Consider the following 144,179-nt stretch of genomic DNA (forward strand, 5'->3'; position numbering starts at 1 on the left):
ACAAATTTTAGAATTGTTTGTTCTAGCTCTGTGAAGAATGCTGGTGTTATTTTGATAGGTATTGTATTGAATATGTAGATTGCTTTGGGTAGTATTGACATTTTAACAATGTTTGTTCTTCCTATCCAGGAGCATGGAATATTTTTCCATTTCTTGGTATCTTCTTCAATTTCTTTCATAAGCTTTCTATAGTTTTCAGTGACTAAATTTTCCACCTCTTTCATTAGATTTACTCCTAGGTATTTCATGGGTTTTGGTGCAATTGTAAATGCGATCGATTCCTTGATTTCTCTTTCTGTGGTTTCATGATTGGTGTATAGGAATGCAACCAATTTCTGTACATTGATTTTATATCCTGACACTTTGCTGAATTCATGGATCAGTTCTAGCAGTTTTTGGTGGAGTCTTTTGGGTTTCCCATATAGAGTATCATGTCATCTGTGAAGAGTGAAAGTTTGGCCTCCTCCTGGCCGATTTGGATGCCTTTTATTTCTTTGTGTTGTATGATCGCTGAGGCTAAGACTTCCAATACTATATTGAATAACAGTGGCGAGAGTGGACATCCCTGTCTTGTTCCTGACTTTAGGGGGAAAGTTCTCAGTTTTTCCCATTGATGATGATATTAGTGTTGGGTGTTTCATATATGGCTTTTATGGTCTCGAGGTATGACCCTTCTATTCCTACTTTCTTGAGGGTTTTTATCAAGAAAGGATGCTGTATTTTGTCAAATGCTTTCTCTGCATGTATTGACAGGATTCTGTGGTTTTTGTCCTTTCTTTTATTGATGTGATGAATCACATTGATTGTTTTGTGTATATTGAACCAGCCCTGCATCCCAGGTATAAATCCCACTTGGTTGTGGTGAATAATTTTTTTAATGTATTGTTGGATATGGTTGGCTAATATCTTGTTGAGGATTTTTGCATCCATGTTCATCAGAGAAATTCGTCTATAGTTCTCCTTTTTAGTGGGCTCTTTGTCTGGTTTTGGAATCAAGGTAGTACTGGCTTCATAGAAAGAGTTTGGAAGTTTTTCTTCCATTTCTATTTTTTAGAACAGCTTCAAGAGAATAGGTGTTAACTCTTTCTTAATTGTTTGGAAGAATTCCCCGGGAAAGCCATCTGGCCCTGTACTCTTGGTTTTTGGGAGATTTTTGATTAGTAATTCGATTTGTTTACTGGTTATGGGTCTATTCAAATAGGATTTATTTTTTTTAAGTTTATTTGTTTTGAGAGTAACAGAGATCATGTGAGTGGGGGAGGGGCAAAGAGAGGGGGAGGGGCAAGGGAGAGAGAATCCCAAGCAGGCCCCACACTGTCACTGCAGAGCCTGATGTGGAGCTTGAACGAAACCATGAGATCATGACCTGAGCCAAAACCAAGAGTAGGACGCTTAACTGACTGAACCACCCAGGTGCCCCAAGCAGGATTGATTTTAATCTCTTAATATCCAAACACTGAGAGTCTGTGTAGGTTCCAGGCACTAGTTAAATGGCATACATTGCTTGGTGTGAGAGGGCTGAGGTTATATCTGATATATCTGGAGAAGCACAAGATTTTCTGTTTTGGGGTAGCCATGGTAGGAACTAGTCCAATTTGAAAGTATGTAATTCAATATCTGAGGGCTAACAGTGGGTCCCAGCTAGTTTCAAGGAATACCAATGTGAATGAAACATAAAGTAGGGCAGACTTCTGTGGGAAATGCTGAGAAGAAATTTCTGTTTTGAGTGCAGGCTAGACTATACCTTTGTCACTTTTACATCAGATTCTTTAATACATCCAATATTCTTGTATTTGATGAACATAGTCAATTCTTTGGGTTGCTTATAAGGAAAGAATAGTGTGACATTTTAAAATGGAAATCTTATCAAATGCATTTAACTACTTCATGATCTTGATTTGTTTTTATGTTAAGTATTGTAAGAAGGGTTCCTTTTTCCTACTCTTTGGGAACTCAGTGCATCATTATCAGGTTTTTAGAAGCTGATTCCTACTTCACTGGTGTTCTGAAATAGAATACATTCTAGGTAGGGAAATAATTTCAGTGCTTGCCAAAGGTGTGGATGCTAAGTTGTTAAGCAGATTATTTGGAACAGTTATCACATGAGTACTGACCTACATGGGAATACAGTTTCAATAGTGCCTAGACCTACCCCTTAAAACTATAGAATTAGAAATTTGGGGCATATATTTTTTAAGTAGAGACAGTATATCAGATGTTATGTTATGCACTCTCTATTCATTATTTTCTTTAATCTTTAGTGCCCTCTATGAATTAGCATTGTATATCCTCCATCAGTAGCAAGGAAATATTAAGACTCAGATATAATAACTTGTTGTAACACTATTGGAAATTATCTTTTATTAAGATAGATTTTCACATGTACCAGAGTCAAATATATGTGTCTTTTACATGTGAAACCTTCTTTTAACATATACTGCTTATTCAATTTAAGACTCTCAGAAAGTTAAAAATAAAAACAAAACCCAAACAGCAACATCTGCTGACCTGGAAAAGAATAGTCACATTTCAGCATCGTTATTGATATTGTTTTCTATTAACCTCCTCATCCCAGAGCACACTTCTATGGTGGTGTCCAAACGAAGAAAGACCTATGTTACATTTGATCCTTTTCTTTTATGCCTTACAGTTCAGTTAAACAGAACAGGACTGGGAAGCAAAGAGGAAGATACCCACAACCAGACTCATTTTGCCTTAATTTCTGCTGTTTAAAAGCAAAAGCCTGGTTATTAGTACACTGACTCCAACTAGCTTCACAATAGGAGAGAAATTAAAAGGATATAGAGGTATCTTATAAAACTTAGTAACAGATGTGCCTGGGTGTCCAAAATTAATTGGAATCTGAGAACCAGAGACTTGGTTTCTTCATCCCATCTTGCTAATTTGATATCTTGCTGTGGTACAGATTTCTCTTTCCAAGTTCACGTGTTAGAAAATGACCACAATCAGTGATCCCAAGTTTATTATCTCCTCAGATAAACTGGGATCCAGTTTGACTAGAGAATTACTCTGGTTGAGTTATATGCACATGACCCAAGTGGAGCGGATTCATCAATGGGCCAGAAGGCAGGGTTATATATTAACAGTTGCTTTCATAATAATCACATGAGAAATGAACAATTCTGAGAAAATCAGCCAGGTATGGGAGGACTAAACTGTTGGTTTCTGTCTGCAGGGATATTTTTAGGATACTAAGTTGAACATAAGGGTCAGAAGCTAAGGAAAGAAAAACCCCAAATCTGTATTCTCTGCCCAGACTTATCTTTTATACAGATACTAGTTGATTGAAACCATTAAAGATGTTGTCATAAAATTGATCATTCCGTACACATTCTTACTAGAAACTGGAAAATTAGGCAAGAATACCTTTTACAGCTTCATCTTAGAACTCCTTCTGGTGCTAGGCAAACCAAACCAGCTCCACAAATTTCTAAGGTATCCTTGAATGCTTGATCTTGAGTCATCTTGATTGCTCAAGATCTGAATGGAATTTGTGTTTATGAACCCAGTTTGGAGAGGTCAAAGAGGCAGTGTGTCAGCAAGCTCCATATTCGCTTCCGCATTTGTTTGGTCCTCAGGCCATAAATGATGGGGTTAAAGGTAGGTGGGATGATCAAATACAAATCAGCTAACAGTACTTGGGTGTACAGAGGCACTGTATCCTTCCCTAGCCAGGCCACATAGATGGATGCCATCCCAGGTAGGTAGTACAGAGCCATAACCCCCATGTGGGAGCCACATGTGCTTAATGCTTTCAATTGAGCATTCTTTGAAGAGAGACCACATACTGCCTGGAGAATCAGGTTATAGGAGGCAGAAATGAAGGCCACATCAGAGCCCACAATAATGGAGGAGCCAATCACACTGTAGAGACTACTGGGCATGGGGTCAGCACATGCCAACTTGGCCACGGCTATGTGCTCACAGTAGGAATGGAGAACCACATTGGAGCCACGGAAAGGCAGATGACTTACCATCCAACTCAGTGGAGTCATGAATATGACAGCCCTGATGGTGATGGCCACACTCATTACCAGCATCAGTTGAGGTGTGAGAATCCTCTTGTAGTGCAGGGGCTTACAGATGGCTATATAGCGGTCAAAAGCCATGGCCAGCAATAGCCCTGTCTCCACAGATGTGGCTACATGGACAAAATACATCTGAGTGAAACAACCATTAAAGCTGATGGAGCCATCTCCTGAAGAGAAGATACTCACCATCTTTGGTACCACAGAGGAGGCCATAACAATATCCACAGCAGCCAGTACATACAGGAAGCAATACATGGGCTCTTGTAGAGTGAAATCCATCCAGATTATGGTCATGATGAGGGTGTTTCCTAACAGGGATATGGTATACATGGCACCCAGTGAAATAGCCAGCCAAAGATGGGAAGATGGCAAACCTGGGATACCCACAAGGAAGAAGGTGGCAGGAGTTTCCACTGTGTGGTTATAGGGTATCCCCAGCATCACAGATGAGACTGCTTTCCTGTTAATACATAAAATGATGTAAGAAATGGATGCAATCCTATAAGACTTGCTCCCAGCTGTATAGTGCTAGGAGCAACTAGTGGTATTTTCAGCTGGACTTTTCAGCTGAACTGACTGGCTGGACTGGCATTTTCAGTGGGATTTTCAGTGGACTACTGGATCAGAAAACTGACGTCTAACCAGTTTATCCTGCTCCACCTTCCATCTCCCTCAGTATTCTTTGCCTTACTAATTTCTGTTTATTCAAATATCAGCCCATGGCCCCTTCTCCATCTCACACAGAGGCTAAATTAGGTACCTTTTTCTGAACTTTCCTGGAATCTCCCATGTTGACCTCTGAGGGATCTAAACCATTCTCATACTCTACCTATGATGTCATTGTATTGAATCAACTGTGTCTTGTTGATGGCCTTATACCAAGTGTGTGGCCCATTGCCATGGTGCCACAAGCATATTAAAAAAGATACATGTACTCATAGCAAACAGTTTCCAAAGAATGAGGGAGAAAACGGAGGAAAGAGTTTGTCTTCTATCTTTGTATGTTCAGTTCATGATACTTAATAATTATTGAATGAAACAATGAACTTCTTAAGACTCAACATGTCATATTTTATATCTTCAGTATAGTGCTTTGACAGTAGATGAATGAAGCATCCTTCTTGTTGAACAAATAGATTGATGAGTTCAGGAAAAGAAGGTCATCAGAGAGTAACATTACCACTTTCCATAGAAGATGATAAACTGTCTGGAAATATTTGTGATCCCTACCTTCCCTAATTTTCAGCATGCATTTTCTGTTGAGCTGGTTTCAATTAGTAGATTAAGTAGCTGCAGACAAAACTTAAGGGCTCCTTCATAGATGACCCCCAATAGGTTTTTGTAATTCTCCAATTCATATAACTCCCTCTTCATGTTAAACCACCAAGACATTCCAAATAACAAGCTTTATCCTTTAGAAAGGAAAACACTTCCTAATGTACATAGTATGTACCAGTACTAACTTGAAAAATCTAGTATTCATAATCTGAGTGTATTTGTCCATTTGTAAAATAGAAAAAACATCTATTCCATATAAGACAGTTAATACAGTTAAAATGAGATTAAATATTTTGTCCAAGATCATACAGCAAGCAGGTGGTAAATTTGAAAATCAAGTCCATGTCATTCCAGCTCCTGTTAACACCTGTGACTCCCAGGTGTGTGTGTCGTATTAGGGGCCAGGTATTATACATATACTTGATATAATGGTATTAGATACAGATATAGATATAGATATAGATATAGATATAGATATAGATGATATATCTATCTATAGGTATATCAGGGACCTCCCTCAGCCAGTTTTTGTCAGAGTTACTACTTTGCACATCCATGAGCTTATCTATTTCTGCTTATTGTTCTATTTAACCTCAGTCTACCACACTCTAGTGTTACCATATCAATTAATGTGTAGGAATCTGGTTAGGTAAAACTTAGTATAGAGAGTCACCCTCAGTATAAGGAGCCATCATTAACCACCATTCCATTCCTGTATAATGTCCTTTAGTTACTTTCCCCTTCATATAGATGGTTTCCATGATTTCAGTTCATGTTTGGGCATGTGTACATTCCTCCAACCATTTAAGAACACTCCTTACAAGGGTCTCTTATTCCTCTGTTGGTATCACTCAGTCTTGAGAGACACCTGTTGAGCTTTTTCAAGGAATTCCTAGTTTCTCTTTCCTTAGAATACAGCATATAAATCCTGCATGCTTCTTTGTACTCCACTCAGAATGTGCTGTTGGTCCTACAACATCAAGAGACAAGATCGCAAAGTGACTAAAAGGCATTGGTACGAGGTACATACTACCTAGACTGAAAATTCTACTCTTGCACCTGATAGCTGTTTTGCCTTGGTTAAGTATTTAAAATTTCCAAGGAAAGAGGGTAATAATCCTTAATTCATAGAGATCTTTTGGGATTTAAATGAGAAGCTGTGCAAAAGTGCTTAGCACAATTCATGGTACATAGTTGCTCAGTAAAACACTGGTAATAAAAAAAATTAGACTTTTCCCTGTTTTATTCTTTTAGTTCTAGATTGCTCAGAATAGCATGGTCAAAAGGATAAGTGGGACTTAGAGACCAAGTTAAAAAAAAAATGTCTTATAATGGAACAGATTGAATAAAATAGCTCTGTTTCATGGTCAGAGTAAAATAACTTTGCTGTGTATAGCCAGTGGGTGAGACATCTTCAGTGATAGCAATGAGAAGACAATGGAAATCTTTTTGAAGTAAAATGGTTGTAAAGGGTGGAAAAAATATTCAGCACATCCTTAAGACTGTCATGTGTTTTCTGGATGCTACAGATCCCCAATGTTTATAGCAGCACTTTCAACAATAGCCAAATTATGGAAAGAGCCTAATGTCCATCAACTGATGAATGGATAAAGAAATTGTGGTTTATATACACAATGGAATACTACGTGGCAATGAGAAAGAATGAAATATGGCCTTTTGTAGCAACGTGGATGGAACTGGAGAGTGTTATGCTAAGGGAAATAAGTCAGGCAGAGAAAGACAGCTACCATATGTTTTCACTCTTATGTGGATCCTGAGAAACTTAACAGAAGGCCATGGGGGAGGGGAGGGGAAAAAAAGAGAGGGAGGGAGGCAAACCATAAGAGATTCTTAAAGACTGAGAATAAACTGAGGGCTGATGGGGGGTGGGAGGGAGGGGACAGTGTGTGATGGGCATTGAGGAGGGCACCTGTTGGGAGGAGCACTGGGTTTTGTATGCAAACCAATTTGACAATAAATTTCATATTTTAAAAAAAAAAAAAAGAATAAAGTGAAAAAAGAAACCAAAAAAACAAACAAACAAACATTCAAAGTTGACCATTATTGCTTAAAGAGCTGAAGAAGAGCCTGAGGAAACAGAATGCCTCCACCCACCACCCCACTCACCTCTGATCCAGGATCTTGCTCCTCTCCTGGCTCACTGCCCTGTATAAATCCACCTTCCTTCTGAAGGCAATCTCAGCTGGTGTCCAGCCCATCCCTCCTCTCTCTAGCCCTGGCAACTTCTAGCTAGTCATACCTTTCATCCATGAGGTTTTGTTTTCTTTTCCTTCTTAATTAGCACACTTGGAGGTTTATATGTTTTATTAGTCTTTACAAACAACAGGACATTTGGTTTAGTTGGTCATCTTTTTTTCATTTTTATTTCACCTGAAAATTTTCTTGCTAAAATTAACACTGGTCAATGTTAATGACGTGTAGCCAATGACGTGTAGCCAATCCAGTGATTTCTTTTCATTCCTTATTTAACTTAACCTATCCAAAACGTTTAATATGACTGCCTGTTCCCATATTTGTTAACTTTTTAATTGAAGTATGACATACATACTATAATATGCACAGATTCAGGTGCACAGCTTGATAATTTTTTTTTAAGTTAGCATGTGAACATACCCACATAGCCACTCCCCAGAGCAATATACAGATACAATTGCTTCCTAATTGTTGAGGTGCATTGTTCTTCAGAAAGCTCTGGTCAACCTCTGCTAAGACATTTCCAGCCAGAATCTGCCTCTTCCTTCAATCCTGCAGACATTTGCATAAAGATCTGGAGGACCAATCACTACAGAAAAGCTTAGACAAGTCAACTTCAATAACTACATCAAAGGGTATGTGAGGATTTTTAATTCCTATTTAAAGAGTGGGAAATACATAATTCAGATCAAAGTTGTCTTAACAGTAAAAGCAGCAATGCATAACTCATTTGAATGGAGCCTTTGTGTTTATGATAACCCTATGCTTCCCCTCTACAATGAAATAAACATGCTCCCCATCAGTCCTACTGCTCAGTTTCTTTTCTCATAACCTCCCTTTTGACCCTGAAAACTGTCTCTCCATTATTCCAAAGTTGGACTTACTCCTCTCTTAGCTGTGAAGCAAAGTAACCATGTGTTCCCTGTTCCCTCTTTCTCCCCCCATCCTCTCATCATTTCTAGGAGGTGATCTTCATATCAGTACTACCCACCAGACCTGACCAGCCCTTTATAGTGTGATGGAGGACTTCTCTCCTCCTTTCTAGGGTGACCTTGGCCTTAAGACTCCATTAGCCCAACACCCGGTCCCCAGGTCAATTACCCACATTCCTGTTGCATTCACTATTCAATGTCCTCTGATGTGTCCACATTTCTTTCACTCCAAATAAGGGGGATTTATTCAGTACTCTTCAGGAGGAGCAGGAAGAACAACACAAAATCAAAGATAAACAACAAAGTCATGGTGAGTAGTGTCACTTTTAAAGACCTCCCATTGGAGTCCTCTTTCCCCTTAAGATTGTACCATCCTGCTTTTTCCCTGGACACCCCAGCTTCCCTTGGCCTCTGCCAAGAGCCAAACACTGCAACTCCTCCAGAGACTGATTTTTCTCTGTGTTCTAGCCTCTGGGGCTTTCCAGATTAGGAAAGGAAGGAAGGAAGATGCTTAGTGTACAAAGAGTCTTTGTTTCTTCAAGTGCTCTGAAGATACCTAAGAGAATATAGGGTGAACCCTGAAAAGAAAACAGAAGCCCAAGATTAGATTTGTGAAATCCTGCTTTGTGCCAAGTGCCCTGTTAAGAACTTTATGAAGATGATCCCATTCCATTTTCACAGTCCTCTAAAGCAGCTGCTATTATTACATCTACATTTTATAGATGAAGTGCCTAGAAGGTCACAGAGCTTGTAAGCCAGAGAGTCAGGATTCAAATTCAAGCAGTCATAATTCATTTTACTTTGTTGTAGAATTCTTCACACTGATAATATACTTAATCTCTCAAAGTCCACTTCACGTTCCTCAGTTCTGCCTGGAGACTCATGGTGGGTTTCACTGGTTAAATATATCTCATGTCACTGTATTATAGTCTTTTTTGAACAGAGAAAGGAAAGAGTGTAAAAGAGACCAAGGAAGATAAACTTTTCACACTGCAAGAAAGAGCATGGACCTCAGCACAAAAATAGGAGAAGACAAAATATTCTCTAAACAGAGAATAAACCAGAGAAGATAGAGTGCAGGATACTTGAAAGAGAATGAAAATAAATGGGGCTAGAGGGGTGAATGGGCCATGTTTTAAAGGTCATGACTTCTTCCTAAGCATCATCATGGGGCAGGAATGGGAAAGAAGAAAGAAAAAGAAAGAAGCCAAAAAGAGGAGAAAGAAAGAGAAGCCAATAGGCGCAAGTTATAATTTCTTTTTTATAATGGCAAAAGATACATGGGAATATGAAAAATAAGGAGACAATACTGCATGCTCCCAGCTCCCCAGTTCCTCAGCAGAGACCAAGTTATCAGTGCTATGAATGGTGAGAGGCCTTCCATTGCCTTTGAGGGGAGGAGGGGTGCTTCATGCCTTCCTCAGCCTGACCCAGCACACTACTACTGATGACACGGGGTGGTTTAGGTCCACTTTACTGGGTTTAGCATCTATTAGAAGGTCCACTCTTCAAGCCTGCAAGAGAATTAGTCCCCAAAACTGCTGTACTTAAAAGTTTAAACTCAAATCTGTGGGTCCTTGTGGCCTACAGGATAATTCAGAGCACAGGCCAGAATGTAAACCTAGACAGCAATGTCTAGGAATATAGGAAGGAAAGTGGGCAGTGAAATGCAGGAGGCAAAAGGGATACTAATGCAAATAGCCCCAGCATGAGGTGAGGCAGCAATGGGGACAGATGGACTGCTTTCCCCTAGGGTTCACCCTGGCTCCCACTGAGGCATCATTGGCAATAGTGGATCCTCACAAGTAGTGAGGCCTTAGCTCAGCACACCCAGCCCCAAGGCAGAGGAGTTCCAAGAGAGAAGAAGTATTCCCCTCAGGGCAAAGACCCAAGATAACAGAACAATGACATAGAAAAGGTATTCTTTGGAGAAGCAAGAGCTTCCAGAATCTTTGGTTCTCCCACTTTCAGAATGTCATAGCCTACAGAACATGGAAAAATACCTCAGATTACATGAAAATAGTTATTTCACAAAGCTGCCACGTGTAGCCTGAAAAGAAAGAAGACCAAGCAGAAGAATTGGTGTGGTAGAAGAATTCTGCATTGCTGTTATTTTAATTAGAATTTTATATCAGTACTTACAAGGAAGTTAGTCTCTAGTTTTCCTTTTTTGCACAATCTTTATCAGGTACAGCCATCAATGTAATACTTACCTTGTAAGGAAAGATATGAATGTTTTCTTTCTCTGTAATTTCTCTCTCTCTCTCTCTCTCTCTCTCTCTCTCTCTCCCCCTCTCTCTCTCTCTCTCTCCCTCCCTCCCTCTCCCTCCCTCTCCCTCCCTCTCTCTCCCTCTCTCTCCCTCTCTCTCCCTCTCTCTCTCTCTCTCTCTCTCCCTGTTAAGTTTCCTATAAAATCATCTGAATCTAGTGGGTTTTTGTGGGTTTTGGGAATGAGATAGTGCAGGGACTGTACTTGGGTGCCCTCAACTGTAACTGCCAAATCCAGTGTTCCTGGACAGCTGAAACTTTATGTCATAGATCTTCTAGGATAGCTAAAACTATGCCCTTGAGTAGCGTATCTTGCAGGAATGTGGGGGCAGGATGCTCTGGAAAGGAGGGACTGTACTACAAAAGACTGCGACAGACCTGACCAAAACAGTCTGCACCAAGATGGACCTTAGTGCTAGGTCCAAGGACCCAGAAGGGGAGGTCCCACAGAACCAGCCAAGAGAATCCTTGGCCACACAAAGGATAGAAATCAAGCACAAACCAGGAGGAAGTGAGAGCAGAATTTACTGAAGAGAGAGTTAGACACAGAGCACCTGGGAGACTCAAAAAGGAAAAGGAAGAGAGTCTCATCTTTGCTAGGGGTTTGGTGTTTTTGTTGCGGACAGTAGTCTCGTGTACCTGTCCTCTCAGACAGGTACTAACCAGGTCTAACCAGAACAAGGACAAAGGTCCAGGTGTCCTTCATAAGTCACTTATTCCTTGGAACCAGAGGGTCGAGACATCCTGATGTCTGGTGCCGGTGGCCTGGAATATGCATATGATGGCTTTGTCCAGTCATTCTCTCACAGTCATTCCTTAGATGTTACCTATTGTGTTGGAAGGTGTCAAAGAAATCATGAACTCTTTGTCCCTTACAAGGAGGACATACATGACTTGTATGTGTAAAGTAGGGTGCAAATCCTAGCAAGAATAGAAGCAAGAAAAGGAGTAAAAAGCAGATTTTTATGGAGTCCTTTGGTTTCCCTATCTCAGCTAGTTTATTCTTCTGTATTTATTGTATCAAATTGTAGCAGGATGCTTGCACAGAGTCATGACACCGAGGCTTTTCTTCCCAGGAAGCAACTTTATTCCCGCCAGCACTGTTCAGTTGGGTTAATACCCTGAGAACTGAGCCTTGAACATCCGAACATCCCATGGCATAGTTTTTTTATATACATTTTCTATTTCTTTGTCTCCCATATATGGTAACACACACAAACATGTAGTCTGATTAAGTAGTCTCAGTTTACAAGGTCATGAGGGATATTGTCCCGTAGGCGCATAGCCAGGTTACCTTGAAGTTTTTTTGTTTTTGTTTTTGTTTTTCTTTTCTCTCTCTCTCTTTTTTTTTCTCTCCTTAGGGAGGGGACACCACCACAAAATAACCAGATTTTTATTTATTAGTTATGTTTTTAAGTTATGTACATTTTTTTACTTATTCACTAATCTTTATTCTTTTAGCTTTATTTTAGCTTCATTTGTTCTAAGCTTGTAAATTTAGGACTTGTATTATTTTTTGTTTTATTGAAATTAAGGTTTTTTTCTCTGACTTCTGCTTTTATTTTATTACATATATTCCGATGTGAAGTATTTTCAGTATGTACCATTGTTTGAAATTCTACATTTGATTAGTTCTTTTGTACCCAGAATTGTTCCATGAAGAGTTTTAATTTTCCAGGTAGAAGAGTATAAAGTATCTTATAAATAACTAGCCTTCTTATGCTGTACTCTAAGAAATTTTTATTATTTCTGCTTTATGGAACTTATTGTTTTTTATTATGTAATAAGTGGTCACTTTTTAGGCATATGTCAGGTGTAACTGAGAATGTGTATTCTCTGTTATCAGAGTATACATTATTAGTCATGTTGTTTAGATTAATACAGCTTTACTAATTTGTTGTCTGCTTGACTTTTCTTGGGCTGAGAATCGCTGTGTCATTGCCTTCTACTATCAACCTGCTTCTATTTATGTGTCTCCTATAGTTTCTGCTGTATAAAGGGGGTTGCTGTGTCATCATTTGGTGTATAGACATTTATAACAGATCTTTATTATGAATTAAGGTCATTAGAATTATAAAGTATCTGTCTTTGTATTGCTTAATGATATCTTAGCCTTAAATATACATGGTCTGATATCAGGAACACAGCTGCTACTTATATGCGCGATAAACCTTTTCTATTTCCTTACTTTAACCTATCTGAATCACTTTGTTTTACAGTTGGATATTGCATTCTGAGCTAGTGTGAAAATCCTTTTCTTTACTTGATGAGTTGGACTAATTTATATTTAATGATACTATGATTTATTTTATTCCAACTCTATCATGTTACTTCATGTTGTATTTACTACATTGCTCTGTGTGTTCTATTTTCTTTCCTCTATTTTTGTATTTCTTTTAGCATTAGGGTGGTTTGTGTTATTCTACTTGATATCTTTATATTAATAACTTTTATAATAAACATTCGTTCCCCCTTTCTCTTTAAATACTCTCCATGCCCAGCATGGAGTCCAACACAGGGTTTGAACTTATAACCCTGAGGTCAAGACCTAAGCTGAGATCAATCCAGAGTTGGATGCTTAACCAACTGAGCCACCCAGGTGTCCCTCATTCCCCATTTTTTACTTTAGGCCTTTACTATTTTGCCTGTCAGCTTTAAATGATATCGTTTTGTCCCTACCTATTACCTAGAGGATAATCAGTGAAGTAAACTTTTACTTTCTCTTTTTTCTCGCTTCACTTCTCATTCTTATTTGCACTCTTCCCATTTTGCCAGAACACATAACATTTGGTTGGCATTCTTCTACCCTTGCTCTACATTTTTAAAGTCTTGGATAACAAATAACCATATTCATCCCCCACCATCGGTTCTTTTGCCAAAGTTTTCCCAGCCATCTTCTGGTTGGATCAAACTTGTTCTATACTAACATTCCTTGGGAAAGGAGTGTGGCTAACATATTCTCTGTCTGTAATGTTTAACATTATTTTTCTATATTATTAATATTGAAAGACAGCTTAGTTGTTTGTAAAATCTTGGTTCACACTTTCTTTCCCTGAGGTTTTAAAAAAAAAATGTTTCCCTAATATTACTGATTTTGTATATTGCTATCCGGAGGTATAATTCAAAACTGATTTTATTTTCCTTATAAGTGACTTGTATTTTTTTCTCCTGAATATCAAAAGCACTTTTTCCTTTATTTTTAATGTTTGATGTACTCACCAAAATTAGTCTCAAAAGTTGACAATTTCAGGAGCGCCTGGGTGGCTCAGTGGGTTGAGCGTCCAACTCTCGATTTCAGGTCATGAACTCATGGTTCGTGAGTTTGAGCCCCACACCAGACTCTACACTGACAATGTGGAGAGCCTGCTTGGGATTCTCTCTCCCTTTCTCTCTGACTCTCCCCCGCTTCAAAATAAATAAATAAACTTTAAAAAATAGTTATAGGTATAGAGTCCTCTTAAAAATGCATGTTAAGGTCACCTCTAATTTCCATCAGTTTTAAATCTTCTTCAGGAAGATGATATGGTTTTTTTCTGTTGTCCTATGTATCTGTTACTTTCTCTTTGATCCCCTTCATCTCTTTATTTTGTTTACCCACCTAGGTGTTTCCAATTCTATCTTCTCTTGCCCCTAACGAAATTTTAAGTTGAATGCCTTCTCTCTTAAGGAAATTCTAATTTAGTTTGCATTTCTAGGCAAACTATTCGTCTATTTTTTAATTCCCTTCTTGAGTCTGGTCAAATTTTCTTTTATATCTTCCTGATTATTGTCCTTTTCTCTTCCAAGGTTTTAAGTTTCTTATGTGAGGATTTTCTTTTCAGTATCTGCAAATGCATAAGACATATTCATTTGTGTTGTTACTGTTTTCCTCTGCTTCACAATTTCTCCTTTGTTTATTTGTTTTGATGGGAGAAGGTGGAGAATTTTCAAAGGCTGAAATATTTTAATTCCAGTTCTTTCTTTTCTTGTTATAATACCCGAATATAGATGATGTCTGTCATTTTCTTTGCATTTGAAAGCATCTGTTTTCCTGAACCAGCAATAACAAATCTGCATAAGCTTTTTCAGGAAATTTTGATGGCTTGCTACATTTCTTCATTCATGAGTACCCTCTTGATATAATGGAAAACAGTTTTTTAAATTATTAGTATGGATAGCATTTTTATCTGAGGGAGGGAGAGGAAAGCTGTTGGTGTTTTTTTACTTTATTATTCTCTTTAGTTTCTCTAGGACTCTTAATTTCCACTGCTTGCTTCCACTTGGCTTCCATCACTAACCCATGTAGTGGCAAACAGGTATAGCAGAGATTACCCACCTCCCCTTGTAACTGTCTGTGGTTGTGTTTCCTCCCCTGACTGCTGATGTGTTGTACTTACTGTGTAGTGTATGTGTGATGATCTGTGAAGCATGCAAAGTCAGAGCTGTGTGTAAGTGCCCCGACCTAAAGGAGCTGTTGTAATTGTAAGCATTCACAGCTTGTTGTTAGCTTAACCAGTGAGTGAATTGGGCTTTGTGTACAGATGGTTCTCATTTAATTTTTAACATCATGAATATTGTGACCATGTTTTCTCAGAGTAGAGATTATGAAAATGAGAATGATCACATTACCAATAGCAGCATGACTCAGACATTACTAAAAAAGAGGCTATATGACTGGGTTATTTTAATGACAAATGGAGGGATATGTACAACTGAATTAGGGAGGTCCCAAGCAGAACATACCATGCAATTCACAAAGAATACTTTAGAGTTAGGCATGGTGGAGAATGGTATATAGAGGCACTGTCTGAAAAGTCCAGGGTGAAACAGATGAGTACTTCCAAATGAACCAAAAGTGTTTTTCATCCCTCAAGAAGGCACTAATGCTCAGCTGACAATAGTGGCCCCTGAAGTAGCTTGAGCATATCACACAAATGAGTATGATTTATCACAGCATTCCCTTGATTGTTCTATGAATCTGTAAAGTTACATTTCCTGACTCAAAGGTCAAGTAAAAATATCCCATGGACAAACAACAGGGGAAATTTTTATAACAAATGCTTTGGCCCCTTACCCCTGATTCTGTCAGATCTTACCAATGATCGCGCTTTTCACAATATGTCAGGAGACACACTGAATCATTCAACAACCCAAAATAAAATATTCCCCTTAGCTTTTAGGTACTTTGATTTGAAAAAAGAAAAAAAAGGAGTATCATATAGTCTTACTTATCTCTATGAAGATCTTAAACCACAGAAAACATAAAACAAAAGATTGTTGATATTTGTCTGAATACAAAGACTAGGATCTCAAATTATCAAATATCTACCTGTCTATCTATCTTTCTATCCATCTGTCTATCTCTGATGCGCATGGAAGGGCTTCCATTTCTAACGATAACCAAGCTCCTCAAGAATTGATTTCCAGACTATTTCACCTACTCCTCTCCACCTGCCAGGTAGTCAGTTGACACAATCTCTCTGTGAGTTTTTGGAAAGTAAAGCCTAACAAACCTGCCATTTAAACAAAAGTATTTATTACCTCTTAACCAGATCATCTAACTTCTTTATATGCATTTCCTCATTTGTAAGTTGGAGATTAGTTGTCATACATTATTTACTATGTTGGTTTAACAAATAAATGAGATATTACTACATGTGAAGTTTACCACATTGCCTGGCACAAGACACTTAATCAATATTTATCATCATGATCATTAGTCAAAATGATACTTGTTACAAGTGGACTAATCTGTGCAGTTGTTGAAGATAAGATTTCAGCTGTACTTAGGAAATGATTAGGATCTATTAAACTCTTACTACTCAAAGTATGATCTTCAGACCAGTAGTGTATCACCTGGGAGCTTGTTAAAAATGCAAAATTTTTTCTTTCACTTCAGACTGATTTAATCAGTCTGCATTTTAACAAGACCTCCCAGGTGATTTGCATGCATATTAACATTTGAGAAGCCTAGTATGGACCACTCCTTTTTGAAAATCACAAGGTGGGAGGTGCCTGGGTGACTCAGTCAGTTAAGCATCCAAATTTGACTCAGGGCCTGATATCATGGTTCCAGAATTTGAGCCCCGCATCAGCTCAGAGTCTGGAGCTCTGCTTCAGATTCTGTGTCTCCCTCTCTCTGTCCACCCTTCCCCCACTCACACTCTGTCTGTCTCTCTCTCTCTCTCAAAAATAAAGTGTAAAAAAAATTTTTTTTTTTAATCACATCAGGGGTATGGCATTGGGCCCCAGAATGCAGCCAAGAAGGAGAATTTAGAGGCTGATGTTAATTAGAGGCTTAGCTAATAAGGTGACATACGGGTCTGTTCAGTAACTAAAGACTCCAACCTGTTTGGATCAGTTCTCCTTTTTTTTTTTTTTTATTTTATTCATTTCAATAATTTTTTCAATTATAATTAACATGTAGTTGTTAGGTTAGTTTCAGCTGTACAATATAATGATTAAACAATTCTGTACATTTCTCAGTGCTCATCAAGACAGGTGCAGTCTTGGGGCACAGGGCTCGCTCAGTCAGTAGAGCATGTGATTCTTGATCTTGGGGTTGTGAGTTCAAGCCCCACACTGGGTGTAGAGTTTACTTTAAAAAGAAAAATAAATAAAAATGTACTCCTAATCCCCTTTATCTATTTCACCCATTCGCCCCCACCCACCTCCCCTCTGGCAACTATCAGTTCTCTGTGTTTAAGAGTCATATTTTTTATATGTCACCAGAAACTAATATAATACTGTATATTAATCATACTTGAATAAAAAATAAATTTAAAAAAATGGCTAAAATCAAAAACACAAGAAATAACAAGGGTTAGCAAGGATATATGGAATAAAAGACACCCTCGTGCACTGTTGGTGGGAATGCAAACTGGTGTAGCCACTGTGGAAAACACTATGGAGGTTCCTCAAAATATTAAAAAATAGAATCGCCATATGATCCAGTAATTGCACTACTGGATATTTACCTAAAGAAGATGAAAACACTAATTTGAAAATATATATGAACCCCTATGTTTATTGCACCATTACTTACAATAGCCAAACTATGGAAGCAGCCCAAGTGTCCATCAGTAGATGAATGGATAAAGATGTGGTATCTATACAATGGAATATTACTCTATAGTCTTTTTATAAATGGAAATATGACACTTACCTGGCCTAGGACACACATTGGACAAGAAAGTAGAAAGTGAAAGGAAGAGATGGTTTAGTCAATAAATGGATGGATTTTAGGCAGTAGTTGGAAATCTCCACTGCCTGCAGGCATTGAAACCTCAGAAGTTAGGTTGGAGGAACTAGGGAATTTTGTCTATGGTTCACTAGGCCAGAGCTTTATCTGGACATGCAGTCTAGGCATTAGGGCAGGTGTTGGGTGCATGTGTGCAGGGGCATTTGTGTGTGCATATGTGTATACAGGCATGTAAGTATTTGATACACAATTCCATCTCAATCACACCCTTTTTGCTTGAGATACTATACATCATGACCCTGCTTTATCTTCCAAGAATTTCATTCTGTGCCATGAGGAACCAGCCACAATACCACCTAATGAAGAGCCTATAAGATGTATGTTGCTTCTTCACAAAAGTGTCTCTTTGTATAGAACATGAAACAGAATTTTCCAAACAGCAGAATAATTCTCCTTAGAGTTGGATCAGTTTAATAAGCCTCTTGAGGTTCAAGTTCAGATAGAGACATCAATTACTGAAGTCTTTGGCTCCTGCTATGAAAATCTATTACTTCCAACTCCCTACATGTACTTCCCTAAGGTTTCCACTGCTATAAAATTAACCAATAAATACAAAAGAAATTTAGCAAGTATTTAATTTTCTTTTCCAAATTTATGTGTTTCTCATATTTTAGTTCTAATAGTTATATCTCATTTATTTTTGTTTTGTATCTGAAAAGTAACAAAGTTGAGGTGAATGTATTTTTGTTATAACATCTGTTTACATTGTATCTCTGGGATTTTTCTTTGCTGTTAATATTAATTATCTTTAAAAATATGTTCACTTTTAGCATACCTATTTATTTCTTTTTTTTTAGTATATTCATTTATTTTGAGAGAGAGAGAGAGAGACAGTGCAAGTGGGGGAGGGACAGAGGGAGAGAGAGAGAGAGAGAAAGAGAAAGGAGGGAGAGAGAATCCTAAGCAGGCTCCGCATTGTCACTGCAGAGCCCCATGCAGGGCTCAAACTCACAAACTGTGAGATCATGACCTGAGCTGAGATCAAGAGTCAGACACTTAACCGACTGAGCCACCCAGGTGTCCCTATTTCATGATTTCTTAACCAAGAAGAAATACTATAATAATGGGAGAGTCCATTCTCCAATCAGGAAAAGTTTGAGGGTTTATTTCCTTACCCACCCCAAGTCCCCTCAGAAGACTAATCAGTTATGAACACTCCCTAGTTGTAGACTGCAGAGCACCACATAGATCCCCCTTCAAGGGAAGCATTCATTTACTCAGGAGCTGGGAGTGCTGGCCACTGAGGGTTCCCAGCTGCATTCCTTTCCAGGAATTACCTTCAGCCAAAGGATGCTGCACTACCCTAAATTATCCCCTTCCTAATGCAGCGACTGCATCCAATGTCTCCTTGATTCAGGGTACACGGGATTTTCCCCCTTGCCCAATTCAGGAAAAGTGTACAGGGTCATCTTCTCTCCAGAGTTCCTCATGGGATCAGTGAGGACTTGTAATTCACCTTGTCACTCTGCACAATTCACACCTGTTCAAATGTTAGTCCTGAGCGTATTGCATGATACACTATCTGCATGAAAACTCTCAGAGTCCAAGACAGTTGACAGCAGGAACAGCCACAGAAAGCAGACTTGACTGTGACTGCAAGCTGGCAGGCAGAAAATGAGGTCCCACAAGACTGCCCTGTAAGCTGCCCTGGGCACAGTTTGAGTAGGAGAGCTCTTATTGTGTGGAACCATATGCTTCCCTTTTCTTATTCTTTTGCTATGTTGAAAGGTACTTTTTCTAAGAGTAGGAAAAGTTAATTAAAAGTTAACTAATGTTGGTTGTATGTCTTTATTCTGAGTTGGTTCTAGGTCTGATAATGGATTTTAGGATTTAAGCAGGAAGGTATGGTAGGCAGCCTTTAAAATGGGCCCCAGTGATCCCTACTGCCTGGTATTCATGCTCTTGTGTAATTACTTCCTCTTGAGGGTGGGAAGGACTAGTGACCTATTTCTAACAAATAGAATGTGCCAAAAGCATTGAACTGTCTCTTTCAATATGAGGTCACTGAAAGACTGTGATTTCCATCTTTCTGACCCTCTCACTTTCTCCCTCTCAGACCTCTCTCTTTTGGGAATCAGGACAAACTTCCTTGTTGTGAGAAGCTCTATGGAGATGCCCCTGTGGCAAGAAGGGTCATGTTGCAAGCAGCCAGAATACCTGAGGCTGAGCCACACAAGTGAGCCTAGAAATGGATCATCCCTTAGTTGAGCCTTGAGATGACTAAGGCCTGAATGACACCGTGACTGCAGAGGCATCCAACTCGACCATGCCCAGAGTTCTGACCACAGAGACTGTGACATGATAAGTGTTAGTTTTAAGCTACTAAACCTAATTTTTTCAATGTTTTATTTATTTTTGAGAGAGCACAAGCAGGGGATGAGCAGAGAGAAAGGGACAGAGGATCCGAAGCAGGTTCTGCACTGACAGCATCAAGCCCGATGTGGAGCTTGAACTCACAACCCATGAGATCATGACCTGAGCTGAAGTAGGACACTTAACTGACTGAGCCACCCAGATGCCCCTAAACCAAAATTTTTAAAGCTTTATTGAGCTATAATTGACATTTAAAATTTTGTACATATTTAATGTATACATTTTATTGAGCTTCGACGTGTACAAACACCTGTGATACCATCCTCACCATCAAGATGCTAAACATATCCGTCACCCCCCTGTATTGTTTGTGTGTATGTGTGTGTGAGAACACCTAAAATGAGGACTGTTCTCTTAACATATTTTAAAGTGCAGTATACCTTGTTGTTAGCTATAAGTACTACATTGTACAGCAGGTTTCTAGAACTTTTTCATCACGCATAACTGAAACTTTGTATCCATTCAGCACCAGTTCTCTATTTCTCCTCCCTCCAGCCCTTGGCAACTACCATTCTATGATCTGCTCCTATGAGTTTGCCTATTTTAGATACCTCATATAAGTGGAATCATGCAGTATTTATCCTTCTGTGCCTCTCTTATTTCAGTTAGCATAATGTCCTCTAAGTTGATCCATGTTATCACAAATGGTTGTATTTCCTTTTTAAGGCTGAAATTTTCCATAATATGTATATACCATATTGGCTTCATCCATTCCTCTGTTGGCAGACATTTGTGTTGTTTCCATATCTTTACTATGGTGAGTCGTGCTGCAGTGGACATAATGGTGTTGAGATCTCTTGAAGATCCTGATTTTGATTCAGAATAAACCTTACATTTAAATGGGGTGATTTGTTATACAGCCATAAGTAACTAATACAGAGGGTTGACACTTCTTACAGTATATTATTCCCTGACCCAATTAACATGAGCCTTTCCAAATCAGGTGCTTAGAGCCCCAGAATCTAGTGATGAATTGCATGTTTGGAACCATATATAAAGTACATGGCTTCAGGGATAGGGTAACAGTGGATAACTGGGTACCAGATTTCCTCACAAGCTGACTTCAGTGACATCTGTCTCTAAAGATAGTGTCATTAATTCTCAAACAAGCATGAAAACAAAGTTGCCTGGGTAGTAGGACAATTTTTTCAAATCTATGAAAAATTTTAAATATGCATAAACATTGAAATAGTACAATGAATATCTGTAAACCCACCACCTAGATTAAATAATTATTAACCATATTTGTCTTAAATGCACACAAGGATATATGTATGAGTGTGTATATGTGTGTATATATGTGTGTGTATATGTATTTATATATCAACTTATATATGTGTGTATATCTATATGTATATATATACAAATTATATATTTATATATAAATACATATATGTGTGTATAAATAAGTTTATATATACACACATATACACACATATATAAGTTTATATATAAATGCATATACACACATATATACATATATATAACCATATCTTACAAATACACCTGATATACATATGATGACACTTTACCTCTAAATACTCCAACATGAATCTCCTAAGCATAAGGACATTCTTCTGTATAACCATAGTACTCACTTCATACTCAAATTTCTCCCAATTGCTCTAGGATTTCTAGTACAGCTGTTTTGTGGTACTGGAGCTGGATATAATGGGACATGGGTAGATATGCATGTTGCAAGGAATACAATGTATATCAGACTTTGTTTACACCATATGGGGTCCTCTCATCTTTATCTGTGTCCTGGAACTCTGTCCATTTGTTTCATTCCAGCTGCTGCTATAGCAACCTCTGTGTAGAGCCTGATCGAGGTCATGTGGGCACTACCAGATAGCCCTTCACCTCATGCCCCAAATTCCTATCTCTCACTTCCCACCTCTAGTTTCCTCGTTGACAAGGAGTCATACGATCATTGGTGTATCCATCTATACAGGAAGGTATTGTGTCTTTCTAGTTTTAGCCTTTCCTCACAAGGAAATTCCTTGCATGTAGTGACAGTTAAATATTTGTTAAGTAAGTTCAAGAAATATTAATTTTGTGTTAATTCTATTAGTGTAATTGAAAGGAAATAGTCTTTCAAGAATGAAAGAAACTGGAGGTAGAAATATTATTTGAAGATTCATGGGCACTAATTCTGCTTTCTAGACCTGAAGTGTTGCCTGGTTAACATGGCATTTGGTTCGAGAAGGATATGATGCCTGAAACATTCCTTTAAAGGACCCACATAAAATTAGTGTTAGTTACTACTTTTTTTTACGTTTATTTATTTATTTTGAGAGAGAGAGAGAATGTGTGCATGTGGGCAGGGAGGGGAAGGGCAGAGAGAAAGAGGGAGAGAATCCCAAGCAAGTCCCATGGCCAACACAGAGTCTGATGCAGGGTCCAATACCAGGAACCGTGAGATCATGACCTGAGCCAAAATCAAGAGACAAACACCCAACCAATGAGCCACTTAGGCACCCCAGTGTTTGTTACTTTTTAAACTTTTCTTGAGTGGTGATATAATTCCCCAATGTAAAAGGGCAGACACAACAAGGTTTGAGCTTCCAGAAAAGGGAGATTCTAAGTGTTTCTAGGAGTGTCTGTAGCAGTTGTGACCCTCCTCCCAGTAGGAACCCCTCTGAAATATGATGCATCTACCTCTTCTCTGGGTGGACGTCTAACCTCTGATAAGTTTCTGCATCCTAGATAGAATAGGTCATGGATTTAAAATAACCTTATATGGGGTGCCTGGGTGGCTCAATCAGTTAAGTGTCCGACTTCAGCTCAGGTCATGATCTCACTGTCCGTGAGTTCGAGCCCTGCGTAGGGCTCTGTGCTGATAGCTCAGAGCGTGGAGTCTGCTTCAGATTCTGTATCTCTCTCTCTCTCTGCCCCTCCCCTGCTCATGCTCTGTCTCTCTCTGTCTCAAAAATAAATAAAAAAATTTTTAAAATTTAAAAAAAATAACCTCTCTCACATGTGAGATCTCTTTTTTCTAATCTTCAACCTGCCAGGAATGCTTTGAAAAATGAATTGCATTATTAAGTTAAAAATGAATTGCATTATTAACATTAACTTAATGTTAACCTAATTTTTTTTTTGTACTTTGGGGTTAGAATCTCTTGGTTATTTTTACATTATCATTATCATTATAATGCACATTTTACTGATTTTTAAAATATTTTTGTGCCTTTAGCCATAAGTAAATGGTGTATAATTGTTTGTTTCCTTTCTACGTTATTAGTACCCTTACTTGGCTGCAGAATGATGTTACCCCCAAAAAATGAATTCTGAAGCTTCCTATACTTACATTGTGCAATATGCTCCTCATTCAGGTTTCCATCAAGGTTATTCTAAAGCAGTACCTTTTCTCTATACCTACTAGAGCTTTTGATGCATAGGAGATACTTGAGTACCCACTTATCATTTGTTGATTTAATAATTTATTGACCCAGCAATTCTGCAATGCTGCTGAGTTGCTTGTCTGCTCCTTTTCTGACTAGGAAGTTAGATAATCTTTTTAAAAAATGAAACAGTGCTAGTTGGGAAACCTTAGGATTAATATAGTTTGAAACCTTTACTGTGATACTGAAAGTGGAGGTGGTGCTTAGAGAAGGGCTTTTCTTGACACAAATATGTCTCAACCTAGAATAAATGTCCAAAACCTAGAATTGTGCTTCTGCTATGTGACACCCTCATTCCAGGATTTTCTAGACTCTGTGTGAATCCCATATAGCTCCCCTATAATTTCCAGTCAGCTCTAAATTATTCTGGCTCTTTTCTGTCACTCAATCATGTCACATTTCCAGTTAGCTGATTCTGTGTAGTGATGAACTTCTGATAAGTAGCATATACAATGATATAATGCTCAGCAAGCAAGGTGTGTTCCTGAATCTGGGATTAGCCACTTATGAAATGTTTAATTTTGAGTGGGTGATTTAATATCTAAAAGCTTCAGTTCAACTATAAAAGGAGTATGAAAATAGCTACCTCTCAGGGATTAAATGAAATGGTAAATTGTAAAGCACTGAACACCTAGCCCTACCCATAATCAGTTCTCTAGAATTCAGTTGGATATATTGGCCTAAGGGAGATGAGGGAGGCCTGGACCAGAATTAAAGATTTGGTAATCACTTCCAGCTTGCATAGAGATGGTAACTGAATCCATGCATAATGAAGGCAGTGGTCAACAACCTTGACTGCACATGGAAATCACCCAGACAGACTTACAAAAGATACACTTGATGTTTAGGAAAGCAGCATGGCCCCCAGGATTCTGACTGAATTGGTACAAAGCAGTAGTTGTCCAGCTGCAGCATGCATTGGAACCACATGGAGGGCTTGTGAAACCACTTATGGTTGAGTGCTATCCCAAGAGTTTCTAATTCAGAATATTGAGAATTCACATTTCTAACAGGTCTCAGGTGATGCTGCTGGTACAGCTGCTGGAGAGGAGACCATAAACTTATGAGTAGTCTCCAGGCAGCATGGGCACTCCTCTATTAAGGTGGTTTTGTCAGGGTAAGGGTGGTAATGGTACTTCTGCTGCTTGCTAGAGATTTCACCAGTTTTCCACAGGTTGGAGTTAAGGATGAGGATGTTTTGAGAAAAATTCTAAGACATGAAAAGTGGGTTTTGATATCAAGCGGAGACATCTGTTTGAGACCATGAAGTGACTGGTCACTAGTTACACATTCTTGTCTTGCCCAAACATGTTTCTGGAGAAAGAGCGTTAGGGCCACTGAGACCCAAAAAGAAGAACGTTGGCAGTGGTTTCTACTCACACATAAAGGAACATGACGTGGGTCTTCCTCTATAGTAATACGGAAAGAAAATTTAATGTTTTTCATGTGGAATGGTGTACTATTACTATTTACTGAGTTTATTTGCTGTTTTAAGATTCTAACCCATTTCTGTCAGTTGCAACTGTTTTTTCCTTGTGAATCCTGACAATAAATGTTGGAGAGTTAATTATCATACAGCTGTACACACTCAGGGGTCTCCCAATCAAAAATAAAAATCAGCACCTATCCTGGGCTGCTACTTTACTTATGGTTAAAAAGATTCAGGAAGCTTATTGGCTCTGGTTTGACCAATCACGTCCAGCCTCCAACACTGGCGAATCATGTTTTCTCACCTTCTATTTAAGTGAGACTTCCAGAGTCCCCTAGGGTATTTATGCTGCTGACTAAAGTCAGGTTCGCTGAGCCTGAGTAGCAGGAGAGCATCCGGGATCTAGCAAAGTTAGTTTCTCGTTTCTGTCAGTGTCCGTTTCTCTCTGCTTTTCTGTTTGTCTCCTTTAAGAGATGGGGAATTTCTTGTTTGGCTGTGGGAAAGACAGACAAGAGAGTATAAGATACTTAGACTTAGTTCCCTTTATCTCACTAATCACAAAATGTCCCAAGAAGTTGAGACCTAGGCAGTAAATTCAGCTTTCTTTCCTTTCTCTAACAGAAGAACAAAACTTAGTACTGGGTTGAGAGAGACGCTTTGGGCTGATCAAAACTGGAAACTACCTCTTAGTCCAGGTGGAGCTCATTCTTCCTATCCAGGCTTCCTTTACTTCCCTGTTGTGGGCTTGCTGGAAAATCTGGGACTAGTAAGAGCTCCCAAAGAACCCATCTAGCTGGAATGATACTAGCTAATGGTTGGGAGGTCTTTCTCAAATTTATCCTGCTGCTTTTAAGGGTATCTCTAACTCATAGACCTAGTATCTTTTACAATGCAAGGCTGAAGAAAGGACCTTCTCTGATTAGCTCAAGCCTTGGTTCTAACTTTGCTGTAATCGCTTCTTAAAGCTAATCTCCCCATCCTTGATAGGGTTACTAGCTATTTTCTTTCCTATTCTGAGTCAAAAAGAACACATCAGAAGGAAGCTCTGTATAACCTATTGTCCTTCTAATGCCTTCACTAGGCTTAATTCGTAGCTACTTTCTGCCTCTGAGCCATCCAAATACTTCAAGAAATGACTCCTAATGTTTAAAGAATTTTACAGGACACTTACTTTGCCTGAAGTCCATGTTTTACAAAGCCCTTCTTCAGGACCAAGGGCTGTTGAACATTCTTAATTCTTTCGACTCCTCTCAAACAGGTAGCTTGAACCTTAGAAACATTTTGGTGTTCATTTAGGTTCTGATTCAATTTGTGTTGCTGGAATTAGAAAGGTAGGCTGAGGGAATGGCTTTTACTGAGGAATAGTTCTCCTGTTCCTATTGTTCAACTGTCTTTCAAATTCATGACTTAGTGTCTACTTCGTCCTCATAAAGGCACATGGTCCTTTTGTGTTCTTCCTTGGCCCATAGTTGTTCCAGTCCTTGAGATTCTTTCTCAAGTGGTCTCTCTTCAAACTCTTCCTGCCCTTGGATTTTAGACTCAAGTTGTTCATAACAGTACTGTTAACACCAACATTCAGGTGTTTGTGGGATCCTAGACCCAAAAGAGTTCCCTTTTAAACTTCCTCATGTTGAACCTACAGATACTGTAAGAATCTCTACTTCAAAACCCCATTTTCTCATAGGGTTTTCTGCTTGGACATTTCTCTGCCTGAAGAGTCTCTACTTAACCTCCTAATATTTTTAAGCAACAAGATCCTGGAATGTATATGGGCTCTATAGGGGATGGGATTGTGATGCTGACCCTAGAAACTTTCCTCATTCCCTCATGCTCAGGCTACTTCTGTACTCCAGGAATGAATCCTGATACCGGCAGAAGAAGCCATAAAATGCATTGAGAACCTACTGAGAAGTGAAACCTAAGTGCCTTTTCCAATAGTATTCTTTTGTCTATCCCTCAAAGGGGATTTAAAGTTTCTTCCCTCAAGTGTATGAGAAGTTAATTCTGTCTGAAGGGATGAGTTGTGTCCTTAATTCAGAAACTCACAGGTACTGTTCATCACTTACAAGACTGTCATCCCAGAAGAGTCTGATAGCCTCACCTGTGGCTGCCTTCCCTTGGAGAGCATCTCTTGATCCAATGTAAGATTAAAACTCTTCACATTTGTGGCTCGTAAAAGGGATATCTTAGGATCTCTTTCCAATTCTGTCAGGATCTTTAGATAAAGATGTCCTACAGCAAACCAACCACTCCCTACGCATGCCAATTAGTGTGGTGGAAAGTGGCAGCTCACATCTTGTGGGGAAGGAAGGTGGTAAAAGCCTGGATCAAAGGTTGAAGGAGTTTGTAGCAGGGAAGGTGAGAGCCAGGAGAACGGAGACCTGGGTCGAGGAGAAAGTGCCCCTTGTAGGGTACCATAGCTGTTGGTAGCCTCAAGGATTCCTCTGAGCAAACACAGAAGTGCTATGGGAGGAGTTGCTGCTCAACCTAACATGTATCTTAGCAGCTGGCACTCATGAACAAAACCTTAAAGCCCAGTGGAGATCTTGTTTCCTGTTTTGCTAACAGTTTTGCTTTGGTCTTATTCTAGGACTTTTGTCCTATAGGAACTGAAGGCTGACGATTCAGTGGTGGTTCACTAAATTTGTGTGCCTGAATGTCTTCAGCTGAAGACTACTCAGATCACCTGGGAGCTTTTTGTTTACAGTTCCTATCTGATGACTCCTCAGCTGGGTTCAACTTGGGATGTTTAAACCAGTCTTCTACTCATGCTGTTTGGCTTTGTTAAAGCAATCCAGGTCAGAGCAGGGAGAACAGTCACTCTTCAGAAAATAACATGCCATGGTGACTACATCTTCAGCTCTCAGTGCTGTTGTAACTGACAATCCCAAGCTCCCATCAAAGGCTTCTCCAGAGTTAGCATGTCCTGGATTGGTACCAAGATTTCACTTGAGCAGATAAGAAGCAGTCCCTTTTGGGAACAACAAAGCCCAGACTCCCTTCACTTAGACCCTATACTAAAGGCCTTTCTGCAATGGGATAACTGAATTTCCTGTGGTCCTTACTAAGGACTGCAGTGCACAGATCCTTGAGCCCATTATTATCCACCTTCAAATTGCTTGATTCCAGGCTATATTCAACAAGAATAGAAAAATTCATGATGTAAGCTATTACCTTTTCTCCTTCCTGTTCCTATAAGTGGACTTCTGATTGCTTGCCTTTACTCTAAGCTCTTTATAGAGTTGTGGCACCAACAGCCATAGTGTGGAGGTGGAAGTGTGGGTGTTGGGAGTATATAGTTAATACAAATGCAGTACATGTTCTTTTTTTTTTTTTTTTTTTTTTTCCTACTGGCTGCTGTTACCTGTTGCTTGGTCATATTTGTAATCTCTCTTGCAACTTAATACACATTAATCACTCGATTGCCCATACAAGACATAAACATACATCCCTCTGACAGTCCTTTTATAAGCAGTCCCCTTCCTCACTAATGGCTGCCTAATGTTCAAAAGTTTCCTTATACTTGCCCACAAAGCTCATCTTCAGACTTGTCCAGATTCCTTTAGGACTTTGCATTTGGTTCCTGAAATTGGAACTTTGCTTAACTATATCTAGTGTTCTGAAGCCAAAAACTCTGGCATATTATGGGAATCCTATTCCTGCTTGCCTCTACTGTTAGATCAATATAAGGATTATCACTTAATCTCCATTTCCATGAAGACTGACATATGCACACACCCCCACTCAAGTGAGCAGCATTGGAAGAAATCCTGAATTCTCTCAACCTCTCACTGGCCCCTACAAAAGGGATGCTAATTTTTTTTAAGTCTTCGAGTCATCTTAAGAATTCTAAGCAGGCTCCATACTGCCCATACAGAGCCCGATGCAGGGCTTGAACCCACAAACCATGAGATCATGACCTGAGCTGAAACCAAGAGTTGGACCCTTAAACAACTGAGGCACCCCAAAGGTTGCTTATTGATCTATTTATTGGCTTATGGAGTTAAAGTCAAATACTTGTCCACATTCTAATTGTCTCTAATCCTGGGGTCATCTGTAGACTATAGGTGAAAGACTGGTTGTGTCTTTATGAAGCAGGCTAGCATTTCCTCAGCCCATCAAAAACTCACCTTGGATTGAGAAGTGGACAGGTAGTGAATCTCTCTAGATCTTGGTCCCATACTCCAGTTTAATCAGTCAAACCAAAACTTTAATTTCTATGGTAAGACGACATAGTATACTTGTTTAAAAGCCTACATTCTGAGGTCAGACTACCTGGGCTTGATTTATGGCTCTACTATTTAGGACTTGGGCATCCTCTGAAACTGCTTAACTTTTGTCCTCAGTGCTTCCTTGCCTGTAAAATCAGGCTAATACTACTACAAGGTGGTTATGAAAACGGAGTAAATGTAAAGAATTTCAGAAGTCTATAACTGTACCAGGCACTAAAAGGTTTACTTGGCTCACAGGTCTTAATTGTCTAAGTACCTATAGGAGAAAGGAATGTAACTAGCATTTGGGAACCCCAGTACTTCTAATCCACACCAACTTTCTCCTATTTCCTGGGAAATCCCAAGCTCTGTCCTTCCTCCACATCTTCACACTTCCAGTTTCTTAAGTCTGGAAGACTTCTATCAGCTATCACTTGGAGGAATCTTGCTTAAACCATGTCTTTATGAGGTCCTTTCTCCTGCTCAACCGTTATACTGTGAGAACATGTTGACCTTTGTATGATCAATAGTGAACTGGCTATTCACTCACTAAGTGAAAACCAGTGCAGGAGGCTTCCCACCGCCCCCCCCGCCCCCCCTCCCCTGCAAACCCTGCCAGGCCCCAAAAGACCAGAAATGAGAGATCTCCCAGATCTCCCAGATAGAGTGGAAGCAGGTCAAGGATTATGCCATGTTTGTGGTAGCCTGGGCAGCACACAGTTCTAGCTGGGACTCCAGTCCAGGAAGGTCTGAGATTCAACTACTCTGTCCCTTGGAGAAAGGGCTGTGCTATGCAGTCTGGAGTTCGGTACAGTAGTGGAGGCTTAAAATCCTATGTTCCCAAGGTTTTTCTCCACTCAGGAAGCAACTCAGTCCTACAGTCCACTTAGCAGGAAAATCAGACCAGCTTATAGAACTGCACTGAACTCATTAACTAAAATTTAAAGTGAATTGGACCAGGAAAAAAATGGTTAAGGAATTATGCACCCAAATTGGCTCTCAGCCTTCACATCTGGGTTCTCCTCTAGCAGCAAGATATCCCAAGTATTTTTCCTTGGAATTCAAGAGAAGTTGTCTTCCTGGGTGACTCAGTTGGTTGAGCATCAGACTCCTGATTTCAGCTTAGGTCATGATCCCAGGGTCATGGGATCAAGCCCAGCATCGGGCTCCATTCTGAGCATGAAGCCTGCTTAAGATTCTCTCCCTCTGCCCTTCTCCCCTGCTGGAATGCTGCTATTTAAAAAAAAGTTTGAGGGTTGACCTCAGTCATCAGACTCAAATTCCAGGACAAAGATCCATCACTAAATACATCAGCTCACAAATGCCTCTTAACACTTACTAATAAGACCATCAACCAAGCAGGGTTAGACTGTCCTCCTTTGCAGTTACCTTCCTTTGGCAAGTTGATCTGGATCCAGTGTAACTCAAATGAGGTCTTCTGTGTCAGGCTGTGATGGCCCTTGATTAGGAATCTTGGGATCCTGTGATTCCTGGTACTTGGCAATGAGAAAAGCAGCTTCTCGTTGCGACTCCAAGCCCACTGTGCTCCATAACCTAAAAGGAACACCTGAAGTCCAGTAGTTGAGCAGACTTCATTAATGCTGCAAAAACAGTAACTTGTTTCTCTAAAGTGGGAATAGTATCAGCCCTCTCAAAACCAAAAACAACTTCCCATTCCTGGGGATGTCATTAACAACTGAACAGGCACAAGCCACCAGATCAAAGTAGAGTGTCAGCTTTAATATACAATCAAACCTTTTCCTCCTGGGAAGGAATAAGTCCAAGAAGGACTAAAACTTTGACTTCTGGGGAAACAATACCAAAACCCTCATGGGAGGAAGAATACAGGGAACAGGGGTTTTCTCCTGCTCTCCTGTCCAGTCCAAAGCTCTGCCTGTAACTATTGAAACTATTACCAACTGTAACTCTATTATAGTCCTCTCTGGAGGAGAGCAGCTGGGTAATAGCATACTGATTTTTCTGACCTGACTTACAACTACTTCCTAAACCCCAATCATTGTTACTTTTCATATTCAGGCTAGTGAGGTTTGATCCCTTTGTTCCTAAAAGACTCTCAAATCCATAAACTTGGAGCAACTAACATAATGCTTTGTACCTGTGCATAGCTCTAGAAACTGAGTCCCATACCTTCCTATTTACTTCTAGATCACATGAAACTTTTTTTTTTTTTTTAAATGGGTAAACTGAAAATGCAATCCTGGCCTGGTGATAAAAACTAAGCTGTTAGCAAAAAGTATTCCATCTGCCAATCCCTACAACACCTGTATTGGTTTATAGGCTCTTACTTTCATCTGGGACTCAAAGCCCTGGGAGGGTATAGCTGCCTATTCAGTCTAAGGTTTGAAGAAGCAGGGCTTCTGACCCTATGAAATCCTTTTCCTTTTCCTCCAGACTCCCTTGCCCTGGAAGTTAAGGGCAATTTCTCTTCTATTTTAGCTTCAATCCCCCATGAACTTATCAAAACACTTAATACATACTGACTATATTTCATGATTATCCTAGGTTTGTCCCCAGAAATTTCCTAGTCTAACAAGTGCTGTCCTCTATCGTAACTTAGAATTATAAAATTACATTTACATCCTTATGGTTTGTCTCAATCTCCTAAAGTTCATAAATCCCAGAATCTTCCAGAAGATGCCTACTTGCCTCTAGCAGTAATGTGGTCATCTGTCTCCAGGCAATGTTTATCATTCAACCCCCATTCCATCACTTCCTATGCCTTTACCTGTGACAAAGATGCTGTAGAAATCCTAATCTTTTTCTACCTTGGAGTACCAGAGTACAGGAGATACTAGCTACATCCTGTCAGTCTTGGGCTGAACTACTTCAGGGGCAGTGTGTCCCTAATGTGGAAGCCTCTGTTGGATAAATCTCCTTGACAGAGGCAGGAATACTCCTCCCCATTATAGGTGCTTGAACTTGGTTCCTTTAAGTCAATCTACAAGGCCGAAGGAGGATCAAGGGCTGGAAACCAAAGAACAAACTCAGTATTCGGATAATATATACAGGGTGACTAAATGGCATAAATTTAAGCTATCATATTTAAGAAAATGTAAGTAGCTAAACTTCTGTCTCAGAAAATGGAGTATTCTTCTACTTGCCTACCCACCAAATTTGTCCTTACTGGAGAAAGTACTATGTTGAATGAATGTAAGAGTGGACTTCTGGTCTTCCAGATCTTAGAGGAAAAGCTCTTTTATGCCATTGAATAAAATGTCAGCTGTGCATTTTTCCTATACAGCCTTTATTATGTTAGAGGTATGTTCCCTCTAAAACCACCTTGAGGATTTTTTTTTTCTTTAGTGTTAAACTTTGTGAAATGCTTTTTCTGGTTAACATAGCAACTGTATATTAGGCTGTGATTTTTCATATTGATACAGAAGCTATCACCCCTGTGGTTTCTAGCTGGATCTTCTATAGACTTCTGTGACCCAAAGTTTGGAGACACCATAGCAATGTCTTGGACTTTTAACATGGCCTTAGGTCTAATGTGGTAGTTGGCAACCACCTTAACACTTCTGGCATCATAGTTCTGGCCTACAGTGGTGTAGAATGAGGTGCCAGTCTCAAAACTAATTTTGCAGGATCTTCCCATTGTATCTATTGGACTAGCATGTTCTTCTGGTAGATGGTTTCTGATGGATGTTAGCACTCTCTATAAAGATACTTCAGCTTACTCCCATGTGCCCATCCACAGATCTCTACTTTATACCAACTTGTCCTCAGTTTTTCTCCTTCTAGGCCTGACCAGCAGTAAATCCATTTGCCACTTCTCATTAGTATATACACCTATGTATTTAAACCTCAAAATGAAAACCCTTTTTATATAAAATGGAGAACGAGGAGTACTGACAGAAGCTAAACCTGTTGGGAGGATGTACCCCTCTCCACTGTCGTTCAAGGTTACTCTTGCGTGGGATGATAGTGCAGCAGCCATCCAGCTTTTGTCCTGAAATACCAAGTAGATCTATGAATCACTTAGATATTTTCTTAGTGTTTATTTCCCATGCTCTGAAGTGTGTGTGTGTGTGTGTGTGTGTGTGTGTGTGTGTGTGTGTGAGACCCTAAGGCCTCCAACAAGTTACATTTCAAATGCTTAATAGCCATGTGTGGTTAGTGGCTACTAAACTGAATACCGAGTATAGAATACTTTCATCATCAAAGAATATTAGAGCACAGCTCCAGGTATCTCAGCTATATTATGGCAAAACTACAAATGTGCCCAGTGTTCATTTCAGGTGAATGCAAACTGTATCTGAGCTCCTGTCCTGTAGAAAAGCATCCACCAAATCAATGGTGGTGTGCCATGTACATGACCGTGTTAATGTGCTCTGGCAGAGAACACCTCTGGCAACACCACTTAGTTGGGGCTAGTACATGCATTTGGAGTATTCTCCAGGAGCTAGCTGTTTCAGGTGCCATACTATGCATTAAATGGGGATGTGATGGGGACTTCCACCTCCGCAGACTTTAGGTCGCTTTTTTTTTTTTTTTAATGTCCTGTTTATTTTTGAGAACACAAGCAGGGGAGGCTCAGAGGTGGGACAGAAGATCTGAAGCAAGTTCCTCACTTACAGCAGCAAATCCATGTGGGGCTCAAACTCAAAAACTGCAAGAATATGACCTGCTCAACTGACTGAGCCACCCAGGTGACCCCATGCTTTAGGTCATTTTAAAGCATCACTAAGTCCCTGATAAGGAGCGACGTTGAACATCTTTTCATGTGCCTGTTGGCCATCCGGATGTCTTCTTTAGAGAAGTGTCTATTCATGTTTTCTGCCCATTTCTTCACTGGGTTATTTGTTTTTCGGGTGTGGAGTTTGATGAGCTCTTTATAGATTTTGGATACTAGCCCTTTGTCCGATGTGTCATTTGCAAATATCTTTTCCCATTCCGTTGGTTGCCTTTTAGTTTTGCTGGTTGTTTCCTTTGCTGTGCAGAAGCTTTTTATCTTCATAAGGTCCCAGTAATTCACTTTTGCTTTTAATTCCCTTGCCTTTGGGGATGTGCCGAGTAAGAGATTGCTACGGCTGAGGTCAGAGAGGTCTTTTCCTGCTTTCTCCTCTAAGGTTTTGATGGTTTCCTGTCTCACATTCAGGTCCTTTATCCATTTTGAGTTTATTTTTGTGAATGGTGTGAGAAAGTGGTCTAGTTTCAACCTTCTGCATGTTGCTGTCCAGTTCTCCCAGCACCATTTGTTAAAGAGACTGTCTTTTTTCCATTGGATGTTGTTTCCTGCTTTGTCAAAGATGAGTTGGCCATACGTTTGTGGGTCTATTTCTGGGGTTTCTATTCTATTCCATTGGTCTATGTGTCTGTTTTTATGCCAATACCATGCTGTCTTGATGATGACAACTAAATGGAATTAAAATAAAAACTAAAAGAAACCCAAAAAACAAAAAAAATAAAAAATAAAAAACCAGTTGGTCTAATTACGAAAAGAATGTGAAAAATTTTGTTTGATGTTAAAGCTATGAACTAACTTGATAGAAAATTGTCATTTTTATAAGGTGGCATCTATTATCCAAATGTCCTGGGTAATTTTACAAAATAAATAGAATAAAATGATGGTATTTACATAATACATGAACTTAAAATAGGCATTTTTCAAGCTAGATCTGTAACATCCACAGTGAATCAATATATAAATGCCCTGACTTCAAAAAAAATAAAAATAAAAAAAAATAAAGCATCACTAAGTTCTTCCATCCCTTCAAGTACAAAGCATCTTCACTTACTGTCCTATTCAGAAAAAGAGGAAAGTTCCAAAGGCCTTGCTTCAGCCTTCTCTACTATACCTCTTGATTCCTAGGCCAAACTCATGAATAGATACGTATATCCATTCTGACTATACATTCAGGTAAGGTGAATGATCATAAGATGCATCCCAGAATCAGAGGACCCTCTGTAAACTGGCTATTGGCCAGGAATCCACTTGTTACCTAGTTCTCCTATGCTTCCCTGTCCTGACTGGGGGGCCATAATCTTTGGGTTTCTGGTTATGAGGGTTACTTAGGACTTGTGTCAAACATTCTCAAATAGTTCTCCTTTTTATAGTGGCAAGTATCTGAATAAATGGCTGTAGGTCCCTTTGGGAGAGAGAACTGGTAGAGTCATTACCATGCACTCTTCCTAAAAGTTCTGAATTTTTCCCTCCCGGGAGAGAAGACAATCAACTATGTTTCAAGTTTAAACACAGGGCAAAGGATTATGAATACTGATTAAGTAAACTGCCATTAACCTCCTGATCCTGATTCTTCTACAGATAGAGTAGCTCTGCTGTTGTCTTCATCCTAGCTTGATATGGAACACATTAATTAATAGAACACCTTTCACAAGTGCCTCCTATGTCAATCTATTACTTTTAGCAAGTATATCCTCCCAATACATCAGTAAGTCTTAATGATCAGACTGCTACCAGGGGCTATCTGTGATTCACCTACAACAGGGATAAGGTTTCATTACCCGATGTTACCAAATGTTGCAATTCTGACATGTTACCTTCTTAGTATATATTTCCTTGAACCTCTCCAAATACCAAATGTTAGTGTTGTGTAGAATATTTAAGGAGTGTTGCATGGAGGGAAGTGAAAAGTTGACAGGGACAAAAAGCTAGGATGAAAATCGAACTGTAGCTTTGACCAACTCCTCCAGGAGCTGTTTCTAGAGTGACCTTTCAGTTTTATCCTAAATTGGACCACATTGACCACGGTGTTTCCCCGCCCCCTGCTTAGTCATTGGGTTGCCCTAAAAGATGTGGCCTTCAAGTTTGAGACTGATAATCTTGTCCATCCTCTTTTGGTTTGCAATTCTTCTTGGTAGTTCTTTTTATAAGTCCTCTGTATATATCAGGAGTCTTCCCATCTGTAACCTCCCAATTTAAGGCACTTTCTGCTAATCTAGTCAAACGTCCTAACTTCCTTGAAGTAATCTTTGTTTTTAAAACTTCATCTATCCTAAGACCTAAAACTTAATCATATATCATTACCAAGAATTAAAGTTACTTTCACATCTAAGTCCTTAATAAACCTGGAGTTTATTTTTGTATATGGAATAAGGTAGGCATCCAATTATCTTCCATCTGATTTTTTTTTTCCAGCTAGACTTAACTTACTGAAAGGCCTGTTTCATTATCTTTAATGAGTTAAGAGACTGCTTACAAAGAACTGATTGTCTTATTTACTGAGTCTGCTGGTCTGTGAGACTATACCTGGACTTAAGGGTCTGGGACCCAGGTCTTGGGCCTGTGTAACTGAAGTAACAAGACTTCCATAGGAAACCAGTGCCATGATCTATACCAAGGCAGAATAGAACACTTTTAGCATCACCCTTAACCCTTCACACTGCTATAGGGATGAGAGGTCCGAGAAGCTGCAGTTGGGGGAACTTCCCAGGGAGACTGAGGATGGTGAGCTGCTGTTTCCTGTCCCATATACATCTATAAAGTCAACCTTATGCCAGGTAAAATCTGTTTTTGTCTTGAGCGTACTAATCCAAATGTGGGACGACTTCTAGAAGTGGTTGATCTGTTCTAATCTGCTTCTGGTGGACTTTAAATTAGCGGGTTGTTTGCCTTCTGGAACAGTTGTTTCTCAAACATTTTCTGGCCTGTGAGTTGACTTCTCTAGAAGTATTGACTATTAGACAATGCAAATGGCACTGCAGATTCCCAGCACCAATGAGCAGGTATACTAATCCTAAAACAAAGAGCCCACGGCACCAAATATAGATAGTAAATCTTTCCCCTCCTCCCCAAAATTAAAACTTCATGTTCTCTATGGAAAGGGTTTAAAAGGAGAAATCTCCTGGGTAACTTGTCAGTTTTGAGAATGTCTGAGGGTGGGGATGCTGTTAAAGTTAATTGTGCCCTACCTATTTCTCCATGAAGCCACCTACACAGAGCTCTTCTGCAGCTGTGACTTGACTTTTAAGGACAAAGGAGTCCACACAAGTGTTAACTAGGCACTGATTATTCCAAGGCAATGCAGGGGAGGAACAAGACCCAAGCTCTTATAGTTCATTATCTATTGCATTGTCTCATAGTAGTTCTTGGGTGTCTGTCTTTTGTCTCGGGCCAATGCTACTACCCCCACAAACTTTCCAGTCCCTTCCCATTCCAACCTTCCCCAGGGTGTGAATTTCTATTATAGTTTCCTATATAGGGTACCTTTTGAGACTGATCTTGGGGAAGGAAGGCAGCAGTTATACTTGTCAACCATCTTAATCTCAGAGAACCATAGGTCTCCCACCCAAAAAGACTATTAAAGATGCTCAGGGCTCAATCTTTAATAGTTTTCATGATTATCCTTGTGATTCTAATAGGCCTGCCTAGGACTTTATGTTGGAGGTACTTGGGTGTGATACTGTATTACAGAACTTCGAAAATATTTTCACTTGTGTATACATCTACTTACAACCACCCTAAAACCTTAACACAAATCCTTCAATACCACTCCATGGATAGAGGTATAGCCTGAATAAGAAGCCATTTTTATTGTATATGAAACAGAAGTCCCACCATTTGTCACAAGGGATGGGTAAAAAAAAAAAAAAAAGGATTTAATATTAATCCTTTGTTTGGGGCTGAGACTGTCCCTTCAGGTAAAAAGTCCAAGAGTGGACTTACAAGAAAGCTTGAGGGGAGGACAGCCTGAGGGAACAGATAGAGAATGGGACCTCCACATAAGAGATACTAACAACTGAAGCAGTCCACACAATCAGCATTCAGCCAAGTGGCTGAAGCTTCTCCAGAAATATTTTTCTGCTTACTCTAAGAACCCAGAGATGTTCAGAAGTCTTGTTCTTACAAGGCCAAGTGGTTGGTAATGTATCCCTTATATTCTCATGAGTCCAAGAATTGGGAGAGAGAAGTAGCTTAGAATGGAAACCTAAAAAGACTCTCTACCCATAACCAGACTCAACATAAAAACAAACTGCTGGGGGAACCTGGGTCGCTGTCTGTTAAGCGTCCGACTTCGGCTCAGGTCATGATCTCAGTTTGTGAGTTCGAGCCCCACATCTGGCTCTGTGCTGGAAGCTCAGAACCTGGAGCCTACTTCAGGTTCTGTGTCTCCCTCTCTCTCTGCCCCTTCCCTGCTCGCTCGTGCTTGCTCTCTCTCTCTCTCTTTCTCAAAAATACTAAAAAAAAACTGCTAAAGAGAAAAATTGAGGAAACCGGGTTGTAACAACATCAGTCTATTAGTCTAGATCAGTCTTCAGCTATTATAGTCTCCCTTCCCATAAAGCCTCATCGTGAGTGCCTATGGTAACATCAAGGGAGCAGCTCTACCTTTACACTACACTTTGAACTCAATTGCTATAGGACACTTCTGATGCTAGGTCTTTCAGATTTATATTGGTACTACAATTTCCCCCCATGAATTCTGTTCTAGGGTAAGGAAGACTTGCTGAGCTGTGTGCTGAGGATTGTAATGGCTACGTGGCTTTCATTCTTTAAACATCTGAGAAGTCTTCAGAAAGTCCATCTTCATAAAAGTCCTCATGTCCATAAGCGGTATTACCCCTTCTCACAGGACTGACTTGTGAACATGAACTGAACATTTTTCAGCGGCACTCCCCGTAATTGTGTTAGAATAGGTTCTCTGAAGAGCAGATGTCAAGAAGGAATTAAACGTGTCAGAGATTCGTTCAGTGGGAAATGCCCATGAAGGAAGATACAAAGGAATCCTGAGGCTGGAAGAACTATAAGCTTACAATGCAGGTCTGATCTCTGTGCAGGAGGGAGGTAAGAAGGGAAGGAAGGTCTTAGACTTCAGTGCATTTCTAAAAGTTTTGACAAGGCCACAAGGAATACTTAAGCCAAAGGGCACCCATAAGGAAAGTCCACTGTCTCACAAGAATAAGTCTGCATTATTAGTGCTATGTTCATTCACTGGTTGGAAGCCACCCCACAGGAAGTGGAACCCAGGCAGGGCCGTGGACTTGAGCAGTGTGATAGAAGCTGTTTAGTCACATATGCTTCCTGCAATCAGATCTGAGGAGCATATTTTCATGGTCACCACAATTTATTGCATGGTACAGGTGTCCTTCATATTTTGGGAGCAGCAACCCCATAGTTCCCATGGGCCTCTTTTGCTGTGGGTAAACTAGAAGAGGAAGGCCAGTAGAACTACAACCCCAGTCTGAAACTCCTATCAGAACCACAATTGTTAACTCTTTTCCTTCCACTGTCTATTTGGAATTCCTCTCACCCTCAAGAAATCTTGAATCTTGAGGAATCTTATAGCTATAACCACTTTAAATCTTGGTGGCCTACCTGATGAAGCAACCCAATTCTTCATTCCTGAGGAGGTTGAACCCTTGGTAATCATACTCCTATTTGGGGATTGTTTCACATGTACACTTATGCTTATAATGGGGCATGGGCACTAGAAAATGCCTAAATAGATCATCTTGCTTCTCATTTACAAACTCCCCCATATCCATTGTGTAAAAGCAACTGCCTCTTCAATTAAGTCAGTTACTCCTGCCAGGATAGTAACTCTTACCTGTTGGTCCCTAAGCACTGGAGTCCTAAGTAGCCTGAGGGCAGCTATAATTTGTAGTTCAACAGAACCCTTGCTGTATCCTTTGAGGATCAGGACTTCCAACCATTCAGAGACCCTATTTCCTGGGATAGGAAGCAAAAGTCCCCTAGTGGATGATTGAGACTGTAATGTATTCCTGATTCTACCTCTTTGTCCCTGGACTCCTGTATCCTATTGGGGACCAAGCACCAGATAGAGATCTAATTTAATGCAAATACAGCATCCTAAAGGATGGCCACTTTTTTGTGTGGAGTGCTGCCTCTGAGCTGCCTTTTCAGCTGTGTTTTTAGAAGACTGCCCCAGAATTGAGTCTAACTGCTTCTGGTTAGTGAAGTAATATTAATGCTTCCAGTGAATCCCATAGTCATGATCCCTATGCTGCATATCCTATGGTGAAGAATGTCTACTCTTCTGTTACTGTGTAATGTGGGATCTCTTTCCCATAAGTCATTCAGGAAGCCTTCAAAGTAGTGCTGGCTGAGGCTTTTGTAGACAAGAAAGGAAAATCCACACCCAGGATAAGTACATATCACTGGCAGTACAAACCTTCAAAGTAGCTGACTTGCCAAGGGGCCTCCTTGAATAATAGTATTATGTCTGGGTTTCAGCATTGAACTCCGTGCTCAGTAGGAATCTACTTGGTTGAGCCCACACAGTCTCCTTTGCTGTCACTGCTGCTACTCTAATAACCCATCACACCAGTTCTGAGATGACCACTGAATGTCAACCAGCAGAATTGCCTCCGTGGCTTAGTTCAGAGCCTTTTCTGGTGTACGCTTTACACAGATACAAAACTCCTCAACTTGAACCCAACCCCCATCCTTCTCTCAGACCTCTTTACCTTAAATCTCCTGTCTCTTACTTTGTAGGCCCCTGCCCAAGGACTTAGAGATGACTCTTGGACCACTTTACTTTTCACAGAGCATGAATGACCAGTTGTACCACGTGAAATTCTGCCAACTAGGAAACTTTGATTCTCCACTCTTTCAAAGTCTCAAGGCCACCTCTGTATGTAACTATAATGCATCTGCCATCCATTTTAGGTCCTGCCTTCCCAACCCATAAAACATAAACCAGTCTCTGGCTTTTTCTTCCTGTTGGTGTAACAGACTGCTTCATGTGGCCATTGATGTGATCTGCAGGAGAAGAACTACTGCAAATGCTCTGGATGACCTGACTCTGGAATTCCTGCTCATGCTTCTGCCCTCTGATCTTCCTAGATTTGATCGTGGATGAACCATTTCCATCTCTCACTGCTGCTGGACCTGTCTAATTTTGACTTAGGTCTGATACATCCAACTCCTAATGGGCAGTTCTGGATGCGTGATCACTTGTTGTCCCGTAGTCAAATGTTCTGTCTCTACCAGGGTCTAACAAAATGCCAGGAGTTACCAAGTTACACAGTTTTCTGCTGTAAGTGACACAGCCTAACTTAAATACTAGGGCATGTGTAATAACAATTCCATAAGCTACATGCTGTTTCTTTCCCCATTACTGATACCTCTAACACTTGAGTGTACTAGTTCCTATGGCCTATGTGGCAGTGATGTTTGGCACCACAGCCTGAACCTGCAATAGAGCCTTTTCCTGCTCTGGGCCCACTCAAAGCTGGAAGCCTTCCATGTCCTCTGGTACAGAATTCCTAAGTGAGGAATACATTATCTCCAGAATCAAATGTAGCCTACCATGCATTGTTTTCTCCTTGTATAGAATTTGCAAGATGATCTTCACTTTAGAAGCATTTCTTTACCATTGGACCCCTGGAAACCTTCACTGAAATGCTAGGCTACTGACTACTCTCAGTATTTGTCTCTTCCTCTGGAACATATGTGTCTAAGGCTTTCACAGTCCACTTCTTGTGTATTTGGCCCAATCAACCTGTCACTGGTAGATCATTGCGATATTCTGTGGGAGGTCTAGTCCTTTTAGGATTATATTACGGTATAAAGAGTTAACATGGGCGCCTGGGTGGCTTGGTTGGTTAAGCATCCGACTTCGGCTCAGGTCATGATCTCACGGTCCGTGAGTTCGAGCCCCACGTCGGGCTCTGTGCTGACAGCTCAGAGCCTGGAGCCTGTTTCAGATTCTGTGTCTCCCTCTCTCTGCCCCTCCCCTGTTCATGCTCTGTCTCTCTCTGTCTCAAAATAAACGTTAAAAAAAATAAAAAAAAAAAAAAAAAGTTAACATGCCCCTGAGGGAAGCTGAGTACTATTGCCTATCCCATGTGAATGGAAACTTCTCAGTCCTCTTGAAACTGGAATAAACATCACATCTGCCCGGTTGCTAAATTCTCTATCATGGACCTGAGTAGCATTTTTTAACTTTGGAGAGAAATTTTGGAGACTTCTATCTGGCCTTCCCCACTGTGCTATCTCTTCCCTCACAGACCAGGTATGCCATATGGTAGTTATTCCAATTCTAATAGTTCTAATCAGTCACTAAGTGGCTGAAGAAGTGACCACTGGGTAAGTTCATGAAATCAGGACATACTGAGAACTGGACTTTCTCTAAGACCCCTTACTGACTGGATTCTACTACCTAGAGCAGAGCCCCAACTCCAGTAGAGGGACCATGATTGTTCTTTCAGTTTATCAGTATCAGTCTTCAATGTCTAGGTATTCTCTTCCTAGTGTAAAATTGCCTAAATGACCATAGTTCTCTTTAGAGAAGAGTTCAGGGAATCATGGTATAGAACTGAGGTTTTTTGAGTCCTTCCCCTTAGGGATCCAGGTACCTCTTGGGTTAATGAGTCCTAGATCTTGAAAATTAGTACAGGTCTGGAAACTGAGCAAGAGATTGACTATTGCAATGACCATCCCTAGTCTTATATCCATTGTACTTTGTCTTTCTAGATGGTAAGCCAGAGCCTTGCTGACTACCCACCTGTTTCAGCCTTTGGGGCCCAAAACACTAAAACAGCTCCACAATCCCCTGGAGCCAAGCCCCTTTGACTTTACCAGTTCTTAAAGTAATTTCAGCCTTCTAACTTGTGGTCAAATGCTTCCATTTGGTCTCAATTTCTCCATTATCCCCACTGATCTTCATGAGCCCACAACTAGAACTACCTTTGCTGTCATCAGACCTGGTGAGAGCCACCATTGAACTTCTCAGTGGTACTGGTGCCTGTATCACCAGTTATGATGGTTTTGGATGTTGTGTCTTGTGTTCAACTGAACATAACTTTCTGATGGGTCTTCTGTCATTACATAACAATCTGTTACAATATGATTACCTGCATCTTTATTTTGACCTTCTTTCAGGACAACCTAAGCATTTTCACTTTGCTTATCATTAGCCATTGTTTTCAGGCTTAAAGGAGACACTCTAACAGGGAGTTTGCACAATCTCCTAGGGTGTTCGCAAGGGTAATAAATCCCACATGCCAAGTAAGTGCCTCCAGGTTGAATTTTTCATCTAGTCTTAATTTTACATATTTACATCCTATTGCTCCTGATCAAATACTCCCCAAACCATTCCCACAGGTACTCATGTCAGTATGTGCTAGCTAATTCTGAGAACTTGGGCCCTGTCTACCCGAGAAAGGGAGGTTATACTGCACTTTAACCCTGGTTATCAGCACAGTAGACAGGAAGAGAAGTGAGGATGGCTCTGGAGAGGAACACCTGTTGCCTCACAGAAGCCATCCCTTACTAAGGAAATGTGGGTCACCTCAAAGTTCAAGCATTTGAAGTAGCTACAGGGCCACTATACCCAAAGGTTGGCATCCAGAGGTTCCCATGCCATGTTTTAGTGTCCCAGGTTTTCCAAAATAGAACCCTGACCTTCTCTGGCTGAGCATTCAAACACTGAGTGCTCTATGCCTCTAACAATGGTCTTTGGCCTATCACTTAGCTGTATCATTGCAGCAGATAATATTTTTGTAAGTTAGATGCTCGGGCTCTCACGCATAACCATTAACTGCTCGTTAATAGCTCTCAATCTTACCATCCTTCTGCAAGGCATCAGTGTAATTTAGAAAAACAAATTCCGTGACTTTATAGACTGTACCCTCCCCCACATTTCTCAAATGTTTGTATCCTTACATTTGCAACAGTGTTTCCCCCCTACTGGGATATCTTCTTAATTCCCCACTAGTGAAATCTTTAGCAATTGAGTCACCATCTTGTGTGAAGGACTACCTATGCCCTACCCACTAAGTAAGGTGGCATCATCCTCCTCTGCCAGGGAGTTAGCAAGCCAGATGCCCACTTTACATTCTGCTTGCTCTGACCACTCTTGGTCCTCTAAGAAGCAGACCACAAAATGGGATTAGACTTACTGGAAGCTATGCCTATGAGAGAAATGCAGAGGGAGCTAGATGCTGGGCAAGCTATCTGCTCACAATGCCAGTCTGACCTCTGTAAAGTATTGAAAGAGGTTAAGGAAGGAAAGGTCTCTGACTTCATTGGCCTTGCCGAAGCTTTTAGAAGTACAGTGAGGAGTCCCATAGCCATAGTTACCTGTCACAAGTATTCTGTCCTGCAGGAATGGGCCTACCCTCCATCCCTAAAATGCCTAGTTATTGGCTAGGAGCTGCTTGTGGGAAATGTGACCTCAGTGGAACATGGTGATGGATTTTTAGATGGCAACAGCTAAGGCTGACAGTCAACCACACTCATACCACAGGAGATGGGGGAGGCATATTTGAAGGTTGCCACAACAATCTCCATGCTTTGTTGTATGCTCTATAAAACCCCTTAGTCTTTTCTGCTTAGGTAGCAAACCGAATGCCTCTTGGCTACATCCAGGTTTCACAATACTAAAATACATAAGAGTTGAGGGATTGATATTCCATAGCTAATCTGCTAAAAGCAAATTCATGTGCTAGGCTGAACTCCAAATGAAGAGTGCCATAAATTGGGTTCAAGTTTATACCTAAGTCCCTTGAGCATATTCTCCCTCAGAAAATATAAATGCTATGCACTAAAGGAGAATAACAAGGTTTCTAACCTCTCTCCAATTATTTTTAATTTTTTTTTTAATGTTTATTTTTGAGACAGAGAGAGACAGAGCATGAACGGGGGAGGGTCAGAGAGAGAGAGGAGACACAGAATCGGAAGCAGGCTCCAGGCTCTGAGCTGTCAGCACAGAGCCTGACGCGGGGCTTGAACTCACGGACCGTGAGATCATGACCTGAGCCGAAGTCGGAAGCTTAACCGACTGAGCCACCCAGGCGCCCCACCTCTCTCCAATTTTTAACCTGGTAGTTAAATGCTAAAGCTTCAGACCTTTTCTCCAGGCCATGTCCTTGTCCTTGCCTTTTCCCACACTCCTCCACAAAGAGGGCCCTGAGATCCGGTGAACACATACTTGACATTAATTCCAAACCCCTTCCCTTGGTCCCCAACCATGGTGGGGGTAAGCAAAACAGGACTTTGCTTATGATTGTTTTTCCCTTTATATGAAGACTATTTGACTCTTCCCAAACTCAGACCTAAGGTTCAGGAAAGCTGAACCATGATGTAACGATGGGATAGAATAGGCTAAAAGTTAGAGATTTCAGGGAAATGTGAATATAATCAGAACCCTAAATGAACACATTCTAGATATCCCAATAGTCAGAATCAGAAGTCACTTATTCTGGTTGTTGTATAGTGATCTTTCATTTGCACTTGACTACTTCCCTTCATACTAAGGTCTGTGATCATTTGTTGTATACCTAAAGCTCAATAGACTCAACATCTTCCTGCCTGGTTATAGTTAAGGGTTTGTAATCCAACTTTGAGTTGCATCCAGTTCTACCCTTTGAAGGGAAACTGATCTGTGCATTCGTAGTTGGGACTGACTATAGTGTCAGCTGTGTAAGAGACATTAAATATGCAACCATTCAGACCTTGAGGAAAAAAGCTTTTCATCTTTTCCGCAGCTGAGTAAAATGAGGGTCATAAGGACTAGAGGCTTTGGAATTCTAAACCACTGAATTCCATGTGGCATCTGGCTGGCTCAGTTGAGTGTTGCACTTGATTTTTGGCTCAGGTCATAATATCAGGGTCATGGGATCAGGCCTAGATCCCCCTGTTGGCTCAGCACTAAGTATGGAGCCAGCTTGAGATTCTCTCCCCCTCCCTCTGCCCCTCATGCTCACTCATGAACACTCACTCTCTCTCAAATTTTTAACTGCTGAATTCTTTTTTTTTACCTCCTATAAACTGAGTCACCTTGGGCAATTCTCCTGTCACTTCTGGGAATATCCATTTCTCATGTGCAAAGCAGGGACAGTAACTGCCTACAAACTGTGGTTAAGAATCACATTAGTAACTTTCAACAGCAGCTACTTAACTAGCAAAGTGTTTTATAGTCCTTTTCTAGATATTGAATTAATACTTAATCTGGAAGGTAAAGTCAATGTTCCTAGAAATGCTAGAACTCCTAACTTCACCTTATTTTGTGATCAATTCAAAAAGACCATATGTAGTGAGGGATCCTACAGATGTACCCAGGGAGAGCTACTGCAAGGAGTAGAGGTTCTCCTCCTCATGGAGCCCTCACACACTTCAGGCTACTTGACAGGAATGGGTCTGCAGGAGAAGTACGAAGGTCATGTTGAAACCTGATAATCTTGTCCACTGCCCTTCATTAAGCTGATCTTTTTTTAACAGGCCATATTCTTCTAGAACACTCCATGCTTTCTTAGTACAAGCAATTTTAGCATCTTGGCTTAAAGGTTTAAATCAAAATTGCTTTTCCTGTTGTTAAGTCCACATGAATGAAACGACTCCATTTTTTTTTTTTTTTTTTTTTTTTTTTAGAATTGAAGCAGGCACAGAAAAAAGTAGAACCTATTATATAACATTCTAAACTCCAAAGCATTGGATCTAGGCATCTTAGAAGCTCTGCATGCAACTGATAAAGCAAGGGTATTCTATCCTATTTCCAATGTGTAAAATGTGAACAGTACTAACTACCTCACAAGTTAGTGTTCATTCAGCACTTAATTCTTATAAATATCCTAACTATTTGTATTACTGAGGTCATCATAATTTCACCTTTACAGCTCAAATACCCTTTAGTCATTAAAATAAACATAAATAGAACTTAAAGCTCTACATTAACATTCCTTTGGAATCACAAAAACTGGAGAACACTGGGCCTAACCTCTCAGACAGCTTGAAGCTCCTATTTGGCAAGCTGCCCACCATATTTAAATACCTTCTCCATATGTTTGAGAGGGAAGGAAGTAATGGTCACTTGAACTTAGTTTCTGTCTTCAGCATTTGGAGAAGCCGCTCCCGGATCTGCTTGGTGCGGACAGCGTAAACAATGGGATTAAGGATTGGAGGAATGAGGAGGTAGAAGTTAGCCAGTAGAGTGTGGACTGGAGGAGGTACCTGGTGACCAAATCGGTGAATGAGCGAAGAAACCACAATAGGAACATAAAAGATCAGAATGGCACAGATGTGAGAACCACATGTCCCCAGGGTTTTAAGTCGGGCTTCAGGTGTGGCTAGCCCCATCACAGCCCGGAAAATCATCACATAAGAGACAGAAATAGCCATGGAATCCAAGATTAGGACCAAAAAACCAATGCTTAGCCCATAGACATTGTTGACCCTGCTGTCACCACATGCCAAGGTGACCACAGCCATGTGCTCACAGTAAGAGTGTGAGATGACACGAGCCTTGTAAAGGGGCAGCCGTAGGCGGATCATCAAAGGCAGAGGTCCGATGTAGAGTACCCCCCGAAAGAGGGCAGCCAGCCCCAACCGTCCCACCATAGCATGAGTGAGCACTGTGGTATGATGTAGCGGGTTGCAAATGGCTATGTAGCGGTCCAAAGCCATGGCAAGGAAGATGCCTGACTCAACTGTGGCAAAGCAGTGGATGAGGAACATTTGGGCCAAGCAGGCATCCAGGCCAATATCACCAGCACCAAACCAGAAGATTCCCAGCAGTTTGGGCATAGTAGAAGTGGATAGAACCAGGTCAACAACCGCCAACATACACAGGAAGAAGTACATGGGCTGGTGCAGGCTATTCTCCACCTTTACCACAGCCAGAATGGTGATGTTCCCCACCACAGCAACCAGGTACATGGAGCCAAAGGGGATGGAAAGCCAGAGATGCAGGGACTCCAGCCCTGGGATGCCGGCAAGCTGGAAGGAGCTGGGTACTGAGCAGGAATTTTGAAAAGTGAGCATGATTCATAAATGAACCTTCTCACTCATGCCCCAAAATGCCATAGAAACTTTTTCTAGAAATATTTTATTAAATCCTATAATAAAGAATAGAATCATTGGTAAGATGCTATAAACTTCTTAAAAGAAATCATGGAACAATATCATAGTGTAAGTGTCATATTATTACGGTCACAAAATTTTACCTGACAAAAATTTGCCAAGCACAAGCCAAACACATATTTGAATGTAAGAGTATCTCTGTATAATAGGACTCCCAAGGAGCAATGTTCTTGCATCAATCATTGAAATGACCTAAGGCAGACCAGTACCTATTTAGTCCTTTAAAGGTAAACTATACGGTATCTCTCAGTATTCTATTAGGTCTCAAAATGAGAGCTTCTTGAAAAGACACATTGATAGACCCCCAGGACTGTCTAGGCTCTGTGGGAAATCAAAGGTTAAGCTTGAGGCCAACACTTGCTATTGGATGATCTGAAACCTTTAATCTACAGACCAAAAATCACTAAGACATGGACCAGTGAAGAAAAGGGACCTTGAAGGATAGAAACAAAGCAATTCCTAAAAAGCAAAAGCTGATGAATGTAACTCGGTTTGTCTGCTGAGAGGCAGATCCTTGCAAGGGCCCTCTCCTTTTATGGAGGCTAAATAGAGGATAAGGCTCCAGAAGCAGAGCATTCTCCCCATTAGGGAAGAAGACCCATTCAGCTCTGAGTGGCATGAAGCCTAGAGGACAAGTATTTGGCCAAAGAAGAAATGCCCTACCTGGAGTTCAGGACAACTGGCTAAAGGGATATTTGTATTTTGAGAAAAGACCTAGAAGCAATTTTGTGTGGGTTTTTCCTCAGGGTCTAAAGGATTATACCAGAATGTTTCCTATCTATACTAGAGGAATGTCAAGGAAGGAGAAAAACATATAAGCTTTGTCTTCTACATCTTGAACCTTGTTGGGTTGACTATAGCAGATAGTTAATAGTCTGGGCTTTGGAATTTTCCAGATCTGGTTTCAGATCCTGGCAGTAGGAGCTGAGGCAAGTTACTTTATCATATCGGTTATATAATTGACTTCAACTGACAACAAACTTAAACACTTGTAGCCTAGAGGAGGCATGAGGATTAAACAAGAATGCAATGTCTGACACATTAACAGTAAGCATTAGTTCTTCGCAGTTGAGAATATTGGATATACTTTTGGTCTTGAAATATTAAAGTTCAAAAAACCTTGGAATGCCTCTCTAGGGAGCCACGGTACTGGGAGGATGACTACCATAGTAGTGACTTGATCCCACAGAATTCCTCTCGATGAGCTGGGTTTCCTCTCCATCTCAAGGTTCTCCTCTATCACTACAAATGGGAACAGTGTTGGCAGTAGCAGTAAAAAGGCTGAATCATTGAGGCTGGGGGGAAAAAAAAGAGCATAGGAACCAGCCTGTGATTGAAGTGACCAGGTGAAGTCAAGCAAGGGGAGCCTGTCTTGGTTTTTTCACCCTGTGTGCTGGTTATTTTCCATTTGTCCCTCTGAAGCCCTGTCCCAGGTCCCTATAAGCTGGTGTTTATAGGGCTGCATTACCCGGATTCCCTTCTCTTCTGTTTTCTAGAGGAGTTCAGCCAATATGAGACACCAATAAGAGGTAAGAAAAGGAGACTGGAGATCAGGAACATGTTCTCCAGTTCCCTTCCTGCCACGCACATATGGCCTTGCCATGGTTTTCTACCAAAGGCAACAGCTCTAAAAAGTGACCCCTCCTGTTTTCTGGCAACAGCATCTTCCCTTATGTGGTCAGGCCTGAGTTAGATAATAATGTGCAAGGTTGGTTCCGGTGCTTTACCATCCCCTTGTCAGTTTCCTTAACCCTTTCCAGGCCTCTGTAGATAATCCCTTCAACTGCCACTTTCACCAGGCCACTGGTTTGGATGGGTCACACCAGATCCCAATGTACAATCTTCACTCAGTACTGTCTTTCAGAAGTTGTCTTCTTCCTTAGTAGGACATGTAATCTGAAAGTTGACAACTTTACAGAACTAGTTCTACAGGCAAATGAATGGCATTCAGGGCTAAATGACCTTTGCCAGGACTTCTAGACTTAAGAGGGGACTTGTCTACTTCACCCTTGCATCTAATCAACTGGCTTTAATAACCTGATACTACACTAAGCAAAGGTGTAATCACATAGGGAATCTTTATTCCAGAAAAGGAAGAATCCTTGAATGGAAAAATCAACAGGACTTGGCAAGCGAATTTGTTTTCTATCCCCATGCTCCTCCTCCCTCAGCAGTTACCCTCCTATTTTAGTGAAGAGGTGTCAGCAGTCTTTTTTTTTTTGTTCTTTTGATGCCATTTGAGTCTCCTCAATACTGCCTCACAACCTGGGGAATCGTTTCCTTCAGAGTTTGGGCAGAGAAGTCCTGTTGTGGGAAGATCTCACAGCCCAAGTTACATACAAAGCTAAGTATAAGTAGGGACTTCTAGACATCAGAAGTGATTTCTCTTGAAATCCAGCACACGTGTACTACATCAGACTTACTAGAGCCAAGCCAAATGTCTTCAATCCCCTGGAATGGCCTCAAGCCCTGAAGAAGGCAGATTTTATTTGTATCCTTTCTCTTTCCTCCCCTATACCTGACAACATACAGAGCTCTTTTTCCCAATGACCATTTCCTCTCCATGTTTTCCTCTTCCTATTCATCTCCAGAAACACCTCATAAAACTGAAAAGGGTACCCATGACTGGAGAGATGCACTTCCGTTGTTAAATGGGATTGGGCTGAGTCTTGGTTAACTTTGCTGACTGCCCCATTCCCATCCTTTCCCTAAGATCCTAACATTCCTTAACATATGTCTCCCTAGTCAAACAGCCTTCACACTTCAAACACAATAGAAGGGGAGGCTACTGAAGCTCCTGCTCAGAGTTGCCATGAGGATATAAGGAGTCAGGCCAACCTGCCACCTGAGCTCTATCCAAATACATCTGCCAACACCAACCAGATTTTTTACCATTCTTGACCCTACCCACTACCTTCCAACAAGGCTGAAATTTTTTTCTACTTCCTAACTATATCATGTTCTTTTGCCTCTAAGAATTACCCATGTTCTTGGTGTTGGGATGGCATTCCTCTTCACCTAGCCAATCCTTACATATGCACCTTTCCATAACTTAGATGTCACCTTAAATCGCTCCAACCCTGTCTGTGCTCAGTGCCTGTCTTTGTACTATACACACACAGTGCTCTGCATTGCCGACTTACATGGATGATGCCTCAAACAATCTAAGTTTCATAAGAATAAGGAGCATTCCTATCTTCTCCAGTATAATCCCTGGGGTAACACAATGCCTAGCTATGTTGAATGAGAATAACCTATTGCGTATTGAAAACATTGGCAGGTGTCTTGGAGTGTTTTGGATTGCCATTAGCAATCTAGAGGGCCTCTTCAGACTCCTTGAATCTGTAAGGAAGCATGAGCTCTGTATGGATTCCACACTTCAAGTCTCCTCCCAAGAGAATTCCTTCCCTCTGAGTCTTGTCTTGGAGACTTACACAGGAACACAGTCAGAAGTAGAATGCCCAAGGGTCCCAAGTCTGTTCATCCTAATAGTCTTGGAACCCCTCCTGATGACCTCTGTTCCTTTTCTAGATTCCCCTTTTATACAATGCTCTTACCTCTGCTGGGTAGTGTCAGCAAGAGCCTAGGGCTCTGCAAATGCCACTGAGGCCTGGTACTTATAAGCATTCTGTTCAGGGGTTGAGGGAATTCTATCTGGACTTGTTAACCTTCCCACTTCCCTTAGTAGAGAAGGAAAATAACAGACTTTGTCCCAGAAGAATGAACACAAAATCTAACCTTAAGCATAGCTATCCCTAGTATGTCAGGCTTGGTCCAGAGAGGTCTCAGGAGAACAGACAGACTCTCTAATTGAGTCATGATTACTTGGGTGTCCAAGTCCTGCTCTTGCTGGTTGTATCTGGCCTCCCTGGAGTCTGTAGCTATTCTAAGGGCACCAATAGAAATAGAAATCATAAAAGCTTTTATAGGAAAAGGATGAAGAATCTCCTTGTAATTAGAGTTCAGCATGGCTGTAAATATCTAATGAAGTTTTGATATTCTGAAAGTATTTGGAGGTGATAATAGTGTCTCTAAACTTTAATACAAACCAAAAAATTAAAGACAAACCAATGGCTATTCCCTAAAAATTATATACTGTGGACTCCCCCCCCCCCCCACTCTGGTTCACATTATTGAGGAATGGATCCCATGGACTTGGAGGTAGAACAGTGCATCTCCTTTATGTCTTTCTGAAACTAACCTTTCCAACCTAACATCCCATTCCCATTCCTCAGAAAGGAGAGAAGCCAAACTGAGAAAGTGGTTTATCTCTTGGTGTTGCTTTTTGTTTGTTTTGGGTATGGGGCACAGAGAGGGAGAGAGAATCCTAAGCCTGCTCTGAACTCTTAGGGCAGAACCCAATGTGGGGCTCAAACCCACAAACCTTGAGATCATGACCTGAACCCAAACCAAGAGTATGTTGCCCAACCAACTAAGCCACCCAGGCACACATCTTGGTGTATCTTAATGGGATGCTTATGTGTTGGTGGGTATCATGATTTAGGACTGTGGCAAGACATGGCCTTGGAAGCTCCAAAGGCTTGAGTTTGCAAGCTAGTTCAGTCATAATACCCACTGTGTGACCTTGAACAAGGTTTTTTTGTTTTTTTCCTCAGTGTAAAGTAGGAATAATCATCTCTGGGTAGCTTTCATAATTGAGATACTGTGTATGAAGAAGCTTGTAAGAAAACCTATCAGGCACTTAATAAACAGCATTGTTAGAACTACTATAATTTTTGTGTCTTTCAGAAGCATTAGCTCTCATCAGCCTGGGAGACCTCCTGTCTCCTTTAGACCAGGAACCAATATGGTCAGAACAGGGGTTAATGCAGTAGAATCAATACATGAAGGCTCTCATTTTTACTCCCCTTCCAGAGTATCTTACTTTCCAGCACCTCAGGAAAATCTGGGAACTCTAGAAGCTTGCTACCTCCTTCCCAACCTTAAGTTTATATTCTATGTAAAACTGCTTGTAGCTGCAGGGTAATTCCTTGCTTTTGTGCTTGTGCACATGTTATACCCTCTGCCAAGTAAAGTAGGAATGTCATCCCAGATATTAATCTATATCTAGCTTTTGAAACTTGGTTCAGTAAATACCACATCCAATTGAACTCCTCCTTTAAATTTAGAATTTAGTAGGTTGGCTAGGATTCTTATACATACCTTGCATGATACTTAGAAATTATAAATAGTCAATAAATCAGTGTATCAATTGAATCATGTTAAAGGTTATAAGGCCTCTTTAATAATTTGACTTTATGGACCAACTCAAGACCACCTTTTTCAACTGATAGAGAAGTATGCATATGAGCTGTGTAAAAGAACATTAAAGATACTAACGTTCCCCATAGGATATCTTAAATCTGTATTAAATGTGAGTCAGAAGTCTATTCAGCCTTGGAAGCAGAGATGAATCCGAAATAAACATGGTCCATACACATTCTAGCACTGTCCAGGAGAGGGCATCCTGGCCCAAGGATGAGAGACCATGACAGACCGCTCCACAACACAAAGGAAAACCTCAAGCTTGATGTTAAACATGTTAATCCTACGTTTGAATGTGTTGATTCAGTTTTGCCTTCATCCAATCAGCCCTGTCTTACAACATGGCTTCCCTTATAAGTCCATCAAATATAAGGAGGCTATTCTGGTCAGGCTAACCTATGGATACCAGGGACCCAAAATAAATTGAATATTGGATTTCTGGTTTATAACTCTTTTCAATGAGTTGTATTCTTGCTCTGAAATAAGCCATCCTTCATGTGAAATTCCTATAAAAGAACTCTTCACTGTGTTAGGCCAACTGCTGAATTGGAGTAGGTGGGAATAAATATTTGAGTGACATGCATACATCTTCTCTGAAGTCTGAAGGCTGATTTTTTTTCTCATCCATAAATGGGAATACTGGTGCTCAACATAAAGAACTTTGAAAAAATCCTCCTAGCTTATAAGTGGCAGAGCCAGGATTTGGGATCTGGGATCAAATTTGAGCCCCTTCTCACTTCTGAGGGAAGTGGTATACAATAGTGGTTAAGATCATATACGTGAATCCACATCTGTCTAGTTAATTACCAGTACCAACACTTCCTAGACATGTGTCCTTGACCAAGTTATCCTTAAACCCGGGTTTTCCTTATCTTGGTCCTATCCTTGACCCCCCCCCACACACACACACACACCCCTGAGTTTTCACATCTTCTGTGAATTTTATCACATCCTTTATCTTATCCTGCACCTCCCTCTATATCCCTCATTCCACCAATCAACTTTCTCTGAGCCTCAAACCATCAGATCCCTAGCATCCCTTTACCCACTCCCACACAGTACCATTGGTGATTTACTCTTTTCTGCATTTTCCAGGATGTGGGAGGTTTCTGTTAAAGCCTGAAGTAACTGTGGATGTACAACTGGATGAGAGAATCCCCTTCAGATCTACATCTTCATAGGCAGATTTGAAAATCTTAATTCAGGTGTCAGAATGATTTGACAAATGATGGGCTGTATTATACCAATAAACATAAAAAAGCTTCTAATTCTCAGTCATTAAATGAAATCCCTATCCCAGTATCAAGTACCGCCTCTTATCTTCTCCTCCCCTTACTACCTTGTGCTGCTATACTTTCGTTCCTCTGGCTATCATCTCCCAAATTCTTTTTCTCCTTTTCACCAAAACAACCTGAGGAGATGTGAGCTTCTATAATCCTCATTTCTCAGATGAAGAAACTGAGACACACAGAGGCTAACTAATTTGCCTGAAATTTACATAGGTAGTGTGTGAAAAACAAATTTGAATTCATATACCGTAGGTTCCAATTCTACATTTTTCATTGCTAGTTTGTCAGATGCTTTTTCTGCATCCATTGACTTCATGATTTTTCTTTTAGCCTGTTGACTTGATAAACTACAGCAATTCTTAAATGTTGAGTCAACCATGCATACTTAGAATAAATCTCAGTTGGTCACAGTATATATTATGTGTTGCCAGATTTGGTTTGCTAATATTTTGCAGAGGATTTTTCTATCTGTTTTTGAGATTCCCCAGTGAACCCATATGGACTGTGTGTCTTGTGTTAGAAAGTTACTGATTCATTTTCTTTATATTCATCTATTGTTCGAGTTTCAGAGATGATCTTTCATAGAATTGGTCTGTTTCATTAGATTGTCAAATGTATGAGTATAGTTCAAAATACTCCTCTACCGTGTAGGGGTCCGTGGTTATGGTCCCTCTTTCATTTCTGTTTAATAATTTGTATCTTTCCCCCCCCTTAACCTGGCTAGAGGTTTATCACTTCTACTGATCTTGTAAAAGAACCAGCTTTTGGTTTTGACTTTCTCCATTGACTTCCTGACTTCAATTTCATTGATGTCTGTTCTAATTTCTTTACTGCTTACTTGAGGCTTAAATCCCTTCATCTAGTTTTCCAAGATAGAAGTATAGGTCCTCTTTTAGATCTCATTTCTTCTAATATATATTCAAGGCTAAATTTTTTTCTAAGCACTGCTTTCACAGCATTCCACAAACTTTGAATATAAAACTTAGAATACAAAATACAAATCATTTTTATTGTAACTTCAAACTATTTAACTTAAGTCTTTGACCCATCTATTTAAAAAACATTTAACCTCAGTATTGGGTTTTCCAGCAGTCCTTATTTCTAGTTTAATTCCATTTTGGTATGAGTAGACTGACTTATTTTTAAACCTACTAGACAGTGTGTTTTGTGGCCCAGAATCCTATCTTAGGGCTCAGCTGGTTGTGTCCAACTTCGGTTCAGGTCATGATCTCATGGTTTGTGAGTTTGAGCCCCACGTTGGGCTCTGCTCTGACACCTCGGAGCCTGGAGCTTTCTTTGGATTCTGTCTCCTCCTCTCATTGCCACTCCTCTGCTTGTGTTCTCTCACTCTCAAAAATAAACATTTAAAAAAATGCTATCTTCGTGAATGTTCCACGTGAGTTTGAAGAATATTCTGTTAAATAATGTAACTTACAGAGGTCAGTTAGATCCAGTTGATTAATGGTGCTGTTCAATTCAACTATGTCCTGATTTTCTACTTGCTGGATCTATCACTTACTGATAGAGGGAAGTTAATCTCCAACTATAATTTTGGATTCATCTATTTCTCCTTGCAGTTCTAGCCTTGCATGTTTTGATGTTCTGTAAAGTGTATACACATTAAGGACGGTCTTGGAGAGTTAACCTCTAGCATTATTTAATGCCCCTCTTTAATCCCAGTAATTTTCCCTTGCTCTAAACTTTGTCTGAAATTAACCAGATTTCTTTTGACTAGTGTTAGTAAAGGGATAGCAAAAGACATATTATGCAAAGGGATAGTGTTAGTAAAGGGATAGCAAAAGACATATTATGCATCTTTATGCTTAAAGTAGATTTCTTATATGCCACATATAATTGGTACCTATTAACCCACTCCAAACCCTTTTTAAAGACCAATATTAAAATCCAAGAGTATAAGGTCAAGGTCTCACACCCTTGAACAGTAGTCAGGATTGCCATAAGGACTGGCTAAAGATACCATTTTTAGATACCTGATCTTTGATCCTGACCAGACTCAGCTGACCTGTTGCTGTCCAAAGTCTTAAAGCTGGAGAGGTCTCCTGGCATATCTCCTCCTCTGGCTTCTGACCTTTTTCTAATTCACACTGACTTAGTATCTTCCATTACAGAACAAACCAGTAAGAATTGCAGAAGTGTTTGCTTTGCCTTTCCAACAATCTTCCCTTGCCCATATACCAGACTCTGTTAAGGACAGGGGTTGTTACAATAATTGTACTTAGAGGCTCAGAGCAGGAGAATGTTACCTTTGTGTATTAACCAACGATTGGCTTTCCTTCATTGTTTAACCCACTTATTCCTTTACCTTCTGGTAAAGCTATTTCCCTGTCCATTTGTCATTTTTTATCTAGACTTTTCCACCTTCTGGAAGGGATATTACTTTCAGCCACTGTACTATCCACATTGCTGCCAGTAACACTAATCTAGCAAGTGCCTCACCCTTAGCCCACTTCCATTCATGTAGGGTAGTTTACAAAAGTAGAAAACTAGCAGGCTATCCTTACCAGGAAATACAGCTGCATTTACTGTAACTGCATTCACTATCATTCCCAACTTCGCCAGAATAGGGTGCAGCTACAAGTCATGCCATCAGCCCCTAGGAATTCAGAGTTTCTTGCTTTGGAATCCTCCCCACTTTCAGCACCCACGGTAGCATCCCTGGTCCCTGGACCACTATAACAAGTAAGGGAAAAAAATTGAAGTGATACAAAGAATTGTGTGGTCACACCAGTATTCTCCCCCATTCTTCACCCAAATTTCCAGGAAAAGCAGAAGAATCTATCCAGTGGGGACCTTCCCTTAGTCCCCCTCATATTGAATATAACTACATATTCATGGAGGCATGTAAGCCAGCTATTCATGTTTTTGTCTCTTCCCCATGCCTCCCCATTTTAGACAGCAAATTTTTCAACTGCCAATTCCAATTCTCTATCAGACCATTACTATGAGGGTGATAAACATGTCCTTTTGATGTGATATCTTATCCCCCCTGTTGGACATTATGGGCTGAAAAATGAATCCTTTGGTCTGAACAAATGTAATTCAGTGTCCCAGATTGGTACAGTATCTTCTGTTTCAACCTCTTAACAGTATTTTGGGTACTTACATCTATCACTGGATGTGAAGACCCAGTCTAGAGCATCTATTCCGATTAGGATCCATTTATAGCTCCCCCCTCAAGGGCTACTGGCATTGGCCTATGTAATCCATTTGCCAGCTATGTGTGGGGCCTTCCTTCCCATCACCCAGGAATTTTTCCCATAGCCATATTCAGTCTGTCTCTCTTGTTGACAGAACCGTTCTGACATTTTGTGCCTTGCAGGGTGCAAGAAGAATATCTAGATTCAGCCCAACTCTACATTGCTACAGTACCACTATGTCCACTCACTTCATAGACCTACATAGCCACCTCGAGCACATGGAAAAGTCCATCTGGTAGTTCTAATTCCTTTCCAAACCTGGAAGAGGTTCTTCCAATGGGCATCAATATGTCCTACTCCGATGTGCCCCTTATGTTCTGGAGTGACTTCCACAGGGCCATGCCCCATTTAGGCATCCCTTTAATAGTCCAGTTTTCCATTGCCAATCTACCTGACCATACAGCCAGGCTATTGGTTATAGCCTATGAGTTGGTAAATAAACCTAGGGGCTTTTTACCATTGCACCATTCTTCCATCACTACTAGGTAAATGGGCAATTCAGCCTATTAAGCTGATTTATTCTTAGCTTCTTTAATCAAAGCCTTTCTATCTGGTGGTCTTATGTGGCAGTTTCCCAAATGGGATGTCATCCATTCATCTTGAAACTGCTGCCCAAAAACCAAGCAGCTCTTTGTTGTTCAGTCAAGAGCTGTTCACCAGATACTGTCCACGTGGCAATTCATTCTAGCAGTTCCTCAGGTGGCTCCAAAGTTGGCCCTAGAGGAAAAGGGATAACCTGCTCATGAGTATGATGGGCACCTCCTTTCACTTGCCTGGTTGCATGCTTCTACACAAATCATTCCATTTTATTGAACCCCTCTGGGAATTGCCTTCCTTGTTAGTGTTTCTCTGACATCATCCAAGACCCTACAGGTATCTCAGTTTTCAGGATTATGTCCTTCAGTCATTGAAGCAGTCTTAATGCCCAAAAGAAGGCTAAGATCTCTTATGGCATATACTAGATGGCGACATCTGAGAATTCTTTGTTCCAAAATCCCAACAGTTGCTGCTAAGAGACCCTCATGGACTTTTGCCATAAGCTCCAGTCTACATGAGTACAGGTGGAAGATACTTGGAAAATCCTACCTGAGTGGGGGTCATAAGAACCCAAAGGCATTAGGAGAGCCAGCCTGTAGAATTCAGACATGGCTGTTCTTGTTCAGGTCCCTATTCAAATACAGCTTTCTTTCAGGTAATCTTCTAGATAAAAGCTAGCAATATTGCCAGATATGGAATGAGTTCTCCAAAATCCAAATAAACTAACCAAACTCTGGGCTTCTTGCTTGGTTTTAGGAGTGGGTAGTAACAGTTTGTTCTTAATCACTTGAATATCCCAGGTCATTCCTGCCCAAGTTATACCCAAGAATTTTACCACCTGTACAGGTGCTTGAACATATGCTGCATTTACTAACCAGCCCCAGTTGGCCACTAAAATCTACCTGGATTTAATTTGAGATAATACACTGCACTGATATCGTAACTGAGATCTGCATCCAGTCCAAATCCCTTCTAACAAAATTTTGGCAATAAGTGGGTGAGCTCAGAAAACCCTGTGGCAGCACAGTAAAGGTAAGTGGGTTCCTTCCCAGGTGAAGGCAAACTGTGGTTGGCTCTTTTCCATGATGGAGACATAGCAAATATCTGTAAAATTAATCACTAAGTACCAGCCTTCTTCCCTCCATTATATTTTTTGTATGATTGAAACCAGTTCTGAAAATGGTGAGCTATACAATTTATTTAAGCCTCCATAATCCACTGTTAGTCTCCATGAACCATCTCCTTTTTCATGAGCCACACGGAATTTGTTGGTACCAATGATCCAACTTCCAGCATGTCATTAAAGTGGTAATCTTTTGGGGCGCCTGGGTGGCGCAGTCGGTTAAGCGTCCGACTTCAGCCAGGTCACGATCTCGCGGTCCGTGAGTTCGAGCCCCGCATCAGGCTCTGGGCTAATGGCTCGGAGCCTGGAGCCTGTTTCCGATTCTGTGTCTCCCTCTCTCTCTGCCCCTCCCCCGTTCATGCTCTGTCTCTCTCTGTCCCAAAAATAAATTTAAAAAAAAAAGTGTTTTAAAGTGGTAATCTTTTTGCCTACTAAGTATTCTGTGTGGTTCTAAGTGGACTCAGGCAGTTTCAGTAATTCCCACTTAGCACGTTCAATTAAAGCTGGTCTGAAGGTAGATTTCAAGGTCTTCTGTTTTACAGTATTAGGTAGGGGAAGCAATCTAGTTGGATATAATCTCCATCCCAATAATTCAGGTAAAGGAGATGTGACCACCTCAAAAAGTCTGAGAATCCCAATTTTTTTTTTTAACATTTATTTTTGAGAGACAGGGTGAGCAAGGTAAGGCACAGAGAGGGAGACACAGAATCTGAACCAGGCTCCAGGCTCTGATCTTTCAGCACAGAGCCTGACACAGGGCTCAAACTCCTGAACCACAAAATCATGACCTGAGCCAAACTCGGATGCTTAACCAACTGGGCCACCCAGGCAACCCAAGAATCCCAACTTTCATCTAAATAAACTCCTACCTTTTATCTTATCAACTGCTATATTTCCATATCCTCCTCCCAATCTAATCTTATACCCCATTAAGACTTCAACAGCTTTCAGATTCACAATACCTTGGCCTCCTGTGTCAAGGAGTCCAGAATTTTTTTTTTCCTCCCTCTGTCATTTTATCTGCACATGTGCCCATGGCCTTGGGTCCCCAGGTGGTAGACCTTAATCTATACCTTGATTAATCTGCCTTTATCATAGCCCCAGGCATTTCCTGGTCAGGTTTCTCAACTTTATTTTTGCCTTTCTACTTCTTAAATTCCTCCAAACTGGGGCAGATAGGAACAGATTTGGGGACCTCTAATATTGGGAGACCAACAGGATGTGCCTTTGACCCACCCAGTCCTTAGTGCTGCATCAACAGCTTTGTTTCAATTCCATCATTGTCCACTCTATCCATCCCATTTTTCAACCATCTAAACTTCCACTCTGCTGTGTAGGCTCCCTTGACACTCCCCTTTCTCTCCCCTCTTTATTATTTTTATATTCTTGGTATCAGTAAGACCCATACAGGGAAGCTGAGAGCAACTGGATAAGGCTTCTCCAGTTATTGTCCAATTTTGTAGCTATTGAATTACATTGAGTGCCTATTCAAAGGGAGCCCCTTATTCACAGCATTTACCATAACCTGGGTAACAGGCATATTCAGCAAGAATATCCCAGTTCTCATAAAGCCAGTTCCACATGACTTGCATATAAGAAGCATATTGGTTACTTCACCTGAATGTTTCACTTGGCATTTACAGGGGGAATTTGGCAGTTCCCCTTCTCAGGATAAACATGTTATGGTGGTTTTTATCCAGACTGCCAGGCTGGCCATTTCCTCAGGAATTATCTCCAGTGTGTCTGGACCACGTACAGCCATCTGATCAACAGTGAGTTGCAGATCCTATTTTAACCCAGACATGTTCTTCACTCTGCAGCATTTAAAACCAATGACTCAACACTCGAACTAGTTATACTCCTGATACCTTTTTGGTAAAGGTTCTTTAGGAAGCTGATCCTAATCCACAAAATGAGACCATTCCTTTACACTCCCCAGTGTTAGTAGTTCCTTAGTTTTACCCTCTGCCTACACTGACCTCCTAGGTGTGGCTAGAACTGGTTACTTGTAACTACCTTCTTCCATTATTCTGTATTCCCTTTGCCTTCACATCAGCTAGTTATGGTTCTTTACTTAGTGGAATGACCCAAATCTTCATTCCTGAAGGATTGTGATCAGTTATCATCCTACCTCAGTTATTGTAGCTTTCCGTTGACCTTAATCATAGGACATGGTAATACCAAGAGACACCCTGAGTAATTTCCTGTATATCTAGGCATATTATTTCTTACCTATATTTTGGAGTAAGTTCAATTTCCCCTTGGTAGTAATGATCGATCACTCCAGCCAACACAGTAACTCCCTTCTTTACCTTTTGATTCACACAGGAGGAGCTCAAAGTAGCCAGGTGGCAGTCTTGACTTTAAGTTCAATGGAATCATTGTCTCCAGGTAGCATTCCTTTCTTTAGAACTCGGACCTCTAGTTCTATAAGCCCTAAGTTTGTAGAAACAGAAAGCATAAAATTTAGCTAATGGGTCATTAGGGATAATAGTGGTGCCACTCCCATTTCTACTTCTTTAAATCCTAGACCTGTTAATACTGGATGTGGGAGAAATAGTATCATATATTGGATACTGATTCAGAGTATCCAATGGAGCCTTCTGTAGGCCTTTTTGCAACCCTGAAATATATTGCCACCTAGCTGGTACTGTAACTGAGTCTCCAAAAGGCCATTCCACTATGCTATCAAGCCAGCTGCTTCAGGATGGTGGGGAAAATGCCACTGTATTCCATAACATTGGGTCCATTGCCACATTTTATTTGCCTTGAATGGAGTTCTATCAGAAGCAATACTGTGTGGAATACCATGATTGTGGATGAGGTATTCTAAGTCCCCATATAATTTGGCAGAAGCATTGCATACAGGGAAGGCAAAGCCATATCAAGAGTTAAGTATTGCGGTGGCTCAATCGGTTAAGTGTCTGACTTCAGCTCAGGTCATGATCTCACAGCTCATGAGTTCAAGCCCCGTGTCAGGCTCTGTGCTAACAGCTTGGAGCCTAGAGCCTGTTCAGGATTCTGTGTCTCCCTCTCTCTGCCCTCCTCTGCTCGTGCTTTGTCTATCTCAAAAATAAACACTAAGTGTTAAGTATTCCAAGAAGAACAAAATGTTACCACTTCCATGATGGAAGCAGTCCAGTGTAACAATCATTGTCACTAGGTAGCTGGATGATCACCTCGGAATGGTGCCATATCATGGACTCAGTGTAGTCTTTGCTACTGGCTGATGAGGAATTCAGCAGTCACCATAGGCTGGCATTGGTGAGTGGAAGTCCATAGTGCTTAGGCCATGCATTCCTGCCACCATGGCCACTTTGTTCATCAGCCCATTAGATAATGATGGGGGTGGCTGGGGAAAGGGACTCACTGATATTCATAGAACAGGTCATCCTATCCGCTTGATTATCAAATTCTCCTCTAAGCTCACTCTTTGGTGAGCATTCACCTGGGACACAAATACCTTGCCCATTCAGAAAAGTCTATCATCCCCAGATTTCCAATTATTCTTCCAAGTCCCTGATCATCCAGCCAAACTACAGGCCATGAACCAGTCTATAATTGTGCCTCTGGCCACTTGTCCTTCCAAGAAAAATAAATGACAGTTCTCAAAGTTCTGACCACTTCAGGGATTTCCCTTCACCTCTGTCCTTCAGGAATATCACAGAAAGGGATTATATTGCTGAAGCAGTCTACTTTCGAGTGGTACCTGCATGTTGTACAGAACTATCTTTAAGTCAGGCCCAAGTCTTATCTTCCTCTGCATAAGGAAGAACTCTCCTTGAGGCCATAGGTGCAGGCATGGGTAGAAAAGGTATAACATGGGTGGGATCATGGGTATTGGGCCACTTCATGTAACCTGTGCATTTAGGGCCTTCTTGGGCCTGATCACATATATACCACTTGTATTTGATGAAACACTGCTGTTTAAGCTCTACTTCATTGCTTGGTGGGTCAGGTAAGACCCAGTTTATGATAAGCAGTTCCAGTCACATCATAACCTGATGACCCATGTGCAAACATTCAGTCTCTACTGAGGCCCAATAGTAGACTAAGAGCTGTTTAAGTGAAGAGTAGTTCTCCACAGAATATGGCAGGACTTTCCTCTAAAATCCTAAGGCCCTGCACTACAACTCACCTATAGAGGCCTGCCAAAGACTCCAATAAGTATCCCTACTTCTGATATTTCAAGCACCATTGGATTTTCTGGAACATATGGGCCAAGTGGCAGGACAGCTTATACAGCAGCCTGGGCCTGTTGCAGATCCTATTTCCATATCCCACTCAAAACTAGAAGCTTTTTGGGTCATTCGGTAAGTGGGCCCAAGTAACACATCCAGAAGAGGGATATCTTGCCTCCAAAAACAAAGCAGCTCACTAGGCATCATGTTCCTTTTGATTATAGTAAGTCTAAAAGTCAGATTGTATCAGTCTTTCAACATTGTTCTCATTATTTGGTTGGCTATTCTGGTTCTTTTGCCTCTCTAAACTTTTGGATTAGCTTGCTGATAACCACAAGCTTGCTAGGATTTTGATTGGAACTGCATCAAATCTGTAGATCAAGTTGGGAAGAATTAACATCTTGACAATATTGTCTTCCTAAGTATGAACATGGACTATATCCCCATTTTAGTAGTTCCTTGATTTCATTTTTAGTCTTCCTCATCATGTACATACTCCATATTTATACCTAAGAAGTATTTAAATTATTCTGGTGGTAATGTAAATATTATGGGGTTCTTAAATTCCAGTTAACCTAAAGTGCAATATTAGATTCAGGTGTACAATATAGTCACTTAACACTTCCATACAACACCCGGTGCTCATCACAAGTGCACTAAATCCCCATCCTTCCATCAATATCCCCTCTGATAATTATCGGTCTCTTCTCTATAGTTAAGAGTCTATTTCTTGGTTTGCCTCTTTTATTTCCCCTTGTCTCATTTGTTTGTTAAATTACACATGATTGAGATCATATGGTATGTCTTGATCTGACTTTGCTTAGCATATTCTCTATCTCCATCCATGTTGCAAATGGCAATATTTCATTCTTTTTTATAGCTGAGTAATATTCCATTGTATATACCATATCTTTATTCATGCATGAGTTGCTGGACACTCGAGCGGTTTCCATAATTTGTCTATGACTAATGCTGCTATAAACATTGGTGTGCATATGTCCCTTTGAATTAGTATTTTTGTATTCTTTGGGTAAATACCTAGTAGTGTGATTGCTGGATCGTAACTTTTTGAGGAACCATTTTAGCCATTCTGACCTTACTGTTTTTAATTTCAAGTTCCATGTGTTCATTGCTGGTACATAAGAAATCAATGGACTCCTGTATATTAGCCTTGTATCCTGCACCCTTGCTGTAATCGTTCTCATTTATACTAGTTTACTTAGGCATTTACCTACTGAGGGACATCTTGGCTGTGGTTGCTCAGTTGATAGGACATCAGATTATCTACATAGATGTTAAAGCTGTATTTGTTTGCAGATGACATTATTTCTTCCTTCCCAATCAGTATTCCTCTTATGCCTCATAGCACTGTACTCCTACAAATGTCTCACTCTTACATACAAATGTCTTACCAATAACACTAGAATAGTTCTACTTACCGCTTTTTAGGTCAAATCAGCATAATGGCATCAATGCAGTAGACCAGTGCGATATCTTGTGGAAGGGTAAGGTGAACAAGATCCTGGACAATTAAACTATGACCTAAGGCCAGTGAGTTGATATGCCTCTGAAGTAGGACAGTAAGGGCGTATTTCTGGCCTTGCCAACTGAAAGCAAATAGCTTCTGGTAATCCTTACTGGAAGGGATGTAGAAAAACTCATTTGAAAGATCAGTAGGTGAATATTAGACACCAGAGAATGAGTTAATTTGCTTAAGCAATGGAATCACATCTGGCATAGCAACTGCAACTAGTCACCACCTGGTTAAGCTTTCAAGAATCCATTGTCCTCCTCAAAGATCCATCTGTCTTCTGCAAGAGCTAAATAGGGATGTGTTGGGAATTACCTCCCCTGTGTCCATCAAGTCTTTGGTGGTGGTATTCATCTCTATAATCCCTCTATGACTGCAGTATTGCTTCTAGTTTACTGTCTTCCTGGAGGGAGTTGTAGTGGCTTCTGCTTGGCCTTTCCCATTCTAATAACCCTCACACCACAGGTCAGGGAGCCAATGTGGGGATCCTGCCAGTTGTTGAGTACGTCTATTTCAGTTATGTATTCTGAAACTGGGGATGATTTGGGTACCCATTTAGCCCACTGTAAGATGGATTTAAACAAACTCTATCACCTTCTATAATCCCTACTGTTGGGACCACAGTGACATCTTGAGTATACTGGAATTAGTGTCCATTCAGAGCCAGTGTCTAGTAATTCTCCAAACGGTCTGATTATTTTCCCTCATGCAGTTAACCTAGTTAAAAATAAGTATCTTTGGGGAAGACTGGGAGAATGACTACTATAAACTTTTGGTAATGTACCCTGTAGTGTCCCCTCAAGGGAACTTGGCCTCCCACTCATTCGAGAGGCTCTGAATCTGTAAACTGGCTCAAGTCTGGGAATTGACTGAGGGGCCAGGAATTTTTTTTAGATTCAGGTTAGACTTTACCCAGAATCTTGTTTCTACAGATCAAGAATTTAATAGGCTTTCTGTATACTTCATTTCTAGGAATATACTATACTAGACTTATACTCCATACTAGACTTAGAGTTATAAATCTATGCTAATTATAATAGTATATATACATATGTACATATAAACTACGTAAGTTATAACTTGTAAGTATATAGTTATAAGTCTCTACTAGACAGAAAATCCTGATTGGTACTTTGACTCTCCTGTCCATCACAGTAACCATGCCCACCTTGTCTTTGGCAATTAAACCCTACCACTTGGCTCCTGCCATCCCAGCATCCACTTTCTCCCATTGCAGGTAGACTGTAAGGCCTGGCCTACAGAAGAGAGCAATCACAGAGCTCTTCAAAGATTCTGGGGCTCCTCTCACAAACTCCATTCTTACAGCTGTGGTGAAAGGTATATTTTCCAGACCCTTGTAAGGGTGTGTGAACTGACCTTAAATGGAAAATGTACCTTAACATTTTATCTCCAGTCTCTGGATTCCTTTTCCTACAGTTTTCCAAGGCAGATTTGGCATTTCAAGTTAATTTATTGTGGGCCACACTTATGTCCGTGTTTCAGCCAAAAAACTGAGCTGCTATAGACCTTTTGATTCTGAACTGTAACATTAAATCTAGAATATCTGCTTATTGGACCCACCTCAATAAAACTGACCAGATGAAGTTTATCTTCTTTCCTATCCACCACCCTTAATGTCCATTCCCACACATATTTTGTGGGTTTGTCTATATAAACTAGAAAACTCATGTTCTTTTGGAGTAGTGTGTTTTCTCCTGGGTCGTACTTTATACCTCACCTTTAGGGCTCTTGCTGGACCGAAAAGTAAAGTGGGGTGGGAGTGGATCCTAAGGAGAATCTGCATTGTCCTGTGTGGCAATTGCCTTAGGTAAAACCACTACAGTTTCCTCAGCCATTGTAGGGTTAATCAACTCAGGTGGAGAGGCCACTTCCACTGGCAAAATTTTTTTTTAGATTCAGGTTAGACTTACCCAGAATCTTGTTTCTACAGATCAAGAATTTAATAGGCTTCCTATATACTTCATTTATAGGAATACACTATACTAGACTTATACTCCATACTAGAATGAAGGGGCTCCATCAGAATGAAGGGGCTCCATGTCCCCCAGCTTTATCTGGGTCTTCTCATATATCCCCTTTCAACTTCAGGATTCCAGTTTTTCCCAACCAAGCCCCTTACTTTGATTCCCTGCAAGGCTGAGTTCAGCTTGCATTGTAATTTAGCCAGTCCCAGGATAAGATTCTGGTTTTGTCTGTTTCTCACCCCCCGCCCCCGGAAGTCTCAGCCCTGTGGCTACAAGGCACACATAGACACTTTCAGGTCCTTATGTAGCTCTTGAGCTGGGAATTTGAATGTCTGAGCTCATCTTTCTCTTTCCCCACTTTATCCAGTGATATCAGGAATAACCAGCAAATCCCATTCTACTTGTTACTCTGACACACGTTTGAAGGTATCCTACGTAGTCACCTGTAACCTTGCCTCCTTTATTTAACTACAGGTTTCCAATGGTAATACTTCAAGTTTCTCTATTGCCCTATCATGCCATGAACTGCTCATGGTCTTTACTGCTGGAAATAGTGGTTTATATCTAATCAGATTTGAATTAGATACCCAGAACCAATTTAGAAAACCCATCTTTAAAAGTATGTTCTTATAGTTTCCAAAAGCTGAATTAAGATTTTCCAGAGAAACAGAACCAATTGGAGGGGTAATCTTAAGGAATTGGCTAATACAACTAGGGAAACTGGCAAGTCCAAAATTTGAGGTAAAAATCTGACCTAACTTTGTCATGAATAAAGTTAGGAAAATGGAGACTTTTAATAGGTGAAAAAACAAAAGGAAAGAAATCTGGACTCAAAGATGTATAATAATACTGGAGATTGTGAGTGGAGATCAAAGTATTCTCTGCTGGCTTTAGTTGTAGCTGATTTTTAGCTGCCATATCTCAAGTAACTTCTGCAAGCCATGAATCCCAACAAATTGAATCTATGACCTATAGAAGAAAACCAACACTTCTGCCTCACTACTCCAATCTATTGTTGAACTTGAAAACCAACACCATGGTCTCTGTCTCTTAAACCATGGAGTCTGCATTCCTTCAGAACACTGATTTGTACAGAGATCATGATTCAACATAACCTCTGTAAACATTAACCAAAGTGGTCCTTATAAATTGAAAAGCTGCCAATTTCAAGTTGGGCTTTAAAGAAGTTGTTACTAAAATGCAAAACCAGAGTATGGAGAAATGGGACTGCTGTGATTGCTCAATATCTGAGGCCATGCTAAAGTTCTTCTATATCCACCAATAAATAGGAATGTGCTGTGGTCAAATGGCCCCCAGGAGGAGACTCTTTTCAGGGTTATTCTTAGGGATGGCTATGAAAGACAAAGTGCAAGGGTAGGTCTCCCAGTGTATGCAAGCTTTCAGCTAACATGACAACCACTCTCCTGGTAATAGTGAGTTCTTTGACCAGGTAAATGGGTAAAAAGTCTAATGGGAGTCTATGAGATAATTTGTATATTGAATGTATTCCCCTTCCCCATCCCCAAATTTTAAAGCTCTAGGTTAGCTATTTGGAGATGGGCCCTCCAAAGAATTATGGTTAAAAGAAGCTGTAAGGGTGGGGTCCTGATCCCATGGAACTAGTGTCCTTAGACACCAGAGAACTCTCCCTTTTCTCTTCGTGTACACACAAGGAAAGGCCATATGCAGACATAGCAAAGAGATGGTGGCCTGAAATCAAGGAGAGTCCTTACTGCAAATCACCCATGCTGGTACCATGATCTCAGACTTCCAGCCTCCAGAACTGAGAATTTTTGTTAAGCTAACCAGTCCGTAATACTTCATTACAGCAGCCTGAGCAGGCTGATTCACCTTCTTTCTGGCTGTCAGTAATCATTTGGTAACTTCCTTTCCTCCTAATTATAGTTTTACCTCATTGCAGTTATCTTGTACTTGCTCCATGTTTTAGGTGTGTGGAAGGTGCATAAAGTTGTTCAAATTTGTAGATTCCTAAAGAACTATACTCAGATTTAGAGAGAGCAGTGTAATTGATGGGAAATGGAATGATCTGATAAATACCTAGGAAGTAGATGGGACTTGGGTAAGACCTTATAAGTGAATCAATCGATCGGCATTCTGTCCAGAGGGATCTCAGAACTTTTCCCTTCCCAGTCTCAGCCAAGCAAATGTCTTGGGGGAGATGAATTCCTTCTCTAGTAATTAGACCGGTCTCTTATTAGAAGTGCTAAAGGAGTTCTACACTTTCAAAAGTTAAATTATGCCAGCCCTATCTTATGTCTCACTTTTCCAAAATATCATGCCCTCTCCATACCCACAAAATTCAGAGTCAGCAATGAGGTCCCCTTTTCCATTCCTGATTTTAGTATTTGTCTCTTTTTCCCTTAGTCTTAAAGACTGGTCAACTAGTTATTTTAAATCAGATTTTGGTATCTTTTGACTTTCCTGTTTTCTATTTCATTGATAGCCATTCATATTTCCTTGCTTTGGCCTACTTTGGGTTTAGTTTGCTCTTTTTATAGTTTAAGGTAGAAGCTTAGACTCCTCATTCAAGACCTTTCTTCCTTTATACTTTAGGCACTTAAAACTACATTTCCCGCACAGCACTGCTCTAGCTCCATCCCATAAATTTTGATATATATTTCCATTCAGTTAAAAATGTTTTCTAATTTCACTTCTTTCTATGAGCCATGGATTATTTAGAAGTTAAAAGAAAATCCCTATTTGGGATTTTCTGAATGTCTTACTGATTTCTTAATTCCATTGTGTTGGAGAACATACTTACATAGTTGAAGTCCTTCTAAATTTATTGACTTGCTTTATGGCATACCATCTGGTTATCCTGAAGAATGTTCCATGTGTGACTGAAAATAATGTGTTCTGTAATTGTATAGTGTTTTATAAATGTGAACTACTTAATTTGGTTGGTAGTGTTCAATTTTTCTATATTCTTGCTGTCTAATCATTATATAAATAGAGAATATGGTATTGAAACTTCCAATTATTTTTCCCTTCAGTTTTTCTCCCTATGTTTTGGTGCTTTGTTAGGTGTATATGTAACATAAAACTGGTCAATAAGTGAGGAACATAGAACAGTTATGAAATTTCCTTTGTTTCTGATGCTCTTCATTCTTTCCCACATGCTTGATTTACTCTCTGGTATCATTTTCTTTCAGCCTGAAGGACAACCTTTATAATTAAACTCTGCTAGCAATGAATCTCTCCATCTGGGAATGTCTTTACCTCAGTTTTTAAAGAATAGTTTGGAGAAATTTTAGTTGACAGTTTTTTCTTTCTGCACTTAAACAGCTGACTTTTTAATTGAAATTTAAATTTACATATGTCACATGGTATACAATGTTTACATATTTATATGCTATGCCATGACTGCCATTGTAGTAATAAATAGCTAATTCTATCACATCGCATAATTTCTTTAGTGGTTGGATAATTAAGATCCAGTCTCTTAGCAAATTTGACTATAATATCCATATTCACTAGTGTGCATTGTATATCCAGGACTTATCTACTCATTGCAAATTTGTACCTTTTGAACACCCGTCTTCTCCACTTCCTCCCTGCCTCCCACTCCCCCACCTCAGTTCTCTGGTAACTACCAAATTACATGGTACTGATTTTTAGGAGTTTAGCTTTTTTAACGTTTATTTTTTTGAGGAGTTTAGGTTTCTTAGACTCCACATATAAGTGATCTCAGAAAAAGACAAATACCATATGATTTGCCTCACTGAGCATGTCCTCAAGGTCCATTCATATTGTCGCAAATGGCAAAATGTTCTTTCTCATGACTGAATAATCTTCCTGTGCGTGTATGTATCACCTCTTGATACATTCATCCATTGATAGGCACTAAATTTGTCCCCATATCTTGGCTATTGTGAAGCTGCAGTAAATATGGCAGTGTATATATCTGTCCCATTTTCATTTCATTTGTGTATATGCTCAGAAGTGGAATTGCTGGATCACATGGTAGGTTTATCTTTAACTTTTTGGGGAAACTCCATAATGTTATCTCCTGTTTTGTTTTTTGTTAATCAAATACCTGTTCTAAAGCTCCAGCTATCTCACCATCCTAATCTACTTTCTTATGACACATGTAACCCAGTATTCAACAGTGGTATACACAATACACCAAAAACTTTCTTCAGTTATAGAAGACAGAAGATTCTTCCTTCCCTAAAGCTACAATAAAATAACTTACTATGGTGTCATCCAAAATAGGGACAAATCATTGCAGACCCATATGATGAGTCTATAAATGAGAAAGCTGATCTCAGACTAATGGATAATGCTCAGAGAAGCAGATTTTCACCCATGTGGCTGCCTGGTACAGAGAACATGTGTCTGAGACACACAGAATGTGTTCCAGTGGTGGCGTTCTGGCGCTCTGCCCCTCCCTCCTCTTCGGAAAAACAACCTTATCCTGCATCATTGTTCTCAGCTGAGAGTAGTTGCAAATACTAGGAGTGGTATCTCTCTGCCTGGTACTTAGCACTCCTAAGTACCTGACAATAAAGGTGGACTGGAAGAATAAATCCCTCATAGCAGCCAGAGACCATGGTTGAACTAAAAATTATAGGAAATCAATTTAACAATTTAATGGAAAATTTATGTACATTAAGTAACTTTAGACTTATTAGGGAGCATGGGTAAAAAGGATCAGAAAGTCCATAGATCTGCAGTTCCATTTAACTGAAAATAAGTAAAGGAGACAAAGGAGCAATGCTCAAAATCTAGTGTTTGTTATGTGGGAAGTTCTACTTCGAAATATAAAACTTATGCCAAAATAAGGGTTCATAAACCACAGCAAATAGTTACTGTCACAGACTTGTAATAATAGTCAAAGCTCTAGAACAAAGATAGTCAAGGTTTACCAAAAGTTAAATACTCCTGAACTTTAAGTTGTTTTAGGGAAGTTAATTAATTCCCCAGCCCACATTTCTTGGTATTTTTACTATAAGGCCTCATAATTACTATCTTATATTAATGACTTTATTAATCTGCAAAACTTCTCTCACAAAAGTCATATGAAACAAACTTGATTAGGTTTATTGGGAATATGGTAGAGGACACCTATAGTTTAGCATCCAGACTTCATTCCTATGAATGACCCTAGGAGAACAGTAGATCTTCTTGAGTTTTCCATGTATTTGCTATACACAACTTATTTCATTATCTTCTTATTTCACCAAAGTCTTCTGGTGATGAGAATGGACTGGGGTAAGGAAAAGGCATTAGAGGGGGGAAGTTCCCAGCAGTGGAAATTTCTAATAACCTAGATGGAGAGTAGCACTTCTGAGAACTCTGTAAGCATAAGAGTGGAAAAGAAAGGGTGTGTGAAATGGATGTGAGGCCATGGAACCAAGCCAAATCTACTTCACTGTTGAATAACCCTAACAGCTGCTAGAATCTCCTAAAATGTGGCTTCAGAAGTCAGCCAAGACAGTCTTAAGATCGATTGCTAGAAAGCTGGCTCTCCTCAGGGTATTGATGTTCAAAACTGCCAACATCCCTGAGGCTGCTATGCCTCACAGAACCTCTTACTCAAATAGAGGAGGTCATGCCCTGAATCCCCAGGAGTGTCCTTGTACCACTTCCTGAAGTCAGTCTTTGGTATGGATCACTTCCTAATCCCCCAAAAAGAACAAAGGTCCTGGGAAAATGGCCAGACTAGAGACAATAGTAGCTATATAACATTCCTAGAGCTGCCATATCTTGATAAAGTTATTGACTTAGGAAAACGCTGAAATTTTCCATGTTACCACCAGCATGGGCACAGGCTGAGACCATGTGCTCAAAGGAGTCTTTTTCTCCCCATCCCATAGGAGGCATATTCTAAGGCCCTTTCTAGAAAAGAGCTGAGGGAAAACCCCATTATGGCTAGTTCTCAGAAAAATCTGAAGGTGTAGGTTTTGGACTTGTATGGATCCTTGGGATGATCAAGGGAATGTGTTTACAATAACCTGTTAAATTTCCTGACAGAAATTCCTATGTCAGATAAGCAGAATTCACCAGATAACATCTCTAAATATCCAGGATCAGAGCTCTTAACTCAAGCCATTCTTCTACAATAGAAACAAGGTTTCAACTGAGTGGGATGTCTCCTTATGGAAAAATCCTACCCTGTTATAGAAGTATACTCAAATAAACCAGAGGCTCACCCAAATTCATGGATTTAACTTCTGTTCTGCAGTTATTTCTTCAAAGGGTTTGTTTACAAGACTTCCTGGTTGTCCAAGAGAACTTTTGCAGTTCTCACATCTCTTGACTTCAGGAAAGAACTTCATAGAAATCAACATAGGATTATGACAATAACTTTTCCCTCTATCTTTCAGCTCTTCTCACCTTCTTTCAGATTCTCTCCTACACTAGAATCTCAAATGTTCTTTGGGATACCATTTTGCCTTCATCTCCTCCCATCCTACTCACACTTTAATCTCCTATTTCCACATCTTTAGGAGACATCCCTATATAGCACTGACTCCTAGATTTCAGTAGGTTTTAAGAGTAATTGGGATTAATAAGGCACTTGTACTGAGCACCAGGTGTTGTATATAAGTGTTAAATCACTAAATTCTACATCTGAAACTAAATTTAAACTTTAATGGAATTTAAAATAACTTGGAAAGAAGAAAAAGAGTAAATGGAAGTTGAGATTTATGTATACACTTGCTATTTCAACCATTTTAAAGCAGAGAAGACAGTACTACTCATTTAGTTATCCTCTTCACCATTGCCTGGCCCTTCTACCTCTTTTACGTTTGTTTTTTTTGTTTTGTTTTGTTTTGTTTTAATCTTTGAGAGGGACTGGGGGAGGAGCAGAGAGAGAGAGGAACAGAGGATCTGAATTGGGCCCTGTGATGACACAAAGAGCCCGATGCAGGGCTTGCACTACCATGAGATCATGACCAGAGATCATGATTGCCTGTGAAATTGGCTGTGGAGATAGCTTGTTGGGTAAGGTTATGTTTAAAATAGGTAATTGTGTAATTTGTCTGGCAGGGAGTATACAGGTTAGCCGACAAAATCTGCCATAGCGCTTTGGGGTTCCATAGATTGGGTAAGAATCCTTTGAAAGCATTCATAAGATACCCCAGGATATATGAAATCAGGATCATATCCCATCAGCTGTTGGCAATGATATCTGTCTTTCAATGACCCTGTTGTATATAGGGAGTGAGGGTTTTCTCAAATGAGTGGGAAAGAAAAAGCCATTCTAAACACTGAACTTCTTTTATAAGCTAGCCTAGGAGTCAAGTGGGTGTATGTAAAGTAAGAAATATAAATGTGGTGGGGCACTTGGGTGGCTCAGTCAATTGAGCATCTGACTTCAGCTCAGGGCATGACCTCACAGTTCATGGGTTCAAGCCCCACGTCTGGCTCTGTGCTGACAGCTCAGCCTAGAGCCTGCTTCGGATTCTGTGTGTGTGTGTGTGTGTGTGTGTGTGTGTGTGTGTGCCTGCCCCTCCCCTGCTCATGTTCTGTCTTTCAAAAAAAAAAATGTTAAAAAAATTTAATAAACAGGGTAAACTGTCAGTGATGTAGTTGCCTATTTTTAAATGATTATTGAATAATTCCTTTTTTGTTTTGGGGGTTAAACTATGGGGAGAATCTAAAGCAGTGTCTCCTTTTAAAATATTATAAAGCTGTCCTGTAGTAATTCCCAAACTGGGATGAACCCAATTAATAGCTCCTAAAAATTCTTGAAAATCATTTAAGGTAGGTAAATGAGTAGTACCTAAAAAGAGATGAAAGACAGATACCATATGTCTTCATTCATGTGAATCCTGAGAAACCTAACAGAAGACCGGCGGGGGGGAGGGAAAGGGAGGGAAGTTAGGGAAGGAGGCAAACCATAGGAGACCTTTAAATACTGAGAACAAACTGAGGGTTGATGGGGGTGGGGGAGAGGGGAAAGTGGGTGATGGGCATTGAGGAGGGGGCACCTGTTGGGATGAGCACTGGGTGTTGTATGGAAACCAATTTGACATATATAGAATGACTAAAATCAATGAGTGATGAAACAGGTGGTGCCAAGGATGGGGAAAGAGGAACCCTCTTGCACTGTTGGTAGAAATGAGAACTGGTGCAGCCACTCTGGAAAACATTATGGAGATTCCTCAAAAAATTGAAAAGAGAACTACCTTATCCAGCAATTTCACTACAAGGTATTTACACAAAGAATACAAAAATAATCCTTCAAAGGGATACATGCACCCTGATGTTTACAGCAGCATTTTCTACAACAGCCAAATTACAGAAACTACCCAAGTATCCATCAACTGATGAATAAATTGAGATGTAGTATATGGAATGGAATATTATTCAGCTATAAAAACATAAAATCTTGTCAGTTGCCACAAGGTGGATGGAGCGAGAGAATGCTGGGTGAAATAAGCCTGTCAGGGAAAGACAAATACCAGATGACTTCACTAACACACGGAAATGAAACAAAACAAAGGGGGAAAAAAAGGAGACAGTGACAAACAGACTCCTAACTAGGAAACAAACAGGGTTTCCACAGTGGGGTGGGGGATGGGTGAAATAGGTGATGGGGATTAAGTGCACTTGGGATGAGCACTGGGTAATGTGTGGAAGTGTTCTATATTGTACACCTGAAACTAATATTACACTCTAACTGGAACCTAAATTAAAAAATTAGGGTAATGACACCTACCCACCAGGTTTTCTGTAGTTTTCAATCACTTAACTATGTTGGAAAAGTAACCATTAAAAAAGAGATGCATTGAGGACATATTGTCTGAGCAAAGACTCCATGTCCTATATATTGCCAATGCTCCTGCATTCGAACATTTTCAGGAGCTATTTGAAATCATGTTCTTTTATGGAAAGTTGCAAGTGTTTATACTGTGAAAAGTAAGGCCTGTGTAGGAGCAGCAAGAATATCATCCATATAATGGTAAGATTTCCATCCTAATTTGAGTGGGCAGTAAGGCTTGTTGAATGAAGTATCAACATATAGTCGGGCTATTAATCATTCCTTGAGTTATCTAGACATTGTCCATTGATATCTAGACAAAGGCTCTTGGCTATCAGTCACAAGTAGAGAAACGGCGAAACATTCTTTGTCTTTTTCAAGAGGTATGGTAAAAAATGGTCCTTAAGGTCAATGGGCCCTGTTGAAGGAATAATAGCAGGGTTGGGCAAGCCTGGCTGTAACGCCCCCATAGGTTGGATAATGGCATTAAGAACTCTGAGGTCATGTAACGATCTCCATTTTCCTGATTTCTTAGGAATTGTAAAAATGGGTATATTCCAAGGACTAGTGGAAGATTCAGTATGACTGGACTCCAACAGTTACAAACCTAGATTCTTAGTTTGTTTTGATTATTCCCCTTTTAGGGGCCACTGTTCAAATAGGCCTGGAAGATTTCCATACCAGGGGAAGGGGAGGAATTTTAACCATGGCCCCTGTTAAAAAGACTGACTCCTTTCCATTCTTTAAGTCCCTTTCGCATAAAGACATAGGAACAGGTAGAATAAATGATTGAACATAATCCGTTTGTCCTTCTGGCCTGATACATATGAGTGGCCTTTTGCTTTACAATGGTACATGGGTGCCTCCCACTCTAGTAACAGCTAGGAAGCTAGGTCTTTTTTTCCCATTGTACAAGCCATTCATGGAAAGCTACATTCATTGGAAACATCTTCTCCAATATCAATTAGCCCTGTAAATTGCTTTCCAATTATAGTAACAGTTAAAAAAAAGTTTGTCAGATTGAATGGTTTGAGTCCAGTATAACTCAGTGGATCCTGGGCTTCCAGATCCTTTATTGCCCCCTTGTTGGGCTAGAGTTCCTGGAACTTTGAAAGGGATTAGGAATGGTTGTGCTAATTGTGTTCCTGGAGGAATGACATGTAATCCATTAGCTGTTATCATAAAGATCGCCTTTTTTGTCATGCTAGATCTTCCTAGGATAATTCCTACTGTGTTAGGGGGTAAGGGGCCAGATACTCCAGTGGGTATTATATAGACATGATCTTGTTCGTTTAAAATTCTGAGGTAGTGCATAAATCCAGTCCAGCACTTCCTGTGGTGGCCACTTGCGAGTCTGTAACTCCTCTTTGACCTGGTTTAAAAAAACCTGAGGGAGCAGGGGTTTGTATGGTTTTGCTCAACTTGGGATTGGGGGCATGAGGACTGACGCTTCTCTCATTTCCCAAAAGACAGGTAGTCCTTCCTTACTGGATTTAGATTGGCTTTGCCAGTGTTTTCCTTTTCCACATCTGGGACAATCCTTAATGGATAACTTCCTAGTTTGTCCCTTTGTTGGTGACAGTCCTTTTGCATGTGCCCTGGGTTTCCACATTTAAAGCAGGCATGAGAGGCTGGTGATGGCTTCATAATAGCAAGAATTTTGCTTTATGTGTTTCAGTCCCTACATTTTGGCACATCCTAATGAATTCAGGTATACCTCTGGCTTGAATACCTACACCAGAGAGAAGGGCCTGGCAGTCTTCATTAGCATTTTTGCAGGCCAATTGCTGCAGTAAAACTTGAGCAGCTTCATTATCTGTCTGGAAACACTCCATTGTAGCCTATTCCTGAAATTAACACAAGGCTCAGTGGCTCCCTGCCACATAGAAGCAAAGGAAGCTGTTTTTGTGTCAGGGACTCCAGACCAGGAAGCAATCGCAATAGTAGAGTACTGTTGGAATAATCTAACACGAGCATGGGCTTGAGTTGTGGTATCATGGCCTATGCCCTGTAGCATTTCTACTCCTACTGGAATACTCAAATCTCGATTACAAATTGCCTGTGTGGAACAGCCTTGATATTCTAAAGCCCACACCACAGAATGCTGAGTGGGGGAATGTATGACTTTTATTAATGCCTTCTAATCCCAAAGGGTCACTTCATATCTGTTTTCTATTGCTTCAATTATCCCCTTAGTAAAGGAGCTTTGCATACCGTTCTCTGCAACACTGTTTCAATTCCTTAAAAGCAGCAAAAGGGAGGGACTCATGCGTAGGTTGATGTACAGCAGTGGTAATGACGGGGAATGCATGAAGCTCCCTAGCGGCATATCCCTCTTGTAAACATTACTGCATAACCAATGGCTTATGTCCCTCCGATATAGGTATTGGCTTTAAGCAATCAGGAGGAATAGAGACAGGAGGAGGCGGCAGAGGGAAATTGTCCTCCATTGTAGGAGGTGCCATAGGAGAAGCAGATGTTAGGCTTTCTTTTATAATTTGTTCCTTCTCTAGGGCTACCTGTGATATAATGCTGTAGGGACTAAACTCCAGGTCACTAAAATGGAAGCAGGAACTTTCTTTCCCTTTTCATGTTTTCTTTTTAAATTTCTTCCTACTTGTTCCCATAGATCTAGATCAACTGTACCATGGTTGGGAAATCAGTTAGACCTTTCCTATTGTTTGTAACAATGTAATTAATCTGTAACAGTACAATGAGCTGCCTTTAAAAGTGGCTGTGGGGAGGGTGGGTGATGGGTATTGAGGAGGGCACCTGTTGGAATGAGCACTGGGTATTGTATGGAAACCAATTTGACAATAAATTTCACATTTAAAAAAAATTTTTTTAAAAACTGCTGTGAAGTTCTCAAATATAAAAGCTGTTTGTCATTTGTTGGCCCGTGGTAAAGAAGAAAAATACTCTCACTGAATACTTGAAATGTTGGCAGTTAACCCAAGCAGGTACTACTGTCCCTTACTGGGATGAGGTCTGTTTGAAGTCCAGGTGGTTTCACTTTCTTCTCCTGGAACGTGTCAATTCTGACATCTGGAGTCTTCATATCTAAGCGATCACGATCTCAGTCATGTGGCTATCATGTTGGGGTCACCTATTGTGGGTTCTGCTTTTTGCTTTATGCTGTAAAGTCGATGGTGGCAGAAAGAATTACTCCAGACTCTATGCAAGTCAAGAGAGGGAGGCTAAAGGATGTCTCCCCTAGTTTCTCTCAAGCTCGCCTATTTATTAAGCATACATTTAGGGAAACAATATGCAATACGTCAACGGGCTATGTGACAGTAAGAACGTATTGAAAATGTGCAGAAAAACAAGTTAAGGCTTTCCCAAAACTTCAAAAGGGCAGATGTAGAAAACAGGGTAGAAAACAGCATAAGATATCCTATGAAATAACATGGTCTAAGGAATTTATGAGCAGAGGCAGGACCTAGCCCCTAGGTATACATTAACTAGGTAAGGGAAGTGTGGCGTGCCCCCTAGATACACATTAACCACATGCCATGCTTTGCTTTTCTACTTAACAGCAAGGCCAGAAAGCAGTGTTCTGCTTTGCAAATGCATTGCCTAACCCAGGATATAGCTGTTTGATATCCCATAAACTAATTTTGTATTTTCATAATGGCACCTGAGTACTAGAGAAGAGAATTAGGAAAGTAAGAGGCCCATAAGGCAGGTGAGGAGGTTGAAATAAGAGTTCAGAGCCTGACAATAAGGATAGAGAAGAGAAAATATTGTGTGAAAAATTAGGAAATCTCGAGGGTTCTCATAGATGGAATATCCTATATTACTAACAGTGATGGCAAAAGTATCTCGTGTATATGTCAGAACTTTCTACAGGAAATTTTTCATTAAATGTGTAAATTGCTTTGGGCGTATAAGCACTTTTAACACTATTCTTCCAATCCATAAGCATGGAATGTTTTCCCATTTCTTTGTGTAATCTTCTTCAATTTCTTTCATAAGTGTTCTATAGTTTTCAGAGTACAGGTCTTTTACCTTCTTTAGTTAGGTTTATTCCTAGGTATCTTATGGTTTATGATGCAATTGTAAATGGGATTGATTCCTTGATCTTTCTGTTGTTCCATTATTGGTGTCTGGAAATGCAACAGACTTCTGTGTGTTAAGTTCATATCCTGTGAATCTACTAAATTCACGTATCAGTTTTAGCAAATTTTTGATGAGATCTTCCAGGTTTTCTGCATAGAATATCACATTTTCTGAATAACTAAAGTTTGACTTCTTCCTTGCTGAGTGACTTCTTCCTTGTCTGATTGCTGAGGCTAGGACCCCCAGTACTATGTTAAATAACAATGATGAGAGTGGACATCCCTGTTGTGTTCCTGACCTTAGAGGAGAAGCTCTGTTTTTCCCCATTGAGGATTTCACTAGCTGTGAGTCTTCTGTATATGGTGTTTATGATGTTGAGGTATGTTCCCTCTATCCCTACCTTGAGGGTTTTTATTAAGAATAGATGTTGTACTTTGTCAAATGCTTTTTCTAGATTGAATGAGAAGATCATATGGTTCTTATCCTTTTATTAATGTGGTATATAATATTGATTTGTGAATATTGAACCAGTCCAGCCCAAGAATAAATCATACTTGAGCATGGTGAATGATTCTTGTAATGTACTTTTGGATTCAATTTGCCATATTTTGTTGAGAATTTTTGCATCCATGCTCACCAGGGATATTGGCCTACAATTCACCTTTTTAGTGGGGTCTCTGGTTTTAGAATCAAGGTAATGCTGGCCTTGTAGAATGAGTTTGGAAGTTTTCCTTCCATTTCTATGTCTTGGAACAGTTTCAGAAGAATAGGTATGAACTCTTTAAATGTTTGGTAGAATTCTCCTGGGAAGCCATCTGGCCCCCGGGCTTTTGTTTATTGGGAAATTTGTTATTGCTGCTTTCGTTTATTTGCTGGTTATTGGTCTGTTCAAATTTTCTGTTTCTTCCTGTTTCAGTTTTGGTAGTTTGTTTCTAAGAATTTATCTATTTCTTCCAGATGTGCCCAATTTGTTGGCATATAATCTTTCATAGTCTCCTATAATTGTATTTCTGTAGTGTTAGTTGTGATCTCTTATTTGTGATTTTGAGCTCTTTCTCTTTTTGACAGGTCTGGCTAGGGGTTTATTAATTTTAATCTTGCAAAGAACCACTTTCTAGTTTGATTGATCTGTTCTGTCCACCAGCATCTTTCACAGAACTAGAACAAATAATTCTAAAATTTTGTATGGAACCACAAAAGGCCCCAAAGAGCTAAAGCAGTTTGGATAAAAAGCTGAAGGCATTATAATTCTGGACTTCAAGTTACATTACAAAGATATAATCTTCAAGATAGTATGGTAGTGGTACAAAAATAAACACATGAATCAAGGGAACAGAATTAACCCAGAAATGGACCTACAACTATGTGGTCAACTAACCTTCAACAAAGCAGGAAAGAATATCCATTGGGGGGAAAAAGTCTCTTCAAATGGTTTTGGGAAAACTGGACAGCAATATGTGGAAAAATGAAACTGGACCATTTTCTGACACCATAAACAAAAATTCAAAATGGATGACCTTTCTTTCAAAAATAAAGTAAAATATTTTTAAAAATTTACCTAAATGTAAGGCAGGAAACCATCAAAATCCTAGAGAACACAGGCAGCAACTTCTTTGACCTTGACTATAACAGCTTCTTACTAGACGCATCACCAAAAGCAAGGGAAACAAAAGCAAAAAATGAACAATTGGGATGTCATGAAGATAAACTTCTTCTGCACAGTGAAGGAAACAATCAGCAAAACTAAAAGGCAACCAATGGAATAGAAGATATTTCCAAATGACATATCTGATAAAGGGTTAGTATCCAAAATCTATGAAGAACTTATCAAATTCAACACCCCAAAAACAAATAATCCAGTGAAGAAATGGGCAAAAGACATGAATAGACACTTCTCCAAAGAAGACATCCAGATGGCCAACCAACACATGAAAAAATGCTCAACATCACTCATCAAGGAAATACAAATCAAAACCATGAGGAGATACCACCTCACAGCTGTCAAAATGGCTAAGCCTAACACAGGCAACATCAGATGTTGGTGAGGATGAGGACAAAGGGGAACTCTCTTACACTGCTGGTGGGAATGCAAACTGATGTAGCTACTCTAGAAAACAGTATGGGGATTCCTCAAAAAAATGCTAAAAATAGAATTACCCTACAACTCAGCAATTGCACTAAGTATTTACAAAAATAGAGAGTCAAAGGGCCACATGCACCCCGATGTTTATAGCAGCGTTATCAACAATAGTCAAATTATGGAAAGAGCCCAAATGCTCATCGGCTGGTGAATGGATGAAGGTGTGTGTGTGTGTGTGTGTGTGTGTGTGTGTGTGTGTACATACATATGTATGTGTGTATATCTATATAATGAAATATTACTCAGCCATTAAAGAATTAAATCTTGCCATTTGCAACAATGTGGATGGAGCTAGAGTGTATTATGCTAAAGGAAATGTCAGAGAAAGACAAATACCATGATTTCACTCATATGTAGTATTTAAGAAATAGAACAGATGAACATAGGTAAAAAGAGAGGCAAACAATAAAATAGACTCCTAACTACAGACAACAAACCAAGGGTTGCTGGAAAGGATGTGGGTGGGAAACAAGCTAAATGGGTGATGGGTATTAAGGAGGGCACTTTTGATTAGCACTGGGTGTTACATGTAAATGAATCACTAAATCCTACTCCTGAAACTAATATTACACCATATGTTAACTGGAATTTAAATAAAAACTTAAAAAGCAAAAGCAAACATAAAATTCCAATCTTGGCTGTATTTTCTGAAATCATTCTCCCCACTTAAGAATATTTGCTAGAAAAAAATGGGGAAAGAATCTGTTCAAAATACATTGGCCACAAATTGTTTAAATATAGAAAATGTTCACACTCTGTAGAAATAAAACATGAAAACAAGGTTTTGTTTTGCTCATCTATATAATGGGTATTTTAAAAATTACTAAAGGGCAATTTAGCAAATGAATGCATTTGACACTGGGTTAAACACAAACTGAATGCTTTTGGAAAGCAGGTTGACAACGATTCATGAAGCCTGCACAATGGTCAGTAATTTCCCTTCTAGGATTCTGTCCTAAGGTTGAATGGAAAAAATGTTGACTAAGTTTGTACAACTTGGTATACAAAAACAAACTAGCCTCGCTACTCTGAGAAGTGAAAGTTAAAGTAACCACAGACCTGGACACACAGTGTAACTTGTGATTACAAATCTTTATTTTTAATCAAACATGACTTTTTAAAAAGCAGAAGGGAAAATTACAATGTTAGTGAAATCTACATAGTGTGTAAAGTATATCTACGCACAGCTTAGATCTTGTTTTTATTTTTATTTTTTATTTTTTTTTCCAATATATGAAATTTATTGTCATATTGGTTTCCATACAACACCCAGTGCTCATTCCAAAAGGTGCCCTCAATACCCATCCCCCACCCTCCCCTCCCCTCCCTCCCACCCCCCATCAACCCTCAGTTTGTTCTCAGTTTTTAACAGTCTCTTATGCTTTGGCTCTCTCCCACTCTAACCTCTTTTTTAGATCTTGTTTTTAAATAACATAATAATTGACCCAAAAGTATCCATATCAATTATACCAGCATCTGATGGTTTTTTTCAGCCTTCTCTTGTGAACTCCCTCCCAGTGTCCCTCTTGGAGACTTTGAGTACCTCAAGTTTGAGGGTTAGGTGTCTGAGACCTGGGACTAGAACAAGCCCCAGTAGGAGAGTAGGAATTAAGTCTATAGTCCTGGGGGTGGAGTGGGATTAGGACAACAGCTCCCAAGGGGGTGGTAACTGAAGGTCCAGAGGGAAGGGCACAGGTTTCTTTGTGCAGCCCTTGAGAAATAACTGGCTATTTTCAGCACCTGGATAAAGAACACAGGAGAAAATAGTGAAGAGATCAGGGCTATGGCCTCCCCTTGACTCTAAACTAACCATCCAGACAAAAGGGGACCACTGGAAGGAACATAGCCTAGAGCTCTGAGGACGGCACCCCCAATGAGTAAGTACAGTCCAGTGAGGGAGTCAAAGTCAGTGGGAGCAAACCCCAAGTTCTAGAAACTACATTTGTCTTCTGGTCCAACCAGGGCTTATCTTCTTCCTGGGTCTAGTCAAAAGTAGAATAGAGCACAATTTGGCCTGGGTTATGAAGAAAGAGGAGAAACCCCAAGGCCGGAGGCCTCATTGCCTAGTACTGTCCATCAGAACACAAGAGGAAAAGTTGGACTATTCCAACCTGATTGGACCTCTGGTCTCTTGCTCCACAGTCAGACAACCTCTCCTAAGTTGATCCTTACACCACCAGCATGTCTCTTCAATGATTATACCCATGTCTTAAAAAGCTTCTCCTATAGTTAGGAAAGAAGGATATGGAGTCAGTAAAGCCATATGGAAGGAAACAGTACTGTGTGTCTGTTCTGTGGAAGAGGGCAAAGAATGGAGGGGAGGAGTAGGAAGAGGGGAAACACAGCGCCTATTCCAGAGGCCAGGCATCCTAACACTTGACCTTCCATGCACACACAATTATAAACAGGTCACTTAATACATGAAGTAGCCCTAAAGTAGTTATTTCCTTCATTTAACACACTGGAAAACAGGACAGAAAACTGAGGCAGAGAGTGTATGCTCCCTAAGTTAGAGCCCAAACCAGCGGAGTTAGTATTTGAACCTACGTCTCTTACTGCTAACCCATGTTTAATTTTCCATAGCAAAACCTTTCTCAGGAGGCTTGGACCCATCAGGATGCTTTTTCTAGGACTTGCAGACACTGGTCACCAATGTCCCAAGTAGGAATGCCTTTATGTGGGCTGACACAAAATATTTCTCTGGAATATTGTGGGTAAAGTGACACAATTCCGGTGCCACAACATAGTTCAAACCACCACTTAAGATGCCAATTATCAACTTTTAGTGGATTTTATTTTTATATATATGTTCATATTCTGCTTGTCCTAGCACAAAATTTGATTACAGTTTCATTGACTAAACTGGGTCTGGTACAAATCAAAATTAGAAATCTGGGAGTTTAAGTCCATCCTATGAACATTAATTCCTTTTGTGATAAGCAACCTACCCTGCATTGAGTAATCAGGCCCCTTTCTGCTTTAGGATGGTAGTTTATCACAATATTTTTTGAGAACACTTCAGGCATTCTCCCTGCTGTAAGATAAAATTGCATGTTGATTAATGTTCCCTTGAAATCCCTGTCTCATCTCTAATTACTGGACTTCTGAGACTTCCTCAAAGATGTCCCATGTAACAGAGAAACCTAGGAAACTGCCAATTTGCAGAATCTATGATTCTGGTCTACTCCCCATAGTGAACAGTAAGAATTCAAGTAGAGAAATTTGCCGCCCTACACCAAGAATTGCATACTTCATTTGTCTTTTATAATTATCCTTTGCAGTTGATATTCCCATTTTTTTATGAAAAAGACAAAGAGTTTAGACTACTTTCCCAGATATAGAGTGAGATAAAGGTCTGGAATGGAAATCTGGTTTGTTAGGTGGCAAAGCTGGTGCCCTGAGCTGTCCCTGTGGTGCTGCCTCCAGGACGTCTTTCCCTTTCTTGTCTTCTCCAGAAGACATAGAAGCTCACATTGGAACTCTGAGGAAGTGGCTTCACACATTATCGCTTACTGGCATTATCACTTACTGGCATACTAAAGTACCCAATTTGCGGAATTGCTGAAGTCAGTGAGTTAATGTAACAAGAACACTTGTGAAATGTTTTAAAGTTCATAAAACTTTTTCTTTTCAGCACCCAATCAGTGGCTGACCAAAAAGTGAGAAAAGTTGTAAAAACTTGTGTTGGAGCTACAATTAGGGATCCCTGAGGTTATATAGGGGCATTTTCATGCTTACTTGCCATGGAAATGTAATTGCTACTTATATTTTAGATAAGAATATTTTAAATGTGTGTGGGCTTCAGACAATTAGGAATTTAGGGACTACCCACCCACTGTGGTGTAGACTAGAGTTCCCAAAGAAGGCTTTGTTAGGGGAGAGATGATCTGGGATGGGCCTTGAAGAATGGGGGAAATTTCCCATGTAAAAACCAAAATGGTGGTGAAACTTCTCAGCAAAAACATGGCTGTGTGAAGAAAGCTATAATGGTGAGGGTGCGGAGGCTGAAACTTGTTGACTATTGCTGACAATCTGACGGGAAACAGCAGGATGGCAACCCTAAGACAGGACAGGCCCCAAATTAAACTCTGCACTCTCAGGTTCTGAACTCTGAGGATGTGAAGCAATAGGACCCATTTCTGGCTTCTTAGAGATGCCTGAAAGGCAGAAGAGCAAGAAGTGGATGAGTCTTTTACAAGTAATGGCCAGTGATTTAATGCTTACATCTCTTTAAAGAATAGAGACCAAGAGGACGTGGTCAGTAAGAAGGATCCTGTCAACTGTTTTCTTTTAGTCCATTCTCCTTAATTGCTATCATCAGGTAATGTGCAAAATATCCAGTGAGATAAGCTTATAAAAAGATGCACCTTATTTTACTCATCTCCTAGATACCCAGATTCTTAGATAGGTTTACTCTAATGACAGACTATTAAACTTCCTCTCTTAAAGAACTTCATCTCTTCATCTTGTAACCATGAAATCTGAGCAACCTTAAATGAAAGATCTTTTTCTTTGAGAATAAGATCCTGTGCCAAATATCTTTGAAGAAGTCAATTAGATTTGACAATCGGACTAATCCAGTGTTAAACCCTTAGAGAAGGGAATTGTACCTCACTGATGTATTTTCCTTAGTAAATTGTCCCTCTGTTTTTGATTGGGTTTTGATAGATCTAAGACCATTTTTAAAGCCCTTGTCCACTTTTAGAAGACTGAATGTACACATATAAAAAGGGAAGAAAATTAAGGGTATGTTTTTACATTTCAGTTACGTTTGACACGTATTTTTTTTTAATTTTTTTTAACGTTTATTTATTTTTGAGACAGAGACAGAGCATGAACGGGGAAGGGTCAGAGAGAGAGGGAGACACAGAATCTGAAACAGGCTCTGGGCTCTGAGCAGTCAGCACAGAGCCCAACGCGGGGCTCGAACTCATTGGACAGTGAGATCGTGACCTGAGCCGAAGTCGGATGCTTAACCAACTGAGCCACCCAGGCGCCCCTTGACACATATTTTAATGAAACTACATAGTAGTTCAATCTGCCTCCTGCCATCCCCTCACTGTAATGATGTAAACATTTTACCAGGTAAATACATAGGGCTAAAAATATTATAAACCTAATTCTAATTCATTCAATGGATGTTCTACAACTTAAGCAATGCTTTATTTGAATACACACTTCTAAATTTTCATTATGAAATAAACAGTTGCAAATAGCTAATCAATGTTATTAATGCTACTATTTATACAGAAAAGTATATGCAGGCACTGAGCTAAACACATTACATGTATATACATTTAATCATTGCACATAGAACTTTTCTGTAGTTTCCATTTCCTTTAGGAAGTACTTCCCAAAACAAGAAAACTGGACCAAAGGGGGTGAACCATTTTGAGGAGACTTCTAGGGTGAAGTAGGGCATTTTATCAGAAGTCATAAGCATTCCTGTTTCTACATTTACCATTGGGTGTTTTCATGCATAGTTTCTTTAATAAAATATGTAACATGCCAATCTTCAAGTAGACATTCAGAATTCTTTATTATAGGTTCCACCAGTTGCACAGGATGAAAATAAGAATCTAGTAGTCTACAGTTTCCAGAGACAATCTCTCTCATAAGAATAAAAGTCTAAAACTAAGAGCTACTATCTCCTGGATATTCCACTCCCTGAAACATGTTCATATCTAACAATGCCTGCTTGGTGCCTAGTTCTTTCTGGCTTACTGGAATTCCAGGGCTGGAGTCCCTGCACATCTGGCTTTCTATCCCCTTCAGCTCTATGTACCTGGTGGCTGTGGTGGGGAATGTGACCATCCTGGCGGTGATAAAGATGGAACGCAGCCTGCACCAACCCATGTACTTCTTCCTATGCATGTTGGCTGTCATTGACTTGGTCCTGTCAACCTCTACCATGCCCAAACTGCTAGCTATCTTCTGGTTTGGTGCCCGCAACATTGACCTGGATGCCTGCTTGACTCAGATGTTCTTCATCCACTGCTTTGCCACTGTTGAGTCCGGCATCTTCCTTGCCATGGCTTTTGATCGCTATGTCGCTATTTGTGACCCATTACACCACACCTCAGTGCTCACTCATGCAGTGGTGGGTCGTTTGGGCCTGGCTGCCCTCCTCCGTGGAGTACTCTACATTGGACCCCTACCTTTGATGATTCGCCTGAGGCTGCCCCTTTACCGGACCCAAATCATTGCCCATTCCTATTGTGAGCACATGGCTGTAGTCACCATGGCATGTGGTGACACAACAGTCAACAACTTTTACGGAATGGGAATTGGCTTCCTGGTATTGATCTTGGATTCATTAGCCATCACCGCCTCCTATGTGATGATTTTCAAGGCTGTAATGGGATTGGGCACCCCTGAGGCTAGGCTTAAAACCCTAGGGACATGTAGTTCTCATATTTGTGCCATTCTTGTCTTCTATATCCCCATTGCTGTTTCTTCTCTCACTCACCGCTTTGGACATGATGTGCCTCCCCATATCCATATCCTTTTGGCCAACTTTTACCTCCTCATCCCACCCATCCTCAACCCAGTTGTCTATGCTGTCCGTACCAAACAGATACGAGAGAGATTTCTCCACATCCTTAAGGCAGAGTCTCAACCCAAGTGACTCTTCTGCATCTGTGGGGCATACAGATACTTACACAAAAAGGCTCTGACTGGGGAAGCCAATGAAATAACACCCATGCAATTAGGTCTTTCCTGACTTGTGGGAGATAAGGGTCTAAGAAGAATACTAGAATATATTCCATTTGACTATGGATTTTCTCAGTGGAGAGAATATCTGAATGGGGAAATCAGGGCATGAGTTCTTACATAGTATCCCTTTTCATATTCAACTTCATAAAATTATAAGACACAAGCATGCCAACCACAGGAGTAAGATTATTTCTATCTTTGACATTTTTTGTAAAGGATTTCTAGTTTCTTTTTGGGGTATGTTTTGCACAACTTGTAGAAGATAAAATTATACCCTAATACCTTCTTGAAGACAATTTGCAAATTGTTAGTAAAGACCTCGAAAAATTCAACTGCATTAGCAATCTTTTTCCAACCCTTTTGGCTTGCCACAGAAAAGACCTTTTGTTGAGGATGGAGGCAACATGAATGTGGGAAATCTTAATCTAATAGGTTTTGGACTGGACCTCACTGCCCATAGGAGTTAATCCTCAAGCCAGGTCATTCTTCCATCTAAATAAATGTAAATGCAATATCCCACATCTCCTCTTAATAACTAATTGAAAGAAGGGAAGAGGAGACAGAAGGACATTAGATTTTTGTTTTAAAGGTTCTGAGATGGTCGTGAAGGACAGTAGCTACACTGAAATAATAACAAAAAGGGAAGAAAGTAACGGTGGGATTATTGACAGGAAAGAAGTTAGGTAGAGAATACAGTAAAAGTGATGAGATTAAGCGAAGACCCAGTGGTAGATACAAATGAGGAAATAACTTCAGATCCTTTTGGAAAATTCTTGGTTTATTTTGTTATGATTAGACCCTTTTTGTTAATCATATAAATTCTATAACGAGATGATTACTTCAGGCTAGAAACCTACAAGAATTTTGTGGTAACGCATGAAAAAGCAATTCCCAATTCTAGTGTTTCAGAATTATGGTATATCCATTTTAGTTCTGAAATATTTTAGACTTTAAGTCTAAAATGCTCATTTACCCTCAGTTTACAAACCATTACAAAATCTAAAGTGACTTACCTTAGGTTAAAAATAAATCCTCTTAATATTTTGAAAGTATAATCTAAAGAAGCCAATGATAAAGCCACAGCAATATTCAAACCTCCTATCATCCAAAAAATTTTCAAGGAAAACACAAATTTTTATCTAGCTAGGGGTTTAAACTAAAACTTAGAAGAGAGTTTGCGATATTTTATTTCCTCAGAATCCTATGTCTGACGCTGCTTAGAGCATATTGATTTTCCTCCATTGTTTTGGGGTGAGGAGTGCTTATTCCCTCATCTCCTTATCAAGGACTCTGAAGTCCAGTGCCAAACCCAAGTTCACCTATTTTAGAAAAGTTATGTTCTATGAACATAATTTTGGTGCCAAATATAATATACCCGCTGATATTTTTAAAATAGGAGTTGATTAAAAGATAATATAGAAGCCTCAGAGCTAAAAGTTTGTTTTACAGAATTATCTCCTGACCATAACCCTGGGCTTTGGAGAAAATTAAGAAAAATCATGCCCAAATCCATCAGTGGCACCAATGCTGAAGGGAATGAAAAGAAACCTTCATCATAGAATAGTTCTTTGGCATATTGTATAAAGTCCATGATTTATGCTACATAAAACAGTGTGTATGGAGATCCAGGACTTTTATTCAGGGTTTAATTGCATACAGCAGGGTTAGTACAAGAACTCTATAGCCAAACAATCTCAGATATACCACAATATGATACTTCTAGATGATCTTCCATGTCTACCAATGTCCAAAACCGAATACCAAGCATCTCCAACTTCATCCCCCTATGGCACTGAATGAGAGCAAAAAGGAGAAAATACCACGTGGATGGGTGCTCCCACTCCATCCAGGGACAACCACCCATGACAACACCCATACCTATCAGACTCAGGGTTGAGCTGAGTTACAGTAAAGCATTTAATCCCATTGTCAAATGTAGTCATGTCTGGGCTTTCATGGACTTTCATGAAGGTGTGAGCTCAGAGCATGATGGAAGCGAATGTACCCTCGTGAATACAGGATGGGGACATGACAAATAAGTCCAATAATTGAACATCTTATTCAAAGTCAATTTCCCACAGAAATCTTCTGGAGAGAAGATTCTCTACTGGATTCTCTGGTACTGTTGATCCACTGAGATTTGTAATCCCATTCCCACAGGACCCTGGCAAGGATTGTTTACTCTGTATCCTTCTAGTTCTCATTCCTTTGCCCCAGTAACAAGGCTGTGTGCAAAGTGGTCAGAGTGGCCACTCTTATTTTCTTTCAGCCAACTCTTTGTCTCACTTGTGCCTCAGGAATGCTTAGGATCCACTTCAACACCACTTGGAGCCTTGAGAGCCAGGGAGTAAAAGTCATGGTTCCAACTAATGTCCTTCGTTCTGCCAGGCACATAGGGTCTTTGTGCCTAACCTAATCTAAAGCCAGAAAAATAAACCTGTTCTGCCAGATCAGATACCCCACCACATTTTTTTTCAGATCGGATGCCCTTATAAATCTTTTGTCTTTCTGGATCAAGGCTTTTGAACATAAAAGCCAAGAATCTTCTGTCCTGTTAGAAAGGTAAAATAGAAATCCCTGACTGTTCGGATCTTCTATGACTGGATTCTAGAATTGAGAATTCTAGAATTGAGCTTGAGAAGTGGCTCTGCAAAATATTAAATAAAAACCTAAGATCTGAGGGATCTATACCTCTGGAAATCTTGCCTGACAAGCACAAATCTCCTTCTTGGAGAGTAATATGGTTGTTCACATTTTTCTTCAGCAATGAGGGAAACCAACTCACTTGATTCAAACGGAACCAACACTATCCAAGTATAAAATTTATTATGTTGCTCACAATTGGATAAGAATCTTGCAAGGACTCATTTTCAAGAAATATCTTCAGGTCCAATCCTTATTTGTTAAAGTTGGATGGATATGAAAGTGAGAGTGAGACCTAATCATTCAAGTGATACAATCATCTCACTGTGTGCTATAGGCAGATTAGATAGACAAATATACGATATAGGTAAGTAGACAGGTAGACTTTCCACTCAGGAGCTAATGTTATTCTCAACTTGATTAGTACAAGATTTCTCAGATGCATCTAATGTTAGGACATTGTACTGTGTCTTCCTGGCCAAGGTGGAACTGTTTCCCAGAATTCCTTTCCCTGTGAGGTTCCTGGTTAGGGCTGGCTGGAAGGCCTATTTCTGTGAGATTAGAAGGCAGTGGTGAAAGAGCAACCATTATTTTCTAAAGGCTTGTGTAGAGTGCCCAATGATGCTGTAGCTCCTTCTAGCTCCCTGATCCTATGGGCTCACCTTGTGCGCAAGGAGTAGCCACTGAACCCACAATTCCTTCATCTTCTGCTGTATCTCCTTCCATTTATCCAGACCCTGGGTAAGGTGTGTGCTCAGCTCCATGGTAAAAGGTAGCTCTTTCTTCCAGTCCCCTGCATTGTAAAGGTTGGAGGCAGTGAGTGACGTGGATTTGAGGCTTTCTCTGTAGGTTCCAGTTCATCTTTGGGAGACGCTTATCCTTATTCTTTACTCTTCCAGTCCACATCCAGATTTTCTGAGTGTTGGTCCTGCTGAATTGTAGGGTCACTTCAGACACATAGTCTTCCATATAGTTCACCAGATCCCTTAATTCCTTAAGGTCTAATACCCATAATCAACCCCTTATTCCATATCATTCATAGTGGTTCTGCCTTCCTAATCAAACCATAATTGATGAGATTTTTTTTTCTATACCCACCCTCATCCAATCTAAGGCAGGAAGGAAAATCCAGTCAGTACTACTCTATGTACTCTTTTACAATAGGCAGGACCTCACTTTTACCTCTTTAATGATTCATTTTATCTTCCTAAACACTCCTGTTGCCAATAAGAAATTATTCATAGGGTTAGGATAGCTCACTAATAGAGAAATGTTTTACCCTGAGACTAGAACAAAAAGTTAACAAACTAAAAGTTAAGCATACATGGGACATGCATTACTGCAACACAAGGCTTTGAGGAGAGGATCTATGTCATTGAGAGCTTTCCTATACCTGAGAGATTACAAGGCTACAACTAAAGGGAAGCAGTGGCGCATACCGCTTAAAACTATACAGGGGGACCCCTGGGTGGCTCAGTTGGTTGAGTGTCCAACTTCAGCTCTTATGGTTGGTGGATTCAACCCCCACATCAGGCTCACTACTGTCAGTGCAGACCTCACTTCAGATCCTCTGTCTTCTTCTCTCTCTGACCCTCCCCTGCTCACACTCTCTCAAAAAAAAAAAATAAATAAACATTTAAAAATATAGAATTTAGTGTCATCACAACTATCTTTTATAAAACTTTTTTTTTTGCCACATATGAACCTGAGTATATAAGTTACTTTATAGAAGTTAACTAATTAAATCCTCAAACCCTCAGATATAGATACTATACTATTTTGAAAATGAGGCAACTGGCTTTGGGGAAGTTATTTGATTTCATGAAGGCTCATTGACTTGGGTTTGAAACTTGGTTCCACCACTGTGTCTGAGATCTGTTTCCACCACCATGTTATCACTGTACTACCATTCCCTCTGCTGGGCCATCTTCTGTTGAGATGAACCAATAACCAAGAAAGAAGAATCATTCAACAGAGTGATTTCTGTTTAACCAGAGGTCCTGCTGACTGCTGTAGCTTAACGCAAGTGCCTCAAAGTAGATCAGGCTCACTTACTGTCATCTGTTTATAGACAGTTAAGCTTTGAATAATTCTATTTTGAATTGTGGATCAACAGGAAAGATACTATTCCAGTTCCTATCTTGACTCGAGGAAAAACTTCTTAGAGTTAAATGACAAATTTATGAACATTACTTTAACGCTTATAGGCCCAAACTAAGAAACTTGGTACAGGTAATTATTCCACATTTTCTTCAAGCACACCCTCTGTTGAGTGCCTCATTATCTTTCAAAGTCTTTTCTGGGTTAAGAATATAGTCTTACATAAGAGAAATACCTTCTTGACTGGCAGGTTTCCCCAGTATAAATCTTCCCAAGTCTCCCTGAACTTCTAGGTTTCTGAATTAATAATTTTTGTGTGTGAAAATTATGTTCATCTATAAAACCAAGCTATACCATTTTATGATAATTTTTATTTTTTTATTATGACATTTATTGTTGGTTTCCATACAATACCCAGTGCTCATCCCAACAGATGTCCTCCTCAATGCCCATCACCCACTTTACCCTCCCTCCTACCCCCCCATCAACCCTCAGTTTATTCTCAGTTTTTAAGAGTCTCTTATGGTTTGGCTCCCTCCCTCTCTAACTTTATTTTTCCCTTCCCCTCCCCCATAGTCTTAAGTTTCTCATGATCCCAAGGGATACAGGAGTGCTGATGCACAGGGGCACTTGTACCCCAATGTTGATAGCAGCACTTTCAACAATAGCCAAATTATGGAAAGAGCCTAAATGTCCATCAACTGATGAATGGCTAAAGAAGTTGTGGTTTATATATACAATAGAATATATTGTATGGCAATAAGAAAGAGTGAAATATGGCCTTTTGTAACAACACGGGTGGAACTGGAGAGTGTTATGCTAAGTGAGATAAGTCATACAGAGAAAGACAGATACCATATGTTTTCACTCTTATGTGGATCATGAGAGACTATTTTTAAACACATATAGTGGAGTACCAATGACTATATGACCTACTAATTTGGGAACTTTGTTGGCACCTATAAAATAAGATTTTAGAAGATGACCCCTAAACTCCTTTTTTAGGTTCTAAATTTAAAAATAGTGACTTTCCATTCTGGTCTTCTCTTGGTCATTGCCTTTGAGCACCAGATATGGGAGCAATATTCCATTAAGGATCTTTGAGCAGACTCGGCTTCCTGCAATTTTTATCTCCATTGAATGAGGACGTAAACCTCCATTTCTGATGATACAGCATCCAGACATCTTCCTTCCATTCATGTATCTACACACTCCCTTTCCTGTGGGTGATATTGCTGGTAATGACAGAAGCTTAGAAGTAAGAAGACCAGCCAAAGTCAGGAGACTGGAAGAAGCATGGTGTCAGTCATCAAATAGACTGCACTTAGACTCCAAAGTAATTCTTGGGCAAAACTTTGAAGCAGTCACCAAAGGAAAAAAAAAAAAAAAGGCTACAACTAAGCATATTATAGGACAGAATTCAGGCAGAATGGGCTGTTAAGAATTGTGTGCTGAAAGAGGCAGTGATTCTAGCTCTAGCATTTAAGGTTTTTTGATATGAGTCACTCACATTTGGTCTCCTATAACACTGCCCTATTGTTCTGACCGTATAACTCATGAGTACAAAAATGCCACCCATAACATATTTAAGGAATCAATAAATGTTTGGATAGATGAATGAACTTATGAAAGTATGAATTTCTTTAAGTTCAGATGGATGAGATGATCAAATTACATATCCTCCAGGTATTATAAAACTTGACACAATTAAGACATTACTGTCTTAAGTCTTCAGAAAAAACCTTTAGGGTAATAGATAGCTGTTTGTTATACCAATAGTCCAACTCAAATGCTAACAATACACTTAGCAATCATTATTAAGGGTCACATATTTTCATACTTATCTATCAGTTGACCCTGCAACGGACATAATATTAGTTCCTCAGTTAGTGCTTAACATCATTAGAGATTGAGACATAAAATCACTCTACAGTCCTGAACTGGAAACTACTGATTCTCATTTCTGGAATGAAAATAGGTCCATCTAAATCCTGCCCATTCTAGAAGTTTCAAGTCAAACACTAGGGTCTGTATATGTGCTTTAGAGAAGAGATTCTCTGACTTTGTGTAAGTGAACTCCTTAACTGCATAAAGAGGTGTATAATTTTTCAAAATCAAGTTTACATATAGAATTTGTATCTAATTAAATTAAAATATATAATTCCCAGATTACATTAAACATTGGCATTTTAAAATCAAACTGCTATATCAAAATTCTAAATGTATTTAGTATTATAAAAAATATTTTGATACCCATCATCTGTTTAAAATAAGGACAAGCTCTCTTTTAGCCATCAAACTTTACATCATCCTTCTTTTTCTGTAAAATCCTAGCATTTGTCTTTTTAAAAAGTGTTTTTACAGCCCCAGTGTCACAAAAGGAAAGCTTCAGAACTAAGGAGGGGTACAAAACCAGGACTAACCAGATACATTCTTAGAGGGAGGTCTCAGGAATGTAGGAACTCAACTACCAAAAGTGACTAGACATCCCCCAAACTGGACTCATACCCAAGAGCTCCTCAGACCCCTGGATTTTAGTCATGTCTTTGTGGAGTCAGCTCTACACTGAAGGGAGCAGTGAGGACCATTCTTTAGTCTGCTTCTAGTAAGGTTAGTATATCTGTCTCTAACTCACTAAGCTTCCCAAACGCCAGTGGGCAAGGAACTCTCCAAAGAGTGATGATAGAAATATTTTAGAATTCAACTCTACTTGATGTCAAAACTGCTTGAAATGTAGACCAAGTGCCATTCCTGGGAAGAAGGAGGAATCTAATGCTGGGATTAGAGCAGAAACCAGAACATGCTTCCTCAAGAAAGAGATGTGCATGACTGGAGTAGATCGAGGAAATCCAAGCCAGTAGACCATAAACTTGATCATTCACATACATGTGTATATGTATACTTATACATATGCAAATATTAGACAAGTATTATATCTACATATAAATGTACATTATGTAATATGTACTTAACCATTACATACCATTATATTTTATATTATAAAACATACAATAATGTAAATATTAAAAGGCTGAAGAAAATAACAAATGAAAATTCTGAGTATACCATTTTGTTCTCCTATTCTACAGACCAACATTTTTAGACAATTAGGAGTTTTGGAATCTACAAGATATATGTACAACTTTAGCATATTCTACAGTTTATGGACATTCTATCACCTCATGACTTCTCCAACTTTCTATCCAACTCCACATGTCCTTAGATTCTGAGGGCCATGCCTGCTTTCATGTCATTCCACCTCCATGCCAGGACATGGCTATGTTCTTTTGATTTGTTCCCTCTACTTAGGGGATCACATACTCTTTTTAAAAATCTGACTTCTAAGCTTATGCATGTGACACCACAAATAATATCTCAAACATAAATGTTTGAGGGAGCTAGAGTTCATAGGTTGGAATACCAGAAAAGAGAGAGAATGTACTGGAGATCTGCAGTCTTGACCTGAGTACCATTCACTACTTTTATGGGAGGAAATCACTGAAACTAAGGAAAGACCACCCAAGAGTCTTAGAGGAAACAATCTCCAGTTCTCACACAGGGCTGGGAATAGTTCTTTTCCCACAAGCTGGAGTGGAAATCCTCATGAGTCCTAAGATTTTTTTTTTTCAAAAATGCTTTTTTTCTCAGTAGTGATAACAAATTAAGCCTAAACTGAAAGCTGTTGAGTCCTGACTAACAAAGCCTAAAAGCAAAACCTAAAGGATCACATTGTTTCCAACAACATAACCATGACCCAGAATAAAGCCCAACAATGTGTGTATGAACACAGAAGTATCCAGTACCCAAAAGTAAAATTCAACACATCTTGCATTCACTCAAAATATTACCAGGAAATATGAAGCACCTGGGTGGCTCAGTCAGTTGAACCACCAACTTCGGCTCAGGTCATGATCTCACATCACAGTCAGTGAGTTCAAGCCCTGCATCGGCTCTGTGCTGACAGCTCAGAGCCTGGGACCTGCTTTGGATTCTGTGTCTCCCTCTCTCTCTCTCTGCCCCTCCCCTGACACTCTCTTTCTCAAAAATAAACATATATTTTTTTTTAATTATCAGGAAATACACATAAGAAAAATCAAAACAAATCACAAAGTACAGATGATAAAATTAGCGTATAAAGATAGTAAGCATACAGAATACAATTGTAATGGTATAACAGGCTAGAGGAGAGATTGAGCATATTAGGGGCATCAGAAGATATAAAAATACCTAAATGTAATTTTCACATTTGAAAATTTTAATGTCTGAAGTAAAATATATTTGTTTACCTATGAAAATTACAATATCAGATGAAATGTACAATATCAGAGATTTAAAAATACAATAAAGGGAAATAAAAGGCAAAACAGTGATGCAGAAGCATCCTGAACAAAACACGACATGAAAGTATGCTCAAATTGTGGTTATTTCAAATATTGCTTGTTAAAATGTAGGCTAAAGTTTGCCTTTTTTGTTATGTTAGTCTGCATTCAAACTCGGTGGTTTGGCCATTCCAAACTATCAATGGGCTGGGGCTGCTCTAGCTAAAATTGATGTCTGGGTCAGTCACGGATCCATGCAGAGGCATTGTTTGGGCAACTTACAATTATTCAGGGTTCAGAAAACCCAAAAGTAGGGTGCAGGAATTGTTGGAAGTGTTGTGTTTAAGTTCAAATTAGTGCACATTTTCTGTATCCTCTTGTATCACTTATATAACTGTAAAACTTCAACTCTAAAAATAGCATCCATGAGGGGGGGGAAACAGAAAGGGAGGGAGGCAAACCATAAGAGACTCTTAAATACTTGAGAACTGAGGGTTGATGGAAGGTGGGGCAGAGAGGGAAGTGGGTGATAGGCATTGAGGGCACCTGTTGAGAAGAGCACTGAGTGTTGTATGGAAACCAATTTGACAATAAGTTATATTTAATATGAAAAAATGAATTAAAATTCCCAAAGTTATGGTAAAGTCCATGTATTCTTTATCTCCAACCAAAAATAAAATATAACTCACTAAGGAAAAATAAGATAAAAATAGCATACATGTATTCTGATGACTATGCTCCATCTAAGCACACAGTGTTAATACAAGATAAGAAATAACTCACCTTTGATTATTGTGAATAAAGCTAGCAGTGCATACTGTTATTACATAGTAATTGAGTTCCTATACTGTCAGACTTACATGTTGGATTAAATCATTCTGTGGAGGGTATGAGTTTCATTTCTGCACCAAACATAAGGACAAATCAGGTCTTCGAGCCTGGAAATACTTATTTAATCCATTTACTATATTCAGCTTACTAAATAACAACGACAGATAAATAGTTTCCAGAATTTGCTGTGGAACAAATACCCACAAAATCTGTGTCATATAACAGTAAAAATGTATCTCTCATACACCTGGAGATTGGCTGAGATAACTCTGCTGATTTCAACTGAATTTGCTTATCCATTTGCAGGTCAGCTGGGGAACCTGCTGATCCAAGCTGGATTTGGTTGTGAGGTTCTGCTTTAATCTGCAAGTTGATCAGGCATCTCTGCTCCACATTTTCTTCATCGTCATTGAACCAACGAGCTAACCAGGGTATATTGTCATGTTGCAGCAAAGTCAGAAGACAACAAGCCCCATTGCACGAGCAAATTTCAGGTCTTTGTACTGCATCTGCTACTGCCCCATTAACAAAGTGGTGCAGATGGCCAACCCCTGAGTCTGTGGAGTTATATACTCTGGGAGAGTAGATGTTTTTGAATACCAATCTAATCTATTATCCAGAATGCCTGAACTCAACTCAGGAAAAAACAAGCAAGAGTTTGGGAAGGCTCAGGGAACAGTCAGAGGCTCTTGGTTAATATCACTTCCTTCATTGCTGTCCAGTTAACTCATGTCTGGATGACTGAGACATTTGGGATCTGGTCAGAGACCTATTGAAAGCAGCACCCTCCATATGTCCCTATGAGGTAAATCATGGTATAACATGAGGAGGGTCTGGGGATGCTTTTTCAGAGCCTACCAAGTTTCTTTGTTCTTAGAGAAACTCCTTTAGTTATGATTTAGGAAAGAAAAGGTTTAAAAAATTAAAAAAATAGAAGAACATGGTTGTATAAATAGACCTTCATGAAAGTGTATGAGAGCTTCTTTAAAGAACTAACTAAAGGAGTGTTCAATTATGAATTTGCATAAGGAGACAAAGGCAGAAAGATAAGTGAAATCCAGTTTCATTTTTAGGACGTACTAGAAAAAGAAACAGTATACTTTCCTTTTCTTCAAATACTCAAGGTCTCGAACTGTCATGAACTAGAGGGCAAAATAGCTTACAACTCCAGCAATCTGCTTTCCCTGGGTTATGTTATAAAACAACTCCCAAATGTCATTTTACTGCAAGAATAACAAAATCATCCTTGTTCATGTTATAGTAACATTTTGGGGTCAGCGGTAGCTATGCTCCAGACTATAAGTCTGATTCATCTCTCCATGGATCTTCTCAATCATGGGTCTAGGTTGAAGGAAACACCCTGTACAGGGACATGCTCATTCTTGTGGCACAGGTAAAAAGCAAGAGAGAAGGAAAATACACAAATGCATTTTGAAGTTTGTGATTGTGGAATATTTTAAGACCATTCAAATTTCATTGGCTGAAGAAAGTCACATAGCAAGACTTAGCATTCCTGGAGTGAGGAAATTTCCCTCCCATGGTAGAGGTATGAAAAGTAAATATCTATGAACAATAATACAGTCTACCACAACTATATATTATAACTTCTTTAGCTTCAGATGTCTCAAGTTCAAGAACAAAGGGTATTACTCTTTCCATAATACATAGCTCAAAGATGGTATTAAGCTCTTCAATAAACATTACTAATGTTTTTTTAGAAATGCATATGTACATGAAAAGTTAGTTACATGATATGAATATATATAAGGGATGTCAGAGGACTCCTTTGTTAAATGTTCAACAAAGGAATTGGCTGTTCCTTGAACTTCTTTTCTGATTCACACTGACTTAGTGGAAGAAATAAGTCTGCTTAGAAGTGGAGCTGTCCAAGTGTAGAGCCAATAACATTGGGTGTAGTAGGCTAATAGAGTGGCAGAGGCTGGAGGCCACTTAAAAAAACTATGGAAGCAGTTATAGTACTGGAAGTAATGCTGGCCTTCGGGTCACAAAATTTGTGGTTAATTACTCAGTCTAGATGAAAAGTTCACAAAACCTCAACTTCTTGTGCCAATCTCAGCCAATATTCCTATTGTATTTCACCTAGATGACAATGGCATTTTGGAAGCTTCTTTGTTTTTCTTAATCATGTGATAGGTCTATGAAAAAAGGAAGGTCAAACCTCTGCTACCCGATGGACTAAAGGGACATACCTGGTTTGATCTAACCGGATCTGTGAGGAATAAAACCTCATTTTCCTTGTCATACTAAAGAATTGTCAGACTTGGAGATTACAAATTTCCTACTTGAGATTGTTTTTCTCTCTGCCTCAATCCAGCATGCATTCAGTACTGAACTGATAGATAAGGAAAAAGTATGCATCTACACATTCTTTCTTTGAAATAGACTGAGCACATGATCACGAATCTGTTTGGTCTTGATGCCATAAATGATGGGGTTGATCATGGGTGGAAAAAGAAGATAGAAAATAGCAAGGAGTATGTGGACATGAGGGGCAGCCTGGCGAGCCACACGGTGCATGACTGAGGAGATGACCACAGGTGTGTAGGTGGACAAGATGGCACCTATGTGAGACACACATGTCCCAAAGGCCTTGTAACGGGCCTCCTGAGAGGCAAGCTGTAGAACTGCTCGAAGGATGAAGATATAAGACAGGATAACAAAGAGCAGGTCCAACACCACTATAAACATGGCCACAGCAATGCCATAGATATTGTTGAAGCGAGTGTCTCCACAGGCAAGCCTTACCACAGCCATGTGCTCACAGTAGCAGTGGGCAATTAGGGGGCCTCGGCAGTAGTGGAAACGTCTGAGCAGAAAGGGGAGTGGAGTCATTAGCGTCACAGCCCGAGTCACAGCAGCCATGCCAATCCTAGTGATAAGGGACCCAGTCAGGACTGTGGTGTAGTGCAGTGGCTTGCAGATAGCCATATAGCGGTCAAAGGCCATGGCCAGAAGCACTGCTGACTCCATGATAGAGAAGGAGTGGAGAAAGAACATCTGGACCAGACAGGCATAGAAGTTGATCTCCCGATCTCTGAACCAAAAAATAGCTAGCATTTTGGGAAGTGTTGTAGAAGAGAGAACCAGATCAATGACTGCCAGCATGGCCAGAAAGAGGTACATGGGCTCGTGGAGGGCTGCATCAGTCTGGATGATGAAGAGGAGGGTGCAGTTGCCTAGCAGGGCCAGAGTATAGGCGAAGGAGAATGGAATAGAGATCCAGACATGCAGGTGTTCCAAACCTGGAATTCCTACCAGCAGGAAGGAAGTTGGATGGGTTGTGGTAATATTGGAGGCTGTCATGGTTTTTTGATATCTTTCTTGTCTATTTTTACAGGGCTCCTTCACCTTCTATATATATAGAGAGAGAATTAGCTCTTGTTCCTGTTGCTAAACTTTAAACAAAATTGGTTAGTAGTCCTCATAGACCTGGATAAGTATAATCCATGTTTTCTACCCTTAAGGAACTTTGAATCTCATTGAGTAGATAGAACATAAAACATCATTAGAATTGATATTACAAGACAACTTACATAAAGAAATGGAGAAAAGGTAGTGTTTTCTGTGTTCATGGTGACATCAAGAATACCCTGATAAAAGAAGTGAAAATATGTTTGAACTAATTCATTGTTTTAGAACACACATTTGTACATGATGATCAAGCTAAGCTAACAATCACAAAAACCAATTTACTGTCCTGAAATCTCAGGCCTTGAGTGTCTGTATAAGTTGAATAAAGCTTGCAGTTTGTAATGCCCCGATTTATTACAAAATCTGTTTTCTCTAGCACTACTCTGAGATATGGTTGCCACTAGTCACATGTGACTGTTTAAATTTGATTAAAATTATTCAATATCTCAGTCACAACACTTAAGTGCTTAACAGACACACATGACTAGTAGCTAGCATATTGGACTGTTCAGAAACAGAATATTTCCATCATTGCAGAAAATTCTGTAGGAGAGAACTGCTCTGGAATATATCTTTCAGGTCCTCTCCACATTCACAAATCTCTGTAAGTACAGCCTTGCCTCTAGCTTACTGAGAAAATGAGGAGCTGCTGTGTCTTTTGGTTCTCCATCTAAATTCATGTTAAACTCCCTATTCATGTGGCTCTCCCTCCATTCTCCTCACAGCTTCTTCATTCTCCTCACAAGAGAACTCTCATCTTTAGCAAGAATGCTATTTTTTTTTTACTATTTAAATTCAAGTTAACATATCGTGTAGTATTGGTTTCAGGAATAGAATTTAGTGATTCATCGCTTATGTATAACACCCAATTCTCAACCCAAGTGCCCTCCTTAATGCCTGCCCATCCCCCTACCCACTCCTCCTCAAGCAACCCTCAGTTTGTTCTCTGTATTTGAGTCTTTTATGGTTTGCCTCACTCTGTTTTTATCCCTTTTCCTTCCCTTCCCCTACGTTCATCTGTTTTCTTATAAGTGAAATCATACAATATTTGTCTGACTTATTTTGCTTAGCATAATACACTCTAGTTTCATCCACATTGTTGCAAATGGCATGCTTTAATTCTTTTGGATCACTGGGTAATATCAACAATTTTTATCTTTCCCTCTAGCTCATTTTTATTTTTTCAAATCATTAAACACTGGAGTGGCCCAGTTTTTATGTGATCTTTCTTCTCTTATGGGATACAGTTAATGTGGGGTTTTTTTTTTAAGCACAAGTCCTTATCTCCAAGCCCCTGTTTCTTCCTCTCTAAATAAGGAATAGCAATGCTCTGTTTTTATGTAAGTATTGTAGGGAAGAGTAAGTGGGATTATATATAAAATCCTTTTGTACAATCAGGATTTGCTGAGCCTTATTTGTCATATAAGTGTATCTCTCTCTTCCTCCATAAAACTACACTTTTAAAAAAATAATATTCTCCCTCCTTTGATCAGGTCTGAATACTCTGTGTTCAACAGTGCATGAAGCCTACCTCTCTCAGATTCACAGTCTCAGAGTGGGAGCATAATGGAGCCAGTCACCTTCCCCTAATATCCAGAACATGGGAACCTGTTTTTGTAGTTAATATTTTATCCTGTTTGTACTATTTCAAGAGCTAAAATGACCACTCTAGACAATAGAACTTGTCTATTTGTTTTTTCTCCTAAAATTTTTTAGAGGGGTCTCATACACAGAAAGTACTCAGTTAATGCGTGCATCTATTTTAAAGTCAACAAAATATATCCTTAAAAGATATCAGAATGATGGATTTGAAAGATTAAGACTCAAACAGGAAGATAGTCACCTAAGGTCCTTCAAGGATGTGGCTTGTGGGAGAAGAACCTATATGAAATATTTCTCAGTGAGCCATTCAAATAAAAGGGGCCGGTATGATTACCCCATCAGCAACCCTGGAAGAACTTGGAACTCAGGAAAAGTGGGGGGGGGGGGGGGGGGGGATAAAATTTTACAAAGTATTTATCTGCTTGCTCTAGGCAGGCCCTAGGGAATAGTAAAAGATTTTAAAGTTTATGGATATTTTTATCTATGGAACTTCTAGGGTATGGACTCAAATTTATACAAGTGCTCACATATTTTCCTGTCTGCAAGATTTAAAAATTTATTTCCAAGTACAAATATTCATCTATAAAATGATTGAATTCATAGACAATATAACAAAATGTGAGTTTTTATTACAGAGGAGCCTAAGAAGGTAAATGCCATTAGAAAGTCTTTTCTGATGCTCATTAACCAAGAGTTTGCACTGTTAGAATTTATGCAAACTTCTAAAATCAGTCCCTATCACCTACTGTATCATGATACCTTATTTGGATCTGTTTCAGAAATCACATTTGTTTTCTTTCATTTCTTTGACTTATTTTGATGTATTATGAAAAATTGTGAATTTCCAAGAGCATATTATTACCAAGATGATTTTGTCTCCTTATATTTGAAATGGCATTGCAAAATGATTTCCTGTAGAGCTTATCATTGTAGCAGAGGTCACTTTAAAGACTGTTTTAAAGAATAATGCCCAAGTTAATGGCTCCTATCTCTTCCCTTAACATTCATTCTCTAGAAGGAAGAGACCAGTAGACAATGGTTGAACAGCATGTTTCAATTAACACATCATTATTCAAAAATATATATTTCTTACCTTTCCCTGTATCTTTCTAGTTCAGGCTCATTTTCTCTCTTGACTAATGCAGAAGCCTCCTAACTGGGCCCAGGGATACTGGTAAGTGTGGGAAGAGGAATGATAAGTGAGAAATGATAGGATCCACATAGGAATAATCAGCCAAAACTTCTTGGAGGTGAACCAGTGTTTCTGGTTATCCTCTATAGTGAAAGGAGTTTCTGGAGTTTGTAGACAAAATATTTGGGTTGGATTCTTAGTACTTATGCCTCCTTTGTTGAAGAGCCAAAACAGAGCCAATAAAGGAACTGGGGAGAGAGCAGGGAGTTGATGCTTAGGAACAGGACTAGGTATGGGAGGAAATTGAGAGTGTCCTTATCCTTCCCCACTCCCCACATGTCACCTCTTGTTTTAAAAAACACAAGAGGACTCCCCTGACCCAAGGCTCCCACCCCTTGAGTTCCCTGCAGCCCATGCCACCTCCCTCTTTGTGGTTCAAATCATGCCTCCCAGGGGTCATGCTTAACTCTCCAGACACTGGGTGCTTCAGGTAAATCCTGCTTGTGCCTTGGTCTTTAATGTGCTTCTGTTTACCTCTACCCCATCCTTCCAGTGTCTCCTAACAAAGTGAGACTCATTTAAACATATAAACCAAAGCCAATTCCTGTTTGTGACCTGGAAGGGCAGGAACTCCAGCCTAACCAAGCAAAAATATCTGATCTTACTTTGCATACGTGTTACATATTGGCTGGAGCTAGACATGGATTTCCAGCTTGTAACTTTGGAATGGCACTTCCCTGATCTCAGATGGGTTTCCTTATCTCTAAAATGGAAATCATAATCCCAATTTTTCCTAAACCACAAGAAGAATATATCACTAACTATGTAATCGAGAAGTCATTATGATTATGATGTGATTACTTATTAATAATTACCACTTATAAATAATAAAAGGTGATATTCTACCTACAGCTGGACTCAATGCTGCTATTTTTCAAAGACCCGAGAAAGGAACTAGTTTATACCTTATACCTGAGTCTGCCATGGATGATGATGACTACTACAATTTCCCATAATACTTTATCTTTAATTTGAAAGATGCTCTTTTAATTTTGACTTAATTTTGTCTTTATTTTGTCTTATTGTGATAAGAACACTTGAGACCTATCCTCTTAACAAATTTTAAGTGTACAATACATTGACTACAGGTACAATTTTGTATAGATTCATCTTAACTGAAACTTTATGCCTATAATTTTCCATTTCCCCTCCCCCCAGTTCCTGGTAACCATAATTCTAGTCCTTGATTTTATGAATTTGAATATTTTAGATACTTCATATTAGTGTAATCCTGCAGAATTTATCCTTCTGAGTCTGGCTTATTTCACTTAGCATAATAAACTCAAGGTCCATCCATAATGTTGCATATTGCAGAATGTCTTTTTTTAAGGCTAATTAGTATTTCATGAAATATGCATACCACATTTTCTTTATCCATTCACCTGTTGATGGACTTCTAGGCTTTTTTTCCCACTTCTCAGCTATTGTGAGTAATGCTGCAATGACTACAGGAGTGCTAATATCTTTTCAAGATCCTGACTTCAATTCTTTTTGGATATATACCAAGAAGTGCCAGATCATATGGTAGTTCCATTTTTAATTTTTTGAGAAACTTTTGTGCTGTTTTCCATAGCAGCTGCACTATTTTGCATTCCCATCCACAGTGTGTGCAAGAATTCCAATTTCTCCACTGTGTTCTCTTCACCAGCACTTGTCTGTCTTTGATAATAGCCAATCTGACAGGTGTTAGGTGATACCTCATTGTAGTTTTGATATACATTTCCCTAATAATTAGTGACCATAAGCATTTTTTCCACATACCTGCTTGCCGTCGGAATGTCCTCTTTGAGGAAATGTGAATTCAAGTCCTTAGCCCATTTCAAAATGGGGTTATTAGTTTGAGCTGTAAGAGTTCCTTATGCTTTTAGAGATTAACTTCCTATCAAATACATGGTTTGCAAATATTTTCTCCCATTCCATAGTTGCCTTTTTACTGTTGACTGTCTTCTTTGCTGTGTACTTTGATGTAGTCTTTTTAATTCTCGTTTTGATATAGTCCTACTTGTTGACTTTTGCTTTTGTTTCCTCTTCTTTAAATGTCATTCCATGAAATCATTGCCAAGACCAGGGTCATGAAGATTTTCCCCTATGTCATCTTCTAGGAGTTTTAGAGCTTCATGTCTTATGTTTAGTCTTTAACTCATTTTGAGTTGATTTTCATGTATGCTGTAAGATAGGAATACAATTTCCTTATGTAGATGCCCAGTTTTCCCTTCACCATTTGCTGAAGAGACTGTTTTCTCTATTGTGTATTCTTGACACCCTTGTTCATGGATCAATTGATCATCTGTGTGGATTTATTCCTGGGTTTTCTTTGTGTCATTAGTCTATATATCTATGTTTATGCCAGTACCATACCATTTTGATTACTATAGTTTTGTAATACTTTTTGGAATCAAGAAGTGTGCTGTCTCCAGCTTTGTTCTTTTTTCTCAGGATTGATCTGACAATTCATAGCATTTTATAATTCCACGTGAATTATGGAATTCTTTTTTCTACGTCCATAAACAATATTTGTGGTTTTCATAGAGGTGCATTGAATCTGTAAGTTGCTTTGGGTACTATGAACTTTTTAATTCTTCCAATCCATGAACACAAGAGGTCTTTCCGTTTTTTCATGTTTAATTTCTTTCAATAATATTTCTTAGTTTTCAGTATTTAAATCTTTTACCTCATAGGTTTATTCCTAACTGTTTTATTCTTTTTGGTGCTATTATATATGGGATTCTTGTACTAATTTCAAGATAATTAGTATATACAAACACAACTTTCTTTGTATATTGATTTTTGTATTCTGTAAATTTACTGACTTGTTTGTTCTAACAATATTTTTATGGCATCTTTGGGATTTATTATATATGAGATTTGTCACTGACAAAAGGATAATTTTACTACTTCCTTACCAAATTTGGATGCCTCTTATTTCTTGTTAGTGCTTTGGCCAGGACTTCCAGTACTACATTAAATAGTATTAGCATGAGTGGGCATTCTTGCCTTGTTCCTGATTTTAGGAGAAAATCTTTGTTTTTCACATGGAGAATGTTATAGACTTTTCATATATAGCCTTTATCAAATTTATGTGTTTTTCTTCTAGTGCTATTTGATTTTATCATATAAGTATATTGAAATTTATCAAATGCTTTTTCTGCATCTATTGAGATAATCGTGATTTTTTTAAATTCCTTATTCTGTTGATGTGGCACATCATTAATTGATTTTTTTAAATATTTTTGTATATATAAGACCCCCCAGAATAAATCCTACTTGGTTGTGGTGTATGATCCTTTTAATGTGCTGTTGGATTTGGTTTGTTAGGATTTTCATGTCTATGATCATCAGGGATATTAGCATAGTTTTCTTATGATGTCTTTGGCTTCAGTATCAGGATAATCCTGGCCTCATAAAATGAGTTTGAAAGTGTTCCCTCTTCTTCGATTTTTTTTTTTTGACAAGATTGAGAAGGAGTAGTGTTAATTCTTTAAATATTTGGTAGAATTCACCAATGCAGCCCTCTGTTACTGGGTTTTTCTTTAATGGGAGATTTTTCATGACTAACTTAATCTCTACACTACTTATGGGTCTGCTTTGGCTTTCTATTTCTCCATGATTTAGTTTTGGTAGGTTATATGTTTTAAAAGCAATCTCAGAGGGGCGCCTGGGTGGCTTGGTCGGTTAAGCGTCCGACTTCGGCTCAGGTCATGATCTCACCGTCCGTGAGTTCGAGCCCCGCGTTGGGCTCTGTGCTGACAGCTCAGAGCCTGGAGCCTGTTTCAGATTCTGTGTCTCCCTCTCTCTCTGCTCCTCCCCTGTTCATGCTCTGTCTCTCTCTGTCTCAAAAATAAATAAACGTTTAAAAAAATTAAAAAAAAAAAAATAAAAGCAATCTCAGAGCTCTATACCCCAACTATACATAGTTCCTTTTGACAGAAGTATACTGGATCTAACTTTATCTTTCCTAACTGTTGGCTTCTGGGTGTGTACTGAGCTCTCCTTATGATGGATGATCTCCTAGGATGTTGAAACAAAATGAGATTTCTACATAACACCTTTAAATTTGGAACTTAGCCAAGCTCAGCAAGGCTGAGGAGATAGACTATACGAAGGGAAACTAACCTAAATACTAATGTGGGAAAAGCTAACATCAGGGGCAAATTGCAGGTGAGACAGAAAAAAAAATCCACTTCGGATTGAGAGAAAGCTGATGATGGAATGAGGACACACTATTCAGTTATATGTGTCATGTTTGTAGGAAACAGGGATCTAGAGCCATGGCCAGGAGGCTGAGGTGACAGGCTTAATAGAGTGACTGACTATAGCTTATAGTCAAAACATCCAGACAAGAGCCAGATAAAGTAGACAGGGTGTGAAGGAACAAAGTACCTTATTTTGCCCCTTGACTCCATTCTGAAGGGATAAAACCTAATGTCATGGATGCAGGGATAAAAAGCACATGGAGTAGGGAATGGCCATAGCTTAGATAACTATGTTGAAGGTCACTAGTAGAATATTAGAACATTTCAGCTCAATTCCATTTGCTTTTCTGTCTTTTGTTCAGCCAATATTTATTTATATTTATCCACATATTTAGCTTTTCTGTTCAATTCCTCCTGCAATTCTATGTTTCTACCTGGCTCATTTTCCTTCAGCCTAAAGGACTACTTTTAGTTTTGCTTTTAGTGCAGGCCTAATATTGACACATTCCATCAGTTTTTGTTAGTAACACTTGTTCTTTCATCTTCATTGTTGAAGAATATTTTCATTAGTACTAGAATTTTAGAGGGGTAATTCTTTTACCCATTTTAAGATATAACTTGTTTCTGACTAATCCTGGTGGTTCTGATATTAGAATACCTGGCTGTGGGATCTTTGTAATATTGGACTTATAATGGAAGCAAAGCCATTCTTTCCTCATTGGGGATGGGTAAGATCTACAGGCTGGTGACATTCCTCATGTAAGTCATCAGAAGGATAAGAAGACCTCTGTTTGGAAATAGCTTCTTTCAAGTTATACACTGTGTTTTTAGTATTTGCAGTTTTTAAGCTTTCCACCTGTACCAACTATGCTCAGAAGAAACAAGAGGTTTTAACAAAATAGAAACTAAAGATAGAATATCATTTCCGTGTGTGTGTGTGTGTGTGTGTGTGTGTTTTGGTGTCAGAGGGAATTATAAAAGCAGAGATGTGAACCAAGCATAAGACCCTGGGTTCGTGCTACAGTCTCCCCTCTTTGAAACTTCCATCTGTCCATACCCCACCTGACATAGGCTCAGATTCTTTCAAAGCTAAATAATATGTCTAGATATATATGTAGACCCAGAGACAGAAATTAAGGCAGAATAAGATAGAGATATATAATTTCTAAAGAGTAGTCTGAGGAAACAAGGGACTCACAAGATAAAAATAGAAGAATGCATTTGTGGAAGATGGTGTATGAGGGCCTATATGATCACACACAAATTCTAGTTGTCAGGATTAACATTAAGGAAATTTTCTAGCATGTAAGTTTGCATTGGATAGAAGAAAAGAAAGAGAATACAGGTCAATATCCCCATCTCCTGTCTATTTTGCCTACCTATGTCTTTCATGATACTGAGCCTTGTGATGGGCAGGTCAGAGACGACAACCTATTATGTTTAGCATTTCCTCCTTTGTCTTAGGACATAGACATAAGTGCAGCACCCCCACCTTAATATGTATTCCCAGCACAGATTTAGGACTCAATAATGTTTTGTGACTGGATTATTGAATGAATAAAGAATTCACATTCTTGGTGAAAACATAAGCTAGATCTGTGTGCAAAGAGTTGCATGATGTGTAAAGAAATGGCAGGGGACATGTTTTACTCAGAGATTGGTCATGAGAATATAGAGGTCAAAATAGGTCAAAGAATACATAGGCTGACTCAACTGAAGAAATAAATTTTAACAAGCAAAACTGTCTGACTTGGAACCTGTAGCCCAGGAAGATTGAGTTCCCCAAAACTGGTAATGTTTAGCTAGATACTGGACATCAACTTTCAAACTGTATAGGTACTCTTGTCTCAGATGAAATGTTGGTCTTTCCCAGCTCATGATCCCAGTGGCTCTGAATAGAAACTCAGATTCTCAGTCTTATTGAATGAACTTGAAAGCATCTTTGTGTCTTTAGATGATGTTACCAAGAGGAGAGTGGGTCAAGCCTTTGTCAAGCCTCCTAATAGAGTGGGCTCTTTGAGAAGGCAGCAAAGTCAGCAGTCAGCCTTTGAATTCAAAGGCAACCAAAGAATACAGCCCCATGAGTCCTGATCAGACTGGTGACTGAGTTTCAGGACATCATTAAGTTTTTTCATTACACCAGGAAAGAACTAAACTGGCATCCCTCCACTTCCTATCATACCCCCACCCCCAGTTCAGCATTCAGTCTGTCCCACTCTTTTTCCACCTGTCCCTAACTCTCCATTTATACATCCTTTCTTGAGAATAGTCCTAAGGCTCGCTTGCGAATCTGCTTGGTCTTGACACCATAGATGATGGGATTAATCATGGGTGGGAAGAGCAGATAGAAATTAGCAAAGAGTATGTGGACATGAGGGGCAGCCTGGCGAGCCACACGGTGCATGACTGAGGAGATGACCACAGGTGTGTAGAAAGCTAAGATAGCACCTATGTGAGACACACATGTCCCAAAGGCCTTGTAACGGGCCTCCTGAGAGGCAAGCTGTAGAACTGCTCGAAGGATGAAGATATAAGACAGGATAACAAAGAGCAGGTCCAACACCACTATAAACATGGCCACAGCAATGCCATAGATATTGTTGAAGCGAGTGTCTCCACAGGCAAGCCTTACCACAGCCATGTGCTCACAGTAGCAGTGGGCAATTAGGGGGCCTCGGCAGTAGTGGAAACGTCTGAGCAGAAAGGGGAGTGGAGTCATTAGCGTCACAGCCTGAGTCACAGCAGCCATGCCAATCCTAGTGATAAGGGACCCAGTCAGGACTGTGGTGTAGTGCAGTGGCTTGCAGATAGCCATATAGCGGTCAAAGGCCATGGCCAGAAGCACTGCTGACTCCATGATAGAGAAGGAGTGGAGAAAGAACATCTGGACCAGACAGGCATAGAAGTTGATCTCCCGATCTCTGAACCAAAAAATAGCTAGCATTTTGGGAAGTGTTGTAGAAGAGAGAACCAGATCAATGACTGCCAGCATGGCCAGAAAGAGGTACATGGGCTCGTGGAGGGCTGCATCAGTCTGGATGATGAAGAGGAGGGTGCAGTTGCCTAGCAAGGCTAAAGTATAAGCTGAGCAGAAGGGAATGGAGATCCAATTATGTAGGTGCTGCAGGCCTGGAATCCCCATCAACACAAAGACTGACGGATGGGTTGAGGTGATGTTGGAGGCTGATGTGACCATTGGAAATCCTCTTCTGTTCCTATTGTCTACTTCCACAGGACCTGTCCAGAGAGTATCCTGTGTCAGCAGAGTTCTAGCACTGAAGTTTAAGCTCTGATCATTCACATGGAAGGATTAGCCCTTGATATCATTCTAGACCTTAAATTAGAAAATAATCCTAATCTACAAATACCATTTAACTAGTATCACAAGGCAACCCTCATTGAGGAGTTGAGTGGAAGAACTTTGTTATCTTTGTGTGACTAAGGACTACTTTGTAAAGGTCTAGCTTGTCTGTATGAAAAATAATTAAACCTAGCCCCTTCTGATAATTTACTTTCCTCCAAGTTCTATAAATTTTTCTCTAATAGGGGCTCAATAGGCCTTTGACACTCAGAAACTTCACCAACTAAAGCCCTACTTCTAGCCAATTTGAGAACATGAGAAGATCTATTATTGTTTTCCTTCACCTAACTTTAACTTCCATTCTACATGCTTCTACCTTCACCCACTTTGCTTTCTAGCATCCATGACATTCAAAGGAAGAGATCCTCCACCCCCATCTTTTTGCAAGATTGACCTCTAAACTTCATACCATTCTTTTTCATTCTGGTGTCCTTTATCTTTCTATCTCATTTTTGTCCCTTTTATCGTTGTCTTTGAAAAAGCGTAAAGATTTGTGTCCCACAATTTTATCTGTGCTTCCCTCTTTATCAGTTTATATCTTAAAAGTTTCTCCTTAGAATTGAGATATTGTAAAACTATTAGCACAATGAATGAATGGATAAAGAAAAGTGATACACATAAGAATATTATCAGCCATAAAAAAGAATGAAATCTTGCTATTTGCAACAACATGGATCTATCTAGAGAGTATACCATTAAGTGAAATAAGCCAGTCAAAAGAAAGACAAACAGCATATGATTTCATTATGTGTAATTTAAGAAGAAAAAACAAATTAACAAAGGGGGGTGGGGGGAAGAGACAAACCAAAGAAATGCTCTTAACTATGGAGAACATTGGGTTAGTGGAGGGTGGAGGTAGGTGGGGGATGGGTAAAATAGGTGAAGGGGATTGGGAGTATTTTGATGAGCACTGAGTAATATATGGTCTCTGCTCTCAAGGTGCTTTAAAATAAATATGGAATTGTTCAATCACTATATTGTGCACCTGAAATTACTATAACTGTGTTAACTACATTGGAATTAAATTTCTTAAAATGAAACAAAACGGACTTGTAGCTGCTAGGGATGGGAGAAATAGGTGAAAGTAGTCAAAAGGTACAAACTTCCAATTATAAGTTCTGGGGATGTTATGTATAGCATAATGACTACAGTTAACAACACTATATCATACATTTGAAAGTGGCAAAGAAGTAGATCTTAAAAGTTCTCATCACCAAAAGATTGTCATAACTATGTGAAGTGATGGATGCTAACTAGACTTTGGTAACATTTTGCAATATAAACATATATCAAATCATTATGTTGAACACCTCAGACTAATACAATTCTATGTCAGTTATGTCTCAAAACTTAAAAATAATTTTAATTTAAAAATAAAAATAAAAACCATTAGCCTAAATCTAGAATTTAAAGATGTGCTCAGTAAATATGGGCATTCTTTTTAATTGAGAAAGTTAAGGTTAAGTTACTTACTGACAATCATATGTTTGAAAAATGTCAAATATTAAACTTTGAGAACTCGTTTCCTGCCTTCAAATCCAATGACTCAAATCACTATATTCTTCTGCCTCTACCTGGTTGTTCCACAGACAGTTGAAATCTGGAGTGTTCAAGTTAAAGAAATAAAACTCTAACTCATCACCATGGTACAGGGAAAAGTTTTAGAATCTAAAGACTTAGTCTCAAGTAATGATTGTGCCATCAGTCTACCTACTAGCAGAAACTAACATTAATCTGATATTTTTTAAGTTTTAGCTTCTTGACCTGTAACTGGAGACAATAACCATACCTCCCATGATCATCTCACCATGTTATTGTGAGGAAAGATGAAATCATATAAGAATAAACCTTGTAAACTGTGAAGCATTTTGCACATGCTATTTGTCATTGCTATCCTACACACAAATCTGCCCCCCTTTCTACAGTGTTGATCTTGATTAACATCAACACCATCCTGTATTCTTCAGCTTTATCTCTTCCATCTAACAACCCCTTAACTCGATTCCCCTTCACAGCACAACTTGAATAAAAACTTGACTGTATTTGATCTCTACACCATTTACAACCTCATTTAATTTCCAATCCTTTCCAAGCTAACTTCCATCTCCACTCCTTCCCTTATACTGACCTAGCTATTGCTTCTTTCCCCTCACTCTTTCCTTTTCTCTCTGTTTTTATTTTCCCTTTTATTGTCCTGCTACATTTCTAGGTCCTCCCTTTTTCCTCTCACTTTTTTCTTTTGGTTTTTTGTCTTTTGTGAGTTTTGTTGTTGTTGTTGTTGTTACTATCTATGTTCGGGGAATTGCCAATTGTATAGCTTCTCTCTGAGTTTCAGATGAGTATATTCTACTGCCTATTGGACCTCTCCAATTTAGATGTTCCATGACAATCTTAAACTATACAGCCAAAATTAAAATCTTATCTCCCTACAAACAATTTCCTTCCCATGCCTTGCCATCTTAGCACATATTCTGGCCATCCATCCTGTAGCAAGGTCAGAAACCCAGGGATAATCCTTGATTTAATCCCTTCCCTCTTCCATAGTATCCAGTTCATTAGCAAATCCTATCAATCTGCAAAATGTATTTTACTCCCTACTCTTTTCCTTTTCCCTGACAACATTCTTATTTAATTCACCATCTTTCATCTAGACCACAAAAGGCTCCTAACTGGTCTCTGTGGTCTGAATCTTGGGCCCTCTAGGCTCCACTTTCTATACTGTAGCCAAAGAATCTATTTAAAAATGCAAATTATACTATTCCAGGCCTTGCCTCAAGACCTTCATGGAATTACCATTGCACTGAGAATGAAATCCACATGCTTAACTCTGGCTTACCAGTCCCTGCATAGCCTGGTCTCTACTCACTATTCAGCTTTATCCCCTTCCACCTTCATTATGCTCAAGTCATAAAGCCTTCTACCAGATGCCAAAGCTTCTGGTGTTCTTTCTCAGTCAATGATACCCCTTGATCCGGCCCCTAAATTGTCTCCCATGCTGCTTTTCTCCTTTCCATACTTCTTGTCTTCCCAAATTCCATCTCTTGCCTGTGTCATTACAAAGACCTCCCATTTAAATAAATTGAAGATGACACAGAAAGGAAGATATACCATGCTCATGGATGGAAGAACTAACATTGTTAAAATGTCCATACTATCCAAAGCAATCTACAGATTCAATGAAATCTCTATCAAATACCCACATCATTTTACACAGAACTAGAATAAACAATCCTAAAATGTGTGTGGAACCACAAATGACCCCAAGTAGCCAAAGGAATCTTGAAAAAGAACAAGGCTGTGGGGGTATCACTATCCTAGATTTCAAGATACACTACAAACCTGTAGTAATCAGAACATTATGGTACTGGCACAAAAATAGACACATAGATCAATGGAACAGAATAGAGACTCCAAATATAAACCCACAATTTTTGGTCAATTAATTTATGACAAAGGAGGCAAGAATATGCAATGGGGTAAAAGTCTCTTCAACAAACAGTATTGGGAAAACTAGACTACTTGTTTCACCATATATAAAAATAAATTCAAAAAGGATTTAAAACCTAAATATGAGACCTGAAAACATAAAATTCCTAGAAGAAAACACAAGCAATAATTTGTTTGACATCAGCCATAGAAACATCTTGTGACACCTTGTCTCCTCTGGCAAGGAATACAAGAGCAAAATTAAGCTATTGGGACTATACCAAAATAAAAGGCTTTTGTACAATAAAGGAAACTATCAACCAAACAAAAGGGCAGCCTACTGAATGGGAGAATATATTTGCAAGTGACATATCCAATAAGGGATTAATATCTATAAAGAACTTATTCAACACCAAAAAAAAATTGGATTAAAAAATGGACAGAGGACCTGAATAAACATTTTTCCTAAGAGGACATACAGATGGCCAACAGACACATGAAAAAATGCTCAACATCACTTATCACTGGAAAAATGCAAATAAAAACCACAATGAGATCTTACTTTATACCTGTCAGAGTAGCTAAAATAAAAAAAGAACAAGTGTTGGCAAAGATGTGGAGATAAACCCTTGTGCACTATTGCTGGGAACGCAAATTGGTACAGCCACTGTCAAAAACTGTATGGAAGTTCCTCAAAAAATTAAAAATAGAATTACCATATGACCCAGTAATTCCACTACTGGGTATTCACCCAAAGAAAATGATGATACTAGTTCAAAAAGATAGACACCCCAGGGCACCTGGGTGGCTCAGTCAGTTAAGTGTCTGACTTCAGCTCAGACCATGATCTCACAGTTCCTGGGCTTGAGCCCCACGTTGGGCTCTGTGCTGACAGGTCAGAGCCTGGAGCCTGTTTTGGATTCTGTGTCTCCTTCTCTCTCTGCCCCTCCCCTACTCAAGTTCGTTCTCTCTCTCTCTCCCTCAAAAATAAACATTAAAAAATATTCACCCCTATCTTATTATAGTATTGTTTATAATAACCACAACATGGACACAAACCAAGTGTCCATCCATAGATGAATGGATAAGATGTGGTATGTATATACACACACAATATGGAATGTTTTTCAACCTTAAAGAATTAGATCTTGCTATTTGCAACGACATGGATGGACCTAGAAAGTATAATGCTAAGTGAAATAAGTTAGAGAAAAACAAATGCCATATGATTTCACTCCTATGTGGAATTTAAGAAATAAAATGAAGAAAAAAAAAGACTCTTAAATGCAGGGAACAAACTGGTGGTTGCCAGAAGGGAGGTGGGTGGGAGGATGGGAGAAATAGGTGGTGGGGATTAAAGAATACACTTATCACGATGAGCACTGAGTAATACACAGAATTGTTGAAACATTATATTGTAAAACCTGAAACTAATATAACACTGTTAATTATATTTGAATAAAAAACCTCCTCTTTAGTTTTCCACCCCTACTCAATCTACCACTACAACGCAACAGACCACATGTTCTATCCCTACTGAAAACCACTTATGAGACCTCATTGCTACAAAAACAAAAAAACAAAAAACAAAAAAAGACTTACAACCTACTTAATACACTTACAAACTTGTTCCTGCCTAAATTATTAGCCTCTCTTCTTACCATTCCCCTAAACATTCATCCGAGATTCAGCTATAGTGGATTATCTGTCACTTCCTGAAAGTTATGCTTGTGGCTCATACAATGTATCTGGAATGTTTCCTCTGCCCATTTTTATACCTGGCCAAGATCCTGCCACCTTCTTGGTGAAGTCTTCTCAGATTCCTCCAGGCAGATTTTCTCAGTGTTTTCAATGAGGGCTCATTAATGCACTGAATTAAATAACACAAGGAGAGCACAATCTGTGTTGCCAGTACACATGCACTATCCACTCACCAGACTGAGTACTTTTAATACAAGAGCTCTGACTTATTTCTATATTCACACTCTACTGAATATTGATGCTCAATAAGTGCTTTGCTTTTAAAAAGTTTGCTTATTTTGAGAGAGAGCACATGCACACACAGCAGGGGAGGCAGGGAGAGAGGGGGAGAGAGAATCCCAAGCAGACTCTACACTTTCAGTGTGGAGTCTGATGCAGGTCTAAATCCCCTGAACCATGAGACCATGACATGAGCCAAAACCAAGAGTCAGGTTCTTAATCAACTGGGCCACCCAGATGCCCCTCAATCTGAGCCACCCAGATACCCCTAAATAAGTGCTTTTTAAAAAATTTTTTAACGTTTATTTATTTTTGAGACAGAGAGAGACAGCATGAACGGGGGAGGGTCAAAGAGGGAGACACAGAATCTGAAACAGGCTCCAGGCTCTGAGCAGTCAGCACAGAGCCCGACACGGGGCTCGAACTCACATACCGCGAGATCGTGACCTGAGCCGAAGTCAGACGCTTAACCTACTGAGCCACCCAGGCGCCCCAATAAGTGTTTTTTAAATAAGTATATGAATGACTCCCTAAAGAAACTTTCTCCACTCCTTTGGTGGATAATATACTACCATCTAATCCAAATTGAAGCTTACTAAGTAGCCCCTGATTTTAAGCACGTCTACAGATGGAAATTCTATAAAATCTTCCATCAATTTTGGTTAACTAGATCATCAAAAAGTCCTCTTATTAGAAACTTCTCCAAATCTAATGTGTATCTGCATTTTCTCTAAGATAGCATTGGAATGGGCAGTGTGGAAGCCCCATGACAAAACAGGGCTGTGCTTTTTTAGATTTACTGCCACTGTCTTTATGGAACCTATAGAGGGACTTGCTAAATATTTCTTGAATAGTTGAAAGAATATCCTCCTATGCATGTTGTCACCTGTGCCCTAAGTTAATGTACTTCTCCAATTTCAAATAGGTTTCTCCCTTCCCTGAGCGCCCCTGTCTCTCTTCCTGTGTGTTCTTGCCACCTGTCTCTGGTCTTCCAGTTGATTTTCCCACACACCTCAACCTCACAGATAGCCTATTCTGTTTAAAATGCCTAATAATCAGTCCGTCAACCTTCCCTCTTTCCAGGTTTAACTGAAATATACCTCTAATTCTGTTCACAATCCTACTCTGCTTATCCAGTCTCCTCCTGCCCCAGCACCCTTAACCTGCTTGGCATGAGTGTTTGGTCCAGTCTGTACATGTCATTGTCCTATGCTTCCTGTGTTCATAGTCAAGACATCAGCAAATAACAAAAGCAAGCCTGTTTCACTTATTTCTTTGTCTCCCCCAAAAGTGTGTGTGGCTCCATACCTAGAGTATTCAGTCAGTGCTATAAACTATTTGGTAGACTACACCTTTAACCTGAGAGGACTTTCAAGTGATAGAATTGAGAATCTGAGTCCCCAGGTGATCACGGAGGAAGTCAGTAGCAGAGCTAGGACTAAATTTCATAACTTCTGACTCCTGTGCCAAGATTCCATTTACAGGACCATGCTGCAAAGATATAGCTAGTTGTTGCTAAAACCTTTCTTTTTTTTTTTTTTTTTAAATGTTTATTCATTTTGAGAAAAAGTGTGCATGAGACGGGGAGAGGGGGAAAGAGAATCCCAGGCAGGCTCCACACTGTCAGCACAGAGCCCAATGCAGAGCTCAATCTCACAAACCTCGAGATCATGACCTGAGAAGAAACCAAGAGTCAGATGCCTAACTGATTGAACCACCCAGGCACCCCATTGCTAAAACCTTTAATAAGTATAACTGGCCTGTCCCTTCAATATCCTTATTTCAGATTTTTCCTTTTGTCCCAGGACTATTACAGCAGCCAGGACTGTGTTGAGGCCAGAATATGAAGTAGGAGGAAAGAAGGTAGCACTAATGAGAGATTAACTAACCTGGTCTGGGTTGGTTAGTTAAGGCTTTCTTGAGGTGGTCAGTAATACACAATATAGGAGCACAGGCCTGGGAGGCAGAAAAAGATTTCTTCTAATGCTGACAAAAGAGGATCTGAAGCTTATAGAAGATAAAGTCTTGATGAGAATAGAAAGCAGGTCCTCTGTTAGATAGACAAACATTGGATGAGAAAGCTAGAAGACAAGAATCAGGAGGTCAGATAATTCCTGAGATAAGGATGAACTGTTTGAGCATGAGAGGCATTGAGAAATGAGCTCTGCCCTATGAACTCCATGGCTCCCCACCTACACACACACACACACACACACACACACACACACCCCTAGCCTATTCCCTTCAAGCATTAAACAACTCCTTCTAGAGGTTCTCTACTCAGCCTTTGGGTATTCCCTCTAGTCATTACTATTTTCAGTCTGATTTCTGCTATTATCCTGGTTATTCTAGTTTTCTCTGCTAGCCCAGCTCACATGGCCTCTTTCCTTGACCTATGACCCCCAGGTACCCTGTTCCAGCCCTCTAGTAGCCAGCTGACTCAGCAGAAGCTTGCCTCCCTGGTCTGCTTGCCCCTCATCCCACTTGTGCCACCTCCCTTATATGCTTGGTCTGTCCTACTGCCATGAGCCCTATGTGCTCTCACCCCTCAGCATGAGGCTCAATTCATTTTCTGTAGGCTTCAGGAAAAGCTGATGCCAATTTGACAATAAATTTCATATTTTAAAAAAAACTGATGCAGTTTTCCTTGTGAGAGAAGGCTGGAAAAGACCGTTGGAAAGGAGAGGTCTGGCTATATTCTCATAATAAGCTGCTCTGGTCCCAAAAGAAAAAGAAAGAGCAGGTCTGATCCCCGAGGAACATCCTGAAAACGACCTATGATGGGCCTGGTGTCTTCTCTGGAGGTGACTTTAGAGACCTCTGTCCCAGTTCCCAGTCTTCTGGGATTCCTGCCCCTGGCTTCCTACAGATCCTACTCCCTCACCATTCTCTGGCATTCAGTGCCTCCCTTGAGGCAGAGTGTAGTCTGGTTTTGACAATTATTGTGCCTCTCTCCACCCTCTCTTCCCTGCAGTGCCTTCCTTCCCTGCAGTGCCTGCTGAGAAATAAAGCCTCCTCAGAATATGCAAATAGATGCCTGCTGTGTGCTTTGGATTGTGATTTAGAAAGGTGGGGTTCAGTTATAACTAGGTCAATGTTATCTGTTTATTTGGTTTGGAGTCTTGATGTTTTGTTTCATTTTGTGGACAGAGCTGTGAGTTGAGGTTATGAATGGGAGATTAGGTTTAAATCCCAGTTTGTGACTTTGATGAGGCACTTAACCTCTCTGTTTCTTGGATTGTTTCCTTACTATTCTATGGGGACAATAATCCTAACCCTGCCCATCTCTCACCATTTGGGAAGGATCCAATGAGATCACTGAGCTGTAATGATCCATGTTATTACTCAATAACTATCAACCATTAATAACAATACCAAAAGGGATATTTTCCTCCTATGACTGGTCTCAGCATCTGCTTTTTGCCATAGTCCTGAGAGGGGAAGTTGATTTTCACAGGGACTCCTCTGTCACTTAACCTGAATTCTCCATGAAACATCCCAACAGTTCCTACTGACACTGTATACTTCTGGCTTCCCCTCTCATCCCACAGAAACATCCAGATTTTTGTATTAGATGTCCTAAGCCTGATCCTTCAGGAACAAGCACTCGCCCCTCCACCTAGAGTCTCCAGAACACATTGGGTTGAGGTGAGCCTTCTACAACAGGGCTCATATTGAAGTCTGAGTTAGGCTGAGGAGATGGACTATGTAGAGTTGGTGAACCTGACTTGAGGTTCACAAGATGATACTGGGAGCAGTCAGGGAAGGATATACCCAGGTTGAATTAGGGAACGATCATAATTTTATGTTTAACTTTTTGAGAAATTGCCATGCCATTTTCCACACCAGCTGTACCATTTTGCATTCCCAACAAAAAGGTACAAACTTCCTATTTAAACACCTCATTAACACTTAGTATTGTGTTTTTTTTTTATAATAGCCATCCTAATGGATATGAAATCGTAGCTCTTGGTGTTTTTGTTTGCTTTTTCCTAATGATTAGTTGATGTTGAGCATCTTTTCTTGAGCTAATTGGCCATTTGTTTTTGTTTTTTTAATGTTTGTTTATTTTTAAGAGACGGAGTGCAAGTGGGGAAGGGGCAGAGAAAGAGGAGATACAGAATCCAAAGCAGGGTCCAGGCTCTAAGCTTTCAGCACAGAGCCTGATGTGGGGCTCAAACCCACCCACCATGAGATCGTGACCTGAGCCAAAGTTGGACACTTCACTGACTGAACTACCCAGGTGCCCTGCTAATTGGCCATTTGTATAATTAGCTAAATGGCTAATTGACCATTTGTATATCTTTTTTGTAGAAGTGTCTATCCAAGTCCTTTGCCCATTTTGAATTGGATTTTTTTGTTGCATTGTAGGAATTCTTTATATATTCTAGATATTAATCACTTATATATGACTTGCAAATACTTTCTCCCACTCTGTAGGCTCTCTTTTCACTCTCTTGGTAGTGTCCTTTGAACAAAAAATTTTAATTTTCATGAAGTTCAATTTATTTTTCTTACCTGTATTTTAGGTGTCCTATTCAAGAAATCATTGCCAAATCCAATGTCATGAAGCTTTTTACCCATGTTTTCTTCTAGAAGTTTATAATTTTACAGCTTCTGTTTAGGTTTTTGATCCACTTGAGTTAATTTTTGAATAAGATATAAGGTGGGAGTTCAACTTTATTCTTTTGCATGTAGGTGTCTAGAATTTCCAGCATCATTTATTGAAAACACCAATAATCAATTTTCCATCTTTATTGAGGTATAATTGACAAAAATTGTATGTTTAGGGTGTCACAACTTGATGTTTTGATATACATCTACACTGTAAAATCCTCACAATCTAGTAACATCGTTATCATTTTTATGGTAAAAACACTTAAGATCTACTATCTTAGCAAATTTCAAGTATATGATACAGTATTGTTAACTATCAGTAATCAATTCTTAAACTCTATGTTATTCAACACTCTGGTAGCATTTGGCAGAGATGTGCACTCTCTACTTCCTGATTTCCTAAACACTCTGAAGGTTTTCTTCCTACTTCATTGTGTCACTTTCTGAGTATCTTTTACTGTCTAGTTCCTCTTTTCCCAGCTTCTCATGTTGAGGTCTCTTCTCTCTACTCATTCCTTAGGTGATTTTTATCATTTCTCATGCCTCTAACTGTTCTTTCATGCCTCCCAAATGTACATCTCTAATTCAGATAGTTCCCCTGGACTTCAAATTTGGTAAATATAACTTGATTACCTGACAGCTATTCTTGAAGGTCTAACATATATTTCCAAGCTTACATATTTAAAACAGAATTCTGATTCCTTTCTACCTCTACTCTTTAAACGTACTTTAATCTCAGTGTTTCCCATTGTACTGAAGCCCTTCCATCCATCCATCCATCCATCCATCCAATTGGAAGGCTAGAAGTCTCAAACCTAAAGCCCTTCATATCCTCATAACCCTGCATTCAGTGAATCAATCAACAAATTCTATTTGCTGCATCTTCAAAGCTTATCCCAAGTGTAATCACATTTCATTGACTCTGCTGCTTCTACCCTGGTTAAATCACCATCATTTCATTCTTTGGCTATAACAATAATTTTTGAACTAGTTTTCCTCTTTCATCCTTATTTCCCTTATGTAGAATCCAATATAGACCTTTTATTTTTATTTTTTTTATTTTAGAGTGCACGAGTCGGGGAGAGGAGCAGAGGGAGGGAGACAAAGAATCTTAAGCAGGCTCCATGCTCAGCGTGGAGCCCAACACAGGGCTCGATCCCACGACCCTGGGATCATGAACTGAGCCGAAATCAAGAGTCAGATGTTCAACTGACTGAGTCACATAGCCACCCCAGTGTAGACCCTTTAAAACATAAGTCACAGCATAACAGAATCCTGTTCTAAATCTTCAAATAGATTTCTACACACTTTACACAAATTCCAGTTTTCACCATGGCTTACAAGACCTTTTATTACCTGGACCTTGGCTACCTCTCAAATGCATCTTCTTTCTTCTTAGTCACTCCACTCAACCAAGTGGCCTGGTGTTATCCCTCAAATTCACCACATTTCAGACCTCAAAGTGTGTCCATCTGCTGTTCTTCCTGGAGCACTGTCCTTCATACAGCTGCATGCCTTGCTCACTGATGTCCTCAAGATCCCTACTCAAATGTCACTTCAGAAAGTTCTACCATGACTACTCTAAAACTATGCTCCTTGTCACTTTCTATCTTCCTGTTTTATTTTAATTAGCACTTTTCCATACCTATTTGTTACATGTTGACCGTTTTAATGAAAGTCTCCCTTACTAGCTTAGAAGTTCTATCAGAACAAGGACTTTGTCTTCTTCGTTCACCACTACATTCCTAGTACTTAGAGAAATGTTGACGCATAATAGAAGCTTTATAATATTCTGTAGAATAAATCTCATTAGTTGAATAAAGATCCACCCAATGGTATCCCAAGTTAACAATGAATAACCATGCCTATCCATGAGCTCCATCAAGATAATGGAGATCCCTTCAATAAGGAGATAAGTCTAAAAGTAGCTTAATTAGTAGTATGTCAGTCTTTTCCACCAAATAGTAAAAAGAACAGAATTTTAATTATAACTAAACCATCATTCTCCTCCAAACAAGAGGAATATCTTTAATTCCAAAAGGATAAAAGAAAGAAAAATATCCCGCATGCAGCTTTTATGACTGACCTCTCATAATTTTTGGCTATTAACAATTTCACTTAATAGACGGTCTTCATTACCCTAGAGATAAAGGGTAGCAACAAAGAACACAAAGCTTTATTTTGAGTGTAGCCCTAAACCCATTAGTTTAAAACTGTCAGTGTTTTATGCTTTTAAGAAACTGTATAAATTGCACATGTTTGTGTAAGTTCATTTTCAAATGTGTGAACACAAATGTCTATTGTCTATGAGGAAAGTTCACACTGAGCTTCAAGTGAATTGTACAATTGAGCTCTAAGCTAAGCAGCAGCCTCTGCCAAGCTAGCCATTTTGGTAAGTGGTCCTAAATTTCATACAGGAGCAAATAATTTTTTGTTTTCCCAGGGGGAGAAAGCTCTGTTCACAGAGTGCAGACCAGTAATGATTTTTTTTTTCTTGTTGACTTTGCTTTTCTTTTTTAAACAAAATAATCAGGCTGTGATTTTTAACTTCTTTTGTTAAACCTGTGTAAAAGACCTAATAACCTGTGTCTTTAAAGCCCCGCCTTATTTTTGCTCCAGATACCATTAAGATCTTTTTCCACTCAGCAATTTCTCCTTGTTTTTGTTTGTTTGTTTGTTTGTTTTGTTTCTTTGGGTTTTTTTTTGTTTTTTTTTTTTTTTTTTTTTTTTTTTTTAGAGCGAAAGGGAGCGAGTGGGGAGGAGGAGGTAGAGGGAGAGAATGAGAGAGGAGAAAAAAAAAAAGTCTCAAGCAGGCTCCACGCAGTACCACAGAGCCTGACGCAGGGCTCCATTCCACAGTCCTGGGATCATGACCTGGGCCAGAATCAAGAATCAGAGGCTCAATGGACTGAGCCCACTCAGGTGCCCCCAATTTCTCCTTTCTAAAGCAGTAATGGTAGTTCAGTGTTTGTATTCCCAGAGAACTCCTTGGAATTAATGTGGTTAACTTCTTCTGTCTTTTTAGTAATTTAGTGTCTTTCAAAACTATATTAAATACAACATAGCCTCAGAGAAGTTACTCAAATTGGTGAATAAATCTTTTGAGTACATTCTCCATTAAAATTTAATAGCTAGCACTAGGGATTCTTATGATGGAATTATCCTGTATCTTGAGTGTGATGGTGGTCACACAAATCTACACATGTAATAAGTGAATAAAACTAAATATAAACACATACACATACGAACAAATGAATCCTTTTAAGACTGATGAGTCTAGGAGCGCCTGGGTGGCTCAGTCGGTTGAGCGTCGGACTTCAGCTCAGGTCACGATCTCGCGGTCCGCGAGTTCGAGCCCCGCGTCAGGCTCTGGGCTAATGGCTCAGAGCCTGGAGCTTGCTTCCGATTCTGTGTCTCCCTCTCTCTCTGCCCCTCCCCCGTTCATGCTGTGTCTCTCTCTGTCTCAAAAATAAATAAACGTTAAAAAAAAAATTTTTAAGATTTATTAAAAAAAAAAAAAGACTGATGAATCTAAATAAGGCTAATGATCAATGTCAATTTTCTGGTTATGATATTATATTACAGTTATGCAAGATGTTACCATTGGGGGAAACTGGGAGAAGGATATATGGATCTCTCTGTATTATTTCCTATGACTACACATGAACATAAAGTTACCTCAAAATAAAAAGTTTCAAAAAGTAAAAAAAAAAAAAAAATGGAGATCTTTGGCTTGGCTCTGAGCACTGTGGTGCTGGCAGAAAATTTAAGAGTCCTCTCATTTATCTGCTATTGCCACTTATTCCCTCTATTAGAATCAGATGTGTCTCTGGAAGAACTAAATGGGGGAATGGCCAAACCTTAGAATCCCTGAAACTGAATTCTTGAAGTATGAATATCCTGTGAGCTACCCAGGGAATCTATGCTCAGAGAACAAAGTCTGCACCTTCCTTTCTGTCACCTGGGCCATATGCCATCTCCCACTAGCCCTTCCCTTCACCATCTTCACCATCTGCATTTAAAGCTCCTTAAAACAGGAATCTTTTCTGTCTCTCTGTCTCTCTCTCTGTCTCTCTCTCTCTCTCTGTCTCTGTCTCTCTGTGTTTCTTTCCTATAAAGGAATGTATTTGTAAATCATTCATATAATTAAAACTTAAAATAGGATTAAAGGACAAGTCATGTAATAGAATTATCTTAGATCAGTATTATACTTCTTAAAATACTAGAAGCTCTCAAATCAAATTTTATATAAAACACTGTGGTAAACACTTGAATTAGTGTTCTTCTACTCTTTACGTAAATACCCAGTAGTGCATTTGCTGGATCATAAGGTAGTTCTATCTTTAACTTTTTGAGAAACCTCCATACTGTTTTCCACTGTGGCTGCATTAGTTTGCATTCCTTCCAATGGAACAAGAGAGTTCCTTTTTCTCCACATCCTCACCAACACCTGTTGTTTCTTGTGTGTTGATTTTTAGCCATTCTGACAGGCTTGAGGTGATATCTTTTATAGTTTTTATTTGCATTTGCAGGTATCTTTTCAATTTTTTGTATCTCTAAGACCCTGTCAGATAAATATTGAGTCCTCAATAGGTTTGTTGCCTTATTGCCTGAAATTAAGCTTCATGTCTGTCTGCCTAGCCTACATTTAACTAGAATACTATCTGCTCATTCAACAACCTTCTCCCTATACCTAACGCCATTATGATCTTCTTTTAAGTACTATCAAAGAGCTTAATTCACCCTGGTCTCTGCCTTCACAAAGCCTATTGAGTAGGAAGATGACTGAAAGATAATAATTTAATGATAGCAAATCCTCAACAGATTGTTGTTACCATGTCACATAAACCGTATTAAGCATCTTCTGTGTAATATGATAGCTCTCCCCATTTTTACAGATGGGGAACAAGAGGCTAAGAGCTGTTACTTGACTAAGGTCGTACCAACAAGATTTAAAGTGACCATATCACACAAACAGCATTTGATAAGATGGTGTATGGATGAGAGGAGAGAAAGGACACTTACTATGGCTCAGAATATCTCTGATTTGCATTTCTCTGATGAGTGATTGTGAGCATCTTTCCATGTGTCTGACCATCTGTATTTCTTTAAAAAAATGCCTACTCAGGTCTTCTGCCCATTTTTAATTCAATTTTTTTGGTGTCATATAAGTTCTTTGTATATTTTGAATACTAACCACTTATTTTCTATTCAGTATGTTGCCTTTTTGTTTTGATGATGATTTCTTTTGCTGTACAAAAGATTTTTATTTTGATGTCACAATATTTTATTTTTCTTTTGTTTCCCTTGCTTAGGAGACACACCTATAAAAATATATCTATGACCCGTAGGAATTTCTATTGACTTAAAGAATAAGAAGTAATTTCTGCCTGTGTTCTCTTCTAGGATTTTTATAGTTTCAGGTGTCACTTTAAATGTTTAGTCCATTTTGATTTTTTTGGTCTGGTGTTAGAAAGTGATCTAATTTCATTCTTTTGCATGTAGCTGTCGAGTTTTTCCAACACCATTTATTGAAGAGACTGTCTTTTCCCCATTCCATATAGTCTTCTTTATGGATTAATTGACCATATAAACATGAGTTTATTTCTAGGCTCTCTGCTCTGTTGGGATGGGCAAAATGGGTGCAGGGGAGTGGGAGATTCAGGCTTCCCATTATAAAATGAGTAAGACACAGGAATAAAGTAGAGCATAGGATATATAGTCAATGATATTGTAATAGTGTTGCATGGTGACAGATGATAGCTACATTGTGGTGAGCATAGCATAATATATAGAGTTGGATCACTGTACACCTGAAACTAATGTAACATTGTGTGTCAACTATAATCAAATGTACCTTTTTTAAGTTTACTCATTTTGAGAGTGAGCACGTGTGAGCAGGGGAGAGGGGTAGAGAGAGGGGGAAAGAGAATTCCAAGCAGGGTCCATGCTGTCAGTGCAGAGCCCAACATAAGGCATGATAGTGAGATCATGACCTGAGCTGAAATCAAGAATTGGCCATTTTACCAACTAAGCCACCTAGACACCCCTAAAAATTTTTTTAACTAAACTTTGAACTAGGCTGCACTGACTGCCAGAAAATGCCCATTATCTCTTGTCTGCCATATTTTTACACATGCTTTTTTTTTCTCTGCTTCGTGTGCACCTTCCTCTAAGTCCACTTTCTATTTCTGAATCTTTGACTAAGTTGTACAGCACTAACCCCCTTTCTGATAAATGAACTTGTGTCTTTTTTATATCTATATATCTCTCGTTGAACTATAATCTTTTATGTCTGCCGATCCCAAACTGGGCTATGAACAAAGGTGTGATCCTTCAACCCTCTGCTCTAAAATCTAGCATAGTTCTTTGCATATGGTAGATGCTCGGTCAATGATCATTGAATTAGATAAAATAATAAAATTAAAATTTTTACCAGGTGCTTGGCATATACAAGGAAAAATGATAAGTGCCTTCCATATACCATCTCATTCATTGCCTACCCCTTTTACAGATGAAAAACTAACATTCAGAGAAGCTAAGAAGCATTGAGAAGCAAATATTTGGGACATGTGGAAGGGGCCAAGAGAAAAAGAAAAATTAGCAAATTTTCTAAACAGAATTCCTATGCCAGAAAGCCTTTGGGATTATTTGTGTGCAGGGGTCTGTATGCCTCCTCCCTTCCTATCTACTCTGAACTCACAGTGTAAATTTTCTCCATTATCCTACTCTTTTGGTTGGGTAGGGTAAGGAAAGACCCAAATATCCTAGCTTCAATTTTCTGCCTCTTTCCAGCATCCCAGAGGTGTTTTTAGTGCCTTTATCCCCAGGGAATTTTTAATCTCAGTTAGGGCCTTAATAACAGGATAAATATTCCAGCCTTTTTGCTCCACACTCTCTAATCCCTGCAGGACCTGAGACTTTACTACCACTCCCTGTCCTAGGCCTGGTAAGTCTATCTCTGTATGTCACCCTACAATAAGCACACTACAAACAGGCCAAAGACCTGGAGAACACTAAGATAATTTTCTCACTGAGGTAGTCTCCACTTCAGATAAAAAGGACTTACAAATGAATCACTTCTTTACCATTGCTATATGCCATGTAGTGCTCTTCAGATGAATGTCTCCCATAAGGATTCCTCACAGTAGCCTCTGAGGTAGGAATGAACTCTCCAGGTCACAGAATCTGAAGCAGGTTGACAAGAGGTTAGGTGACTTGACTGTGATCACATAGCTGGTGAGTTAGCAGAGCTGAGATTTGAAAAGGGCTGCTCTTACTCTTCCATTAACAAAAGTTGAATCCTGGGCAAGTGGCTTCCAGATGCTCATAAGCACTTTCAGTGATGAACAGTGTGTTCCTTTCTTCATGAGACAGCTTTGTTCCTGGACATTTTTCATGAGCTCTAACTCAAATATTAGTGAGAAGGACAGGAAGCGATGACCCCAAGGCCTTCACCTTGATCTCTCTTAGAATCTTGGCATACTGTGCTCCACATGTTTTTCCAACTTCATTTTCTCTATCTGTGCAAATGGGGCCGAGGCAAGGGGGGCATGCAGTCATTGTGCTGCGTAACTACAAGGATAGAGTAAACATTCTTTGAGAGGCAGCTCAGAGGCTGAGGAAACTTGATTCAATTATTAAAAGACTGGAAGAAAAGGTGGGGGGGAAAAAGTGAAGAAAGCAAGTCTTTCCCATTTATGTCTAGATTATTCAGCTCTCAATTTTCTCCACACCAAAGAAAGGGCATTGAAGTATGGACACTCTAAAAACAATGTCTTATCTAAATGTACATACCATGTCTGAGTACAGCCTTGTTCATGCATTTTATACAGCAACATATACAGACAGAGTCACATGCTGAACTAAATACATGGTGTGCTCAGAATGGAACAGCTTTACATATACCATTTTACAAGGACTCCCCACCCCCCACCCAGATTTCTCTCTGTCCCTGACCCTTCATCTACCACCAAAACTGAAATACCATCTGAGTATTCTTGGTCCCAAGCTCTCTGGTAGAAACTCAGGAAGGGAAATAGCACAGAAGGAAAATTTTAAATGCATGGAAGAAGGGATGATAAGACAAAGGAACAAGATGTTTGTCTCCATATCACAGTAACAGCCACATTGGGCACTGGGAAGGCATCCTGGTCCAGGGTTCCTTCCCCCAGACCACAGGAGAAGACCTTATCCTTTGCCTTCTTGCCTCTTTCTTTCTGGGTATGGATAGCTGATGGAAGGGATTGCAAGGAGTACTGCAGCTTAAGGTTATGGATATAGATGGACTTATCTCCAGAGGGCTCAAGCAGTTCCACCGTCTCTGTTCCCACTAACAGCCAGAACACAGTCACATCCCATCATATTAGAAACCAGTGTGAGAAAGGTACTGTTCCCTCCCGAATATCTCCTGTGTTTATTCCTGTGTCTTGTTCTCAACTTTCCTTTTCATCCTCTTCTCTCCCTTTACTATCCCCTTCCTGACTTTTTAATCAAATTCTTTCTCAAACTCTCAATTACTGGCTGGCTAGTGGATCAGAGAATAGTGAGAAGGTACTTTTAGGTAAGGGAAGATCAGGGAATATAGAAAGTGTGGGTAATAGGCAAAGACATGGGGTGGACATGTGTAGAAGCTCCATGCCATAATCTGACCAAACTGGTCTCCATATTTGCTTACAGTTAACAATTGTGTTCCCAGTGATTAAAATTTACTTCTCATACCCTCTTCATGTACCTTTGATTTTTATAAGACTGTGTTTTCATTCCTCAGTAACTTTATCACATCACCTATTATGGCCAAATTAACTTGACATCTACCACTGACCGATTCTGCATGATCTCACCTGTTTCACACAGAAACCTATGACAAGCACAGGATTCTAGTACTAACATAAGGCAGGCAATGTTAGGGCTTTAGCAGACTACATGAGACTCAGCCTTTCACCGTGTGTTTGTTGTTCTGAGCCTCATCTGTGAATAACCATGGGCTCAGTGGCTTGAAAAAGCCATCCAACAACACCCCCCCCCTACTCTGCTTTCTCTTATCTCTCAGTCTTGATCTTCCCATCTTGAAAAGTAACCACAAATCAAATGTGCCTCACCTTTGATTTTTATATTATTTTATTGTCACATAGGCAGATCAGAAGAAAATAAGAGTACAAGGCAGAATTGGGTTCACAGGCATAGAAGATTCCCCATGGTGAGGATAAGTAACAAGAGTGAGTTCTACAACCATGTAACTCACCCTACAGCCTAGCCTAGACATTGTTGAATCAGACTTAAGTGGAAAGTCTCCTTTGATCCCTGGTAATGATAAATTCACCTCCTGCCATATATCACTTCCCAATGCTATACAGCCTTCTAATCCTGGATGTTTTTTATGAGATCTAACTCAAATTTTTTCTGCTATCCTTTCAGTTTCAGCCACAGAATAAGAATGAATCCCAATGGCTTCATCTGTCAGGGCTTCCTAGGGTTCAGAGCAGGGCAGTAAGGTCTTCTCTACCTACCCTACCTGGACCTGACCATGCATTTCACAAACCACAGCCATCAGAACCCAAACTCTTTTCTGCTCATGGGAATTCCTGGCCTGGAGGCATCCTACTTTTGGATTGCATTTCCCTTCTGCTCCATGTATGCCCTAGCAGTGCTTGGCAACATGGCAGTGCTGCTGGTGGTGCGATCAGAGCCTGCACTACACCAGCCCATGTACCTGTTCCTATGCATGCTGTCCATCGTTGACCTGGTGCTCTGCACTTCTACTGTGCCCAAACTCCTTGCACTTTTTTGGACAAATGCTACTGAGATTGACTTTGGGGCCTGTGCTACTCAGATGTTCTTTATCCATGGCTTTTCAGCTGTTGAATCTGGTATCCTGTTAGCAATGGCCTTTGACCGCTACTTGGCCATCTGCCAGCCACTGCACTATGGGTCATTGTTGCCCCCAGAGGCTGTGGGCAAGCTGGCAGCTGCTGCTGTGTTTCGTGGCTTGGGCCTCATGACCCCACTCACATGCTTATTGGCAAGGCTGAGCTACTGTAGCCGAGTGGTGGCCCACTCCTACTGTGAGCACATGGCTGTGGTAAAGCTGGCTTGTGGGGGTACACGGCCAAACAACATCTATGGCATTACTGCTGCCACGCTAGTTGTGGGCACAGATTCCATCTGCATCACTGTCTCCTATACACTAATCCTCCGGGCTGTGTTAGGCCTCTCCTCCAAAGAGGCAAGAGCTAAGACCTTTGGCACTTGTGGCTCCCACCTGGGTGTCATCCTTCTCTTCTATACACCAGGGCTCTTCTCATTCTACACTCAGCGCTTTGGCCAGCATGTGCCCCGGCACATCCATATCCTCTTGGCTGACCTCTACCTTGTTGTACCACCCATGCTCAACCCCATCATCTATGGCATGAAGACCAAGCAGATCCGGGATGGGGCCCTCCGACTGCTGAAGCGGGGCATTGTTCAGTCTTAAATCTCCAACCCCACCCTAGAACCTTGTCTTCTTCCTTTAGGCTTGGGCAATTGTTGGAGTGGGCCATTGGGAATATATGGCCACCAGTTAAACTGTGAGCCAGACTGGGGCAATTGGAGGTTCCTCACACCTTCGCCTGTCCCTGGAATATACATTCTACCCGCTATTCCCACGGTGAGAGCTGTTCCATGGACACAGCCTTGAGAGAGTAGGGTATTGTTGAGCCCATCTGGCCAGTATACATGACTGAACCCAGTTAAGGCCTCTCTATAAACTTTTAAGATTTGACAGGTGGGTACTTGGGGTCACTAACACAAATCTCATAAGTAAGTTCCCTTGCTTTTTAAACCTGCCACCTACACATCTGGAGTGGCCTGCCTCTTGCATTGGTCTCCTCTTGTCCTCTGTGTATGAGGGCCAGTTTGTGAGCCAAAGGTAATGTTTAAGAGACCAGAGGTTCCCAGCATGGTGGAGAGAGAAGCCCACACTCAATAGTATCCTTACTTTGATAAGGAGATAAGTAGCACAAGTCTGAAGGATGAGGAACCATTAGGTATTTCCCATTTGTGATGTAGATATGATTACAAAGCCTAGGGATCCCATGTTTTTTGGGAAACATGGTCACCAAGCTGATGATCACCTCCCAGGGAATTCCACACTGCTGTTCTGACAGGACTCCTCCCTTCTAGGAGACCTTGATAAAATAAAAAAGATAAGACTCACAGTCTGACAAGAAGAAATAACCTTCATCCACAGTCAGGTGCTCCTACTCTGATATGGATACATGCATGCCTCCCTTAGTGAACTCTCAGTTTGACAGGAGAAACACACAGAATTAGAGAAACAGAAATGGAGACCTAGCAGTCAGCAATGGGCTTTGGGAAAACTGTGCCTGCTGTACAGAAGAATAAGCAACAAGGTATAATGTCAATCTAGGAAGGTTCTCTGAAAGGTAAGAATTTTCATCTTTTTTACTGAGTATGCACTATGTTAAAATCGAGGTATGGACATGATATGGTCAAAAGCGCTCATGGAGACTTTTCACTGTTGGAGGAGACCTACATATAGGAGACAACAGCAAAACCAAATAAGTTAAGCCAAATTAAATGAATATTAGGATAAGCACAGGGACAATGGGCACTGAGTAAGGACATCTAACTTGTTCAGGGGAAAAGAGGTCTTAGGACCCACCTCATCTCATTCCACTTCTGTCCAAATAGGAAAGGCTGCTTTCTCAGAAGCCTTCAACCACACCTGAGTGTGAGGTGTGGGAACAAAGTCTCATACTAGATGACTCAAGTCTGATATCCTTAGTCTTTTCTTCTAGTCCGTGGTGTGGCCATGTGGAGCTGCCACCAAGCCTCAAAGGTCCAGGGAAAAGACCAAACCCCTTCTTTAGAGATGAAATAGAGAAAACATTCCAATTTGACCTCCTGAGCAGGTTTTTAAAAATGAAAGTGCTAGGAATTTACCCAAGGGATACAGGAGTACTGATGCATAGGGGCACTTGTACCCCAATGTTTATAGCAGCACTTTCAACAATAGCCAAATTATGGAAAGAGCCTATATGTCCATCAACTGATGAATGGATAAAGAAATTGTGGTTTATATACACAATGGAATACTACGTGGCAATGAGAAAGAATGAAATATGGCCTTTTGTAGCAACATGGATGGAACTGGAGAGTGTGATGCTAAGTGGAATAAGCCATACAGAGAAAGACAGATACCATATGGTTTCACTCTTATGTGGATCCTGAGAAACTTAACATAAACCCATGGGGGAGGGGAAGGAAAAAAAAAAAAGAGGTTAGAGTGGGAGAGAGCCAAAGCATAAGAGACTGTTAAAAAGTGAGAACAAACTGAGGGTTGATGGGGGGTAGGAGGGAGGGGAGGGTGGATGATGGGTATTGAGGAGGGCACCTTTTGGGATGAGCACTGGGTGTTGTATGGAAACCAGTTTGACAATAAATTTCATATATTAAAAAATAAATAAATAAAAATCTTCTTCATTGCTAAAAAAATAAAATAAAAATAAAAATGAAAGTGATGGCTGTGATTTAGAAGGTCCATTAGGATCCAGAGTTCTCAAAGTCTCTGGTCCTGACATCTGTGCTCAGACTCTACAGGCAGATTGATAGGTATTTAATAGGTATTTGGCTCCAGGGTAAAGCATTTTAGTAAGCTAGGAAAGAGCTTAGAAAGGAGAAGGCCACTAGCAGGCTCAAGAAGACCTAGGTCATCAGAACTTCATCTAGTTACAGCAGTGGATTAGTTTAACACTCTTCAGTGCCTCAGGAGGATGTACATCGTCTTATTACAGTCCCATAACCATCTGATGAGCACATAACTACCCCCCCCCCCTTTATAGAGTCAGAAGATTAGCAAGGTAATAACTTGTCCAAGAAATCAAATATCAGAGCCAGGGTTAAATCTCTTTCATTCTAAATTCTGTGGTTTTTACTCTTTACCAGGTGAGTTCCTATAAATCTACACCCTGAGACCAAAAATCTAATAAAATCTATTCTTTTCTTAACATCACTGACTTTTCTGAGAATATGCAATATGCTAAGCACCATTCTAGGAATTGGAAATATAATTATGATTCAGGAAAATAAATCCTTGGTGACAGATTGAATAGGAGACATCTGCAAACCCACCACTACCACCCTATCCCATGCAACATACTCTCCGTGACTTCCAAGTTAACATAATAGTTCTTCCTTCACTCAAGGGCTCAGCACACACAAAATTAGTAGTTTTAATTTACCCATAAACATCCCAGGTTGCCAGACAACTAGAGACCACACAATGGGCAATAAATTCTAGTCCCCAGGATATTTAATTCAAATTAGGGGGGAATCAAGGAAACCAGCTACACTGTATTTGGGACCATTGGCTACAATTGGATTTATTTTTCCCAAACTATTCTTTAATGAGATATAATTTACCTAAAATAAAATGCATATGTTAAGTATATAGTTAGATGATCTCTGACAAATGTGTGCATCAGTATAACTACCACCTTAATCAAGATACAGAGGATTTTTATAATCCCAGAAACTTCCCTTGTGTTCTTTCCAGGTAATACCCTTAGGGCTCACCCACTGAGAAAACCACTGTTTGATTTGGATTACCTTATATCAAACTTACTGTTCTAAAAGTTCATATAAGTGGAATGATACATATTCTATGTGTCCAACTTCCTTGACTTAACATGGTTTTTTTGTTTTTATTAATAATTTTATTAATTTACATCCAAGTTAGCATATAGTGCAACAATGATTTCAGGAGTAGATTCCTTAATGCCCCTTACTCATTTAGTCCATCCCCTCTCCCATGACCCCTCCAGCTGTTTGTTCTCTATATTTAAGAGTCTTTTAGGTTTTGTCCTACCCCCCCCCCCGTTTTTATTATTTTTGCTTCCCTTCTGTTCATGTTTTGTATCTTAGAGTCCTCATATGAAGTCATGTGATATTTGTCTTTCTCTAATTTCGCTTAGCATAATACCCTGTAGTTCCATACACGTAGTTGCAAATGGCAAGATTTCATTCTTTTTGATTGCCAAGTAATACTCCATTTTATTATATATATATATATATATATATATATACACCACATGCATCTGTACACCACATGCATTTTTATCCATGCATCTGTCTATGGACATTTGGACTCTTTCCATACTTTGGCTATTGTTGATAGTGCTGCTATAAACATTGGGGTTCATGTGCCCCTTCAAAACAGCATACCTGTATCTCTTGGATAAATACCTAGTAATGTAATTGCTGGATTGTAGGGTAGTTCTATTTTTAACTTTTTGAGGAACCTCCATACTGTTTTCCAGAGTGGCTGCACCAGTTTGCATTCCCACTAGCAGTGCAAAAGAGATCCTCTTTCTCCACATCCTCTCCAACATCTGTTGTTGCCTGAGTTGTTAATGTTAGCCATTCTGACAGGGGTGAGGTGGTATCTCACTGTGGTTTTGATTTGTATTTCCCTGATGATGAGTGATGTTAAGCATTTTTTCATGTGTCAGTTGGCCATCTGGATGTCTCCTTGGGAGAAGTGTCTATTCATGTCTTTTGCCCATTTCTTCACAGGATTATTTGTTTTTTGGGTGTTGAGTTTGATAAGTTTTCTATAGATTTTGGATACTAATTCTTTATCTGATATGTCATTTGCAAATATCTTCTCCCATACTGTTGGTTGCCTTTTAGTTTTGCTGATTGTTTCCTTCGCTGTGCAGAAAGAAGCTTTTTATTTTGATGAGGTCCCAATAGTTCATTTTTGCTTTTGTTTCCCTTGTCTCCAGAGACATGTTGAATAAGTTGCTGCGGGTTGGCTCAACATGTTTTTGAGGTTCCTTTGTATTTGTCTGCATCAGCTGTTAATTCTTTTTTATTGCTGATATTCCATTGCATGAATACATCAAAGTTTAACTATTTTGGGACACTTCAGTTGCTTTCTTTTTTTCTTTTTTTTTTTTGCTATTATAAATATGCTATGAATATTAAACTAAAATTTCTGGGTTATAAGGTAAGTGTATGTTTAATAGAACCTGCCAAATGGTTTTCCAAAGTAATTGTACCATTTTATACTGTCATGAGTGATGTATGACACTTGGTTGTTCCACATCCTGATCAACCCTTTAAACTATCATTCTTTATTATTTTACCCGTTCCAATATGTATAAAATAGTAATTTGTGGTTTTAATTTGCTTTTGATGACTGACGTTGAACAATATTTTATACACTTAACTGTTCATGCATATACCTTCTATGAAATGTCTGTTAATGTTTTTTGTCCACTTTTATTGAATTTTTTTGTTTTGATTATACTAGCTATTTATATATTCTGAATACAAGTCGTCTGTCATATAAACATAGTGAAAATATTGGCCAATTGTGTGGGTTGCCTTTTGATTTTCTTACTAGTCTCCTTTGATAAAAAGAAATTTTAGTTATGATAAAATTAACAATCTTATTCATGGTTAGTACTTTGTTTTATAGATTTAGCTTTTAATTTTAGGTCTGTGATCAAACACAAATTATAATTATATATGGTGTGAAGTAGAGATCAAGATTTATTTTTTCATTTATGGATATTCATTTCCAGAATTTGTTGAAAGACTCTTCTCAAAATTGCCTTGACAACTTTGCCAAATATCAGTCAAATTTTTATGTATGGATGTATTTCTGAATTTTCTTCTCTCTTTTGTTAATCTATTTGACTATCATATAAATCTTATATCCTCATATCAACACTGTCTTAACTTTATTATAGGTCTCGAAAGGAGGTAGTGTAAGTCTTCCAACATTATACTTTCACAGTGGTTCTGGCTGTTCCATGTTCTTTACATTCCTATATGTTTTGAAATCAATTTGTTAAAATCATATCAAAACCCTAGCAATAATTTTTGTAGAAATTATTTTTTCAGATTTCATACTGGCTAGGATCTCTGATACAATATTCAATAGAGTTAAGCAAACATCCTTGCTTTGTTTCTGATCTTAATTATGGTAGATTGAATACTTTCCTAAGTATCATGCTAACTGTAGGTTTTTCAAAGGTTCCCTTTACCAATTGTTGAAAGTTATTATCCAGATAATGTTGAATTTAGTCATCATATTTTTTTCATATAGTTAGGTGATCACGTGATTTTTCTCCTTCATGCTATTAATGTAGTATACTAATTGACTTACTTTTAAGTGGTAAACTACCTTGCATTCCTGGAATAAACCCCACTTGGTCATGATGTGGTACCATATTTGCATATTGCTGGAATTAGTTTGTTAATGTTTTGATAGAGATAATTGTGTCTATGTTCATGACAGATACTGATCTTTTAAGTTTCTTGTAATTTTCTTGTCCAGTTCTTATATCAGGGCTTTTTTTTTTACTCATAAAATGTAATAAAGTGTTCCTTATTGTTTTTTCTGAAAACATTCATGTAACATTTATTCCTTAAACATTTGATACAATTACGCAGGAAAGAAATCTGGATCTGAAGTTTCCTTTTTTTTTTATTTTACATTTATTTTTATTTAACGTTTATTCATTTTTGAGAGAGACAGAGCATAAGTGGGGAAGGAGCAGAGAGAGGGAGGCACAGAATCCAAAGCAGGCTCCAGGGTCTGAGCTGTCAGCACAGAGCCCGACGCAGGGCTCAAACTCATGAACTGCAAAATCATGACCTGAGCCGAAGTCAGACACTCAACTGACTGAGCCACCCAAGCGCCCCTATTTTATATTTAATTTTTAATGAATTCTATTCAAATGTTCTATTTTCATAATCTTCCCACTTCGTCTAGATTCTCAAAGTAACAACTGTTATAATATACCAACATATGTATAAAATTATTTATAATATCCCCTTATAATCCTTTCAATTCTGTAGGACTTGTCACCACTTATTATATAGTTATTTGTGTTTGTTTTGTCCTGTTTTGTCATGCAGGGGGTGGGGAGAGGAGGTGTATCAATTTTATTTTTAGAACCAGACTATGGTTTTGATGATTTTTCTTTTTTCTCTATTTGCTTTTCTTTAATTTCTACTCTTTATTTCCATTCTTCTATTTACTTTGGGTTTAATAGTCTATTCTCTTTCTAGTTTCTTAAGGTGGAAACTTAGACCATTGATTTTAAACATGTTTCCTAATAAAAGAAAAGTGTATGTATAAACTCTCCATGCTTTGCTTTAGCTGCATCCTACAAATTTTGATCTGTTAAAAAATTTTGTACTATTTAATTTCCCTTATGACTTTTTTTTTGTGACCCATTGGTTATTTTAAGTGTGTTGCTTACTTTCCTAGTATTTGGTGATTTTTCTATATTATTTATTACTATTAATGTATCATTTAATTCCATCATGGTTGGAAAACATACACTGTATCTCAGTCCTTCAAAATGTATTCACACTTGTTTTATAGCCCTTTATATGGTCTATCTGGGTGAATAGTCCATGTGCACTTAAAATGTTCCTGCATATTTGGAGTGTGATTTAAGATTGTCACTTAGGTCAAGTTGATCAATGATCAACTTTATCATATTAAAGATTTTTTTTATCTGGTTCTTCTGTCAGTCACTGATGGAACTGTTAAAATCTCTAACTACAGTTGTGGATTTCTCTATTTTTCCTTTTATTTCTGTCAGTTTTGCTTTGTGTATTTTGTAGCTTTGTTATTAGGTGCGTACAAATTTATAATTTTTATATATTCTTGATGAATTGACACTTAACATTATGAGTAGTAATCTGCATTTAAGTCAATTTTGTTGATATTATACAACCTATGTTCTGCTTAAATTGTATAGTACATTTTTTATCTTCTTACTTTTAAACTTCAAGTGGCTTTATATTTAGTTAACTATAAAGAGCATAAGTTGGGCCTTGATTATGTATCTAGTCTGATAAATTCTACGTATTAACTGGAATATGTAATCTGTTTACTTTTAATGTTATATTTAAGTCTATCTTACTATGTGTTTTGTATATGTCTCTTGTATTCTTTGTTCCCTTATTTCTCCTGTATTGCATTTTGGGGGGTTAATTGAACATATACTAAAATACCATTTTATGCCCTCTACTTGTGTTTAGCTGTACTTCATATTATTGTTCTATTGGTAGCTCTAGGATTTACCCCATTTAGCACAATCTTCCTTGAATTAATGTTATACCACTTCATGGAAATCAGAAGAATATTACAACGGTTTAGTTCTGTCCTTTGTTATTTTTATATATATTTTACATAAAATGTGTATTTGCATATATTTTATATACATTATAAACTTCAAAAACTAAACCAACTTAAAGGATTTAATAAAAGAAAACTTTTGTATATATATTTACTATTTTCAGTGCTCTTCTTTCCTTCCCATAGATCTAAATTTTCATAAAGTATTTCTCAACATGAATCATTTACTTTAACATTTTTGTAGTATAAGTTTATTGGAAAGAAAGTCTCTGCTTTTACCTGAAAAAAATTTTCCTTAAAATTTTTACAAATTTTTTTAAGTCTATTTATTTTGAGAGAGAGTGGTGGGAGGGGCAGAAAGAAAGTGAGAGAGAATCCTAAGAAAGCTCTGCACAATCAGCACAGAGCCCGACATGGGGCTTGAACCCACAAACTGTTAGATCATGACTGAGCTGAAATCAAGAGTTGGACTGGCTGAGCCACCCAGGTGCCCCTGAAAATTTTTTTTGGTAAAAAATTTTTTGCTAGTTATAGAATTCTACATTGATGGGTTTATTCTTCCTTTTAGCATGTTAAATATGTTAGTCCTTTATTTTTTTATCTCATTTTTTTTCTTAAAAATGTCAGTCATCATTCTTACCATTATTCCCATATATGTAATATCTTTTTTCAGAACTTTTGGTTATATTTTTTCCTTTGTATTTGGTTTTCATCAGTTTGATTTTGTATCAATGTATAGTTTTTTTGTATTCATTTTTCTGGGGGCTCAATTTCTGGGTCTGTGGGTTAATTTTATTCTGTAATGAAATTTGAAAAAATGTTTTAATTCATTCACCAAGTATTTTTCTGACCCATTCTTCTTCTTGGACTTCAAAAACCTATCTCTACTTGATAGAGACCCAAATGTCATTCCATTTATTTAAACTATTTTCTCTCTGCTTCTATTAACTAGTTAATAGAATACTAGTTAACTAGTTAATATTAACTAAATAATAGAATACTAGATAATGTTTATTGACTTGGTCTTCATGTTCTCTATCCTTTCCTTTGCATTGTACAGTCTCATGTTATTCCCAAAAATGATTTTACTTCAGATATATTTGCAGATCTAAAAGTTTCATTTGATTCCATTATGCTTATGCAGTTTCTAAATTTCTCCTTAAATCTCCATATCAGGAGAACTGCTGAACCCAGGCAACCAGAGGCTCCTCTCCTCTTCCTGGGTCCTTAGGATGTATGCTCTGCCTCCCACTCTCACACTGGGAGCTGTTCCAAGGACATATCCTTGAGAGAGTAAGGTATTATGTTTGTTTTATTTTGAGAGAGAGAGAGAGTCAGGGAGGGGCAGAGAGAAAGAATCCCAATGCAGGGCTTTGTCTCCTGACTGTGAGATCATGACCTGAGCCAATATCAAGAGACAGATGCTTAACCAAGCGAGATACCCAGGTGCCCCAAGATTAAGGTGTTTTTGAGACCATTTGTATGATATACGTGACTTTGCTCAGCTAAGGCCTCTATATAAACTTTTAAGATTCTGGTGAGTATATGCAGAGATCAACTCACCTTATGGCTGCCCAAGATGAACCTCATATGTAAATTTCCTTGCTTAATAAACCTTCCACCCACCAATCTGGAGTGATTTGCCTTTTTCTTCAGTCTCTCCTTGCCCTCTATGTACAGGGGCCAGTTTCAGATTACAACTGAGAAGCTCCAAAGGAGGTTGCATACTAACAGTTGTCTATTTATCCATCTTCTTTGTATTTTTTTTAAGTTTATTCATTTTGATAGAGTGTGAGCAGAGAAGCAGGATAGAGAGAGGGAGAGAATCCAAACCAGGCTCCATGCTGTCAGCACAGAGCCTAATGAATCACTCAATCCCACAACTGCAAGAGCATGACCTGAGTCAAAATCAAGAGTCAACCTTTAACTGAATGAGCCACTCAGGCATCCCCTTTATATTTTTTAATTGTTTTTATATTTATGCTGAAATATTTGTTTTAATTTTTAATTCCAAACACAAAGAGAACATATTTTTATCCCAAAATATGGGTTATGAGAGGTCTCTTTCTGCTTTTTTTCCTCTTGATTGTGCCTTTTTTGGTATGTATAGTAATTTTTCAATGTATACTAGACATTGTAAATGATGTATTGAAAAATCTCTGGATTCTGTTATTTTTCCTTGAGTGTTTTCTGGCAGGAATACTTAATTTATTGGTGAATCAATGATCTTACCCTATGAAGTTTAACTTCAGGCTTTAAGACTTTATTATTTCATTTTATCCTTATTCCAAGATCATAGCTCTTAGTGTGTGGACGTACTATTAAGACACAGCTTTTCTGAAGATTTAATCAAAGTCTGAGGTGTTACCAATTGTTCCCAACTTAGTGAAACTAAAATATCAAACTCTGTTTCCCAAAAACAGGAAATTTCTGATATCAGGGATGCTACCCTAAATAAAGCTATGTGCAGTTACTTCCTTGCAGTCTCCCTGACCTTGTAATACAGGAAAAATTATACCTAGCGGCCAGGATTATTGCACTCTCTACTCATTTCATTCTTGTCCAGCTGGTTCATCTAACATGTACTGTACTATTGTCTCATCTGTTCCTTAGACCCCCTTTTAAAGCTACCATGGAAGACCTCTTCCTTTTGCTGTTATAGGCCAGGAGTAAGATTTTTTTTAACTCCAATCTTCTTCATGGGTGGGGGAAAGTCTTATTAGCTTAAAGATTAAGTGAAAGATCTTTAGAATTCCTATACACAGACTTTTTTAACTAATGACACTAAAACCACTATGTATCACACTCTGATCTTTTAACTGCAAACTAGTAGTTCAGCTTTCTAGAAACCATCTCAGGACCTCACTTTGTGTCAGGCTCAGATAATTCAATAGTTACCATGTCTGTGGAGCAGAAGGCGGCATTATTTGGAATATGCTTGGATGTCTGTGCCCTGAAGATAAAGTAGTAGAGACAGAGACCATCATACCCCTTCCAGCTCTTGATGTCAGTGCAGCCATGGAATGTAGGAATGGTCATGCTACATTGACAGAGATTAAAATGAGAAAAGGTTCCAAGTTTAGTGCTGCTATTGAGAAAAGGTAAAAATGACAAAGCCAAAGGATCCCTACAATCCTAGATTGGGTGTCTAATATCCAAACTTAATTCTGCTAACCCTCATAATGGACTTTTCCAGCCTCAGGGCCTGTATGCAACGTTTTTGTTTTAACTGCCCAAGGCTGCTTGTGATTTTGAACACAATCATGTCAGCTGTGGGTTCCTGATAGACGTTGGTGGACCCTCAGAGACATACTGGCTCTCTGATA

The 144,179-nt window shown here is 39.4% G+C and overlaps 6 protein-coding genes and 2 long non-coding RNA genes across 8 annotated transcripts; 3 read left to right on the top strand and 5 right to left on the bottom strand.

Moving 5' to 3' along the window:
* Window positions 1–3,518: 3,518 nt before the first annotated feature.
* Window positions 3,519–4,519, bottom strand: LOC132661345 (olfactory receptor 52I2-like). The gene has a single exon (XM_060605800.3). It carries the CDS (start codon window positions 4,491–4,493, stop codon window positions 3,519–3,521), a length of 975 nt encoding a protein of 324 aa, XP_060461783.1. The 5' UTR covers window positions 4,494–4,519.
* Window positions 4,520–22,227: 17,708 nt separating this feature from the next.
* On the top strand, window positions 22,228–100,317 carry LOC132661346 (uncharacterized). The gene is made up of 3 exons (XR_009602187.2): window positions 22,228–22,315; window positions 46,722–46,829; window positions 99,188–100,317. It is a non-coding gene; the product is annotated as an uncharacterized LOC132661346 (long non-coding RNA).
* Window positions 47,149–48,110, bottom strand: LOC132661344 (olfactory receptor 52M1). The gene has a single exon (XM_060605798.2). The coding sequence runs from the start codon at window positions 48,108–48,110 to the stop codon at window positions 47,157–47,159; it is 954 nt and encodes a 317-aa protein (XP_060461781.1). The 3' UTR covers window positions 47,149–47,156.
* On the bottom strand, window positions 83,689–85,304 carry LOC132661347 (uncharacterized). The gene is made up of 3 exons (XR_009602188.1): window positions 85,220–85,304; window positions 84,383–84,494; window positions 83,689–84,011 (listed from the first exon to the last, which is right to left on the bottom strand). It is a non-coding gene; the product is annotated as an uncharacterized LOC132661347 (long non-coding RNA).
* LOC132661343 (olfactory receptor 52M1-like) lies at window positions 87,882–88,899 on the top strand. Its single transcript, XM_060605797.3, has one exon. It carries the CDS (start codon window positions 87,946–87,948, stop codon window positions 88,897–88,899), a length of 954 nt encoding a protein of 317 aa, XP_060461780.3. The 5' UTR covers window positions 87,882–87,945.
* A 907-nt stretch (window positions 100,318–101,224) lies between the features above and the next one.
* On the bottom strand, window positions 101,225–102,213 carry LOC144613053 (olfactory receptor 52K1). Its single transcript, XM_078433949.2, has one exon. It carries the CDS (start codon window positions 102,203–102,205, stop codon window positions 101,261–101,263), a length of 945 nt encoding a protein of 314 aa, XP_078290075.2. The 5' UTR covers window positions 102,206–102,213; the 3' UTR covers window positions 101,225–101,260.
* A 9,332-nt stretch (window positions 102,214–111,545) lies between these two features.
* LOC144613052 (olfactory receptor 52K1-like) lies at window positions 111,546–112,496 on the bottom strand. The gene has a single exon (XM_078433948.2). The coding sequence runs from the start codon at window positions 112,494–112,496 to the stop codon at window positions 111,546–111,548; it is 951 nt and encodes a 316-aa protein (XP_078290074.2).
* A 19,714-nt stretch (window positions 112,497–132,210) lies between these two features.
* Window positions 132,211–133,304, top strand: LOC132677844 (olfactory receptor 52P1-like). The gene has a single exon (XM_060629609.3). The coding sequence runs from the start codon at window positions 132,211–132,213 to the stop codon at window positions 133,156–133,158; it is 948 nt and encodes a 315-aa protein (XP_060485592.2). The 3' UTR covers window positions 133,159–133,304.
* Window positions 133,305–144,179: the final 10,875 nt, after the last annotated feature.

Source organism: Panthera onca, chromosome D1 (assembly GCF_046562875.1).
Source record: "Panthera onca isolate mPanOnc1 chromosome D1, mPanOnc1 haplotype 2, whole genome shotgun sequence".
NCBI classification, from domain to species: Eukaryota; Metazoa; Chordata; class Mammalia; order Carnivora; family Felidae; genus Panthera; species Panthera onca.

Bases quoted from the DNA above. Each gene is read 5' to 3' on its own strand.
- LOC132661344 (XM_060605798.2), bottom strand. From the start codon at position 48,110: ATGCTCACTTTTCAAAATTCCTGCTCAGTACCCAGCTCCTTCCAGCTT.
- LOC132661345 (XM_060605800.3), bottom strand. From the start codon at position 4,493: ATGCTGGGGATACCCTATAACCACACAGTGGAAACTCCTGCCACCTTC.
- LOC144613053 (XM_078433949.2), bottom strand. From the start codon at position 102,205: ATGACAGCCTCCAATATTACCACAACCCATCCAACTTCCTTCCTGCTG.
- LOC132661343 (XM_060605797.3), top strand. From the start codon at position 87,946: ATGTTCATATCTAACAATGCCTGCTTGGTGCCTAGTTCTTTCTGGCTT.
- LOC132677844 (XM_060629609.3), top strand. From the start codon at position 132,211: ATGCATTTCACAAACCACAGCCATCAGAACCCAAACTCTTTTCTGCTC.
- LOC144613052 (XM_078433948.2), bottom strand. From the start codon at position 112,496: ATGGTCACATCAGCCTCCAACATCACCTCAACCCATCCGTCAGTCTTT.